The sequence below is a fragment of the Henckelia pumila genome, chromosome 4, assembly GCF_033568475.1.
Source record: "Henckelia pumila isolate YLH828 chromosome 4, ASM3356847v2, whole genome shotgun sequence".
Classification (NCBI taxonomy): domain Eukaryota; kingdom Viridiplantae; phylum Streptophyta; class Magnoliopsida; order Lamiales; family Gesneriaceae; genus Henckelia; species Henckelia pumila.
This window is the reverse complement of record NC_133123.1, coordinates 16,929,561-17,073,739: the sequence shown is the minus strand read 5'-3', so window position 1 is coordinate 17,073,739 and position 144,179 is coordinate 16,929,561. Positions and strand designations below refer to the sequence as shown.

The 144,179-nt window shown below is 33.5% G+C and overlaps 6 protein-coding genes, 1 long non-coding RNA gene and 1 other non-coding gene across 15 annotated transcripts; 5 read left to right on the top strand and 3 right to left on the bottom strand.

The window, feature by feature from the left end:
- The first annotated feature begins 26,692 nt into the window (after positions 1 to 26,692).
- LOC140864997 (large ribosomal subunit protein eL8y) lies at positions 26,693 to 28,769 on the top strand. Its single transcript, XM_073269469.1, has 6 exons — positions 26,693 to 26,813; positions 26,891 to 27,140; positions 27,610 to 27,779; positions 27,874 to 28,002; positions 28,094 to 28,186; positions 28,324 to 28,769. Exons 1-6 carry the CDS (start codon positions 26,811 to 26,813, stop codon positions 28,453 to 28,455), a joined length of 777 nt encoding a protein of 258 aa, XP_073125570.1. The 5' UTR covers positions 26,693 to 26,810; the 3' UTR covers positions 28,456 to 28,769.
- Positions 28,770 to 31,789: 3,020 nt separating this feature from the next.
- Positions 31,790 to 37,712, bottom strand: LOC140860088 (transmembrane 9 superfamily member 1-like). 2 transcript variants are annotated; one of them, XM_073262855.1, is made up of 12 exons: positions 37,461 to 37,712; positions 36,306 to 36,498; positions 36,103 to 36,207; positions 34,922 to 34,939; positions 34,741 to 34,835; positions 34,511 to 34,663; positions 34,075 to 34,209; positions 33,828 to 33,994; positions 33,479 to 33,570; positions 32,951 to 33,324; positions 32,243 to 32,516; positions 31,790 to 32,037 (listed from the first exon to the last, which is right to left on the bottom strand). In XM_073262855.1, the coding sequence occupies exons 1-12, from the start codon at positions 37,548 to 37,550 to the stop codon at positions 31,970 to 31,972; spliced, it is 1,764 nt and encodes a 587-aa protein (XP_073118956.1). In that variant the 5' UTR covers positions 37,551 to 37,712; the 3' UTR covers positions 31,790 to 31,969. The 2 variants fall into 2 exon arrangements, with proteins under 2 accessions (XP_073118956.1, XP_073118955.1); XM_073262854.1 differs by having other exon boundaries at positions 33,476 to 33,570; positions 37,461 to 37,711.
- Positions 37,713 to 61,554: 23,842 nt separating this feature from the next.
- On the bottom strand, positions 61,555 to 64,881 carry LOC140866116 (COBRA-like protein 6). Of its 3 annotated transcripts, XM_073271014.1 has the most exons (8): positions 64,841 to 64,881; positions 64,502 to 64,809; positions 64,338 to 64,399; positions 64,137 to 64,219; positions 63,307 to 63,760; positions 62,639 to 62,792; positions 62,296 to 62,567; positions 61,555 to 62,023 (listed from the first exon to the last, which is right to left on the bottom strand). In XM_073271014.1, the coding sequence occupies exons 2-8, from the start codon at positions 64,636 to 64,638 to the stop codon at positions 61,740 to 61,742; spliced, it is 1,446 nt and encodes a 481-aa protein (XP_073127115.1). In that variant the 5' UTR covers positions 64,639 to 64,809; positions 64,841 to 64,881; the 3' UTR covers positions 61,555 to 61,739. The 3 variants fall into 3 exon arrangements, with proteins under 3 accessions (XP_073127115.1, XP_073127116.1, XP_073127117.1); XM_073271015.1 differs by having other exon boundaries at positions 64,338 to 64,809; XM_073271016.1 differs by lacking the exon at positions 64,338 to 64,399 and having other exon boundaries at positions 64,575 to 64,809.
- Positions 64,882 to 86,077: 21,196 nt separating this feature from the next.
- On the top strand, positions 86,078 to 89,645 carry LOC140863679 (uncharacterized). Its single transcript, XR_012144004.1, has 2 exons — positions 86,078 to 86,676; positions 86,942 to 89,645. It is a non-coding gene; the product is annotated as an uncharacterized lncRNA (long non-coding RNA).
- On the top strand, positions 89,168 to 89,261 carry LOC140870235 (small nucleolar RNA Z161/Z228). Its single transcript, XR_012147205.1, has one exon. It is a non-coding gene; the product is annotated as a small nucleolar RNA Z161/Z228 (small nucleolar RNA).
- A 5,424-nt stretch (positions 89,646 to 95,069) lies between the features above and the next one.
- Positions 95,070 to 95,507, top strand: LOC140860571 (uncharacterized). Its single transcript, XM_073263572.1, has one exon. It carries the CDS (start codon positions 95,070 to 95,072, stop codon positions 95,505 to 95,507), a length of 438 nt encoding a protein of 145 aa, XP_073119673.1.
- Positions 95,508 to 107,963: 12,456 nt separating this feature from the next.
- LOC140863424 (transcription factor TCP8-like) lies at positions 107,964 to 110,364 on the top strand. Of its 5 annotated transcripts, none has more exons than XR_012143934.1 (3): positions 107,964 to 109,578; positions 109,667 to 109,737; positions 110,046 to 110,364. XR_012143934.1 is itself a non-coding variant. In XM_073266854.1 (2 exons), exon 1 carries the CDS (start codon positions 108,036 to 108,038, stop codon positions 109,569 to 109,571), a length of 1,536 nt encoding a protein of 511 aa, XP_073122955.1. In that variant the 5' UTR covers positions 107,964 to 108,035; the 3' UTR covers positions 109,572 to 109,578; positions 109,667 to 110,012. The 5 variants fall into 5 exon arrangements, 2 of the variants coding, with proteins under 2 accessions (XP_073122955.1, XP_073122954.1); XR_012143933.1 differs by having other exon boundaries at positions 109,661 to 109,737; positions 110,046 to 110,363; XR_012143932.1 differs by having other exon boundaries at positions 109,661 to 109,737; positions 110,041 to 110,363.
- A 21,531-nt stretch (positions 110,365 to 131,895) lies between these two features.
- Positions 131,896 to 138,562, bottom strand: LOC140864865 (protein EI24 homolog). The gene is made up of 11 exons (XM_073269256.1): positions 138,246 to 138,562; positions 138,069 to 138,134; positions 137,623 to 137,761; positions 136,815 to 136,867; positions 135,375 to 135,509; positions 135,101 to 135,164; positions 134,937 to 135,022; positions 134,765 to 134,847; positions 134,480 to 134,556; positions 133,245 to 133,360; positions 131,896 to 132,303 (listed from the first exon to the last, which is right to left on the bottom strand). Exons 1-11 carry the CDS (start codon positions 138,365 to 138,367, stop codon positions 132,243 to 132,245), a joined length of 1,002 nt encoding a protein of 333 aa, XP_073125357.1. The 5' UTR covers positions 138,368 to 138,562; the 3' UTR covers positions 131,896 to 132,242.
- Between the last annotated feature and the right edge of the window lie 5,617 nt (positions 138,563 to 144,179).

Here is a 144,179-nt window from a genome sequence, read left to right as displayed (position 1 = left end):
GAGCGTGATCAACTTCGAAGTGATTTTTATGTGTTGTATTTGAGTTTGAAAGTATATTTTATAATATTATAGAGTAACATAAACAATAGATGCACAACTTGTATAGACATGGGATTGAGTACATGTTGATAGACATAATCCAATGGATAGAAAACTATTGGATTACATGGATCTTTAATACGATTGAAACTGTTAAATAACACAAGAACACTTTGTCACTACATTTCGTCAATTAGATCAATATAATTCGACAAAGTATATCGATAGATTAGGGGATCTCGTCAAAATCATGTCTTAAGAATTGAAATCAATCATTATAAAGGATTGAGAGGTAGGATAATCGAGATCCTAACAATTATTTCTTTATTATTTGAATTTGCTTTACTATATTGCCTTTTTTCATAATTTCATTAAAATTTATTTTAGTTTATTAATTTATAACATTTTCGTTAAAGTAATTAACTAAAGAATTGTGTTTGAACTAAAATTTTTTGATAAATCAATCTTTGTTGGAGGATACTCATAATTTTTACACAATATTAAAACTTGATTTGTACACTTACTGTAATATCCAGCAAGTTTGAGAGATTTAAATTTTGAAATATTTATGGTATAAAAGCTCAATCAAGTGTCGTATATAAGATATAGAGTAAAAATATTTAAAATATAATATAATAAAATTATAATTTATGTATAAGATTTACATAAGATTACAATTTACAACACTTACATTTTATTTATAACTCAAAAATATCTAATTTGTATAATGTATATCTAATTTGGCCAATATATAATTTATTACACTAAGATTTTGTAGAAAGCATATATAAACAAAATTTGTTAAGAATTCACTATAAATTAGGTTGTAAAATCATAAAATAAATCATAACACTATCTACTTTTATACATAAAATTAGACCACTTGTATATTTAATTAATTTATAGCCCACTTTAGACAAAGGAAAGTTCGTAAGAATCAACTTCGAATTATGTTGTAAATCATGAAATATTTCATTAATATTAATATTTAATTTCACTCTTCATTTTTAAATACAAGAAAATTGTATTTACCAATTTAGACCATCGAACGCTTCTATATGTGTATATATATACACTCACTTGCACCATACAATTCAAAGTCGTGCAACCAATCTTTAAACACACGAAATCTCCTAAGAGATCGAATATGAAAATGACAAAATTTTGGGCTTTGCAGCTAATTCTCTTATTTAAGGTCATATTTTTCACAAGTATGTATTTTTTCGTCTTTATGTTAATCTTTACAAAATATTATTATGATTTTCTTATATTAGATCTGATTAATTCTTGTTATTTTCTAACATCTACTTGCATCCTTCCTTTTGCTTGTAGGTAATAATCATATTTATGTACAAGGATTTGAATGTCATTTTGCTAACTATTACATTGGTCCTTGTAACTATAAAAATGAAGGGCAGAATCATAGCTGCAATGGATACTGTGTTCTTAATGGTTGCGGAACAGGGTTCTGTGCTAACGCGAATCCAAATCCGTCAATGAATCTTTGCACGTGCTATCCGATCATATGGGGTGATCATCATAAGAAGAAATTTTAATCATTTGTGGAAGAAAAATAACTAAGAAACAATTGATCGATCTTGTAATAAATCGATGCAATGGGATTAGCATTTTAATGGATCTCTTACATTTTATATTAATCTCCACGTCTTGCTAATTATTTTTGAAATTTTCCGTGTGTGAATATATTAAATATGTTATATATTGAGAATGACTTTTTTGATTTACTACCTTGCCCAATTTTGATCTTTGGTTCACAGAGTTTTCAAATTTTGTGTTTTATTGTACTATTTTAAATATTCGGATATTTTTGTCCAATTATTTACTTGAAACCTAAAGAGTCAAGAATTTATTGGCTTCATGTTGGCATTTTTTGGACTTACGTCATCACTAAAATTAGAATATTTAAATATGACTGAGAAACATAAATAGATTCAACAAGTTGAGGCATGTGTTGAACATGATTTTCTTAAAAAAAATTTACCCCGCTTTTGGTAATAATGTGTTACAATAATATTCTCCCTAGATACAACAATTTTTGTGACGTCCCTCACGATGTCTCCAACTTACATTGTAACGCCCAGATTCGACGACTATCCTCACTGTATCAAGAGTCAAGACGGGTATTTTCAGCGTGCTTATGTCCTCACTCACACGCACCCTGAGAAACTTCTCAGGGGGTCACCCATCCTATAATTGTCCCAAGTCAAGCATCCTTAACTTTGAAGTTCTTATATGATGAGCTCTCGAAAAGAAGATGCACCTTCGGAAAATGAGTAGTACCTATCAAAACTTTTAAGCCCTCCTCAACTGTGCAGTCCCATACCTACACATTCTCAGAATCCCTCTCATTCTGACATACCTATACATTCTTAGAATCCCTCTCATTCTGACATACCTACATATTCTTAGAATCCCTCTCATTCTGACATACCTACACATTCTCAGAATCCCTCTCATTCTGCCATACCTACACATTCTCAGAATTCCTCTCATTCCGGCACCGGATCGGTTCATTCATGTCTCCCTCTGCCTAGAAGCCTGCCAGGAGCCGCTCATTGTTCGTGCAACCTCTTGGCACCGGCGATCACTCCCGCCCTCTTCAGCCCCGGGCGTCACATGCCCACCAACTCCCGCCTAGTTCGTCCCCGAACCATGCCGTACTAAGAGAGGTCGGCTCTGATACCAACTGTAATGCCCCAGATTCGACGACTATCTTCACTGTATCAAGACGGATTTTTTCAGCGTGCTTATGCCCTCACTCACACGCACCCTGAGAAACTTCTCAGGGGTTCACCCATCCTATAATTGCCCCAAGTCAAGTACGCTTAACTTTGGAGTTCTTATATGATGAGCTCCCGAAAAGAAGTTTCACCTTCATGATATGAATAGTACCTATCAAATATTTTAAGCCCTCCTCAACTGTGCAGTCCCATACCACACAGTCTCAGAATCTCTCTCATTCCGGCACCGGATCGGTTCATTCATGTCTTCCTCTGCCTAGAAGCCTGCCAGGAGCCGTTCATTGTTCGTGCAACCTCTTGGCACCGGCGATCACTCCCCGCCCTCTTCATCCTTGGGCGTCACATACATTCTCATAAAATAAATTAAAAAATGCGAAAAAGAAAAATTGCGGAAAATAATTTTCGTTAACTTGAAATAGAAATATACGTCGACTTGCATACTAAAACATTGTGCTCCAAAACTATCAACGAACTAACCAAATGAAAACTTGCAGTATATAAAATTTGTTTCAAAACAATAATAATAAGAACATTATTTAGGAAACATAAAATTTTTGGTTGGCACGGTTACTAACAGTCTTGGCACATACACATCAAAATATTTTTTTACATGCATACATAACTTCAAATCATATATCGCCGTCATGAAACATAATCATCATTTTTCATAAAACTTCATAATAAACATTCATCCCATCAGGCTTTATAAAACATCCTCACATTCATAAACTTTTCATCATAGAACTTATTTCGTGTCAGGATCTTTAAATTCTTCATGCTTAAAATCATGCATTCATGCATACCAAATCGAAATAAAAGCAAGCACATCCTAAATTTTTCGTAACATTTCATACTTTTCATAAAAACATACATTTCATGAAGAAATACTGGCATATACATGCATACTTAGCTAAATCGATTCACGTGAGTCTTTATTTCCGTTCTTGGCATCAAAACTTGAAAATATTTTCATAAAAATTGTTATAAAGGTTTAAAACATCATAAAAGATAGTAAACAAAAATTTATTACTTAAAATAGACAAAAACGTACCTTGGGCAAACCCTGGGGTGATAGGGCACGCGTTTTCACTCGCCCTTGTACATCCCCGGGCGCGGGGGTGCCCTGCGCCTGGAATGCTACCTACGAATGCAGACAGTGACGCAGGGTGCAAAAAATCCATTTTTTTCCTTCATTTTTCGGTCCTTTTCGAATTTTTTTGAATGTAATCACTCACCCCTTGAGAATATTGATTACACCCATGAAAAACCTCAAAAACTCGAAAAGAATTTGCCCAAAAAAAAAAATCAAACATCAAAAGATTTGAATAAAAAATTTGCATTCAAATACACACAACAAAATTACTCAGATTCAAACATCTTTCTCAAAAATCTTAGAAATCCTTACACAAGACATCAAGAAGGATTCATGTTTCACAGTTCTACACCATGCTCTTCAAAATCTCTCAAGAATCATGCAATATACAATACTTACACATCAACATAAAGGTTTTCATATCAAAATACCTATATTCTTGAATGGTGGTTTTCAAAAGCATTTAAAACTTGCATTTTTCTTGCTTGGTATGGAAATCCGGACTATGGGAACACGATCCTAGCCTTTACCCAAACAACCGACGTCAAAATCCTCTTGAACGTTAGGGTGAAATTTTTGAAATTGAGGAGAATGGGAGAGAGACGGCTGAATGCAGAAAGAGGGCAGGGAAAAGTTGTCTGCATTAAGTATGGACTTAAAATCTTATACAAAAAAAGCCTATGGGCCGGAAGCGCTAGCTGGCCTATAAAATTTAAAAATAAAATATAAAATAATTTTCCTCTCTAAACTATAAAATTAAATAAAATTCATAAGTATTAAAAAATACTGCATAATAACTTATACTTCTTTAAAATTCTTAAACATTGCTCAATAACTAGTCTCGATCTCTTCGTGACCGAAACTAAACCCATATCTGAAAATATCAAAAACTAACTTTTTCATAAGAATTCATAATTTAAACATTTAAACACATAAATTTTCCATAATAATTAATTAAATTCTCGTTAATAGATTTATTGATTTTCGGACATTACAACTCTTCCTTCCTTAAAATAATTTCATCCTAAAATTCGACTTACCAAATTCTAAGAACTGAAGTTCTCATCCAATCTAATTTATAAGTTCCTCACTTACATGTTTGTCTACAAAATTTTGATATCACATCAACTCATGCTTCTGCTGCCCGCTCTGATAATATTCTCTATCTTACACATGTATCTTTCCTCATCGTAATTGAGCTTTTATAAACCTTTATTTGGAAACCACAATTTAAAATGAGCTATGACGGCTTAATTCTGATTTACTCAAATCCCAAACTAGATATGTTCCTCACAATCTCTTAACACCATATATGTAGGTCGAAAAATATTATATCATACTTTCCTCGATATCCGTCAATAACTCTAGAAATCCTATGAATAAATGCTTTTCTACTTATTATCCTTGGGAAGTAGAAAATTCTAATCCTGAATGAAATATCTAGGACTCTTTAAACTTAAATGCGGAATTTTTTTTTAAAAAAAAATAATAACAATACATATATGCCCATACATATATGTAATTCAAAATAAAAGATAAATAATATCAGCATGAAATAAAAATAAGTTTTGCATGCTCCAAAAACACCAAGTGCGGAAATACTAAATTAAAAGTATAATTTGCTTAAAAATCAATAACATAATAAAATATATCTGAAATAATCCTAAGTCATGCAACGGTCACGGGGCCACTGTTCCGTGAGCTCATACGTCCTCACCACCGGTAGGAGCTACATAAAAGTCATCTGTCTCACCTGCACCATATAAGCGTAGTGAGCCTAGGGGCTCAACATGTCTAAACTTGAATATCAAGGTTTAAAATAATGCATCACATAATTATACTAATACATATACATGATACATGAACATGCATGGAAACATTTTCATAACATAAATGCTGAATCATAAATCTTGAGCATAAACATCATCTTTCTTCATCATACATAACATAGTTGAGCATGGTATTTTTGAAACAGTCTATGGTCCTATCCGTAAGTGTGACGCTTATCTGTGCCGACTGATCAGTCTCATGAACCAACGTACGTGGCGGTGATAAATCACCTCCTATGGTAGTAAACTACCTCATAAATCATATATCATATGGTGAATAACCACCCTTATGTCACACTACTTCAATTTCCATCAAGAAAATATTTTATTGCTCAACTCATACATAATCATAATCATATCATATAAAATTTTCATGAATGCATGCACTGAAAATTTGTCCGTAATATATATTTAATTGATTTTTCATAATAAATATACTTATACTTAAAATATAAACTTCAAGAATAAAAATAATTAAATATATATTTCGGACTTATTTATTTTTCATGGGTTGGTCCAGACTGCTGGTCTCTCTACTAAACCCCTTAACTGACTTAAAGCCCATTAACCAACTTAAAGCCCATAATTAAATAAATAATTTTAAAAATTATAATTTTTACTAAAATAAAATACTTAAATATTATTGGGCTTAAATAAAAATATTTAGGCCCATTAACTAATTAATTCATATAAATTCCTGGACTGGCCCAATAAAATCACTGATTGGCCCAAAAATTCCTATGGGCCCACGAGCCCATAAAAATCATTGGGCTAACTTAAAAATAATTTTTAAAGGCCCAAATAAAATTATTTGGAGACCCAAATAATTTTATTTCTAATTAATTGGCCCAAAAATCAATTAAAACATAAATTACTTAAAAATTAAAAGACTCGAGCCCGGCCCACTTAACCCGGACCCGGACCGACCTGACCCGACCCACAAATTACCAGACCTGATCCAGGCCCCAAGACCCAACCCGGACCTGCCCAAAACCCTAAACTCGTTTCCCTCTTGTTCCTTACTCTCGGCTACGACCAGCTTCTGTTCAGAGGCATCGGCAGCCCTACTCTGGCCACCAAATGGCCGGAGCACCACCACCTACACCTAGAAGACTTCAAGACGTTTCCAGAAAGCTAAAAACCAGCCCAAACGGAGTCCTAACGAAGGAGAATGAACCAAAACAAAATCTGCCTAATTTCTGCTCGCGCGCGACGCCGGACTTCCGGCCGTTCGGCCGCCAAACTCTGACCATCACTGGCTAGAGAACTACCTGAGATTACTTTCTCTATGTCTTGGGGTTCTAACCCAATTGGAATCACCCTCAAACCCGTCCTATACAGTGCACACGAACCATTCTTCCAAAACCGCTCAAACTGCGACCTTCTATGCAACCAGAAGATATTGTTTTGGTTCAGACCAACCTTGGCTCAAACCACTCAAACCACTCAACCCTAAGGCACCCTAGGACACCCCTTGACCGAGCCCCAGCCTCTGGACCATACCATGCTTGGCAAAAACGTGAGTCATGACCAATCAAGCAAGAACATGCATCAATACAAGGCATACATGCATAAACTCGAAATTTCCATGAAAAATCTGAAATAAAACACATCATGCAAGAGTAATAGCTTATATGGTGGCCAAATAAAAATTTTAGACATGCCTTGATAATTCTAGGACGATAATTGATGCGTCTACGAGGATCCGGGACGACGAACGGACCAAAAACTCGATAAATATTTGAAAGATCGGCTATGGAGGCTGATATCTGCTATGGGGCGTGAAGATGGTGATGGAGAAAGGTTGGAGGTGGCTAAGGGAGAGGAAGACGTGAGTTTAGGGTAGATAGGATAGATTTTTGGTTAATTAGAATTTAATTAAGATAATAACTAATTTAAGATAAAATCATGCCTAAAATATAATATTTAAATCTCAACATAACATATTATTTTGATAATAAAAATCAAAATCCCGAAATAATATTTTAGGCAAATTTTAAAAATTAATAAAAGTCAATAAAGGGACTAATTTTGGCTAAAAATCAACCCTTAAATAAATATATAATTAAATACTAAAATTTCTTGACAAAATACCTTAAAATAATATTTTAAGGCTCATAAAACTCATAAAATATTTTTGGCTAAGAATTTTGGTATCTCGTCCGTCTGCGGTCCCGTCTACGCAATCAAAATAATAAATTCCTTAAAATCTAGAATTTCCATAATTATGGGTTAAATACTAAAATAAATTAAATCATGCATGTAAATCACATAATATCACATAAATACATTTAACCCTTAATTAAAAATTAATTTTCTCCTAATTATGCATGCGGATTTACGTTTTAAAATTTCCGGGTGTTACACTGAAAATATCAATTCTTAAATCCATTTCATCCAGTATGTTCCGAGGTTCTATTCCAAAAATTAGCAATTAGTTTCCGAATAACTCTACTTCGTTAATGTTCACATGCTTAGTTATTTATCCTAACATAGATTTCCTTTTTGGAACAATAGAATGTATATATTATCTTATCTCAATCACATATTAGCCTTCCATAAATAAATCAATATCCTCAAGTCGAACATTTACCATACGTAGCAAAATTACGTTGACTTGTCCATTTACGAGTACATCCCAAATATCGATAAACCCAAAAGCAGAATTCAATGTCAATATCCACATATATAAATAAAACTATTCTAGCATCAAGAGTATGCTTAAATTATTTGATCTAGACTTCTGCCCTAGATGCGGCTTAAGATGTCAACGCTTTCCCATTAGAAGAAGTGCAAAGTTTTGACATATCCTAAATTTTAAATAGCACTATCCTATAAATCCCGAGAGGTAATTCCATATCGTTTTGTAACTGACTCTAATATAATTTTATATTTGGGAGATCCATAGTGATAGTATTTCAATGTTATATCATAATAATCACCAGTTGAATAACCTATGGGGTCACTTTTATTCCACTTATAGTTCATAGGACCTTGACTCCTTAACATCAAGCAACCGAATTATACCTAATAGAACTCAATACTTTGTCCATTGGTAACACGTGTTTGAACACATGCAAGGTCATATGACAACTAGTACTTTTAAGCTTATGTACCACCACAATCTTGATACTAATACACATATCTCATAACCTCGTAATTCAAATTTATACAACACAGAGAACCGTAAAGAACACAATCAAAGCACGTAACTCTTCTTAATCACAACAAAAAATATCACGATTACATCTATTCTCTCAAATCATCATACTGAATCTTAACTTTTCTCAAGTATGTCAACTAGCAATTCATATGAATGGCCACCAACATGAATTCTAAAATCCAAAAACATTTCTTAATGAATTCGACAATTTCTTGAGTGTCCACTGTCCACATCCCTTTAAGGTATTCCATCTAAGTTAGTTAAAGCTTGACTCACAGATGTCGTGGGGACTTGGGGATGAATATGTAAATTTTATAGGCATATGTAATTAGTCAAGTTGTGGTGTAACATATTTTTTTTATTATTGTTTTGGGTTTATGTTGAGTATAGTAAAATTTTTATCTACATCTAAGAGTTATCATTATACATTTTTGGAGTAAATTTTTTATGTAAGAATATGCAAGTAGCGTATGATTGATTATTGAATTACGATTTGGGATTTATGTAAGAAATCAAATAGTGGTTATGGTTTTGGGATGTATGAACTTATATCTTTAAAGGTCTTGTAACAATCATGATATTTGGAAGTAAATTTGCATAGTACACACCTAGCTTAAATTAATTTACCTACACAAAGTGACTCGAACATCAATCCAACATAATCTTAACTTAGTAACACCTAACCATGTGAACCCTTAAATCACATCAAAGATAATACGAGTTGTAACATCCGGAAATTTTAATACGTAAATTCGCATGCATAATTAAGGAAATTAATTATTTAAAAATTTATATTTGGGTTAAATGACATTTATGTGTTATTATGTGAATTATATGCATGATTTAAATTTATTTTATCATTTAACCCGCAGTTATTGTATTTTTAGATTTTTAAGAATTTTATTGAGTTGATCGCGTAGACGGGACCGTGGACGGACGAGATACCAATATTTTTTAGCCAAAAATATTTTATGAGTTTTATGAGGCTTAAAATATTATTTTAATGTATTTTGTCAAGAAAATTTTAGTATTTATTTATATATTTATTTAAGAGTTGATTTTTAGCCAAAATAAGTCATTTTAATGACTTTTATTAATTTTTAAAAATACTATAAATTAGTATTTCGGGATTTTAATTTATTATCAGATTGGTAAGTATTTTAGGAGTTTAAAATGTTATATTTTATGATTATATTATCTACCTAATAAATTTATACCAATTATTGACCTATATCTACCCAAAATAAAACACTCCCTACCCTACGTTGTCTCCCTTAGCCGCCTTCAACCCTCTCCTACCCTCACCATCAGATTTTCAGAATTTCTTCAACCTCCATAGCCGATTCTTCAAGGATTTTTGGTGGTTTTTCATTCGTTCGTCGTCCCGGAGCCCCGAATACGCAATAGTCCTCGTGTTTAATTTAAAAGGCATATTTAAAACTTTTATTTGGCCACCATATAAGTTATTAATCATGCATGACGTGTTTTATATCAGACTTTTCATGGAAATTTAGAGTTTATGCATGTATGCTTTGTATTGATGCATGTTCTTGCTTGTTTGGGTCATGATTCACATTTTTGCCAAGCATGGTACGGTCCAGGGCTGAGGGCTCGAGTCAGAGGGGTCCCAGGGTGCCTTAGGGTCGAGTTTGTTCAGAGTTTTAAGGTGTCATAGGCTGGAAACGAAGCTATTCACTTCTGATGCACACAGACGCGCAGGTTAGGGCTTTGGGAAGAGAGGGGTCGTTCTCCTTCCTCAGTCCATGGATTTGTGCGTGGTTTGTTGGGTTTAAAAGATTTAGATGTTGGCTAAAATTGAGAAGTTGTTTCACGATCTTTGGTTGTCGGAGGAAGCCGCACGAACGAAAGTTTGGCGACTGCTCAGTCTGCACGCGAGGAGGAGGAAGGCGTCTGGTGCAGAGCTTTGTTCTCACTCCTCGGGCCATGGTTTGGTCTGATTCTTGTTGTGTTAGAACCCCCTGGATGTGGGATATCCATGGGCGGTGGTGCTCCGGCCAGGGGCGGCCGGAGCAGGGCGGCAGCAACCATGGAATAGCTGCTGCTCGCCCAGCCGAGAAGAGAAGGAGATGGGTGATCGGGTTTGGGGTTTGGGGGGTTGCTGGGTCGGGTTATGGGTCAGGGTTGAGTGCTGGGTTGGGTTAGGTAGTCATGGGTCGGGTTAAGTCAGTCCGGGTCCGGGTTAGGTGGGCCGGGCTTGAGTATTTTAATTTTTAAATGTTTAATGTTTTAATTGATTTTTGGGCCAATTAATTAGAAATAAAATTATTTGGACCTCCAAATAATTTTATTTGGGCCTTAAATAATTTATTTAAGTTAGCACAATGATTTTTATGGGCTTGGGAGTCCATGAGAATTTTTGGGCCAGTCAGTGGATTTTGGGCCAGTCTAGAGTTTTATTGGGCTTAAGTTAAGTAATTGGGCTTAAATATTTTATTTAGGTCAAGTTAAATTTAATTAAGTTATTTGGGCTAAAATATGATTATTGGATTTTATTTAAGTTTAATGGGCTTAGAGTGAGTGATCAGCAGTCTGGACCAACCCATGAAAATTAACTAAGTCCGGAATATATATTTAATTCTTTTTTTATGCATGAAGTTTATTTTAAGTATAAGTATATTTATTATTAAAATTAATTAAATATATATTACGGACATATTTTAAGTGCATGCATACATGAAATATTTTATGATGTGTTTATGATTAAGAATTGAGCATGAAAAATATTTTTATGGAAATTGAAGTGGTGTGACAGCACAGAGGTGGTTTACCACCGGCACAGAGGTAGTTTTACTACCGGCATAGAAGTGGTTTTACCACTGGCACAGAGGTAGTTTACTACCAGCATAGAGGTGGATTTATCCACCGCCACGTACGATGGTTCTTTAGACTGATCAGGCACAGTTATTAGTCACATTCATGGATATGACCATATTCAGTTTTTATGATTATGACATGCTCAATTATGTTATGTATGATTAGTTATGATGTATGTACGACTGATGATGAATAATTTTTATGATGCATTTATTTTAAGATCATGCATGCATGTCCACGTAAGTTATATGTATTAGTATGATTATGTGATGCATTATTTTAAACCTCGTTATCAAGGATTAGACATGTTGGGCCTTTAGGCTCACTACGCTTATATGGTGCAGGTGAGTATGATGATGTCTATTAGCTCCTACCGGTGGCGAGGACGTATGAGCTCACGGAGCAGTGGACCCCGTGACCGTCGCAGTTATTTAGTTTATTATGATTGAATTTTGAAACATGTTTTATTTTAATATTATTTCGCATATGAGATTTTTTTTAGCAGCACTGTTTATTATTTTAAATTGATGCATTAAACATTTTTAAGGATTTATTTATTTAATATTTTTCAGGTAATTTAAGAAAAGTATGTTATTTTTATATACATATATGTATGGGCGTATATGTATAGTATTATTTAAAAAAAAAAAGTTTTTCCGCATTTATTAGTACTAGGCGTTTCACGAGTTCCTTATCAAAAATAAATCTACAACTATTGTTCTTCTCAAGGATTCAAAAACCTAACACAAAACATACCTGATAAGTGCATTTTGTATGCATTAGTTTGTGATATTTTTATGTCTATTTTGTGTGCATTCATATTGTTTTTATGTGTTTTAGTGCATGTGTGTGTATTTCACACTCCGGGTTAATTTTGTAGGAAAATGGGTTTTTGAAAAATGAATTACGGAATAGCCTTGATAAAAATTAAAATTTAATTTGAGATTGCTCCAAATCAAATCTTCACCGTCCAAATTTAATTTCAAGATGTTTTGAAGATGCTGTTAAAATTTTAGCTCAATCCGACGGTTAGAACTTAAGTTATGAATTTTTCAAAAATATCGCGTGCTGAAAGAAACAGGGGGCGCCCGAGCTGCCGAAAAGAGCAGACCGAGCGCCCACTTGAAAAAATGGGCAGAAAGTTGGCGAATTCCCAGAGCTCGGTCGGTAGAATTTTGAAGACCGAGCGCTCCCGCGTAGTTTGGAAATATTGTATTTCGGGTGTTTTTAAAAGGAAATGACTCTTGGGCACTTTAAATAGGAAAAATTCTGACGTTATAAGGGTTCCAAACACATCAAAAACACAGAGAAGCGGCCGCCGTCAAGGAACGAAGAACGAAAAGAGGAAGAAAACTTGAAGAACTCAAGAACCGCAAACAGTAGTTTTCTCTTTTCCTTCTAATTTATTTGTTGGGATTTAGGGGATCCTACCCCCAAAACTATGTTTTGATTTATTCTTGAAGATTAAATTTGGTTCTTAATCATTCTTGATTATATTATTGTGTTTATTGCAATTTTGGAGTTTGATCAACTTCTTATTTATTGTATGTGTTATAATTGATAACGAGAGGAGATTTTATGACATGAAAGAGTAATATAATCCATGGATCTACAACTTGCATAGAGATATGAGGTTGGATACATGTTGATAGTCATAGTCCACCAGGTCTAAAGCTAGAGGATTTTACACATCGTTAATGCAATTGCAATTGTTAAATAACGCAAGGAGACTTGGTTATTACAATTTGTTAATTAGATTAATAAAGCTCGAGAGAGTATATTGATAGATTAGGGAATTCCGTCAAAAGCATGACTTGAGAACTAAAATTCAATTATTAGAGAAGAAAAGGGGTAGGTGAACCGAGATCCTAACAATCGTTTATTTATTTTTTGAATTTAATTTATTGTTTTACTTTTATTTCATCATTTTATTTTAGTTTATAAGTTTATTCTCCATCTATCGTTATAATTAATTAAAAAATCATACTTGAGGTAATTTTGTCATAAATCAATCTTTGTGGGACGATACTCGTACTCTGTACACTATATTATTACTTGACTCGTGCACTTGCAAATTTATTCGAGCCTAATTGATATATATTTAAGTTGATTTTTCGGGGTAGTATTTGCTCGATCAAGTTTTTGGCGCCATTGCCGGGGATTGAATAGAAAATTTTTACTTCTTGTTATGTTTAGTTAATTTTTTTTATTTCTTTATTCTATTTTATTCCTGTCTGATCTACCATTTTCTATTTTATTTTTGCAGGAATTCATCTGTGTAATACTTTGAGATGTTTCATCGAAAAGTATTCACGAGTTTTACCCAGCAACATGAAGAGACATTCCACGCATCATGGGAGAGATTCAATAATTTAGCGAACAACTTCCGGTATCATGATTTTTCAAATTATTCTCTTCTTAAATTTTTCCTTAATGGTTTGGATGCAGTGACAAGGAGATGGGTAATTAATACTTTGCAAACTGGTTGTCCACTATTTTGCCGAGATGATGACAGTGCGATATACATACTAGAGGATATGGCAGAATTTGACTACCACAGGTATTGGGATCTTACACCACATATTTGGAGCCACCAAGACCCACAAGATGCTCATTACCCAGAATTTTCAGACCAACCATTCGAGCTTCAAGAAGAGGAGGTAAGTTGTTCTCAATTGATGTTCCATTCACTGGAGGATATGGTGGACAAGTACGTGGCCATGAACGAGCGAGCTATAGAAGATTTAATCAATTCTAGATGCCACCTTGAGGAGAAGATAGAGAATCTCAAAATATCAATTCTCCATGAACACCAAGAACATGAAGTGAAGAAAGATACTCAAACAGTGATCCCCCAAATTTGGTTCGATGACGATGACTCAGAGAACCATGATTTGGAGTGCGAATCAATTCATGTAGAAGATCTTGAGGTGTTTGAGTCTTCTCTTCCCATTGAACCTCAACCTAAAGGAGTTTTGAAGGAGAAAATATATGCAGATATAGCGCCAATACAAATTTCACAAGAATTTTTTCTCTGAGAGCCCACAGAGATGTTCTCTTCCCATGTTTATCAACTGTTATGGAGTGTTGTTGAGGTGACGAGCATAAACTGCATACATTTGGCCAAGCTTGAGGGTACATGGAACTAAGACCCATTGGTAGTGTCATATGACACTTACTTTGGGCGGCAACCGCTCTTTGATGAGTGCTTCTGAGGGTCGAGCCGAAGACTGAAAATCAAGCGCTACTTGGGAGGCAACCCAAGATTTTTACTTCATTTTATTTTTTTCTTATTTAGTTTTAGTTTTTATCTAGTTGTTGATTTATATTGAGTTTATCATGTTTAATCCCTCAAAAATTTTGATTTGCAAGGTGAATATATGAGAATATTAATGGCCTAAGAGATGTGGTGCAGCAGCGGCAGATGGATATACACCAATATGATTGACTAGGGGAGTGTTATTTTGTTTTCATTGTGTTTATTTTTGTGTTGCATTTGTTCGTTTCTCATTCTGTTCATTGTTCTGAAGCATTGAGGGCAATGCTTTGGATAAGTATGAGGGGTATACTAGTTTATTTTGGTATTTTGTTATGTTTGTGTTGCATTTATAATTGTTTAGTTTATTTGAATTTAGTTTGTTTTATTCATTGTTTACATTTGTGTTTAGTAAAATGATTAATGGGAGCCAATGATGATATGAAGTTATGATTTTTGTGAAAAAATTTTAGTTTTGCTCTTGACTTGACATGAGAAACCGTAGGTTGAACCGTGAATATTTTTAAGCACTCATGTTAAACCAGTGAAATGTAGCGAAGGATTTGATAATGTTTTTTTTTTACTACTTGGCCATTGCACGACACTAGGTGATTAGGGAACTCGATTGTATTCCTGTGAAATTTTGTGATACTCTAATAAGTGCATTCATGATCTCGGATTTATTTTTTGTAACTTCAAAATTGAGTGATTTGTATACGCACTTTGAAAAAAAATAATAATAAAAAAACAACTCCATCTGGGCCATGAAAAAAGAGATTGAAATCCTAATCCTATCTTAGTTGTAGCTAAGTATGCGGGTAATTTATGGGGCAGAGGTGCGTTAAAAATATAAATCACCTTTATTTTTTTTTGTTATTTCAAAATCTTGAGGGAGGTGTAAATTTTGGTGTTATCTGGAATGAATGATTACATGAGAAGGAACTTGCACTAATGTGTTTATAGGTCACTAAGTTGTCGTGTAAACGGATTCTATTTGAGTTGCATGAAACTGGAATGACAAAGCACACACGCACGTTCACGCTAAATCGACGGTGTATTATAAAAGGTTGAGAGCATTCATGTTTTAAGTTGACATATAACTTCTCTGAGGCAGCTTCCCATGAATTTTCCTACTCTTGTTTTTGTGATGTGCTTGTTGCATTGTTTGTCTTGCTCGAGGGCGAGCAAGATTTAAGTATGGGGGTGTTGATAAGTGCATTTTTTATGCATTAGTTTGTGATATTTTTATGTCTATTTTGTGTGCATTCATATTGTTTTTATGTGTTTTAGTGCATGTGTGTGTATTTCACACTCCGAGTTAATTTTGTAGGAAAATGGGTTTTTGAAGAATGAATTACGGAGCAGCCTTGGCCAAAAATTAAAATTTAATTTTAGATATCAAATCAAATCTCCACCATCCAAATTAAAGTTCAAAATGTTTTGATGATGCTTTCAAAATTTCAGCTCAATCCAACGGTTAGAACTTAAGTTATGAATTTTTCAAAAATGTCGCGCGCTTAAAGAAACAGGGGGCGCCCGAGCTGCAGAAAAGAGCAGACCGAGCGCCCACTGGAAAAAATGGGCAGAAAGTTGGTGAATTCCCAGCGCTCGGTCGGTAGAATTTTGCAGACCAAGCGCTCTCGCGTAGTTTGGAAATATTGTATTTCGGGTGTTTTTAAAAGGAAAGGACTCTTGGGCACTATAAATAGGAAAAATTCTGACGTTATAAGGGTTCCAAACACATTAGAAACACAGAGAAGCGGCCGCCGTCAAGGAATGAAGAACAAAAAGAGGAAGAAAACTTGAAGAACTCAAGAACCGCAAACACTAGTTTTCTCTTTTTCTTTTATTTTATTTGTTGGGATTTAGGGGATCCTGCCCCCAAAACTATGTTTTGATTTATTCTTGAAGATTAAATTTGGTTCTTAAGCATTCTTGATTATATTATTGTGTTTATTGCAATTTTGGAGTTTGATCAACTTCTTATTTATTGTATGTGTTATAATTGGTACCGAGAGGAGATTTTATGACATGAAAGAGTAATATAATCCATGGATCTATAACTTGCATAGAGATATGAGGTTGGATACATGTTGATAGTCATAGTCCACCAGGTCTAAAGCTAGAGGATTCCACAAATCGTTAATGCAATTGCAATTGTTAAATAACGCAAGGAGACTTGGTTATTACAATTTGTTAATTAGATTAATAAAGCTCGATAGAGTATATTGATAGATTAGGAAATTCCGTCAAAAGCATGACTTGAGAAATAAAATTCAATCATTAGAGAAGAAAAGGGATAGGTGAACCGAGATCCTAACAATCGTTTATTTATTTTCTGAATTTAATTTATTGTTTTACTTTATTTCATCATTTTATTTTAGTTTATTAGTTTATTCTCCATCTATCGTTATAATTAATTAAAAAATCATACTTGAGGTAATTTTGTCATAAATCAATCTCTGTGGGACGATACTCGTACTCTGTACACTATATTATTACTTGACTCGTGCACTTGCGAATTTATTCGAGCCTAATTGATATATATTTAAGTTGATTTTTCGTGGTAGTATTTGCTCGATCAATACCTATCATCAATTTATACATCATGTACTTAAAATTACATATGAAAACAATAAATCATTATACTATAACCTTATGACGCAAGTGCTATTTCAAAAATGATCATGACTTCATATCCAAAGAAAAAAATCTTAATAAATAAATCCATGCTAACATGAGATCTTTGAATCCAAACTATTATTATTTGAAACATGTTGACTTAAATCCCCCAAAAAATAAACCAGTCTCCAAAAAGCTACATTTTAAATTCATCCAAATAGAAAATAATATATATCCCGATTAATATTCTTGCAAGGAATCCTACTTTCCCATCAAGCCACGATTCTAATGCTATTACATAAACTATTATATCTTGATGAAATTCACCTTTAATGTTCTTTCTTTCATCGTCCTTTAATGAAAACAATTCCAAGATAAACTAGTTACACCTTACAACCATAAATCTAATAATTTGTCCACATGGACAACTCACGGTTTTCATACAATACAAAATAAAATTCTTTTTCTTAGTCTTTTTTCGGTCTTTTTTTATCCCTTTTTGAACGTAATCACTCATCCGTTGAAAAGATAGATCACACCCATGAAAAACTTCAAAAACTCGAAAAAGGATTTGCTAAAAAACAATCAAACTTCAAAATATTTGAGTCAAAACTTTGCATTCAAATATACACAAAAAAAATCTTGAATTCAAACATCTTTATCAAAAATCTCAGAAATCCTTACACAAAATATCAAGAACGATTCACGTTTCACATTTCTATACCATGTTCTTCAAAATATCTCAAAAATCATGCAATATAAAATACATACACATCAACATGTAGGTTATCATATCAAAATATCTATATTCTTGAATGGTGGTCTCAAAAGCGTTTTAAACTTGTCTTTTTCTTGCTCGGTAAGGAAATCCGGACTTCGAGAACATGATCCCAACTACTACCCAAACAATTCACGTCAAAATCCTCTTGAACACAAGGGTGAAATTTTCTAAATTGAAGGGAAGAGGAAAGCGACGGCTGAACGTAGAAAGAGGGTAAGGATATGTTGTCTGCATTAAGTCTGGACTTAAACTCTTATAAAGAAAAAGCCTATGATGGGCCCGAAGCTTGCCCATAAAATTTAAAATCTAAAATCTAAAATAATTTTCCTCTCTAATTTACTAAAATGGGTACGATTTTAATTGTAGTCCCAATTTCTTTATTGGTTTGGCATTTTTTTTAGTGTATAGCACATTTAAAGTTTTAGTAGCACTTTTACACTTGGACTCAAAGCAAACCCTAACTTCTAATTTACACACACACTAACACCCTAAACTCATGCACACCATTTCCGCACAACACACACACACAAAAGCTCGATGTTTTCCCGTTCTTCAAGGGAAGAGCTCGACTTCTTTGATTCTTCTTTTGGAGGTCTTCAACCTCCGATTTCTTCTCCAGAAATCGTTCCATGTCTAGCTGGGAATGATTCTTAAGCTCGGTTTTTAGCTTTTTCTAGCTTTTTTCCCCAGCCCTGCTCTCGGCCGCAACTTCAGGATTTTTGGGCTCGATCAATTTTTTTTCTCTTGCATTAGCTAGGCAAGATTATGGATTCATTGCTTCCCTTGTATACTATTATTGCGTGTTTCGATTGGTGTTAGATTTTTGTAAATCTCATTTTCGAAAATCCCATGTATACGTGCCCTGTTTCTTTTTTTCCCACGGCTGGATTGTTTTTTTTGTTGGGATTTTGATTGTTAGTTGATTTAATAATGTTCTTATGTGAAGAATGTATGATTTTAAAGCTTTGGAATACAATGGTAACTATGCTAGCACTTTTTCGAAAATTCAGATTTTTCTTGAATGTCATGTTTCGAATTTTTTCTGTGTTTGTTGATGGTGTTTGATGGTGTGATGATTTAGGGGCTACCACGGTGATATGTAGTTCACGTGGTAGAATTAGGATGAAGGAAATTGTAATGTGGTCTTGGATGGGGAAATTCAAAAACTGCCAGCTTTCTATGGGATTGGTTTTGGGTGCTTGTGAAGTGGCGCATAGGGTTGGTTGTGATTAATGTTAAGGGACTTTAGGCGAGCTTCGATGTTGGTCTTTGAAGCTAGGATAGTGGCTTGAGGATTGGAGAACAATTTGGTAGGTTTTGGATTGGATTGAGGAAGTGTTGTTGAGCAGAATATTTGTAGACCTTGTTGCTGTCCAGATTTGCGAGTTCACAACAGGGTTAGGGGGCTGGATTTTGGTGAAGGGCTCGGGTCTGGTAGTACCTTAGGATGATAGGAATGCGACGCTTTGAACAAAATTCAATTTGGTGGAGTTTTTTCCTAAGTTTTAAGCCTTAGGACTTAAGAGAGGCGGTAATTTTTTGGCGACAAGTCGCTGTTCAGGTTTGAATGATCACCAGAGTTAAGATCAAAATTTTTGTTAAGGGATCGGGACTGGTATTAACCTAAGAGGTTAGGAATATATTTTTTCAAGCGGAATTCCTTTTTGGCAAGTATTGAGTGAGTTATAAGATTTTAGGGCGTACCGCTCATTTCACCTGAGTGTTATAACTTTGGGTTAGATTCTCATCCTTGGTATGTTCCCTAAATCACCATTTAGGTCATTCACCATCGAGTCTCTTGCATGTTCATTGAGTAAATATTTTTGAGTTCATTACATCTACACGTGCATGCTAAGTCTTATATTCAATAAAGAAAGGAAAATATTTTGAACGAATTGAGATGATTGTGACTACAGTAACATTCATGTGTTTGGACGGGCTGGGAGACGTCTTAGCTTCCCTTACCGAAATTCATGTGTATGGACGGGCTAGGAGAAATCTTGGCTTCCCATACCAACCATAGGGCAAGACGGGTTGAGTGTTATCCTGACTTCCTTGCGGCATAGTGCACTGCAGCCATGATCATGATCGAAACCCATAGAGTCACAATCCATGGATCTAAGTTCACAGCTTCAGTTCAAGTCAATTATATACAAGTTTAGTTCGGTATATTCAGTTTTATTGTCAATGTTTGACTTAGCCATGCATATGTTACTTTCATATTCATGTCATTTATTTAGAAAACATCTTTTTAAGTTTAAGGGCACAACGTATTTTATTATAAGTTATTTTAATCTGTCTGTGCTTGTATTTACATAGTACTCGTTATCCCCTCCATATTCTTGCTGAGTCCTTTAGACTCACTAAACTTATTATTTTCAGGTGATGACTATTACATTGAGGCTGAGGGGCAGCATCCCCAGAGCGAGGTCACCGGTGGTGCAGGCCCTTGACCGACGTGCTTTCAGTTGTTCCGCAAACTCTGATGTTGCTTTTTTATTTATGAGTTGAAATAATTTCATACACTGTCAGTCATTTGTAGGATGTGTTTTCCCTGCTTTAGAATTTTTGGCATGTAAACTTAACAGTTTATTATTCCGCAACCGTGTGGGATTAACTCCCCTTTTTAGATTCTATGATTATCATATTTGGATTTTTTTTAAAACTTGTGTTTATTTTATTTTTTATTTGAATTGCTGACTGTGTCAGTTGGGCTTACAATATATATTTTTTTTAGCGAGTCATGGTAAATATTTTTTTTTATTCCGCAAATACTTTATTTATTATTTATATTTTAGAGTGTATTAGAGGTCGTTTCAGTTAGAAATACTAAAATTTATTGTAAAAAATGAAATTAGCATTGTTAATTTTTGCGTCTTTGATTATTTTTGTTTGACTATTTATATCTGTTGAATAATTGGTCGAAAATATTTGTGATAGCAATATATTTTTATCTACTAAGTTTTATCCAAAAAACTTTGCAGAACATGAGATGCTACAATTAAAAATCCAATTTGAGCATTTTGATCATGTTCGACAACTTTCTTATATCAGAACTCACTCGAAACTTACTTAATTATTTAGATCTTGATAGAAGTTTGGGTTTAGTCCCCCTCTCTTGTTATTCTTTTTTCATTCTAATAATATCTTTTTTTAAAAAAAAATGTCAAAAATCTATCGGCTGTCTGTGTTTACGCTTCCAGTTTCTTCTTTGTTGGCCCCCCTTCTTACGTGATCCTGGCTCCGCCCATGCAACTATCCAAGTCATAGTACATGAATGAGAGAGAGGATGATAGCTTCAATGGACATGCATTCTTGTGAGGTACGTACGTACGAAATCAGAAAACTTCCCTCGTTGTTCTTAGGTTGCGTTTGGATCCATTGATATGAAATACATAGATTTCGATTACATTTTTATTGTTTTAATGAAACTAATATATCTCATATTTTTTTAACGATAAAAAACTTGTAATATTATTAAGAATAAGATACATAATTCATTACAATATTTACCAACCAAAAAAGAAGATTTACATGCTCCCACACAAAAGGGGATGGGGAAGAAATAGCAAAATTAGCAAGCGAATGAGTAATCAAATTCTCGGAATGCCTAGAATGAAATAAACTAAAGATGTTTGAATCCATCAACTTCTTAACTTCAAAAGCGATTCCACCAGTGTAGCTTTGGTCATCTTTTGGGTTGATAACTGCTTGCACCCCAACATAATTTCATATTAGGACACCAAAATAAAGCATGACTTCTATAATCAAAAGGATATTAACATAATCGAAAATGCCCCGAAACTGGAACATGGTGCGCTAATAAATTCATTTCTGAAGGTATGATGTCATGTAATGCTCGCCACCAAAATTTCCTAACTTTGGGGGTATCGATAATGACCATATGAATTTCAACCAGCTCTTTGATTTGAGTTCTGAATAATGCTTTGGTAGATCATGGAATCCAATTTACAGCTTGTATCCATCTCTTACTGAGTATTTTCCCTTAGGATCCAAGAACCAAAATATAGAGTCTCCTGCCTGAGATTGGAAGATAGGAATATCCAAAATGTTTTTCACTATGTGAGGTGGGAAAAGTGATTGAACCAATGCAGCATTCCAATTTCCCTAATGAATAAGAGAGCTGACTGAACTAAATTCTCCTTGAATGGATTGATTCAACTGAGGCAAAACTCTTAAACCCAGTACCCAATGATCTTGGAACGTAGCAATTTTATCTCCCTTACAAATTCTCCAACTGAGGCCTTTATTAAGAAGCTCTCTACTACACAAGAAGGATCTCCAAATATAGGATGGGTTGTTTCCTAATTGTGCTTTCATCACATCTCGATGTTTAAAATATATAACTTTTATTACTCTAGCCACAAGGGAATTCGGATTTGTGATAATTCGCCAAAGTTGTTTGGCTAAAAGTGCCTTGTTGAATGCATCCCTTATTTACACATTTTTATTGTTTTTAGGCCGATGTTATTTATTCATTTCAGATAATATGGGGATTTTCTACCAATCTGAGCTAATGATAGTAATATCAAATTTGATAAGTCAATAAAAATTCATAAAATCTTCTGAATCTTTGATTCAAAAATATTCATATTTATAGATTCATGAACTTTTGTCTTGTTCATTAACATCTTTGTGCACTATCAATAGTTTTTCAACTATTTATATAATTTGAATACTCGATTCAATCTATTATGCCAAACTCTGAAAGTATTTGTATATACTTCTGGAGCTCTTTAGTTGTTCTAGAAATATTGATTTGTAATATACTATTTAAACCAAATCAATATCTCTTATATTCAAAAATCCATATACGTCAATGTTTATCATTATTTTATAATATCAAGCATATATATCATCTTTTTCATCGTCACTCAAACTATTTTCTAGATCTTTCCGATATTCAATCAACATACGATGAAATATATGATTTGAGTAGACATCAACGGTCTCCACAAACTTTTATATCTTGCTTGATAGATATCAATAAATCTTTTATGTACTTCAAGTACGATATTGATACGAGAAACCGATGTACGTTTAGTACAATACTTTAATATGACGTATATCTCAATACTTTATGCCATTAAAGATTCATATCTCTTTTCATATGAGATAAGATATTATTATTTGAAGAAATAATCAACGACTGTGTATCAACTGTGTCTATTGGCACTGTCACAGTCACTTAGAATGAACCATATTAATTAGACAACTTTCATAATTGTCTTTCCTTGAATAAAATACTATAAATAAAATAATATATTAAAAGAATTTAAATTGAGAAATCAAACGTACCTTTTTAAATTCTTGTATGCACCAAGTAGATATTTTACTTTCAACAATGACATTCTATCTATCAAAAATGTCATCTCATATTAAATTTATGTTCCTATAGGTAAAATAATAACATGTGATAAAAATACTTTGTTATTCATTTAAAAAGTGATAGTTTAATCAAATTATTTTTAAAAAATTCAAAATTTATATCCACAATCAAAACTAAGGAATTTAAAATCCATAATAAAATTTTATGGAATAAAAATTTAACAATCCAATATATCTTTAAACTATAAAATTCTTAAATCAGAAAAAATTATCACCAAATAACATAATTAATATCTCGTGCAATATATTGACCAATAGAATAGATTCACGGATTTTATAGATATTATGTTATATAATCAAAATAATTTACGTGAATCAAAACAAAACGCATGTTAGAGTTTTTTCGGAATTTAGTTTAAACAAATACAAACTCAATTTATCAAAAAAAAATAGTTCAATACATAAATAAATGACTTGAAGTTAATCATAAATCAACTCATTGAGATCAACATGCATAGGTTACCATCAATCCATCATCGTTGTTGTCCGATATAGATGATGATCCAATTCATTGGGTTTAACATTTAATTTTTTTGTGCAATTGATAGTGTTGCGATCTCACCACCGCACATTCATAATTTTCAATTAATAGCCTATGTAGTTCATCATTGAATATCAAGTCGCTATTCATAAAAATAATGACATAATAATTCATGCTTCTTCTAGAGCATTAAGAACAAATATATGATTTGAATCGATATCAAATACATATCTTTTGATATATATATCACATATATCTTTAATAACTTTTTTCTTAAAAATATTGACAATTTTAGATCATATATCGATATTATTTGAAAAATTGTACTAAATTTCTCAATTCATAAGATCCTCAACAACCAAAAGGATATTAAATTATATTCTTCGAGAATATTGCCAAATTTTGGATTTTATATAAATATTCTTCATGAATATCAACAAATATTAAATCTTTGATCCATATTTATTTATAAATATTGATATAGTTTGACATAAATCTATATCTTTCAATAATATTTATGGATCTTTGACATCATATCAGATATCCATTATGATATTTTCAATTTCTTGATATACGAAATCATATATCATATATTATCATGAATCTATTCAGATTCTCAATATATTACATAATAATTATGAATCATGAATATCTTTTGATATATCATAATCGTAGTCATGAATCTCTCAAAATTCTCAATATATTATATCATGATCATGGATTTCTTCAAATTCTTGATACAAAATCATGTTGTATTACTTTGTAGCCATCAACATATTCATTATATTTCATAGACACCAATATATCAATTATTTTCATTGTGCTACTTTTAGAGCACGAATGAATATCTCTCATAAAATTGAATGAATATCTCTCATAAAATTGAATATTGACAACACGTTGTGTTATTCCAATATCATTAATAAAAAAAAGAATTATTTTCATTATCAATTGGTTACATCATCGTGCTAATAACATGTTATAAGTCATAATAGAAAGAGAGATATGAGTAGAGAAAATTTATGAGAAAAGAGAGAATACATATACTCAGATGTAAGTTTTATTGAACTCAATCACTTCTATTGAGGAAAATAATAGAATACAAATTTTTGCATATCTTATCTTGACATATTTATTTTGATTACAAATCTTTCAAATCTACATAGATAAATATAATCATCTATAATAATAATAATAATAATAATAATAATAATAATAATAATAATAATAATAATAATAATATATTTATAACAATATAGGTATTTTTTAAAAAATAAAATATTCCAGAAATTCGCAAACAGGATATGTTGGGCAAGCTGGTTGTAACTTGTAACAATGTGTTTGGTGGACATGATTTGAAGGGTATTTGAATTTGCAAATACTGTTTTGGTGTTTGGCAAAATGAAATTTTAAAATGGGATTAGTATTTGATGAGATTTCATTTAACTAAGTGAAATCCTTACAAAATTGGTCGGATTTTATGGGATTTCATGGGATTTGGGTTTATAAAAACAATAAAATTATTTCTAACAATAAATTTATAAACTTTAGTTATAAATTTAAGTTTTTCAATTTTTTTTTAAAAATATCACTTTCCTAAAATTTATGCTAGCAAATTCTAATATGTATTTTAACTTTTTTCCAAACACCAAAATGGAATTTGAATTCCATGAATTTCAATTTCAAATCCAAATCCAATTTCAATTTCAAATCCAATTCTAAATTCTATTTTTTAAGCATCCAAACACACTGTGGGTGTGTTTACTTAGCTTGATAACAATATGATAAGCTTATTAGTCCAACTTAATACATTGTTTACTTTAAAAAAATCAAATCTCAAGGCCCGTCATTTAACCCTAATTCATGAGATTAGACATCCTTAATTACGCAAGGGATAACACATCCTAACCAATATTTGTGAAAAAAATACACATAAATCCTAATCTACTCTCCTTCAATTTTTTGTTTTCCTCCCAATTTCTTTCTGTCTTTCTTTTTTTTATAACTCGATTTATCAATTTTATTATTTTTGAAAAAATACATATTTTTATACCTAATAATTTTGATAAATGAAAATGCCTCCGTGTGAATCAATAATAATTTAGTTCAAAAATAACTCAATCCAAATTATATGAATACATAATTAAGCATAAGATTGTATATCATAAGTGGAGGGTAAAACTGTCATTCATCCTTCAATCATTATTTCAATTCCAAAATTAATAACTCGAAGTAAACATATTACTGTTTATCCATCATTATTATAAATCCTTCAAAATTATTTTAATAATCATAATATGATTTATCCACGTGTAATCTCATCCCACTAAATAAAGTAAACGCAGCATGTAAGTATTAGTTCAAACAGTGATTATAGATAGTAGCCACTAGCCACTAGTCACTAGCCAGTACCCATATCGGGCCCGATCTTACTATATTATCTCGAAGCTGGCACTTTGGGCCCAATCACAGCCCACCGGGATCCCATAAAAGTCATGGGCTAGGGTTTAATCGTGGTTGCTGCAACTGCAAGTCGAGAAATGGTGAGCTTCCTTCCCTTTCCTTTCCCTCACCGTCATGCGTAAATGATTTTGAGTGATAATATGAGTTGTTCTTTCAGGCTCCTAAGAAAGGCGCAAAGCTTCCGGCTCCTGCGAAGAAAAAGGCGGAAAAAGTGGTCAATCCCCTCTTCGAGAAACGTCCTAAGCAATTTGGAATAGGAGGGGCTTTGCCGCCGAAGAAGGATCTTCATAGATACGTGAAATGGCCTCAAGTGGTGCGGATTCAACGGAAGAAGATGATTTTGAAGCAGCGATTGAAGGTTCCGCCCCCCATTCATCAGTTCTCCAAGACCCTAGACAAGAACTTGGGTGGGTTTGTTTCCCTTTCTAAATTTCTTCGTTGGATTTTATTTCTTTTAAGTAATTATTTAAATTTATTATATCAACATTTTCTTGTTAATCTTCGTTTGCGCGATATTTGTACTATGTTGTTTCCTTCAATTGATTGGTTGTCAGTTTTTTATGCCAATTGGTGTGATTATTGTACTATTCTGGTTGAACATTTTTATCTTCCGTGTTTAACGATTCAGATTCTTACATGACTGTACATTTAATTCTAGGTCATATCATAGGTTTCATCCAAGTATAGTTCACTGTCACTCAAGTTTCCCAAGGATTCAAGTGGAATGCTTTGTGTTATAAGTGTTGTAATCAGTTGGAATGTTTAGGTGCCTCTATATTTTACTTTTTTTTTATATTTGTTGATGATGCTGAGGGAAATGGAATGCAAGATAACCTCAATCAAATAACTCAAATTATGTTTGTGTTGAATTTGCAGCTGCAAATCTGTTCAAGATGATGCTCAAATACAGACCCGAGGATAAATCTCAGAAGAAAGAACGCCTTTTGAAAAGAGCTCAGGCTGAAGCTGAAGGAAAGACTCCTGAAGTTAAGAAGCCTATTGTTGTGAAATATGGGCTGAACCATGTGACCTGTCTGATTGAGCAGGTGGGTTTGTTATTCTTGTTCTCGATGTACATACTTCATCTAGTAAGTATACTAGCACCAGGAAACTGATGGTGCAATCAAACTAATATTGCAGAATAAGGCCCAGTTGGTTGTTATTGCTCATGATGTGGATCCAATCGAATTGGTCGTATGGCTCCCTGCGTTATGCAGGAAAATGGAAATTCCATACTGCATTGTGAAGGGGAAGGCTAGGTTGGGAACTGTGAGTGATTCTTATCTCATGGTATTTGATCAAACCCCTCTGTAATATATGTGATGCCTACTTGATTTTATTTGTGCTTGGCAATTTGCAGATTGTTCACAAGAAGACTGCATCTGTCTTGTGTCTGACCTCCGTGAAGAATGAAGACAAGATGGAGTTCAGCAAAATTTTGGAAGCTATCAAGGTAAGAGAGTTACCAAAAAAGCTATAAATTTTCTGCAGCAGCGTTGAACAGCTCTATGTGATAAATTTTCCTAGTTATTAAATTTCTAGGACATCTGGCAGTGTTGATATGATGCACTTTCTCTACTTTTCTTACAGGCCAACTTTAATGACAAGTATGATGAGACTAGGAAGAAGTGGGGAGGAGGTGTTATGGGTTCAAAATCTCAAGCCAAGACAAAAGCCAAAGAAAGACTGCTTGCAAAGGAGGCTGCTCAAAGGATGACCTAAGCGCCTATTTTTGTTATATGCTATTGAACCAAAATGAGTACTTTGGGTGTTAGTGTTGTTTTCCCAGATTTTGATTACACAATGCTTTAGTTTTGGTTGGTTGTTGTATACATGTGACTGCTTTTGAAATGCCATTGGTTAAAGGAAACTGGAATCATTATCCAAGTTTTCTTGAAAGATCTTTGGAGTTTGGATGACTCTGAAGATTACGGTTGTAGGCATGGATAAGGGAATTCATTGGGTTATTTCTTAGTCTCCATGTGCTGAAACTTGAAGGTTTGATCATGATATTTCACCGACTCATGTTAATTTTCCATTGTCTCTACAATTTTATCCCGGAGTTTGAAGAAAATTTCTCTCTTCAATCGTTTCCCTGAGTTTTAACATCTAATAGAAAAAATAAACTGTAAAAACTTATTTATTTTATTCTCTATTAGATTTTGTATGGATTTCCCTCAGGTACAGCACTGCATGTTATTTAGCATGATATAGTGTCAGACTTTTAACATTTGTTTTGAGTTTGATTTATGTTAATACGAAGTTGTGTTATTTTACTTTATTTTGAAAATAAATTCCTACAGATTTCATTCTGGATATAATTATTTTATGTCATTAAACAATGTAGTATTTTTATCAAAATTTAATTTTTCTAATAAAGATGAATGAACAAGTTTCCTTTGAGGTGAAAATTTGGTTGGTTTAGTATCTTTGTTTTCAACGAAATATGATATAAGGTTCTTTTTTTAAAAATAAAAATAAAATCGTTAATATCTTTCTATAATTGATTTGGAGTAATTCTAGGTTGACGAACATTATGGGGGAACAAATGCGAGTTTGAAATTCCAAAATTTTTTAAGAGTTACAAGATATTAAAATCTTGATTATTTGAAGGTGATTGTAAAATATATGCGAGATGAAGAGATTGGACATATCAAGTCATTTGCGAATTCACTCGAATTTTGAGTGAGACAAGAGAGAAGATTGAACGAAACGCTGGAGATATTTTTTTCAAGTTCAAAAAAGCACTACGTTCAAGACCTATTGCCAATTCTAAAAAGAACCGAATCCGATCTCCACCATTCAGAATATAGCATAAGAAGTTATACATATTCAGTCAAAATTTTAGACCGATCTAACGACCAGAACTTCAGATACGAATTTTTTAAGAATTTTACACATTATACTCGAGAAAGAAGCAACTTCTGTTCGTGGTCTGGAAACAGATTCAAACAACCACCAAACCTGATCCTCAACATTCACAATTTAGATAACGTTCTTAAAAATGATTTGACCAAATTTCATTTCGATCTGACGGTTTGACGTCTCTGATCTTTCTGTAAGTTGACTGAATTTTTAAAAGATAAGTTCTGCACCAATCCGGGTAATTCAACGGTTCAGGCAGAGAATCAATAAGTGGACTTTGTATTTTAAAATAATATTTTTTTAAAAAAGAATAATATGTCTTAAAATGCAAGCGTTCATAATATTTTGAAATCTTGTTAAATATTTTATATTTTTGGTACGACATGAATTATGTTTTGTTTCAAATATTTTTATGACACTGTTATGATTTGAGTTAAGGGTGGGAAGAAAATTTTGGAACTATGAGATTTCAGAAAAGTGATACATACAATTACCAGAAATATTTTGCCTTGAGGATTCTTCAACTTTGTATTGGGCCATGCAAGAATCCACCAACCTTCTTTGGCCAGAAAGGCTTGGTTGAAACATGAAATGTCACAAAATCTCATCACTCTTCAAAATTTTGCACGACAGAGACACATCCTTCATTGTTCCACCCCACCAATTTGATTGCTTTCAACAATGCACTTTTGGCTAAGCAATTATGACTTTAAACATTCAGATATTGTGGTGGCTAATTTAGGCTCTAACCCTTAGTATGGTTGGCGTTCTTTACCGAGGGCGTGATCTTATAAAAAAATGGCTATGTTAAAGAATTGGAATGGACAAAATATTTTAGTTAACTCAGGATCCACGGATTCTACGTCTCCCTTCTTATAAATGTGGTCTAAACTTTTGGGTAAAGTGGCTAGCCTCATCTCGAGTTCGGGTATTTGGGGAGGAAGAAGTTATGCTACGTTGTGTAGGTGGAAGCTACACTCAAGCTTCGATATTTCTCTATAAGTTTCTTATCATTACACCCTGTGCTGTGTAGGTTGTGCAGGCGGAAGCTACTCTAGAGCCTCGATATTTGAATTCGCAGCCGGCGTCATAGGATCTTATTATGGAGTACTACTATAAATTTGACCACGCACTATGTGCAAACTACAAACATGTATCCTCTGTAAAAGTTGTATTTCGCTACCATTAGTCATTGTCTCCGGTTTTGCCCTTATGTTCGGAATGTTCGGTAAGACATGATATTTTGGAGAAATCTACAGAAGCTTCGTTTGGCACATTTTATTGAGGTTGTTACCTAGTTTTGTTGAAGCTTTTCAAGGAGGAAAATTTTGCAGCAATCGTCTTGATGACTTAAATTGTATGGAACGAGATTTGCAGGATAACACATAATTTCTAGGCAACCGGTAGATGTTAAAATTGATTGAGCTCTCTTTGTTAGATGCATTTCGTAAAGCTTATTTGATGTGTGGCAAATTGACACCGACCACATTGATTAGCCCGGAACAAGTGTGGAATCACCCACTGCCTAATCAGTTTTCACACCCCGCTACACAATCAGTAGAGGCTTGATTTGACGTGGGATGCTATGGTTTCCTAAACAAATTCAGCGTTGCGGCAGTGCTTCAACATTTTCAAGATATGTTTTGGGTGCAAAGGCTTGAACGATAGGGCACCCGAGCTCGGAGAAAGGCACAGAATTGGCTGCTATTCATTTTGGTATGGATTTTTGTTTGCGTCGGATAGCATGGACTTCTGTTTGCTGTCATGGGTTTACCCACGTTTGTATACATACGTATTCTCTTCACCCGGTTAAAACAGTAATCAAATTTGGTGAAGATCGAGGACCTGAAAGGAGGATTATAATGAAAGTTAGATAATTACTTTAATCTCCAGTGTTCATATGATAAGAGCGGCGAATGGATCTTGTGAAGTTATTTCCTCAAAGTCTAGCTTCGAATGGACTAATTGTGTTTTAAATTCACTGTGTATTGGATGGTTCTGGTCTCAAAAATAAAAAATAAAAAATAAAAAATAAAACCTCGTACCTTTGATAAAATTGTATTCCCGCTTCCGAAGACACTTCTACTGGTACAAGAAGCAACAGCATTACCAAGTGGAGTAAATTGAGGTGCATTAATTCTCCGTAAACAGTCTACTATGTCTGAGTTGGTCATTTTTTAAACCACAAAAATGAATCATAAAACATTCTAAATTATGTAAGTAGATCTTGGTTTTTACAAAACCTGCTAAAAATCTGGGGGATTCCCCTGTACTCTGAGCTACACATCATCAAGCCATCGTATACGTAATCTAATCATTTGCCAAGAAACTGACCCAAGAAGCACAAAGGATACGGCGACAAATCTCTCTCCTAGTCACATTTGATATTTCGGTAAATCCTCCTCACAAACAAGTTTGAGCCTAAATAACCGATGGCACCTGCAAGCGCGTAATTAACAACCCACAGTGAGTACATATTACGCAAAGGAATCAATAATCATACGTGCATAAGCTCCAAATGTATGAATTTCTGAAATGAACTGGAGATGAGCGAAAAAAGACAAACAATATAAATATACTACACCCTCACACATGAGATATGAATGTCACCTTTAAAACTTCGAGTTGAATATTGATAACTTACCGCAAAGGATTCCCAAGCCAAGGCAAAACATCAGTGTGTAACCAAAATAGAAACTCGTCTGGAAGAACCCTGACATTTTTGTCTTCATGGAGTAGTAATATATAGAGTACAAGTACACATAAACTGCCGTTGAAGCTGCGGAGCAGAAGGAAGTCCACTGCCAATGATAATTCTCAGCATTTAGCAGGAAATATGTCCCAACAATAGTGACGCAGACGGTTACAATCATAAGAATCAGGAAAACCAGAAGCATAAAACCGTAGACATAGTAGACCTGTTAACAGGGAGATAATTTAGTTATTAGGAAGGAATAGCGTAATATGACAGCTTTCAATTCTTTCAGTAAGCATGAGGAGAAATTAACTACTACTGATGAAGTTTGTGATAAATAAACCTCTGAAATATAGATGAAGCATCAGTAATTCTACAACACTGAATCAAGTCACTTTTATAATTTACTTGAGTTGATCCAAGTGTTTTTCTTCGTTTCCACATAACCTTTCTCCCATGAATATATATTTTCAATCTTCGATCCCAAATCCCATTGTTATTTTTCTATCAGAAGAATTAAGAAATATGACCAAGGCACAAGCCAATCTGGAAATCAAATTACAATTCAATATTCTTCGGCTGATTGCACAAGCAGTCAAAGGAGTAAGCACAAAAAATTCAATCACAATACCGATTTATAAGAATTATTCACATTACCTTGTAATTCCAGAAGGAAGTGAAAACAAAATACATCTCGATGAAAATGCTACCAAAAGGAAGCAATCCTCCCATCATAGATACCACAGAAGGTTTTAGATACCACTTTTTCTCTGGAATTGGTCGAGGAATGGTCTTTACGCGACATGGGTTGTTAGGAGCACCGCTCCAGTTTCTTCCTACAACCGTACCCAGAAGTGCCAAGGGAAAAGAAATAAAAGCCCATATGACAAAGACAACAACCATTGTTCCAAAGGGAATGGCGGCTAGGGACCCGTACAATATGGCAACAGTGTTCAAAACAAAACCTATCCCAAAGCACATGAAAGGGAAAAGTGAAGCAGTAAGAATCATTGATTTAATCCAGTTTTTACCTGCAATAATATAAGAGAAATAAGTATACATTTTCGAGTCCTGCTAAAAAAACAACAATCTGAAAAAAATAAAATAAAATTATAAGACAAAAAAAAAAAAAGAACAGGAAAGTGGAAAAAGAGTCGAAGAAACAGGGGAAGCTGAAAATACCACCATGGCGGGAGTACATTCCACCACTGACGTAGCCTGAAATGAATGATGTGAAAGCATAACATACTATGAAAGTAGTGACAATTGCTCCTCTCCTGATCGAAGCATACAAAAATAAATGTCAAAGAAAATAATCAAATGCTAACACATGTTTCCACATAAAGAGATTAGAAAGAATCAATAAAGTTTCTGGGCTGCCGATTTAAACAAAAGCTGAGTTCAGAAGAACTATCAGGAGAGAGGTTCTTGTATAAACTTGAGGAACTGGAAACAACATTACTTTATCAATTAAAATCAACTACTATGAGAAAGGGACAGGGTAAGATGCAAGAATGGAAATTTTGACACATACCCAATGTATAGCATTCCCACAATAGCAAATAAGATTACAAGTAAAACCAGCATTGCTAGTTGTGCGCCAGTGCCAACAAGAGCGGACAGTAAAGCTAAACTGAGAGGGGTACGAAATACATCTCCATGAACAAGTTTCCAACCAGACTCTTCATTGGCGTCTCTTTCCTAAAGATGTTGAGTTCTAGAACATCAACAATCATTTAAAAATATATAAGATAAATGGGATGAATCACTAAGGTTATTACCAGAGTTTCTAAATCATCATCCTCACGGGCATATTTAGCATAATCATTTCGCAAGGTTCGCATCAATATCATTGATACTAGACCAGTAAGGAACATAACCATCATGAAGGAGTTGAAGATGGAGAACCAATGTATCTGCAAGAAAATACTTGAGATTACAAGAATATGCTAATACTTGAGGTGTAACATTTAGGACTTAAATAAATAGTTGATATTACAAGAAAATAGTAAAAATGAATGGGATGGACGACCAAAAGTGGCAAATTCTACTCGACATTCTTTTCTCAAATAAAATGGCCTCTGAAACCATTCACTTCAGATAATTTTTAAGTCATAACGTCAATGCTACCTAGATCAGACCATTACATTATTGCAAACGAATGTCCACTAAAATTATTTATTTCTGATAATATCCATGTCAGAATGTCAATCATACCTGGTGCTCAAAAAAGGGATGGTCCAGGTAGACATCAAAACGCCGAGCAAAAGAGATATCCGTTGGAATCCATTGCACTGAGTATGTCATATCCAATGTCCTTCCCACTTCCAATGGCTTTGGGTTCTGCTGAGTGAGGTTGACTTGAATAATCTACATGATAAAAAAAAGGTTAGAGAAGCACTAAAAAATCTAAAAATGATCAAGACAAATTTTAAGCAGCCAGAGACTTGATTTTTGTTGTACTTCACAGTTATGCTCTTATGCGTGAAGAGCATGTGCTGGTTATCACCTTTTCTTTTGGAATGGAACTCACCGACATATCCTGCACGAAAACAAGTGTTGATGAAATATTGGATTGACATGGTTCAGAAAACAATTTGTTGAGCACTGAGTCTACGGAAATCTTACCCCATAAAGGCAAATCATCTGAACGGTCAGCACATCAGCAAAAAACAGAAAACAAGAATTGGGATTAGACAGCTGATATCGAACTCTTGTTAGAAAATAAAAACTTATGTTAGGAGCATGAAGGGCCAAAAACAGCCCAATGTATTCCACGCGAAGGTTGGCCCGAACCAAAGAATTCTCTATAAACAATACAGGTAATTTTATCTTCACAGTATTTGGTTCTTATCAATTGATTCAGTCACACTTCCAAATAGCTGGCAATCCTTATCATTAATAAGGATTAGATCAGGAAATTATTCTGTAGGCTTTTGCAGATGTAGATTAGTTATTTCCAAATAAAAGATAATCCTTATCATTAAGGATTGGATTAACCAGTTATCTGCAGATTTATCTTTATAATTCTAGGGGACTTTCTTGCATTTAAGAAAAATGATTGGAACGGGATAAAACAACTCAAATTTGTTCTCAAAAGTAATCTGTGATTATCAAATTATTGTGAGGTTCTCTTTCTTTAACAGGTGATCGTGAAGTTCTCTCTTCAACAAGCCTCAAATCCCTGACCCCGTCACCCATTAACCACATCATAATGCGATCCATAACTCCGGACCATCTCAGCTTAAAAGCACTGAGCAACTGAAAAAACACTCAAACAAAAGGGAATCTCAATCTCAGGCCATGTCCATGAGTGCGAGTTGATCTCAGTTTAGTTCAGTGTTGGTACCGATTTAAAGATTCAAAGTTTCATTTTCATAACAATCAGAAAGTAGAGAAGTATCAAAGCATGCCACAACCACATTTATTCGGTAAAACGACTATGAACTACCCAATGACTTGAAGATACTCCATTTTTCTTAAAAATATAAGATCCAAAATTTGTAATATCTGCTGCATTGCGTGACAGGCTAAAGCAACCTAACTAATCACCATGTGTTGTTATCAGCCTGTATCAATAGTTGGCAAGCGGCAAAAGATAATACGAGGGAAGAGATGAGACACCAACATCAAATAAAAGTGCGATAGAGGCTGATGCACAGAACCTTATTGGTTCTAATACCAAGAATCCATAGCTTATAAATAATTATTGTCGTGTGGAAATGAATTTAGCACATGAATTTGAATTTGACAGGCAAAATCAATCGATCCTAGTATAAATGATATCAAAGAATGGACATACAACATACCCATGAAAAATTCAAACCAGTAAGTCCTCTCAATTGCATCCTTGAAGTGTGTGGCATGTGCTTCATCAATTTCAATCTCACAAATGGAAGTTTTATCCACAGGCTCTGCCAAATAAAAATAGAAAACTTTATTGTCCATTTAAATTTTAAACAACACTTGAACTCACGAATTTGTGCTGGATTCAGGATATCCACATACATACTTTGAAATTTTATATCAATCCGGCTATCAATGAGCTCATTTCCACCCAATACTTCACCAAGCCCACCCCATTTGTGTGCAGCATCGCCTGATGGGCGACAAAATGGAAGGCTGTAATAATTATATGTTTCTTGAGGATTATTGTATGGACCTACTTTATTTACCCAAAGAACTAAGGGGTCATCAGGTTTATACTGCAAGAAAAAAAAGAAGAGAGTTAGAGAAAACACATTCACTCCACCAAGTTTTACAGGCCTATTTGCTAAAACTGCATCGCTAGAAACTGAGGGCAGCACATAAGTTGCATTAAATTTTGTCATAGATATTACATGAAGCAATTAGCATAATGATGCTGCGGAAATGTCAATCAATGGACAATTGCGAATATGCATAATCGTCCATAAAAGGAACCAGGGTGCACATAGAAATCCAGATCATGAATATTGTGCAATCATTCTCAATGTAGTTCCCTCAAACTATTGGTTGGAAACTACAAGACACTCAAGCTGAGCAATGATCCAGTGATCATTATCAATAAGGTAGCTCAACAAACACCCCAAAACAAATCCATAAACTCCTGATACGTATTTTTCAAAAGCAAAAAAAAATATCATTATTTGGAAATGTTAACTAAAATTTCCCTAGGTTACTAGGCAGAAATTATTGATTTCCTTACACACACTGTCATATGCTATTATAGGTAATACAAAAACACAAGGCTTGGCATCTTCCCCCCAACATGGAAATTCTAAATTACTCGGGTTCACAGCTTGAAAAATTCTATTGAGTACCCGCGAGCTTGAGAAAACTTTTAATCGGCATTTCCCTACCTCATACTCTCGTTTATACGGCCCAATCCTCACACCGACCCTACTTGAAAGAGCACAAACCACGTTTGCGTGCTAATCCAAGAACCATATCATGCAGTGGGACGATCAGATCATTTCGTGACTCAATTCAAGGCAAAACCACAGCTCCTTAGACAATGGTAAGCATTGAACACCAAAATCCAGTGATCTTCAAAACAGATCTAATTCATTCAACTAATATATTGGAGCAGTTAACCCAAGTATAAATAAATTAACTGTAATAAGGCTGAGAAACAAGAGTTCTATGCTTCACGTGTCAACTGAGAGTGCAAAAATGCAGAGTGTACCTTGTGATCAGACTCGGAGGCGAGCGCCGCAGATATGAAGAAGAGGATGGCGGGTAGAAAAGAAAAAGATGAACGGACGGTGGACCCCATGACTGATCGCTGTCGCCGGGATGGCGGTGGGGACTCAGCCGGTCAATCGATCGGAGGAAGAGGTGAAGGGAGGGGCGTGACCAAGCCAAGTAAATCGATTTTTTTTTTTTTTTTATGATTGCAATTAAGATTCGGTATTACAAGGACATTGCACCCCCATCGGGGGTATGCACTCGAGATCCGCAAATAATTACAAATAAACTACTAAATTTTTTTAGTTATGTAAACGAGCAAACAGTTTTTAGCTCGTGAACAGGCTCGTTAACAAGCTTGTAAGTCATCTCTTAGACGAAAAATAATAGTATTGATATTTAATTTATAAATTTACACTTTACTTATGAAAAATATTGAAAAATCTATAAAAATTAATTTATTAGAATAAAATTACAAATTTTAATAATAATATTATATTTTTTCAAATATATTTTTTAGTTTTTAATTAATTTAATGAATATTTAAATTTATAGTTTAAATATATTAAGCTCGTTTAGGCTCGATAAAAGCTCGAATAAGCTCGTGAGCCATGAATATATTCGTTAAATAAGCTCGGGCTCGGCTCGGTTATAAATGAACCGAGTTTGAACATTCAAAAGCTCGGCTCGTTTACATCCCTAAATTTATTTAAATAAATTAAAAAAATCTCCTCGCAAATAAGAATCAAACCTGAGATTATATAACTCAGGGCCTTAATCTTAGCCAGTAGACTAAAGCCTCATCGGTCAAGTCAAGTAAATCTTAATTCATATGACTTGTTGAATTTCACATTGAAATTAAATAAGGGACAATTGATTCCAAATCCCAAAATTTGTAATTACATGTTCTAAGAGTTACTTCGACATAGGGTATAAATGAATCGAACAACCCGTGAGTTATTCAGAGCTTGGTCGAGGAAAAAGTTGTTACAGTTCATTCTTTGAGTTTATCGTGTCGAGTCCAAGCTTGATTTTGAGCTCAAAAATTTTATCGAGTCAAGCTTGAGCTTAAGAATTGTTAATTAATTTAGTTTTGGTGATGATAACCAGTAGCAATAGTCGCTTTCAGTAGACAAACAAATCAATAATAATCAAGAACACGTAAAACAACTTCAGTAGACTAAGACCGAATATTCAGAATATATCAAAAACCAGTAGGCTAAGTCGACTAACTAAGACTCATCACTGTTTCAGTAGTCTTAGTCCAGAATATCAGAAGACAATTTCAAAGGCTAAAATCAATATAACACAGTTGACTACCTTTCAGTAGACACCTCATTTAATAGTCATTCTGTATTAATAGTACACTTTATTTAATGCCGCAGACTAGCATTAAATAACACATTTATTGCACATTTTTTTTTAATTTGAAAAATGTGACGTACTGAAAAAACACATTTCGTATTTACAGGTACAATAAATGAAGAGTTATTGGAGTCGTTTATTAACATTGGATCAAAGACTATATAAAGATCATCGGCTCATTAGAGTAGAGACAGTGAAGAGAAAATCCGCAATCAATTCAAATATTTCAGTCCCAAATATACTCGAGAGAATACTCTTGCATACTCAACAAATTATACATCAGATCTTTAGATCATTTGTGCATTTGATTCATTGTATTATCAGAGTATTTGCTTTGTAAAATTTTGAAAGAAGTTCTTTCAAATTAAAAGTGTGTGAGTTGTAAAAGTGTTAAGAATACTAGGAGTTTCAGTACATAGTAAATAAGCCCTACTGAAGTGGGTTTGTACCAAGTGTGTGTACTCATCAAATCTTCTAGTGATACCTTCTGAAAACAGAAGAAGGTGAGGCGTAGAAGACTTTATCTTTCGAACTTCCAGAAACAAATTTGTCTCTACTGCTTTACATATCTTTGAGCTTCTACAAGTTTCAGTAGCCTGTTTCCGTACTATACTAGTAGACTACTGCCTTGCCATTCAGAACGAGATTTGCCTGCAAAGCTGTTAAAACCAGTTCCAGGCCCAATAGAAAAGAAAAATTTGGGAGTGTTCATTCATCCCCCCCCCCCCTTTAAAAACTTCTCATCGATCCTAACAAGTGGTATCAGAGCGGGTTTATCTCGTCTCTGAGAAGCTCATACTACTGTATCGATGACATCCTTCAGCAAAATTCTCATATTCTCTTGGGAAGAGTTCGACAATTAGAAAATCCGAATGCAAGCTCATCTTGATGCACAAGATGACGACATGTGGTACGTGATCATAGATAGACCAATCAAAATCATGAAGCCCAACGCTCCTGTTGCTATAACTGACGAAGCACCACAAATGGTGGAGAAAAACATAAGTGAATGGACAAACGAGGATAAGAAGAAGGCCAACCTCGACAATGTGTCCCAAGACATTCTATATAAGACATTGGACAAGAACACGTTCAGTAAGATAAAGATGTATAACACAACAAAAGTGTAATACCTGAAAAATCCATAAATTCACTCACAAGTAATAAAGAGAATTTAAATAAATTTTAAATGAGTTTATTTCATTTAATCTTGACTTAAAGATTATGTTTTAGTTAAATGAGTTTATTTAATTTAATTAATTATTTAAAAAGTATGTTTAAAAGATTTCATGCTATATGTAGTGCATGAGATTTTATATTTCAAAGTTAATTTTTTGGGGTATTAAAATATGTGTTTAATGTTGTTTTAAATTATTTAATATTATGTAATTTATTTGATGTTTAATGATTGTAAGTTAGTTGTAACGTGTTTCAGGATAGGTTTAATTTTGGTAACGAAGAGAATTGAGACTAACCTACGAACGAGAATTAAAGATTTTAAAGAGGTATATGGTCATTATGCGGATTTTGATTAAAATTGATGCATGATATTTAAAGTTTTAAGTTAAAAGTATTTTCGGTACAAATTATAAAATTGAGCTTGGTAGCCAAATTTTAAAATATAATTGAGGGAGAAAGTTTAAAAGTCAGTATTTTTATTTAATGGGTCGAATCATCCCATTAGATTTATTTATTAGGGGTTAGCGTTGAGTTGAGGGAGAAAATCTTCTCCCCTCACCCTAGCCGCCAAACCCCATTCCCCTCTCCCCAAATCTTCAAAATTTTCATCTATGTAAAAAGATCGTTTGACGATCCATTCGTGGCAAGGCTAGATCGAGTTTTTGAAGTGTCGATTACTCCCTACCAAGAAGAAAGACAAGTTTTTAATGCTTTTAAAACCACCAATCAAGAATATATTTATTTTGATATATAAAAATGTATGTTTATGTGTAAGTTATGTATACTGCAATGATTCTATGAGTTTTCGATGAGCATGATGTAGAACTGTAAAACGTGAATTGTTCTTGATGTTTTGGTTAAAGATTTTTGAGAAGGGATGTTGGAATATTGAGTATGTTTGGTGTATGTGTTTTTAGTTTAAAACTTTTGAAGGTTTGGTGTTTTTAATTGAATCCTTTCAAGTTTTGAAGATTTTTCATGTGGAAATCAAGGTTTCAATGAGTGTATGTTTTGTCTAAAGGTTTTTGAGATTAGATGAAAGATTTGTTTGAATCTGGAAATTTTGGTGTGTATTTTGAATGAAAATTTTAGATGAAAATCTTTTGAATATGGTTGTTTTCGGATGAATCTTTTTCGAGATTTGAAGGTTTTACTTATTCAAGATCATGGTTTTTCAAGTGTCTAACGTTTTTGTATGAAAATAAGTCAAAAAGGACCGAAAAGCATCGAGAAAAGGGCTTAGCAGCACCTGTGCGCTGCTGCCTGGAATACCAAGCAGCGAGGTAGCGCGCTCGAGTGCACAGGGCACGCAGAAAGGTGCGCTCCAGCCCGCCCATGGTCTGTTCGGAAAATATTTTGTTGCATATTTCGGGTTTCAAATGCATGTTTATGGCCTTTTAAGATGTTTTAAGTATTTATAAGAGTTTCTATGCAAAAAGTTTCAAGTTTTAATGTCAAGAACGAAAAGAGCGACTCGCGTGGATCAGTTTAGTTATGTAATGCATTATATGCTAGTATGTTCTCACGAAAATTATGTTCATTATGAAGGCATGAAATTTTATGAACGTAAAGATGATGTACTAATTTTATTTAATTATCACACATGATTTTCAAGCATGAAAGGATTTTAAGAGCATGACATGACAAAATTCAAGTTATTTTCAAGGTTCATGATGACATGATGGTTTTATGATATTTTTAAGTATGTCTCATGAACAATAAAAAGTTTTATGATTGAAACGTTTTATGATGATAATGATGAAGTTATGAGAAGTTTATTGTGATGATACTTATGATGAGAAAGCATGATGAAGTTTATAAAGTTATGTTGTTGAATGATGTTATGTATGCATGAAAATATTTTGATGTCTTGTGTGGACTTGTGGTGGCAAATATGGGATTGGTGCCCCGGGATGAGCTCCGATGAGGGTCTTTCCAAAAGAACGAAAGTTAGCGTTACAAGGCCGAGATGGTACGCATATTGGCACAAGGCTGGTATGGGTTGTACCAAAGTTTTAGCGGCACAAGGCCAAGACGGTACATATATTGACACAAGGCTGGTATGGGTTGTACCAATTTTATGTTTGTTGTACAACGACCGTGATCACGAGAACCAATGATGTGCTCTTATGATGGTTGCCACAATACACATATGTAATCACCCATAAATGAAAAGTTTTATGTTATGTTTATGTTATGCCATTGCATTAAGTTTTATTTTGCATATACGATTTATGTATGTATATGTTTGTTGAGTCTTTAAACTCACTATACTTGATTTGTGCAGTTGGATTTGAGATGTTTAAAAGTTTTGTTGAAAGGCTGAAGTGTAACGCCCCAAAATTAGCCTAATCGAGATTATAAGAGATTAATATTGATAATCAGAGGTTTTGGGATTCGAGGGTTGAATTGATATTTGATCAGGGTCTGAATTGCAATTTTTGAAGAATTCAGGGAACAAAATGTGATTTCCTCATTTTTGAATTGGTCTTTGTTTTAAAAGGAGTGAGAGGCGTGTGATAGCATTTCATTCTTCTTATTCTTCCTTCTTCCTTGACCGATCCATCACCATTAAAGCTCCTCCAAGCTTTCTGATTCCGGTTTATGCACGATCCGTCCGTTAGAAATTCAATCTGAAGGCATATTCGCGATCACAGACTCGAAGGCTTCGTTCTACCGTAAGTTTATCTTCGATCAGTTATACTTCGATTTTTGGATGCCGTTAGAATTGAATGATTTTTGGATATGTCGTTTTTGAGCTAGCATAGATCGTATATTCGAAGTCGGATCGGAAAAAGAACGACGTTCGAATTTGTTAGGAATTTTGGAAGCATATTGTTTGTGGTTTTTCGGTTAGTCGAATTATAGTCGTTATGCCGTCGGTTTGAGATTTTAGAATTTTGGGATTTGTTCGAGTTTTTGGAATTTGATTTGAATTGGATTGATTGATATTGAACTCTTTTGCATCTCCGTACAGATTTGGTTGAAGATCGTGGAGTTCAGAGTTTGTAGAATCCGAAGCGTCGCAGAATTGATCGAGAATTGGTAACGAGTTTACCTTAATCGTTGAATTACGATTGAATGGAATTTTGATTGGAAATTATTGTTCTTGTATCTTGTCCAGATTGCAGCTACATCGAATCGTAGAAAAAGGTAAAAGATGACATCGAATGGAAAATGGATGAATACTCGAGTTTCGATTGATTCACGAGTCCCTAAATCACATACATTCATGATTACCTGTTTTGGTTGATTAAATGCATTGAGTTGAATTTCTTAAATGTATTACGATTACCATATGCATACATATTGCAAGGCCCGTGATTATTTAATTTTAATCCGAGAATATTTAATTTGGGAATATTTAGAGTTTAGAATTAAATTCTAATATTCTTAAATTATTTAGGATTGAAATTGAATTAAATTAATTTTTCGGGGACTGATTTGCAAATAACCAAAAGTTTAGGGACTAAAGTGAAAATATGCTAATATATATCAAAAGTCTCACCTCTTTCATAGCATTCACACGTGTATAACCATCAGAAAGAAGGGAAAGAGATCAGAACATGAAGAAGACGCCATTTTCAGATTTTTTAAGCTCCGATATCTTTTGATCCGGCCGTCAGAAATCAGAATCGAATATATATCTGCGATCACCGCTCCGAGAGCTACGTTTTGGTACAAGTTTCATTCACTTTTTGCATATATGCTTTTTATGTTAAAGATGGGTTTTTATTATTCTTGGATATATGCGTATATGAGTTAGCATCAATTATATATTCGAAGACGGATCGGGAAAAGACTGTGGTTCGGATTTATTATGAATTTTAGAGCAACAGTCGAACACTTTCATATTTGAGAATCTGATTTGACCGTGTATATGCTGAAGTGAATGTGTTTATTTATTGTTGAGGATTGTTGTATCATATTTGATATTGTTTTGGTTGCCGGTTTGTAGCCGTTACGCCGCCGGTTTTAGAATTTATATATTGTTGAATCAATTGAACTAGCCATCTTTAGATTGAGTTGTGAGCTGATTATCACTTCATTTCAGCTTTTTATTATCGTGTTTCGAGTTCGAGAATTCAGCGGCGCAATCGGAAAAGACAAGAGCAAGATTTGAAGAAGGTTTGACGTCATTTGCCTTTGAAGAATTGAGTTGGAAAGTTGAGCAGATTTTGATATGTGTTCTTGATGTTATGTTTTCAGATTTGAAGTACTTTCAGACTCGACATTGAAAGGTATAAATGACAGTATATCCAGATGGGATAGAACACTCGAGATAGATATGATTCTCGAGTATTCCCTTTTGAAATCACATATGTATTTGCTCATGTTTGATTATGTTCCTTATGTGATTAGATAATTTGTTGCTTTGCTTGATTATTTGATTAGAAGTTCAAGATGTTTTATAGTCTTTAATGCATACAAATTATGTTGCATTCATCTTGAACTCCAGCCTGAGAAGCACAAAGGGCTGAAAGGCCTAGAGTGCAGATGAAGTTTGGAGGGCTATAGTTGAGTGGCACGGAATGTAGATTTACTTTCAGAGCTAGACGACTTACTATAGTTGCACCAAAGTCAGGAAAAATAAGATACTTGACGTCACCTCGATAGGTGAGTTGGTGATTGATTGAGATTTTATTCCCCGGGATCCCAAGAAGCGAGATTTTATCGATATCAGATTTGATAGCCTTCCTTTTGAAACATGCATTGCATTTATGTTTATAATTATGCTTGTTATGTTATTTATACTGGGAAATTGTATTTCTCACCGGAGATATCCGGCTATTGTTGTGTTTTGTATGTGTGCATGATAATAGGTGGGGCAGGAGCTGGACAGAGAGATCGTGAATAGCTCGAGATAGCAAGATTAGCACGTGGTTACCTTGGGCTATGATTAGAGTTGTTGTCAAACTTTGTATTGCTTATAGTTGGAACTTCCTTGTACAAAGAATAAACCTTGTAGAACACTTGATTATGATTGTATCTAGCATATGGGTTTAGTACATGCCGCCCGCAGGGCACTATTCTGCGGGTGACGTGTAACCCCATGATTGGTCAAAATTAGTGGGTCTCATTTAGGGCCCACTGATTTTAACCAATCATGAACCGTCACGTCACCCGCATGACACTACCCTGCGGGTAGCATCGACTCAACCCTAGCATGTGTATATGTTTGGTATCAACTTTGGAAAGATTGAGGTAGCAATACATGGTTAGTTTGTGTTTTTGATGTGTTCTTTCTTTGTACATCATATTTGGCATGTATAGATGCATTCACATCAACAAAACAAGAAAGATAAGCAATAGAGCAGAAATTCAGCAGGTCGGACAGAACTCAGCTCGCTCGAGCGCAGCCTGGGCTCGCTCGAGCGAGCCAAGGGGGTCCTAGACCCGAGTGGTGCTCGCTCGAGTGCACCCTAGGCTCACTCGAGCGAGCCACTCAAGTAAAAATAAATTTGTTTCATTTCTTTCATGCTTCGTTGTTGATTATGAGTTAACTATGTTTAACTTCTAGTTGCCCCTTAAGATGAGATTAGCACCCGAGGTCCCCACACATATTGAGCCAATGATTTGTTCACTGTTCGAATTATACGATTTGGGGATTATAGTTGAGGGGCATTGGTAGTTGAGAGGAACTCCAATGACCCAACCAACTATCTATAGTGCTCCAAAGTCTAGAGGAAGCGAGATATACCGCATTCACCTTGATCGGGAGAGTCGGTGAGATTGCGGCGATATATCTTGGCCTCGGGATCCCAATCAAAGAAATAAATTCCCTTTGATTATCTGATTAGATAATCTTGAAACCCAAAGATATGCATTTCATTTTATTGCATTTCGAATTGAGTTATTGTTATTTATGTTATTGATATACTTCGTGAAATTACATGTCTGGTTGTTGGTATATCATGTTTTGATATATTAATTGATATTGCATATTTTGTTGCTTTCACTGATAATGTTATTCTCACCGGAGTTATCCGGCTATTATTTTGTCTTTGTATGTGTGCTTGGCAACAGATGGGACAGGTTTGAGTCAAAGGAAGTATGACTAGATCGAGTTGGGAATTATAAAAGTGAGGACTTGGTTTAGAAGTTGTTATTGTATTTCGATCATGTATTATGTTGTATTTTGAACCGTAGAACCTAGAGTTGATGCATGTTCTAATTTTCTAGTATTTGATCGACTTTAGAACTTCATGTACTGTTTATGCGAGTTGTATGGATTTATGCATGTTGAAATGAAGATCTTGAGTTGGGAAAAGAGGTTGATTAATTTTTGGATTTTGGTTCAGAGCTGGTCTCGATCAAGCGGAGGTTTGTTACCGCTCGAGCGAGAGGTATGTCATTCTTGAGGAAGATCTTGTCTCACTCGAGCGCATGATGTTGCCGCTCGAGCGAGCTGTCTTGGTTGTTTTCGAGCAGAGTTTTGCTCGCTCGAGCGCGGGTATTGTGCGCTCGAGCGAGGCACTGTTTAAAAATAATAATAATATCTTGTTTGATATTTGGCTCTTCGTTGTTGATTTTATGTTTTAGTCTTGATTAGATGATTAGAATCAATGTCCTCACATTAATTGGTATTAGAGCGATAAGTTCTTGGACTGTATTAGAAGTGAGCGGGGTAGATCGAGTCCGCATGAATTGAATTCTCCCATGTGATTGAATTATTTAAATGATTACTTCAATTTCATGCGAGCATGCTTTATTATTTCATGAATTATTTGAATTACATGATTTTGTGATTTAAATTGCGAAGCATGATAATATGTTTAAATAGTAAAGCATGTTATATTAGAAATGCGGATTCGAATACCTTTGGAGATTGAATGAATTTTGAAAAGAGATTATGTACATGAGATTATTGAAATGGAGATATTGTGTCCTAATTCTCTTGAATATGAGATATATTTCCTCGACGAATATTGAACAGAAAAAACCAGCAGCGAATCCGATTGAATAGGATTGTACTGCAACTGATCTAATGGATGTCACTCCGACACCGATGAAATCGTTACTGATGATGTTTTAGTCGTTTAACTCGCTGACTCTAAAGAGTATAGAAAATGTCGTTGGGTATGAAAGCTGGTTAGAGGAGATCGATTAGTTGTTTGATTCTCTGCGTTACACTGATGATCGTCGAATCCGGTTAGTGATGTACCAAATTCAAGGTTTTGCGAAGAGTTGGTGGATGTCGAAGAAGAAAAAATTGTAGAATCAAGGTACGATCATCTCTTGAAGTCAGTTTAAATCTGAATTTATTCAACAGATTCCATTTCATCATTCGATCGGATATAGAGGGAGTAACTTTAGATATAATCTACAACCGAGGGGAAAACAATTCAAGAAGTCTGGAAGTAGTTCGTCTAGTTCCAGCGATTCGAAATAGTTTGGCTCAGGACAAAGTTCGGGAACTTCAGGTGTGACTTTCAGCAAGTGTGGAGGTCACCATTCTAGTGATTTATGTAGAGGAACTTTTTGTAGTTGCCGGATTTGTCATCAGACTGGACATTTTGCCAGCATTTGTCCTCAGCGAGGTTCTGAGCGACCTTAGAATGTTCATTCTTTTCATCCACAGCCACAAAATCATTTGGAAATTATTCAAAATTTGAATCAATCTCCGAGGCAACAGGCCTTAGTCTTTGCTCTTAACAAGGATCCTCAAACTCAGGCTGCACCTGTCGATGATGTAGCAGGTAACTGTTCGAATTTTTTTGGCTTTTCTGCTCTTATATTGATAGGTACTGGTGCATCCTTTACTTTCTTATTGAGGAAATGGTTTAATGATTACCTTACCCATTGAGCCTTTGTCACTGTGGTTGTTATTATTTGCTTTTGAGAGGAGGAATGGTTTGCTGTGAGGTTAGTCCGCCAATTATGAACTTCGATTTGATGGGAATATGATTGAATTGGATAGTATTGTACTTAGGTGATCAAATTTTGATTATATTGTTTGTATAGCTGCTTTAACTGAGTACAAGGCAACCGTGGATTGATTTCAGAAAGTTGTCAGATTCAGATACGAGATGATATACGAGCGGTAAGGTGAAGAAGAATTCTTGATATTTGCCATTGATGTCCTGGAATTCAGCCCGAATTGGTTGATTTAACCGAGGTTATAGAATTACTGACTATGTCCCGTGTGAGATTCTATTTTTCCTCCGATTCGTGAGAATATAATTCAGCATCGAATTGAGATCAGGATATCACAGCTGAGAATTCGAGAGGAAGAGGTACTACAGATCGTAGTCAGAACGGGGTATGGCCGCTTTGAATTTTTAGTCTTGTCCTCTGATTTGTCAATTGCTCCTACAGTGTTTATGAATCTTATGAACTGAATCTATCAGAAGTATTTAGCGGAATTCCTGTTTATTCTTATCGATGATTTCTTATCTTTTCAAAGAGTCGTACTGACCAGTCAGAGTATTGAGAGTCGTTGCAGACTTTGCGTGCCGAGCAGTAGAATGCTATTCTATTGAAGTGCAAATTTTGATGGGATTGAGTTGTCTTTCTCGATCATATTTACCTCTGGAGATGAAATTTCTGTCTATCACCACAAGAATGAAGCTTATGAATTGATTTAGATCGACATCGCTAGCTTCGAAGCATGCGCTTTTGACTGGACCGAATCTTATAAGATTAGTTCTTATTGACCTGAAGAAGAGATTGATCAGCACTCCAGTGTACTTTATTTCTTCAGATATTGATGATCTTACAGTTTATTACGATTCTTATTATCGAAGTTTGGGAAGTTTCTTACTCGGAGGAAGCACGTGATAGCTTAGGCATCGAGGCAGCTGAAGCCGTACAAGACTCTATATCTGATTCATGATCTTGAATTGGCAGCATTCTTATTGCTTGGAAGATCTGGCATCACTATCTTATGGTGAGATTTCCAAAATCTTTTATAATCTTAGAAGTTGAAGTAATTGTTTGCGCAGTCCGAAGTGGATATGTAACAGAGAAGATGATTAGACTTTGACTGTGGAATCTAGTTCTAACCGTGGAAGTCAAATGCAGCAGTAGATGCTCTGAGTTAAAAGATCTATTATCTATTTTATCTACTATCAATAGTTCTCCTTTGATCAATGATTATTGCACTTCTGAACTAGAGTTGAAACAGATAGGAGGTCTATCAGGAATTTGGTTTTAAATCCAACTGGAGTTGATTGTGAAGATTAGAGAAGCACGAAAATCTGATTCAATTATTCAGAGTTCGATGGAGAGAATTCAGATCTGGACATCAGTCAGATTTTCAGGTCAGTGATGATGCTTTATTTGCGAATAAGCATATTGTTGTGTCAGATGTTTTCGATTTTAGACAGCATACCTTGTGAGCGCCACATTGCATTCGATTCAGAATTCTTTCAGATGGCCGAAAGATATTCGACGATTTGAAGAATCGATTCTTATAGAAACAGATAATGGATGATGTCAAGAAGATTGTATTCAGATATTTGAACTGTCAGCAGTTGAAAGAAGAGAGAGAGCGAATTGATTGTCTGTGGTACAGTTTATCTGTTTCAGAGTGGAATTGAGATCACAATTTCGATGGATTTCGTCACGAAGCTACCACAATCAGTACGAGGATATGATGTTTTTTAGTAACGTTTGACTGATTGACGAATTCTGTTTGCCTTGTTCAGTACAAAATGTCTGTCAGACTTGATCAGATGACCGACATTGTGTCAGAGATTTTGTCAGATTGTTTGGTCTGCCGAAGTCGATCGTTTCAGATCGAGATCCTCGATTTGATTCTACTTTGACTCAGTTTTAAGAGTTCTATTGATATTCGATTACATCTGAGTACAAATTTAATCCTCAGAACGACGGACAACTAGAGCGGGTGATTCAAACTTTAGAGGTTATGCCATGAGTTTTAGTGCTTGATTTTAGCACTAGTTGGCAGAATTCTTGATTCTTGTGGTGATTTCGTACAACGACAGCTATCAAACGAGTATCTTGATGGCATATTTTGAAGAATTGTATGAGAAAAAATGGAAATCTCAATTGCATTGGGATGATTTTTTTGTTTCACCTGATTTGGGACTAGAATGGTTTCGAATTATGACCGAGCAGATGAATATTATTCTGACAAGAATTAAGACGACTCTTGATAGACAGACGTAATATACAAATTTCAGACGCATATCTATATTTTCTTTTGTTTGTTCAGGGAGACCGAGTAATTCAGAAGATTTCTACTTTCAGAGGCTTTGTCCGTTATGAGAAAGAGAGAAACCGTCTTCGAGATTGGTCGATTCTTGCTAGATTCTGGAAAAGATAGGCAGTCTTGCCTACAGACTTGCACTTGTTCCGTATTCTTCTTGTATTCACGACGTTTTTTGTCGTCTCTTTGTTGCCAAAATGCCAACCCCGGTCTTTCTTATGTTCTGTAATAGATGAGATTGAATTTGATGAGACGCCGAGTTGCCTTGAAACAACCAATTCCGATTCTTGACCGAAAAGAGAAGCTGCTCCAAAACAGACCGTTTCAGTTTGTGAAAGCGCAGTGGATTCAATACGGATTTGAAGAAGCGATTTGGGAGACATATTCCGATTTGAAGCAACGAATCCAGAATTAATTCTGAGATGTGAATTCTTATTACTGTCTTTGATTCTATCTCTTCTTAGGTGATCAATTCGTATGTGATTTCAAGGTCGAAATCAGTTCTTAGAGGTGAGAATTGTAACGTCCCAAAATTAGCCTAATAGAGATTATAGGAGATTAATACTGATAATCAGAGGTTTTGGGATTCGAGGGTTGAATAGATATTTGATCAGAGACTGAATTGCAATTTTTGAAGAATTCAGGGACCAAAATGCGATTTCCTCATTTTTGACTTGGTCTTTGTTTTAAAAGGAGTGAGAGGCATGTGATGGCATTTCATTCTTCTTCTTCCTTCTTCCTAGGCCGATCCATCACCATTAAAGCTCCTCCAAGCTTTCTGATTCCGGTTTATGCACGATCCGTCCGTTAGAAATTCACTCTGAAGGCATATTCGCGATCACGACTTCGAAGGCTTCGTTCTACCATAAGTTTATCTTCAATCAATTATACTTTGATTTTTGGATGCCGTTAGAATTGAATGATTTTTGGATATGCCGTTCTTGAGCTAGCATAGATCGTATATTCGAAGTCGGATCGGAAAAAGAACGACGTTCGGATTTGTTAGGAATTTTGGAAGCATAATTCGAAATTATGGGTTTTGGGATTTGTTGGTATAGTGTTGATTTGGATGAATTGTTGTTGTTATGAGCTGTTTGGATCGATATATTGTTGTCTGTGTTTTTTCGGTTAGTCGAATTATAGCTGTTATGCCGCCGGTTTGAGATTTCAAAATTTTGGGATTTATTCGAGTTTTTGGGATTTGATTTGAATTGGATTGATTGATATTGAACTCTTTTGCATCTCCGCACAGATTTGGTTTAAGATCGTTGTAACTCTTCGATTTTATCTTAAATGAGTTTATTTGAGTTAATCGGAGATTACAGAGTTCAAAGAGCCGACTTGAATTTGATCAGGGTCTATTTTGCAAATTTCAGATTTTCCAGGGACTAAAACGCAATTTTGGACTTTCTTATATATTTAAGCATGTTTGAATTCTTCTCCTCCATTATTCATTCCTTCCAACGTCTCCCTCCACCATTGAAGCCGACCCTTAGATATTTCAAGCTTTCAGATTTTGGTTTCCGGTCGATCCGTCCGTTGGAATTTATTTCTGAAGGCAGTTTAGCGATCACAGCATCGAGAGCTTCGTTTTATCGTAAGTTTTTCTACGATCAGATACATTCTATTTTTTGAATGTTGTTAGAATCGTTTGAGATTCGAGTATGTTGTTGTTGGCAGAGTTTTGATCGTTTATTCTCTGTCGGTTTGAAATAGAGCGTCGTTCGAAATTGTTATGATTTTTGGAAGATTATTCAAAAGTTTGAGATTTTGAGATGTGTTGGAATTGCCTTGTTATTGTTGTTTTAGCATTGATATGAGTTGATATCGTTATTGTACTGCTGTTTGCATTTTCGGTTTGATCAGAATCTAGTCGTTATGCCGTCAGTTTGAGTTTTGGGCTATAGTTTGGGTTTGAATTGATTTGAGCCATTTTCAGTTGTGTTTGAATGTCGATAGTGATCTCGGGCCTTTATTACTTATTTTGCAGATTCGTTTGAAGGCCGTTGAGTTGCGAGGTTGCAGGAATTGTATCGTTTTAGAGATTGTAGCCGGTATAATATCGATTCTCTCATTATCGAATAGGAAGTTGGATTGAATTTTGAATGAGTATATTGTTGTTTCCAGGTTGGAGCATCGACGTTTGAAAAAGATATAAGATGACTTAAACTGGAATGGAACGAGTAACTCGAATCCGACTTGATTCGAGTGTTTCGAAGAAATCACATACTTGCATGTCAATTGAATTACTTGATTTTATTGAATGAGTTATGATTTGCATTGCATTCATCTTGAGCCAAAATCATTGATTTCAGCGGGCAGGACGGCCCTTTTATGTTAGACGTTTTGGGGGATTTAAGCGAGTGGCCTAGGCGAGAGGTTCTCCTAGTGTCAGCATACTTCTTATATCATACCAAAGTCTAAAGGATGAAGATACGTAGCACCACCTCGATCGGGAGAGTCGGTGAGTTGTTTATGTGATCTCATCCTCGGGATCCCAAAAGCAAAGTAGCAATTTATTGATTATCCGAACTTGATAATCCTAGAGTTTTAAAGACATGCATTTCATTTTGTTTTCTCTTGGAATTGCATGGTTGATATTTGAATATTTGGAAGTTGATGTATTTCGTTTTAAGATGCTTATCTGATATACCATGCTAGTCTCTTTTACTGGAAATATTATTCTCACCGGATTATCCGGCTGTTGTCTTGTCTTTTTATGTGTGCTTGGCAACAGGTGGGGCAGGATAAAGTCAGAGGAGGCTTGGTTAGCTTCGGGATCAAGGGATAGAAGTGAGACTCGGTTTAGAAGACGAATCAGCATGTCAATCTAGTTTATATATTTTTTTGAAGCATGATTAAAACTCGAACTTGATTGAATGTTGTCGTTGTATGTAATTCGAACTTATTATGTTTTGTGTTCGGATTGTAATAACTAGAACCGATGCATGTTCTATCCTTTGGAGTAGTTTGATCAACACTATAACTTCATGTATTATTTAGAGAGATTGAGTTTGTAATGCATGATTATGTTTTGATGAAATTTGGGAGTTGTATTGCTTGTTTTCGGTTCTGTTATTATTCTTTTTTTCTGGTATAGCAGAGCACGGACCCCGTGCCCCTTTTGTGTAAGGGTCCGTTCCCTCTCGATTTTTCAGAACCCTTGATTTTTTGTGCATGCACGGACCCCGTGCCCTTTCTGTGTAAGGGTCCGTGTAGTTGGACAGAAACTCCAGTTTTTAGTGCATTGATTAGGCACGGACCCAGACACGGATGTGTGCACGGGGTCCGTGTGTGATTTGATTTAATGCACGGATCCGTGCACGGATGTGTGAACGGGGTCCGTGCATGTGTTGTAAAAAAAAAATTCTCCTTTCCTTTGCTTTTTATCTTGGATCTTGTTTGCTTATTTATTGTTTATTCCGAGAGTAGATGATTAGAACCGAGGTCTCACATTAAGTGATATCAGAGCGATAAGTTCTTGGTTGAACTAGAGTGAGCGGGGTAGATTGAGTCTGTGTGTATTGGCTCCTTGCATGTGATAGAGTTATTTAGCTGTTTATTTAATTCCATGCGAGCATGCTTTATTATTTGAGGATTAATTGAATTACATGTTTATGTGATTTAATTTATAAAGCATGATTTACTTGAGATATAATTGTTTCTGTTATCGAATGGTATCCGGTATTCTGAGCGGTTGTAAGGGCAGAGATTGTAGCGATTGAGATATATCGTGTCCTAACCTTTGATTATCAGATAACAGAAACCCACCGTCAGTTACTCCACCGAATGAGCAAGCTAGTACTGAAACTGTTCAGATGGATGCTACAGCAACGCCGATGGAAACCTTGCTGAAGAGGTTTCAGTCGTTTAACCCGCCTTTGTTGCTGGGTACAGAGAATCCTGTTGACTGTGAGAGCTGGTTGGACGACATTGATCAGTTGTTTGATTCCATAGATTACTCGGACGACCGCCGAACCAGGTTAGTCATTCATCAGCTTCGTAGTGTTGCTAAGAACTGGTGGATCACGGCGAAGAGATCCATGGAGAACCGAGGTACAGTTGTTAATTGGACTCTTTTCAAATCTGAATTTTATAAGCGGTTTTTCCCTGTTTCGTATGAAAAGGACAAGGGAGCCGAGTTTGCCAATCTGAGGCAAGGGAATTTGAACATTGAGGAGTACGTGACCAAGTTTGATAGTTTGTTGAGGTTTGCACCGCACATTGCTGACAATGAAGAAGCAAAAGCCGACCAGTTCATTAATGGTCTGAACCCTGATATTTTCACGTTGGTAAACACTGCTAGGCCTCATAATTTTGCGGATGCCATGAATCATGCAAAAGGAGCTGAAACAGGTTTGTGGAGACATAGAGGAAGTCAGTTTGTGCCTCAGTAGCAGCAGGGACAGTTCCAGGCACAAATTTCTCAATACCAGAACCAACCGTCCCATTACCAGAATCAATCTTTTCAGTTTCAGAATCAACCACCGAGATTTGAGGGTGGAAGCAGTGGAGGTAATAAGAAGGATTACTATCTTTCGAATGGGAAGCAATTTAAGAATCACAGAACCAGTTTTTCGAGCTCTAGTGGCTTGAGGCAGTATGGATCGGGACAGAGTTCGGGTCAGTCAGGCATGTCTTGTGCCAATTGCAGAGGTCGTCACTCCAGTGATCAGTGTAGAGGTATTTTTGGAAGCTGTTATATCTGTAACCAGGCGGGGCACTTTTCCAGAGCGTATCCTCAGTGTGTCCCTGAGCAAGCACATAGTAGAAGTTCTTCGAGACAGTCAGCTCAATCTCAGAGGCAAGCATCTACTGTCCACTCTTTCCAACCTCAGCAGCAGAATAGATAGGAAGATAATTAGTATGCGAACCAGCCTCCCAGAAAGCAGGCACAAGTTTTTGCTCTTGTCGAGGATCAGGCTCATGCTGCACCCGAGAATGACATATCAGATCTTCCAGAAGAATTAGTTGGGACTAGGAATTCTTATCGATGATTTCTTATCTTGTTGGAATAAGAATGGTACTGATCATTCAGAGATTTTTGAGAATCGTATAGCAGATTGTGGTGCCGAGCAGTTGCATGCTATTCTTTGATGTCTGAATTCTATTTGGATCGAGTTGTCTTCCTCGATTTTATGATCTGGTGATGGAAATTATGTTGATCAGCACTCCAGTATTCTTGAATTTGGTTCGGATGATCTTTCAGTGCTCATTATTTCTTCTTATTGAGAATTTGGATATATTCTTATTCAAAGGAATCACGCTCTAGTCTAGCCATCGAGACGACTGAAGACGCTCGAGACTCAATGACTGTTTCTGGACTTGAGTTCGCAACGATCTTATTGATTGGGAGATTTGGCATCGTTTTCTTATGAGGAGAATTCCCCGATATTTTCTAATCTTAGGAGTTGGAGTATTTGTTTTCGCATACGGAACTGATTTGGAGGCAGAGAAGAGGATTAGATTGTATGAGATTTCTGACTGCGAATCTTTAACTGAGGAATTGTATGCAACAACTGATGTTTTGAGCTGTTCTTATTTTATCTACTATCGAATTATGATTGACTGATTGATGAAATCTGTTACTGTATTCCTTACAGAATGACTTTTAGTCAGGATCAGGGGATTGATTTTTTTGTTAGAGGTTGTCAGAGGTCTTGTTTTGTCGAATTCCGTCAATTTAGACAAAGATCATTGTTTCACTCGTTCTTTCAGCAAAGACTTTGAAGAGACTTTTGTTGTCGATTTCAACTTATTTCAGTTCAATATCCTCAGAACGACGGACAGCCAGGTCTGAAGAGTCGAACTTAGATGTTATGCCATGAGTTGTGGTTCTAGACTTAGCACTAGTTGGCAGAATTCTTGTTTCTTGTGGAGACTTCGTACAACGACAACTATTGATGAATTATCGGAGGCATGTTCAAGGGTTGTACGAGAAGAGATGAAGATCTCTGTGTTTTCAAGAAGATTTTCTGAGTCACATGGATTGGAAACCAGAGATGATTCGAATGGTGACTGAGCAAAGGAAGATTATTCTAACAAGAACGAGTCGACTTTTGATTGACGGACTTGAATGAGTAATTTGAGAGACAGAGTTTATGTTGAAGCCGTGTTTGATTTCGAGGACAAAATCTTTGCTTAGAGGGGAAGAATTGTAATGCCCCGATTTTATCTTAAATGAGTTTATTTGAGTTAATCAGAGATTACAGAGTTCAAGAGATGACTTGATTTTGATCAGGGTCTATTTTGCAAATTTTGGATTTTCCAGGGACTAAAACGCAATTTTGGACTTTGTTAGATATTTAAGCATGTTTGACTTCTTCTCCTCCATTATTCATCCCTTCCAACTTCTCCCTCCACCATTGAAGCCGTCCCTTAGAGATTTCAAGCTTTCAGATTTCGGTTTCCGGTCGATCCGTCCGTTGAAATTTATTTCTGAAGGCAGTTTAGCAATCACGACATCGAGATCTTTGTTTTATCGTAATTTTTTCTACGATCAGATACATTCTATTTTTCGGATGTTGTTAGAATCCTTTGAGATTCGAGTATGTTGTTCTTGGCAGAGTTCTGATCATTTATTCTCTGTCGGTTTTGAAATAGAACGTCGTTCGGAATTGTTATGATTTTTGGAAGATAATTCAAAAGTTTGAGATTTTGAGATGTGTTGAAATTGCCTTGTTGTTGTTGTTTTAGCATTGATATGATTTGATATCGTTATTGTACTGTTGTCTGCGTTTTCGGTTTGATCAGAATCAAGCCGTTATGCCGCCGGTTTGAGTTTTGGGCTATAGTTTGGGTTTGAATTGATTTGAGCCATTTTCAGTTGTGTTTGAATGTCGATAGTGATCTCGGGCCTTTATTACTTCTTTTGCAGATTCGTTTGAAGGCCGTTGAGTTGCGAGGTTGCAGGAGTTGTATCGTTTTAGAGATTGTAGCCGGTATAGTATCGATTCTCTTATTATCGAATAGGAAGTTGGATTGAATTTTGAATGAGTACATTGTTGTTTTCAGGTTGGAGCATCGATGTTTGAAAAAGTTATAAGATGACTTAGACTGGAATGGAACGAGTAACTCGAATCCGACTTGATTTGAGTGTTCCGAAAAAATCACATACTTGCATGTTAATTAAATTACTTGATTTTATTGAATGAGTTATGATTTGCATTGCATTCATCTTGAGCCAAAATCATTGATTTCAGCGGGCAGGACGACCCTTTTATGTTAGAAGTTTTGGGGGCTTTAAGCAAGTGGCCTAGGCGTAGAGGTTTGCCTAGTGTCAGCATACTCCTTATAGTCGCACCAAAGTCTAGAGGATGGAGATACGTAGTACCACCTCAATCGGGAGAGTCGGTGAGTTCTTTACGTGATCTCATACTCGGGATCCCAAAAGCAAAATAGCAATTTCTTGATTATCCGGACTTGATAATCCCAGAGTTTTAAAGACATGCATTTCATTTTGTTTTCTCTTGGAATTGCATGGTTAATATTTGAATATCTGGAAGTTGATGTATTTCATTTTAAGATGTTTATCTGATATAGCATGCTAGTCTCTTTTATTGGGAATATTATTCTCACCGGATTATCCGGCTGTTGTCTTATCTTTGAATGTGTGCTTGACAACAAGTGGGGCAGGATCAAGTCAGAGGAGGCTTGGTTAACTTTGGAACAAGGGATAAAAGTGAGACTCGGTTTAGAAGTCGAATCAGCATGTCAATCTAGTTTATATATTTTTTTGAAGCATGTTTAGAATTCGAACTTAATTGCATGTTGTCGTTGCATGTAATTCGAACTTGTTATGTTTTCTGTTTGGATTGTAATAACTAGAACCAATGCATGTTCTATCCATTGGAGCAGTTTGATCAACTCTATAACTTCATGTATTATTTAGAGAGATTGAGTTTGTAATGCATGATTATGTTTTGATGAAATTTGGGAGTTGTATTGCTTGTTTCCGGTTCTGTTATTGTTCTTTTTTTTTTATGGTGTAGCAGAGCACGGACCCCATGCCCTTTTTGTGTAAGGGTCCGTGCCCTCTCGATTTTTCAGAACCCTTGATTTTTTGTGCATGCACGGACCCCGTGCCCTTTATGTGTAAGGGTCCGTGTAGTTGGACAGAAACTCCAGTTTTTAGTGCATTGATTAGGCACGGACCCGGACACTGATGTGTGCACGGGGTCCATGTGTGCTTTGATTTAATGCACGGACTCGTGCACGGATGTGTGCACAGGGTCCGTGCATGTGTTGTAAAAAAAAAAATTTCTCCTTTCCTTTGCTTTTTATCTTGGATCTTGTTTGCTTATTTATTGTTTATTCTGATAGTAGATGATTAGAACCGAGATCTCACAATCGTGGAGTTCAGAGTTTGTAGAATCCGAAGCGTTGCATAATTGATCGAAAATTGGTAACGAGTTTACCTTAATCGTTGAATTACGATTGAATAGAATTTTGATTGGAAATTCTTGTTCTTGTAGCTTGTCCAGATTGCAGCTACATCGAATCGTAGAAAAAGGTAAAAGACAAAATCGAATGGAAAAAGGGATGAATACTCGAGTTTCGATTGATTCACGAGTCCCTAAATCACATACATGCATGATTACCTGTTTTGGTTGATTAAATGCATTGAGTTGAATTTTTTAAATGTATTACGATTACCATATGCATACATATTGAGCCAATGATTTGTTCACTGTTCAAATTAGACGATTTGGAGATTATAGTTGAGGGGCATTGGTAGTTGAGAGGAACTCCAATGACCCGACCAACTCTCTATAGTGCTCCAAAGTCTAGAGGAAGCGAGATATACCGCATTCACCTCGATCGGGAGAGTCGGTGAGATTGCGATGATATATCTTGGCCTCGGGATCCCAATCAAAGAAAGAAATTTCCTTTGATTATCTGATTAGATAATCTTGAAACCCAAAGACATGCATTGCATTTTATTGCATTTCGAATTGAGTTATTGTTACCGTGAAATTACATGTCTGATTGTTGGTATATCATGTTTTGATATATTAATTGATATTGCCTGTTTTGTTGCTTTTACTGAGAATTTTATTCTCACCGGAGTTATCCGGCTGTTGTTTTGTCTTTCAATTCACAGAGACATTCTATATATTATCAAAATAATAACAATAAAAAAGTAATAAGTAATCATTCATTCAATGAATTAAGCTTTATTTTTTTTTATTTTGCAGGCACAAGTGAACATGAGTTTGTTTGTTTTTTTTTGTTCAAAATCAAGACAATATGAGTAAATAAAACACATCATAGAACAAAACAAAAACATAAAAAAAATAGATTAAAGAAGTTATAAAACCAAATAAAAAACCAAAACCAAATTTTGATGTTAAGAAAAACCGAAAAAATATCAAAACCGAAAATTCACCAAACTTGGTTTAAATGCAATGAGATTATCAACTACCAAATATTACAAAATATCAAACCTTAAAATCACTTCAAATATGCGAAAAATTAAGCAAAATGTGTATTGAAGCTGAGTGAAATAAAAATTTAAGAAATTAAAAAATCAATCATATTTTATTGTCTTAAATAAATTATGGTAACTATTTAAATAACAAAAAATAAAAAAGTTGTAAGATAGTTTAAAATAAAAGGTGCTAACTTTTCAAATTTAAAAAAAAAAATAGTAAGAGAAAAAAAATTAAAAGTGTTAATTAAAGTGAGAATATATAATAAAAATAAAAAGTGAAAGATGACCTATATATAGATAATCGAACCAGGACCCCAAGATTAAGATAATTAAGCAAAATATTATATTTTTTAGAAGTGATAAAATTTATATGTTATAAAAAAGTTAAAACAAATCAGAAGTTGGTAGTGTTTAGAAACAAAAGTGAAAAGCTAAAAATCATAGTTGGATAGTATTTGATAAATAAGTTATTTTTGTAATATAGCATTAATTTTTTTATTAGAATAACTTTTGGATAATCATAATCACTATATGACTAATGTAGTATTTGAAAGAGTTTTTCGGAAGCATTTATCAGTTTTTTCTTAACAAAATTTTGAAATTTTTTGAAATTTTGTTAATGAAAAGCTGAGAAGTGCTTCCTAAAAAATCTCTCAAATACTACCTAATTTTTGAATTTCAATTAAGTTAAACAAAAACTAACACATGGTATTTTTTAAAATCAAAATCTAACAATTTCGTTTTTAGTGTTGCAAACACTCCCTTAATTATCTCTATACTTCAATTATCTCTATACTTCTTCGAGATTAATAAGTACAAAAATATGTCTCAAAGAGACATGCGCCATGCGGCACCTTTTCATTTAAAATACTATTTGTCTCCGATAAATAATTTCTTCGTTTATCCTAGGTAGGGATATTGGATCGTAAATATTTTATGTGATTCTTAACATTACTCGACCCAATTTTGCCTTTGTTAACTTCTCTCGTGGGCCGTGGCCATTTCTCCTTTACGGCAGCCCACCAAACGGTGCCCAAATCTGGCACGAACTCGAGGTTATCCTTTTTCTTGGAGCCCACAAATGGTATGAATCTTGTTTATAAAAGAATATTCACTTGGGCTTCATCTGCTAAAATGCCACCGTCAAAATCTTTTCTTTCGGGGATTTCTAGCACCAAGTCTTGTTCCAGTCCTATGGCGATGGATTTTCCGATTCGTCGAGAGCATGTGGTATTTCTTTGTTTCTCCATTCATGCCCCTTTTGGGGTAAATGCATCACTTATTGCTCTAGTTTTTTTGGGTAAACCTTGATGATTTTGAGATGTTTTACTATATGAAACTCTAGCTAGCTAGTATCAATTTGTGGAGGATCTGTTTATGTCCAACCAAAGAATGCAAAATCATATGTTACATATGTTATGAAATTAAATTTTGATACTAGTTGGGTGCATCAATATAATTTACTAGTCTTGCAAGAACCTTATTAAATTTATAGAAAAATGGACATCATTTGTATTTAGAAGCTAAGAAACCTCTTAGTCATTTCAAATGTGCTGATTTTTATTGTTTTGTCAGTCTTGTACACAGTTGGATTCAGTGTCGGAATTTATGCTCTGTCTTTAATTTATTGCGTGTTTCAATTCCTAGAAGCCATGCAAATGACATAATTAAATAGTTTCCTAACATGGGATGATTGCTGGACTTGTTCTATCATCCTGAGCTATGAACTTTGCTTGTCTTTCCCTTTTAATTTCTATTACTGTTTGTTTTTATTTGTCTGTTGTTGAAGCATCATTTGATGCCAGTGATATGTAAATTTGCTTTCCCTAGCACATTGACCATTTGCGGAGGTAGTCTTTCAGATATTTTATGATGCTTCACAATTCATCATTCATTTGCTTGTCATGGCATCAGTACCCACAAGTCACATGCAAGTTTTTTTTTTTTTTTTTAAATGAAGAAGTACTTATAATCTCTGTTTCAGATGAATATATATGTGCTGAGGGGATTGAAATATAATATATATCTTTATTATTCAATATTTGAACTCCATATGTAAGTCTGTCTCATAGTCCAAATAAATCATTAAATAAGCATCCACTAAATCGATATAATTCATGACAGAATTACGCTATCAATAGAAACAATAAAAATGAGATAAACGTAGAGAAGATAGATAATGGTGCACTAAAATGAGATGAATTTGGGAGCTGTGGATAATCATCTGGTAAGGGCATAACACAATCTTGGCCGTTGAAAGAAATCTTCCTTGGAAATGCCCAACCTTCCCTAAACGTGAAAGTTTCAGGATCCTTGTACATTAGCATTTCTGTCTGCACATTTCCTTTTTCACCTGCTTGTAGTAGCATATCATTGTAATGATCAATCCCGTAAAACATTCCTGTGTCATCTGGAAAAACAAATCAGTATGTAATGTAAGTATTCTTTTCTTTTTTTTTCTTTTTTTTTTTCTTTTTTTATCACAAGGCTATAGGAAAATAGATTAAACAAGAATTCGCAAGGTTCATTTTTTTATGTCGCATATACTACATAGTTTTCTTGTTTCCTACAAACTAAATGGCAAATTTTGAATATGGGGAACTCAGTTGCCTGGAGAAAACGAGCACAAATTTCAGTCCCGACGTCATTCTATCACGAAAAGAACAAGTATATATAACTTACTTATGTTGCCATATTGGTTGAGGGGCCTGTAGTTGAAACTGAAAACTTGTGTAAGATTTCGGAGATTGGGGTGCAACACCACCAAGTTCCACTCGCTGTAATTCTTGACATAGTTCTTATTCGAAACCGTGATTTTCACTCTCCAATACTCTCTATAACTCTGTTTTACATGCCAATGCACTTGAATGGGGCACATATGATGAGAACACTCCACCACTGGCCTTGGTTGTTCGTTGGCTTGTACTTGCAGCGGCGGAGGTAAGTCCCCTGGCCTACAGAGAACGGGTGGTGTTTTTAGTTGAATAAATTTACGAGGGTAGGCGATATTTTTTTATGAGAATACCTGAGGCATGACGATCCATTCTGTCCTTGGCAAGCACAGCTACATTTTGGGCACGGTACGATGGTCTCGCTGTAGAATGCGGACATTGAAACGCAGCAAGTTGGCGCAGATGCCGCTCGGAACTGGGAATAAGAGCAGGTCACATTATATGTAGCTGCAAGAAATGTACACAGTTTCAAATTTTCGAAGAAAGAGGATTATAGAAGTTACACAAAATATTGCCAGAGTTATTAGGACAAGGAACAAATTCTATCGGTCAACAAGACAACAATTTCTCCAACTTGCTACACTTAGAAATCGAATACATGCCTAGCTTTGATGTTAATTTTGGGACTAAGGGCTTTCTGCTGTACTAAAAACTACAGGAAGGGGCAACGCAAATATGTTGAATTGTAATTGCCACATTTGAATCCCTGTGCCACATATATAGCAATACAAAACACCTGAGATGATTGTTGTTACCCAACAAAAGAAGTTTATGTTCAATAACAGAAAAGTCGTAACAAGAGTGAAGTTAAGGGCAGGGCAGGGCAGGGCAGGGCGAAGACAAGCTTCTCATATCAAAAGGGACTAGAGAAGCTGCCCCGATTGCCTCCCTGCTAGATCCACACCCTCACAAGTCACGACGAGTACATGCTGTCATGAACAAGTTCCATGTCCTCACTCACCGATAGCTTGTGTCCTTCTACGCCCTTGATCTTCAAAAGATTTAGTCGGTGGGACCTGGACCGGATTTGAACACGTATATCCAGGAAGCCCAAGTGAAAAATTCTGAGGGACTTGAGGCAGATAACCATTACTTCCAGAACTTCCGATCTGCATCTCAAAACCAGCAATATATTTTGCAGGATCTTGAATCATGGATGAAAGCAGTCCCCCTTTGCAACAATTTCGTGCTTGATTAGTGTATGGGGCACCAGGCAAAAGATCTATGATTGTTGGCTCCTTCTCACAGCAATGAGGCAGCTGCCGTGCTTTGAATGCAGAGCAGTTCCCTTGTTCAGTTGCCTCTGCTCCTTTTATCGACCATATAACCTCGTCCCCTGGCCATGCCCAGCTTAACTTCCATCCTGGGAACTCCACATGACGAAATAATTGGTTGTTCACTATCCACAACTTTACCTGGAAAACAAGAAAACCATTCCAGTTGCTAGAAAGTCGCAAACTCTTTGCACATTTGTCTGAATAACTTTTGCTAGTATAGCATACATAAATGTAAAGAAACGGAAATGGTTGTGCATAAAATTTTAATTTTTTGTCTCAAAAGGAGACACTCAGACATGATCTATTCTTCTCCTCCTTGGTACTGTGTCCCATATGTTTCTCCCACTAAATTACCTTAAGTCGACGTACGATTAATTCATTGTGATCACATCATTAACCTCAGTAACACAAATCTTTAATTCAAACATGGAACTCGAGTTTTATAACAAAGAAATACAGAATCCAATGAAAACAATAAAATACAATTTTTTTTTGCTTGAACTAGCATACTTACATATTGAATTCCATCACCAGTGTCTTGGATGACGTCCCATCGGATTGTAACGTTCCCGTTGGGATCCAACGGATCATAACCATCTGCATTACAACTGAAAATTCAACATCATAAAGCACACGAGGATATCATAAACCCGCAATCAATCCGTTATTTCATACGCAAAATCCAAACATTTCAGGCAGAAAAACAACAACTCACATGTTCTTGACACAAAACCAACGCTAAAGAAGAGTGATGCAATCAAGATTAAATCCAAGAATCTGTTTTTGACAGAAAACGAACATGGGATCCAATCCATCGCTTAAAAGGGAGAGGCAAAAAAAAAAAAAATTGGTGGTAGAACAAATCAAATTTCTTGGTACCCACAAAAATGGTTCAAGAAAATCAATGAATCCTTAAACTTCACGAACATAAACCTCGGAAAAATAAAAGTACGCCTGTGGTGGTTTGTGTGTGTGCTGGGGAGAGAGTGGGAGAGTGAACGTCCATATGGATACATACAACAGAATCAGAGCTAATTCTAGTAATCTTCTTTGATATTTTTCTTTGAATAATCTTTTCCTCGAAAACTGAGGATTTAACAATAAATTACACAATTAAATGGGGTGGCAAATGCAAAGAAAAGTTAATTTCTACTTCTTGCCATATTTAGAGGAATCAAAGAATGTGTCTTTGCGGCAATTTTGGTCTGGAATTCATACATTTGCTGCAACCAAAAGCTGGCGCTTATGGTGTAATTTCCTCTCTTTAACCATTCATTCTTTTTGGATTTATGTATATATATTTCCGTTTAAAGTTTCCAATCTTTTAACACACCGTGATGAAGAATTAATTAATTAAAATATGTTACATTAGATATTTAATATTATTTGTAATATTAAGTAAATACCGCGTGGTACATTAAGTAAATGAAGAAAGATTAAAAATATTGATTGTGATATGTAACAGTTTGCTTCATTACGTTTAGCTATTTTATTTCTTGATTAATATTTACGATAATTAAATGTTGTTCCCGAATTTATATATATTTGGCAAATTAAGATAGAGTTTTGCTATGTTGCCCACCTCCTGTGCCCACCTATGAGGTGACACTCATCCATTGGATAAACCATTTGTATATGATTAATCTCATCCATTTGATAATTGTCACCTCATAAGTGGGCATGGAGATTGACACGTACGGGAGGTGGACAACATAGCAAAACTCATTAAGATAATTACTTTAGAACAATATACATGTATATATACACACACACTTGTAAATAAATTCAACGCATAATCGTATATGTAGAATACAAAATTGAAACCTCATTTATGTAACCTTAGTAAGTTTGTACCCTAACAGACCTTAGTAAGAATAAAATAGCTAGTTTACATTTTTTTCATTTAACAATTTTTTTTGCATGATATTCCCACTTGATATATATATATATATTACATGCATACAATACACACAATGTATGTAGAATAATGTAAGTGTAAAATCCAGACAGAACCTTGTGCAACCCGCATGTAATATTGTAAGTATCTCTGCTTGAACTATCTAGAGACTATTTGTATTGACGGTGTGGGAGGAATAAACTCTTACGTACCGTTTAGTTTGAGTGATGATATAAGTAATACATAAATAAATAATATAATGTAATAAAAAATAAATAATAAATGATAGTTAAAATAATATTGAATTTGATTGATAGATTATATTTTATTTGATTTGATTGATTAAATTTTATATAAAAATATTAAATGACTATTTTGTCTTTTTAACAATAAATAAAACATAAATTATATTATTTATAAGGGGTAATATAATAATTTAAATTCAATGATTTGATTGATATATGTATTATAAATAATTAATGATTTGATTGATGTGAAATAAATAGTTAATATATGGATAAATAATATGATGAGAAGAACGTGGGATGAGATGAGATAAGTTATACGTATATTAGTAATATGGTGAACAAAATGGTCCCTTAAGTTATAAACTCTATATTTTAAACTAATTTGTATCTTTTTTCATGTTACTGATCCAAAAATTGGGGAAAAATTGTCAATAAATAAAAGTTAGGTAGTTTTAGAAAAAATTTAAATGATAATACGAATAAAATAAACTTACATTTTCAAAAAAATAAATAAATAAACTTACATACACATGCATAGTGACTTTGTGCTTATTTTGTATGTGCGCATGATTTTTCATTTTTCACAAATCATTTTAAGTTTTTAACAATACTTTGTGCATGGTCCCCATTGTTAATATCAAAAAAATCCATCCATTTATAAATCTCCCATAGAAAGTAGAAACTAACAAAAGAAGCACATAAAACGATTTATCGGTTCGTAAGTTTATTATTAAAAATTTAGATTAAAATTAAAAGGACAAGTACATTGTGTATACGCAATATCCCATAAAACTAGATAGATTCCGAACAAGATTTTTATTTTCTTTTTCTTTTTTCTATAGTTTTGGAGCAAAGTGATTTCGGATCAAAATCTTTTTGAATTGATTAGTTTTTTTAAAATATATATATATATGAATTAATGTTAAAATTGGTGAACATGTAGTTATTGACTTATAGTTGGTGGTATAATATGCTCGTTGGTTGAATTCTTGAAGAATAGTTGCGATCCGTGATAGGGGACAAAATCTTAAAGATGCAATTTTCCAAAAAAAAAAATTATATATTTTCTCGTGCAATATTTTGTTATTTATGTATGATCCATTAATTTTATAATTCCTTTGCTTACTACGCAAGTACATTAATGCATGCATTGGTTATAAACTCTTTATTTTAAAATTTACCGTTCATGCGACTAATCTAAATATGCAGATTAAAATTAGGAGAAATTTTTCATTAAAAAGTACGCACTGTCTCGGTGTCTCCAATAGATCCTTAAATAATAAATTTAAAAATCCAACTATAATTAATAATTATAAAAAAACTCAATTTAATTTCAAATGGTTACCTTGTGCATGTATGTATATGTGTGTGTGTGTGTGTAAATAAACATATATAGAGTAGTAGAGATTATTTATATATGCAGAATTATAAAGTCATATATAACGCGGTTGTCCATATGTACGTAAACATATATATGTCGGATTGTATTGAAGAAATTTACACATAATGTACAGAGATAAATTATTGATCTTTTTTATTTTCCTTCCCATGGGCCGCAGTTTTTTAAAAGAAAAATTGCAATTTTGGTCTGATAATTTGGTCGCTTTGTGTTTTGATCTCTCTGTTTTCATATTTCAGTTTTATTCATACTACATGTTTCTATTTTTGGGCAATTTTATTTTTTTTCGTCAAAAATGTTTATGTGCATGGCACTATCAACTCCACATCAACGCGGCATTGGTGTCACATCAGCGTTCATAAGAAAAAAGAAGTAAAATTGCCCAAAAAAAAAAGATACGGACTAAAACACAAAAAACTTACCACATATAGTAGGGGTGCAAAGTGCAAACGAGTCAAGCTACTCGTGAGCAGCTCGGTCAAAACTCGACTCGCTTTCGGTTTGACCGAGCTCGGGTAGCTCGAACATATAATCGAGCTCGAGCTCGAGTATTAAATATGTGTGTTCGAGTAGCTCGCGAGCTATTCGATAATATAATATATATAATATAATATAATATAATTTATTCATATTTATTTATTTATATATTTATTTATTTTTCGAGCTCGAGCTCGAGTAACTCGAAATATACACGAGTCGAGTTCGAGTATAAAATTAGTTACTCGATCGAGCTCGAGCTTGAGCTCAAGTAGACAAATACAAGTCGAGCTCAAGCTCGAGTAGTATGATACTCGACTCGACTCGTTTGCACCCCTACTACAGATGATCGAAATCACAAAATGATAAATATACAGATAAAAAAAAAAAATTTTCCCTTATTTTTTATTACAACTTGAAAAGCAACATAATTTTTTAAAAAAATTAACACTCTGATGAGTACACAGGATAGATATGAATAACAACGGTACTATCAATTCACGATCAATATATATTTGTGAAATTAGTCAATCTGATCTTTATTTACAACGAAAAATAATAATTTTGACATGAAAAATAATTTTTTTTCTTGAGCCAGATTAGGCGGGAGATCCGTATCAATTAATTGATCCGTTAGGTCATAGGATTTTTGTTTTTAAAATATAATGTATTTAATTAAATTTTTAGGTATCATTTTTTTCGGAAAAAAAAATCATCATAAAAATAAAAATACCAAAAAAATAAAAATCTCTAATGCACGAAAAATATTTTTTTATGTTACTAGTATGATGAAAAAGAAATTGAATTTTAATATTATAATAAATTATATATTTGTATTTTCGAAAAACATAAATATTTTGTTTAAAGTTTATTATGTTAATTTAACATTTAATCCAATGAAAATAAATAAAGTTTAAATTGATATTATTTTAAATTGAACATGGTTATTTTGTAATCATATTACTAATTTTATTTTCAAAATATATAAAGAATAATATATTAAACTTTTCTATTATTTGAAATTCTTAAATTTTTTAAACAAACAATATATTTCTTATCAATGGATTTAAAATTCCACTTTAAAATTTTATGTTATTCCAAGCAAGAGATTTAATAAACAATGGATTCAAATCAATGGATTTTCAAATCCATTTATTTGAAATCCACTCTCAAATCAAATACCTCAATCCAAGCACAACCTCAGATTTCAAGTATCGTGGAATAATATTTTTGTCAGTTAGTGAAGCCATTAGGGTGCAAAAAATGTGCAAGTTTTTTTAATAACTTTATTGAAATAATTTTACTGAGCATTATTTCCCGATGATAGACGATTTCAAGTGGATCGGAAGCACTTGCTTCCCGATATCCGGAGCTGAGCAATTGCCGGAGCTGCTATCTTCTTGAAACCAATTGGTAGATTTGTGTGGCATTGCATGTATTTTTTTATGTTTCTCTAGAAAAGTTGAGAATGTGTGTTAAATATATATCATTGGGCTTGACTTTGTTCCGGAAAAATTCATAATCATTTTTTTTTAGAGGTTGCAAACACTGCCTAAATTAATTAGGTAAATGTTCGATTGGTACGATATATCACATTGACAAGAATCTAAAAAGCGTGAAGCGCGTCGAAGCGTGGAGGTCAAGGTTCTAGCTTTTCAAACTTAAGTGAGCTTAGAACGAGCTTAAGCGTGAAAAAACTTTTTTAATTTTTACTATAATTTTATTTATTTTAAAACAAACATTAAATAAAATGTTATATTAACCATAAATATATGATTTAATAGATAATTCAAGTTCTAAAGTCTAAACTATAAATATATATATTTATAAAAATGTTTTCATTTTAAAAAATAAATGAAATTTTCCCTTCTAAAAAGTGGTTGCTTAATCAAACTTATGTATATTAAATTTTAAGCGACCTTTTTAGAACACTGCACATTGGCCCAAAAATTGAAGCCTCTTTTTTTTTAATTGTTATATTTATTAGTCGCTTAAGCGAGCTTTTTAGAATACTGCACATTGGCCCAAAAATTGAAGCCTCTTTGTTTTTTTTAAAAAAATAAAATTGTTCTATTCATTATCGACACAATCAATAGGTATTAGATTTATATACTTTATGACTGGTCATTGACTCATTTTTAGGAGTGGAGAAAAATACCGAAATACCGAAAAATCGTACCGAAAAAATTACCAAAATTACCGAAAAAATTGGTATACCGATACCGTACCGAAATTTTCGGTATCGGTATCGGTATCGGTATGATAATTTTTTTTTTCGGTATACCGGTATATACCGAAAAACCGAAAAAAAAAATTTAAAAAATATATATATGTGAAAATTTTCGGTATACCGACTTTTTTGCCGGTATACCGAATTTTTTTCGGTATACCGAATTTTTTTTGAATTCGATATCGGTACACGGTATAGATTTTCGCCATACCGAAAGTTCGGTATACCAAAAATTCGGTATACTTGGTATATGATACGGTATCGGTATGGAAAAATTCCATACCGATTTTTTTGGTACGGTATACAGTATCCGATATTCGGTACGGTATACCATACCGACCCACCCCTACTCATTTTATGCATTTGCTTATGCCACGATACTATAACTAAAATAGATCCGAGGGGGCCGGGCGTCCCGGCCTTATTGTAAGAAATTTTTTGTGCAACTCCATTAGACCATCTCCAGCAGTTAGCACTAAAATAGTGCAATTTTTACACTATTATTATGTAAAATATAGTGTAACTAATACTTCATCTCCAGCAGTCTTCACCAAATCTCTACACCAAAAGAATATTCCATAATATTCTTTATTTTTACGTATATTTTATAAATTATTTTTATTATATAAATTAATGTGGTAAATTTAATTAACAATTATATGAATTCGTATATAGTTTATTAAATAATATTTTTGAAGTTGAATGAAATATCAACCAAATTAAAATATAATATTGCATAAAATAATTTGAATATTTCAATGCCACTTATTAATTTAAAAGTGATATGTAAAATATTATTAATGTTATTAAAAAACAAATTATAAAAAAATGAAAATAAATAACAACAAATGAACCATAAAATCCATAAACAAAAAGGTAATAAAATAAAATTAAAAAAAATAATTTGCCGTTGTGAACAGTACAACTCCAAATTTGGAGTTGCACTGTTCACAACTCCAAAAAATCGCCAATTTGTCGTTCACTGCTGGAGCTCATTTTTGCACTAATTTCCAGCAGCACACTATTTCAGTGTGCTGCTGGAGATGGTCTTAGATGTGATTCTTTTCGCTCGGCTCGTATATATGGAACTATCTTTTTTAACCCACATATATATACCAACTTGAGCAATTGTGATATTCTAATATGATATCAATTATCTAGTTTAGGTTTACAAACAAATTGAGTCGATTTGTGAACTTCTTGAACAGATTCAAATGTTATATTAATCGTATTTTGAGAGTATTCAGAGGCGATATGTTTAAAAACTAGATAGTTGACTACAAGTTCAAATTACTTAATTTACTAATTTATGTTGTGTTGGACTCAACTATCGGGAAATGAGGTGGCAAATGCAAAGAAACGTAAATTTCTTCTTCTTGACATATTTAGAGGAAGCAAAGAATGTGTGGTTGCAGGAATTTTGGCCTCAAGTTCACACATTTTGCTGCATGCCAAATGCCTACCGATTTGGTATGATTTCTTCACCTCTCTTTAAGAATTTATTCTTTTTGGAATTATTCCCGTTTTAATTTTCTAATATTCAGCAGTCGGTGAAAAATTATGAACTTGAAACCTTTTAGTAATTAATGAACATTGTTCATCGCAATGTCAAATTTACCATAAATTAGTTTTATAGTTTTTTAATTAAAGAAATGTTATATTCTTTTGGTGGATATTTATAAACGAAAATTTCAATTTTGTATATTTTATTTCACAATTTATTTTTTTATTTTCGTTAAAAAAATGAGCTATACACTGAGTACTAGTATTCCTATTAATTAATTAAGAGAGAGACTAATATTTAACTAACTTTTGGTGCATTTTTTTTTAATTCCAAAACGTGTGAAGAGTGGTGGTGTGGGTGTGTATAGAGTTTTGATCTTTTTGACAATCACCATGAGTAGATATATAGCACTTGCTGACATGCATGTCATTCACTTATTAGATATACAAGATGTCATATGAATTAGATGTACAAGATGTCATGTGACAGGTGCTCATGTAGGTGCCTACAGTAATTGCCAAAAAAATCAAATCTCCATATATATTATACTAGTAATTAATTAAATTCAATGTATAGATTCTAGAATTCAAAATTGGATCCTCATTTATGTAACCACATGAAATTAAGAACTACTATACATATAAGGGCATATGCAACCATAACCATAAATTGCGTGAAGTTTATATTATGTCACGTCGTTGTCACATCAAAGTTAAAAACTCCATCTTTTTTTTAAACATTTTTTCATTATCATACAATTCTTCAACAAATTTTTTATGAATCTCACTTTCAATACTCTTATTTTTAATCTAAATTTCATTTATCCTTATTTATAATTTCATTTACCATATATTTAATATTTTCAATGTAATATTTTAATAGTATTTAAATTTTACATTGTTTAAAAAATTAATAATTTTACAAAAACAAACTAAAAAAACTCTAAAAATTAGTATGTGCTGGCTAGTTTGGATAAGTTGAAATCAATTTTAATGAAAACTAAATTACATAAATTGAGAAAATAACATTAAATGATGAAATTAAAAAAAAATACAAAAACTCGACATATAATGCAAGTACAAATACAAATACAAATCCAAAGGAATATATATACATCTACAAATACAAATATACAAACACAAATACAACTACAAATCCAAATCTACTACATACACCATTTTTTTTAATCATTTCACGAGCATAAATAGAGATGCACACGAAGTTGTTCGTCAGTCAATTATTTTTTTTTAGTACAAATAGGAAGACTTTAGATTTTTTGTTTTAATTAGTAGCTAGCATACCCTCTAATTTATCTAATTTTCGGTGAGTGTACTCTGTAAATTTTCCCAATACATTTTCCATATTATCTTTCATCTCTTCCAATGTTGTAAATTTTGTTTTACCCTTCATCTTAGCTGCTTTTTGGCCAATTGAAAGAGTGCGGACTTCATATATTCATCCATATCAACACTCGTGTCCAAATTAAAAGATGACGTGTGTGCTCCTGATGCAGATGTCCTTGTTTTTTTATGAAGTGATTGTCTCCTAATTAGGGATGACAATGGGTCGGGTCTAAATCCGATCCCGCATTGAACACTATCAAGAGGGTCCACAAGCGGTTTCAGGACAGGTCCCGGGTTTGACCGGATCCACCCCGCCCCTCCAATTCTCCAAACATGTTTGAAAATATATATTAATAATATATAATTATATTATTTATATTAACTAATCAATACTTTATTTCTAATTTGAGTTTATAATATTTTTAGATTGAAATAATTTTAATATATTATGATATTTTTAATATAAAAATATATTATTATGATTTTTATTTTGTTATTAATTATTAATTAAATAAAAATGATACATTTTAATTTGTGATAATATTTTTTGTCCTAAATATTATTAATATAAATTTGAAAAATAAATGTAATGATGGTTTTTTTTTTAAATTTTTTAACTTATTTAAATTTTTTGTTCAATAAAATTTAAATTATATTTTAATTGACGGATCCAACGGGTCTAACCCGAATTGGATCCGTCGGGTTCAAAGGACGGTACGGGTTCCAGGTTTGCCCAAACCTGCCCCGAATCCGCCCTGTTGTCATCCCTACTCCTGATTGTGAAGCGTACTTCTCAAATTCTTTTAGAATTCTCCAAACATTGTTGCATTTGAAAGGTTTGTTCTTTTTATTATTCATCCACTCTTTCATGTGTCTTGGTTTGTATATCATCGTCATTCCAACCGTTTGCATGGTTGATATGCCACTTATTATAGCTTCCACTAAACTCACTCACCAACCTTTGAAAGTTTAAAAAATGTGATTTATCGGCTTCAATTGTCTCCGCAGTTTCAACATGACGATGTTCATTGCACTCCTCTGTAATACGTTTCCAGAAAAGTTTCTTTTTTTTTGCATTGCCGGTCATTGGATCGGTGCTTATAGAAATCCATGACCTTGCGAGCGCATCTTGTCTTCTTCCAGTGACCAAGCAACCTCCTTCTTTTTTCAATCATCTTTTTCATAGCTTGTCTTTGTATTCCTATCAAGGGTAATTCATCGAGTCGAAACATAGACGAATGTGGCGGAAATTGAGACTCCGATACAGAAGTTGGTGTTGCAGCATCTAAGCTAGGCCTTATTGATTCTTCTGAAGGGAATGTGGATGTTGCTAGATTATGAAATCCATAAGGAGGAGTGGAGGCCCCATGTGAAGTAGCACATCATCGAAAATTATTCATGAGGATTCATTTTATGTGGAGTTTGGTGGACATTATTCGAATTAATTAAAAATTTTGGAGGAGTCTGAAAATTATGAGGAAGTTGTGGTACGCATGGAAGATAAATTTTGAGAGTATTGGGAGGATGAACGTGGAATTTTGAGAAGATTGATTTTTTTCAGTATTTGAAGAGTTCATACAATTCATAAAAGGTATATTGTAATTTTCATCCATGTTGGACAAAATTATGAAAATATTTTTAAAAAAATGAAGGAAAGGTAGAGAGGGATATTATTAAATTGATTAAAAAATGAAGAATTGAGAGGGATATTTATAGGGAAAAAATAGTAGTTGTAAATTAAATGTAAAATTACAGAATTCAGAAGTCAGAACGGTTCAATTTTTGTTGAACAGATAATTAATTCCTATCAGATATAGTAGTTTACACAAATAAAAAATAATAATAAGGAATAAAAATATATTTTAAAAAAATAAAGATGACATCGAGACCACTACTGCCTGTTGTTGACGCTCGCGTCCCAAAAAGGGGAGTGCGCTCCCGCCCTTGCGCTTCAAACTATTTTGAAACCGGTTTATATATATAAAAAAAAAAAATTAAAACATCACCCCAGCAATTGTAACTGGGTGCCCTACGTTTACTTATATTGATAGGATTGTGAAGATATAATTTATTATGTGATTATTAAACTAATTAGATATTGTATAGAGTGTTATGGATAAATAATAATTTGTTTACTATAATTGATTACGATTGTGATTAGAATTGTGATTAAACAAAATTTTACAATTTTACCCTTTAAAAATGATAGAAATGATTAAAAATAATGGTATATTGGGAGTTTTCTAACTTTCTTTCCATTTATACAAGCCATAGATTATTTATCCTTAATGAAATTGAGGATTAAAAATCATGCTCAAATCTAATTATTAACGGGCCCTTGATTTTAGGAATTTTTGTAAATTTCTAAGTAAACATAGGATGAATTAGTATTAATAGTCTTATCACATGATAATCACCCATCTCTCCTCAGAAGACGATGACGCGCATTATCCTTCACTCTTATTCCCTTGAAAAGAGACGACTATTCTGTTTTCAGACGAGTTGGAAGATACTCAGATAAGGGCAGAGATTGTAGCTAAGACTGTCTCGACTCCTTGCCTTGCTCAATGCTTCTCCATCAACTGCAGCGGGAATAAGGGAAGGAAGAAAGAGACCATCTTGGCCCTAGGAAAGGAAAGTAAACATAGCCTAAGAATAACATAGATGTGTGATAGCTAGAAGATAATTCTTTTGTTCTCACGAGTCGTAATTAAACATCAATTGCTTATTATTTTATACACATATCTCTTCTATTCCGGAGATATTTTCCTTGTTCCCGTCGTCGAATCTAAAACTCATCACTATTTCCACCTCAATTGACAATTTATACATGCATTGAATTCAATAATTTCCTCAAAATTCCTCCGACCGTTTTTCATCGAGATCGAGTGTTCCAATTTTTTAGTTGCAACGGTGCTCTTATTCTTATGCTGGACGATAAGAAAACTCCGTGTACATATAATTAAAGCATATAATGGTTCAAAAAGCCTGTAGAGAAACGTGACTTCGGGTCGAGTTATTCGGGTTCGAATATTTTAGGTTTAATATTTCCAATTAAAAATGTTAAGACCAACATATTAATTCAAGAATCACGTGTGGACGAAAATAATTGTTCAGTTTTCACAAGTTGTAAATAGAAATCAATGTCTATTAAATAATTTATAGATTTAACGCTGTATTGATCAGATGTTATTTAATTGATGTGACATGTGTACGTGCTGTGTTTTTTTCTTTCTTTCTTTTTTTAAATTGCATTGTTTTTTTATATATATTAGCGAATGGGACATACGCGTTGCGTGTGTGAAATGATTAAACCTTAATATATATTTTAATATGATACGATGAAGTTTTTATTATAAAAATATTATGTGTAATATTTACTCAACAATAAAAGAAAATAATGTGTGAATTTTTTTTATAAAAAAATCAATTTAAAATTCAAATGGTTGCGAAATAATCGAAATATAATTGTTCCGATCTTTCTCGATAATGCAGTTTACATTATATAGCAAGTGAATAAAATAAAATGCAAGTCAAATATAAACATTAAATACAACACGCGGCTTTTACAAAAAAAAAAAAAACATTAAATACAAATTAATTTTTTTAGAAAAAAAAATCCTAATTTAAGGGTAAATAAAGAAATGATAAAATTGGAACAAAAGATGGTGTCCTCAAATGAAAAGTTAGTGTAGATATCTCAACTATTATAAAATAGTATGGATACATTGAGACAAGGTTTTTCGTTATCATCTAAGATCAAACATAAGTTTCTTCTCGATGAGATATATTTATTAATGCACTGCAAGTGAGGTGGTATACACGTGTTGTTTTTTTTTTAAAAAAATGTTGATATATAAATATTTTGTTATACTTGGGTTTTAAACTTTAAACTTGGTCTAAATTTAGAATCATGGCGTTATGTGAGATATAAAGCATTGACCATATATGTGATAGAAAATTAACTAGTTTTTTTTTAAAAAAAATAAATAAAATGAAAGTTATTGTTTTTGAAATTTAAATGATATATGTGATATAAAATATATATTAAAAAATGTAGTATATAATTTTGGATGATTACAGGAGGTGTGGGAATTTCTGTAGCATTTTTCACAACCATACTAATTAATTTAGTCAATAAAGACGTTTAACTTTAATAAGTATTCTAGTTACTTATTCCATTGGTCCTACAAACGATAAGTGAGATTTTACCTATACAGACACGGTTTGAAGACAGATTCGAGGATTGAGATCTATCAATATATGTGAGTAGGGGTGCAATCGAGTCGAGTCGAGCCCGAGTATAATACTACCCGAGCTCGAGCTCGACTATAGTTCGAGTTATCCGAGCTCGAAAAATAAATAAATAAGTATATATAAATAAATAATACATGAATAAACAAATAAATATAATATTATATATATTATATTTATATATTTATATTATATTACATTATATCATATTATATATAAGTGTGTGTTCGAGTAGCTCGTGAGCAGGGGCGGTCCTGATGTATATTAGGCCCGGGGTGAATAAAAAAATTCATCATTTAATTAATTTGAGCATAGTGATATATATATATATATATATATATATATATATATATATGAGTTTTGTTATGCTGCCCAACTCCGTGTCCACCATGTACAATAGGTGAGTTGATTTGTACATTGTGGGCACGAAGTTGGGTATAGTTGTTGGGCATCATAATTAAATATATATATATATATAAATATATATATATATATATATATATATATATAAACCAATCGAATATTATAGTCAAAGTAAACGATACTATGTAATTAAAGAAGTTAAACATCACAAACGTTCTACATAATTTTTTAAAATAACTTATTCAACAACCAATAATATTTAAAATACACTCTTGTCGCATTTTTTGAAGCAAAGTCATCATTTTTTTTTACATTTTACGTACGATGAATAATTGTGCAAGAATAAAACTATGCTGACTAAACTCATATGCAATATAAAAATAATACTAAATAATAAACTCGAAAATGAACAAAAATAAACATGTATAGGAGAATAATAAATTAGTGTAATATGAATTAATAAAATAACAACTCAACAATCAATTAATAATTAGTAAATGAATAAAATGAAAAAAAATGTTACTTTTTTGTAAAATCACACAATTTCAAAGTTACAATATGAGTAATTATCATGGTTTAATAGTATAATAAGTAAAAAAAAAATTTAACGATATGTCTACCATTGAACTAATTGAGGTTTGCGTTAAATTTTGGACCGCAGGAGGAAAAAAGATGAATTAAAAATAATAATAATAATAATAATAATAATAATAATAATGGGTACCCAGAGTTTATGGTGATTTAATTGATAAAGTAAAAGTTAATTTGCTATAAAAATATACAATCAATTATTTTATTTTTTCATATAATTTTTTATTAACTAAAATTATATAAGTATTAATATAAATACTAATTTAAAGATAATTGGGGGCTCGTCTCAAGGGAGGGCCCTGGGCGGTCGCCCGGCTCGCCCTACCTCAGGGCCGCCCTTGCTCGTGAGCTACTCGATCACATACATTGAAAGCTCGAGCTCGAGCTCAATGTATGTTCGAGCTGCTCGAGCTCGGTCAAATCGAGCTCGATTCGAGTTTTAACCGAGCTACTCGCGAGCTGCTCACGAGTAGTTCGGCTCGTTTGCCCTCCTACATGTGAGTCTTACTATTTTTCAATGGACCTCACAAATATTGATACATTACCACTCTTAAATACATCATTGGGGTAATGCTTGTAAAGGTATGATAAAATTATCCCTTACAAATAAAGACCAATTTTTTTTCATCTATTTCAAATATATTGTCCGATATCTATATTTGGTATTAGTTCCTCCATTCTTTTACCACTCTAGCTCTATTAATTAAATAAAGATAAAATGAGAATTTTCTCCATAAAATTTGTTTTCCAATAATTTTCTTAATTCATACGAATAAGTTTAAATATATCGGACAAATGAAGTAATACCTTTAATGTAATAAAATTTTAGTGATTGATGAAACATATGTGAGATATCTTTTTGAATGCATACGGTTAGGTTTTTCGCTATCAAGCTCACATAATATTGACAAAAGTTTATGTCTTGGGCCTTTCGGCATCACAAGTAAAGGGACATGATATACATGTGTTTTTTTTTAGTTGGGGAGAAAATATTATAATTAAGTGTCGAGCTCCAAAATTCATTTTAAATTTAAGATATTAGTGTCAAATAAATTACAAGTCATCATATATGTAAGTGTGTTGTGTGTATACAAGGTTTTGATATTGTGACCATCGATTGTGGGCACCTTCTGAGCATCAACTGAAGAGATGTCCAATACAGGAACTAACATCAGTCGTGCTCACAAAGAACGTTCACTATATTATGAGTTTTGACATTGTGAGCACCGAACGAGGTGGTGTATATAGTTTTGATAACGTGAACACACATTGTGTGCACCTTTGTGATCAGTACCAGCAAATGTGGTGTCCAGGGACGGAGCTAGGATTTTTGTAGTGAGGGGGGCGAATTTATTGTTATGTGATTATTGATTATTAAAAATTTTAAAATATATATATACATAATAATATAAAAAAATAATTTTGACTCATATATTTGAGAAAAAATTATTAAAATTTTGAAAAAAAAAATTGAATTTCTTATAAAGAAATTTAAATAAAAATTAAATATGTGATTTTATATTAAATTATGTAAAAATTAAAATAATTATTTCAAAGTTTTTCTATATTTAAAATACTAAAATTAAATTTTAATAAATGAAAAGAAAATATTTAACATGCAGATAATATGTAAATTTTTTTATTTACATGTATATTATATTTAGATAAATTATTATACTCGATTTTTTTATATACAATTTCAAAATAAGTAATGATTAAATTTATTATAAAATTTTGAACAAAACATGTATAAGTGTAATATCAATGAATAAATGTTAAAACATAAATCTTTCATATTTAATTACAAATTTAACACCTAAAACTCCACGTTCTATGGAATTAAAATTGAAATAGTTAAATTAATCTAACTAATATATCTATGACATACTAACATTTATATTATTTTTCAGTTTTTTAGAATAGTGATTAGAATTTTAGTAGTTTTTTATGCATTTAAAAATTGATGATAGTACAAGAAATCAGATTTAATAATATAAATACTTATTTAAAGATAACTGTTTTTTATTTGTTAAACCGTTAAATACATTTGTTTCAATATCTTTGCAATTAAATATGATTCATATTATTTGAATTTTTGTATTAGAGTCTATTATTGTGAGATTAATGAAAAATATACATTGATCTCACAAATGTACGAAAAATGTTAATTTATTTATTTAATTAATTATATATCTCTTCCTATATATAAAGAATCTCCCACTTAGACACCATCTTTTCATTTGCCAAAATTACCCTTATGTGATATAAATATTACTCTTTTATTTTTATTTGTTTTTTTTTAAATTTTAATATTTCAAATTTTCATATTTTTCTCAACTAAGCATTATAGATAACATAAATTGATAAATAAATTTTAAACTTATTTTTATATTAGTTTATAAATAAAAATAAATAAAGTTAAATATTATCGAAAAAATAATATTTATACATAACATGCAATATTAAATATATTATATGATTTTATACGCACGCAATGCGTGTGTGCGATTATGCTAGTATGATATAATTTATATACAATATATACCAAAAAAAAATTGAAAAAATTGAGGGGGGAGGGGGGGGGGGGCGACGGCCCCCACTGAAACGACCCAAACATTCTAAAATAACATATGCGAAATTTTTTTTTTTTTTAATACTAAGTAAAATAGATGTACATACATGTCCATACATATATGCACATAATAAACAGATTTAAAAATAACATAAATAAAATACAACATTTTTACTTAAATAACTGAGTCAAACTTAAATAAAATACTGTCAAACAATCCACTTAAAAGTTTGCATGTAATAAAAATTATTTAATAAAAATAGTACTAAAATTCACCACTGGAAAGACATAAAAGAAATAAATAAGAAACAGAGTTTAAAAATTCTTAAAAATGTTCATAAGGACTCAGCCGACGGTCACGGGGGATCACTGCATGTCCGCTCATACGTCCTCACCACCGGTAGGAACTACATCTTCCTCTACGTACTCACCTGCACCATATAAGTGTAGTGAGCCTAGAGACCCAACATGCTAACATAACAAGAGTTTAAAATAATTTAAATAACTGGAATACTAATACATAACATATACATGAATGAGCATGCTTAAAAATTATGAATTATAACTTAAAATCTTACTTAAACTTGATCTTAAATATAATCATATATTACATACATAAACATTGTTGAGCATAACATTTTTCTAACATCGCATGGTCATATCCGTAGTGTAACCTTAAACTTAAAAGTTCGACTGATCAGTCTCTTAAAACCAACGTACGCGGCGGTGACGAATCACCTCTTACTGGTAGTAAACTACCCTTAAATTGACAGTAAACTGTCCTTAACATATGGGGACTTGTCCCCCTTAAATTGTCACACTACTTCAACTTCCAACATAAAAATTATTTTCTAGCTCAACCTTAAACATTAAATCATGCCATAAAATTATTTCATGAATGCATGTACTTAAATAAAATGTGTGTCCTTCATATATATTTAATTTAATTTTTATACTAACATATAAATACTAAAATAACATTCATGCATAAAATAATTAAATATATATTTAGAACACATGCAATTTCTCATGGTTTGTGCTGGACTGTTGGCCCTAACACTCAAGCCTCTTTTCTTAAATTCTGGCTCATTAACACTGAGACTGGTCCATTAACATTCTTAAGCCCATTAACACATTTCTAAGCCCAATAAATCAATTAAAGCTCATTAGCACATACTTGGCCCAATAACAACTTAATCTGGCCCAATGGGCCCAAAAGCCCAAAGACTGGCCCAATAACTTCCATGGGCCCCCAAGCCCATAAAAATTATTGGACTAACTTAATTAAATTTATTTAAACCCAATAATAATTAAATTTAACCCAAATAATTAAATGGAACCCAATTAAATTTTTTGGATTTAATTAGGCCCATTTAACACTTAATTAAACTTAAAACTTAAAAATAAAAATATCCGAGCCCGACTCACTTAACCCGGACCCACTAGACTTGACCCATGACTACTGAACCTGACCCGGATCCCCCAAATCCCTACACCCCGAACACCCCCTCCCTTACCTTAGCTGCGGCCGTGAGCAGCAGACCTTCTTGGTCTGCTACCGGCCAGCTCCGGCCGCCCCTGGCCGGAGCGCCGCCGCCCAGACGTAGCCCACGTCTGGGAGGTCCTAACCTGCCCTGGTTCGGCCTCAGCCCTTCACCTTAGCCCAAGGCCGAACCCCCCTTCCAGAAACCCTAACCTGCGCACCCCATGGCTTCTTCTTGCACCAGCTCGCCCAGGCCTCTACCTAGCCCATAACCGACCAAGCCAAGCTAGCCTAAGGACCCCGAAGAACCCCTTGACAACCCTGACCAGCATCCATGCACGCCCCCTAGCCAAAAACGTGAGCATGATTCACAAAAACATGAACAAGTGCATACATTCAACCCATCTCTATTATTTTCTGAAAATCCTTGAATAAAAACTGATGCATACCCAACACACACATATAACACTGATATGGTGAAAGAAAAGTGAAAGAAAACATGCCTTGCACCGTAGAATTAATAGGGCAAAGTGCGTAGAACGTTTCCGGGACGACGGTACGACGAACAACCTTTCTTGATGCTTCAAAAATATCGAGGCTATGGAGTCCTTCTTGGAGGCTACTTGGTCGATGAAGGAGATGAATAATGGGGGAGGGAGGCGGCTAGGTTTTAGAGAAAAGGATTGAACGTGAGGTTTGGGGTAGATTTAGGATTTAATTTGGGTAGATAGGATTTTAATAACTAATATAGGGAGATAATAACATAAATAAGATAATCTTAACTTTTAAAAATACTAACTAACATAACAATTGATTAAAATCCTGAAATATTTATTTTAGGGAATTTTAAAGGTAATTAAAAGTCAATATTTTGGCTAAATTTGGATAAAAATGGACTCCTAAAATTATATAAAATTAAATACTGATAATTTTGAGGAAATAAAACTCAAAATAATATTTTTGGGCTCCTAAAAGACTCATAAAATAATTTGGATAGAAAGTTGTCATCTCGTCCGTCCACGGTCCCGTCTACGCGATAAAATAATTAAATTTCCATAACCCATAATCTAAAATTTTTAAATAAATAAAATCCCTAATTATGCATGTGAATTTACGTACTAAAAATACTGGGTGTTACACCCACTGCCCCCCCCCCCCCCCTCTGGCTCCGTCTCTAGTGGTGTCCACATATTGGATATAAAGGAACTCACCTCAGTGGTGCAGTGGTGTTTACAAATGTGCCCACGGGGAATGCACTCACCATATAAAAAATTTTATGAAACAATCTCACAGATCAATTTTGTGACGGATCTCAACTCATATGAGAAAGTATTACATTTTAGGTCAACCAAACTATCGTCTTCCTCCATTGTGAGCCACCGTGAGTCTCTTCATCCTTAACCTATTTGGATCATTTTCATAAATAATCTATCTGTAATATCAAAATCAAATGAAATCGTAATATTGATCGAATGAATCGGAATTGTTGTTGTTCTTCTCCTTTTTTGGGGTCTGATTATGATTAGTGCATTGATTTATGCATTCGTGTGTGTTGAAGGTGACCCAGGAACGCGACGAGGAGTGTTGTGCAGAATTCTCATGAGTGGTACTTTTTCTATAATCTCACAAGGATTTTGTTTTGATTTATTCTTTCATTAAATTCTCAAAAAATGGTAGCAAAAAATTGTGAAAATTATTTTGTTTCTTGTCTATGACAAAGAAAAGCGACGAGGAGTACTATTTTCTTAGAACATTTTAGCAATTAACATCCTGGGTTATACTCATAGCCTTATATAGTGATGTTTGATTAATTTTGTTTGGCTTGTTGTCAACTAATCGATGATGGGAATTCTTTGAACATGTTAGAATACAATTAAAAATATTGTTCTTTCTTGGTTGTTGTGGTACCGACTCTTGTTGTCGCCATCTTACCATTGTTGTGATATAAGAAAATGAATGGAACCAATTATTTTTTAACGTTGATTTCCAGCTGCCTGCAGATTGTTTACCCAAATTGACTAAAAATTGCTATTGTGACCATCGATTGTGGGCACCTTCTGAGCATCATCTGAAGATATGTCCAATACAGGAAGTCACATCAGTCGTGCTCACAAAGGACACTCACTATATTATGAGTTTTGACATTGTGAGCACCGACCGAGGTGGTGTGTATAGTTTTGATAACGTGAACACACATTGTGTGCACCTTTGTGATCAGTACCAGGAAATGTGGGTGTCCACATATTGGATATGTAGGAACTCACCTCAGTGGTGCAGTGGTGTTTACAAATGTGCCCACAGTGGGTGTACTCATCATATAAAAAATTCTATGAATCGATTCCCTATGTCAACACCTTCTTGGACTAGCCAGTCACACAGGGCTTGCCTAGTGTGATTTACCTGACTAGCGTAGTTTGCAGGCTATTGCGTTAGTTCGGGGATTTACCCAAAGCGCACCGAAAGATAGCGGCTGCGGGTTCCCACGTCACAAAAAAATTATATGAAACGATCTCACAGATCAATTTTGTGACGGATCTCAACTCATATGAGAAAGTATTACATTTTAGGTTAAATATATTACTTTTCACTGCATATATGGATTAGGTAAACATGTTTCATAGATATAAATCAGTGAGAATGTCTCACTGTAAACCTACTCATAAAATTATGTTTAAGAAATAAAATCCGACGAAACTAGTATCGTTTTTGAGAAAAATAAAACCACTCTTTTAAAAACATTAAAAAAAAGAAATATGTTTTTTTATCAGACGGATAATCCTACTCATATTTACACTAAAAACTAATATTTTTGACATAAAAATAATATTTTTAATAGATGACTCACATAAAAGATCTGTCTCTTAAACTTGACATGTGAGATCATCTCGCACAAGTTTTTGTGTAAAAAATATAATATACATTTTTTTTATTTTATATTGAGAGGATAAAGATATTTTTTGAAAGTAATTATCCTATCATTAATACTAGTAATCCTCATATGGAAAAATATGTGTGTAAAAATAATTCTTATAATGTTCAAAGATAAATTAATATTTTAATTTTAATTATTTTTAAATCGAAAATAAATAAGAAATATGATATTTATTAGTGGTAAATAATAAATTTATTAACGTCTAGATAGTTATGCTAATGGGTTAATTCATTATTATATAGTATAGAAATTCAAATAATATAGATTATATATAGTTTGCACAAGGGCTTGCCTAGTGTGATTTACCTGACTAGCGTAGTTTGCAGGCTATTGCGTTAGTTCGGGGATTTACCCAAAGCGCACCGAAAGATAGCGGCTGCGGGTTCCCACGTCACAAAAAAATTATATGAAACGATCTCACAGATCAATTTTGTGACGGATCTCAACTCATATGAGAAAGTATTACATTTTAGGTTAAATATATTACTTTTCACTGCATATATGGATTAGGTAAACATGTTTCATAGATATAAATCAGTGAGAATGTCTCACTGTAAACCTACTCATAAAATTATGTTTAAGAAATAAAATCCGACGAAACTAGTATCGTTTTTGAGAAAAATAAAACCACTCTTTTAAAAACATTAAAAAAAAGAAATATGTTTTTTTATCAGACGGATAATCCTACTCATATTTACACTAAAAACTAATATTTTTGACATAAAAATAATATTTTTAATAGATGACTCACATAAAAGATCTGTCTCTTAAACTTGACATGTGAGATCATCTCGCACAAGTTTTTGTGTAAAAAATATAATATACATTTTTTTTATTTTATATTGAGAGGATAAAGATATTTTTTGAAAGTAATTATCCTATCATTAATACTAGTAATCCTCATATGGAAAAATATGTGTGTAAAAATAATTCTTATAATGTTCAAAGATAAATTAATATTTTAATTTTAATTATTTTTAAATCGAAAATAAATAAGAAATATGATATTTATTAGTGGTAAATAATAAATTTATTAACGTCTAGATAGTTATGCTAATGGGTTAATTCATTATTATATAGTATAGAAATTCAAATAATATAGATTATATATAGTTTGCACAAAATTTTTAAGTTAATCTTAAAAATAATGAATTCCCAAAATGGCTTAGGGTTTATTTATTATCACGCGCTAAAGCCTAAAACCCTGGACTTCTCATTCCCATTATAAATAGCCGCTCTGCTTGGCAACGCCGCCGCCACCGAAATCGATCTGCTCGGCAACGCCGCCGGACGCCGCTACTCCGTTTCCAGGTTTTCTTAATCACTTCTTCCGTTGTTTGATTGTGTGGTCGTGTCACCGATCTGCCTGAATTAATTTCCGAACACGCGAATTTTTTTTCGTCATGGCTCTGTTTGACCACTTTGTGAAATAACTAATTATTTGGTAGTGCGTCAGTTTATAGCCGAAGCAGGACACGCGAGTGATCTTTTTTTTTTGGGTTAAAGATGGCATGTTTTTTAATGATCATTTATGCGAGGTTGTTTGGTAGAAATGTATGTTCTCCAACTGATTTATGTTGAAAAAAATGTCAAATGTGCAGGATCCATGGAGTTATCAATTGAAAATTTCGCATTTTATGCAGTGGTGGGATTTCCCAAGGCATGTGCATAGTCAGACAACGAGAACGTAAATCTCGTGACATCCACAGGATGAGAGTTTCTGGGTTCTATCGGCGATTCTTTTCTTCTCAACTGTTTCAGGTTTTCTTTTGTTTTAACCATTGTGTGTATGACATTCAAGGTATCTGTTTTTGTGAAGATATCAAATGATATTTAGTTCTCCTACACATATAATTTAAGCATGTCAACTGTTGTTGCTTAGTGACACAACCTGCCATTCAAAATGTGTTGCAACACGTGATTTAATATTTGTTTTTCTCCTTTCCTAATCGTCCATATTATTTACTTTTACCATCAACATATTATTATCTCTATTGGCAAGTAAATAACAGACTTGCTGTTGCAGAGACACTAGCGACCATCTTGTGGGTATCCTTTCATGGCTATCTTGTAGCTGGTGATTGGAAGTCACTCAGTCATGGTGGTCTTGATCAAAACTCGCTGTAGCTGCTAAGGATTTTGCGAAACATGCTGATTAAGTTATATTTTTATGACTTGCGACCACTATGTGCTGGTCATAATGTAATGATCAACACAGTTTCTATGACAAACTACTGGCGAGTGGCTGAAGCAACATATTTGTATCTCATATAGTTTAAATAATATGTCGATGTTACGAATTTTCTCAACCTGATATCATTGTTCCCTTTGGTCCACATGTGGGGTCTGAAGTTTGGCTCTCTGGTACTTCACTTTGCCTCTGAGATGAACGCAGCACCCCATATCAGTCCATTCCTACAGTTGAATTTGGATAGGTTTATCCTATATTTACCTGAACATATGAGGAGGGAATATTAGAGCAGTATTTCTCTATTTAATTACTCAAAATATTGTCATTTAGATATCCTAATGTCTTGAGTTTACAGGAGGAGTTTCCTTGATGTCCCGAGTTTGCTGCCAGCGTTTTATTTAAATCTACTATGAAGGGGGTATATTTTATTTGTGGTACCCAAAACTAAACTCCAAAGGATGATTGTGGATTTAAATCTCACGACGGTCGTCTTAGACTCGTCAATGTGTCAATGCTGATGTGATAATCCATTTTCTGATGGTGTTTTACATCTATACATATGGATTGTAATATATCTTTGATATGTTAAATGGAAATAGACTTATTCATGTTCCTGCTCGCATTTAAATTTTATCTGCCCATTTGATTCGCTTTAACTATTGTTGACTTTTTTTAAATTTCAGTTCGTTTGGATGCATTTCAGATATGTGACATTGAAATTGAAGAAAATGTTGTCAGAGTTGGTCCTATGTTGTGAAGGTATTTGCCAGTTATTTATATGAAAATCCTTATAGGGTGCAGTTGGCAGGAGAATTTCAAATCCATCACAACTTTTTTAACACGCTCGGAATCCTTGGATTTAAAATCCATTCCTTTACATTTTTACCTTATTATCAACTGATATAATGGATTTCAAATTCTACAAAATGTAATCATTTAAAATATTTCCCTCGAATCCTTCTCTCAAATTCAAATCCTTTTATCCAAATGCAACTTTGGAGATTCACATTAAGATTTTACCCTTTTTTTCAAATTAAACCAAATAGCATTTCCATCATGCTTGTCAATCTTCTGGGTCATGGGTAAGAAAGTATGGGCTATCATATATTTCCATTGTGAGCTAAATTACAGCTGATAGATCCGAGGAGGATGTCGCCTTATTGTAAGAGCTTTTTGGTGCAACTCCATTAGATCATCAAGCATCTTTTTGGGTCGGTTATATGGAACTATATTTAACCCACGGACCAACTTCAGCTGTTAGGACTCTTGATATTCTAATTTGATATCAGACTAGATGTTCTGATATCAAACTTCAGCTTCAACAGTGTCCTTTCTATTCCATTCAGTTTGTATTGAGTACTTATTCTTGACCTTAGTCGCCAATCCAATAAACATGTGTGGACATCGTATACATAATTGCATGCCTGTATCAGCTGGTTTTGACCTATATGCAAGGGTGCGTGTTAAGTACACCAGCTAAAAGCTATTGAGACCGGTGGTAATGCTTGTGATAAGGACATGAATGCTGCGTTGTTATCTCATTTAGTCATTTATAGGATGATGACAATTATATGATAAAATATTCTACCAAAATCTGGCATCTATCAAAGATATTGGATTTGGATTTTGAATTGGAATTGGAATAGGAATTGGAATTCATTGAAAGTGAACTGTCGATGAATTTGGAATTTGTTTTTGGAATTTCTTATTGTAATCGTATGAAGGGTTTAATGGTCCCATTCAACCAATTTGGCCATTGATGTTCAATGGCCTGGTTTGGGCTTACAAACAAATTGAGTCTGATTTGTGAACTCTCTAGTACTTCGCTTTGCCTTCGAGATGAATGCAGCACCCAATATCAGTCCATTCCTTAAGTTGAATCTGGATTGGTTTATCTTGTATCTACCCGAGCATATAAGGAGGGAATATTAGTGCAGTATTTCTATTTGCTTGTTCAAAATTGTCATTTAGATATACGAGTGTTTTGAGTTTACAAAAGAAAGAGTTCCCTTGATGTCCTGAGTTTGCTGCCAACGTTTTATTTAAACTACCTGAAACTACACGCCAAAGGATGATTGCGGATTTAAATCTCACGACGGTCGTCTGAGACGCCAGCGTGTCGATGCTGATGTGATAATCCATTTTCTGATGGTGTTTCTGTACATACAGATTCTAATATGATATTGTGAAGGCATTATACCTTAATAGACTATTGTATTCTATGGATTTAGAATTATTCTTTTGCGTTTTTAACTTATTATCAATATTAGAAATAGCATTTCCATAATACTTGTCAATTTGCTGGTTTATGGGTAATAAAGTATGGCAATCATATAACTCCATGGTGAGTTAAATTCCATACTATAGATCCGAGAGAGATGTCCCTTTATTTTAAGAGCATTTTTTTGTACAATTACATTGTTGCCTTTGGGCCAAAGGATTCAAAACTACACGTCAACTTCGTTGGATCCATTTGGTTCAAATTATAATGAGATGTACTATGTTTATAAATTATTTTACCGTTAGTCATTTCCGTCAACTTTGCATTGTCCATAGGATCCAATTTATGTTTTCTTCACTCATTTTTCATTTGGATTTGTTTATGTTTATTTTTAAATTCAATTATTGGGATTCCAATCAATCTCAAGCTTGATTAATGTGATTGGTCTCGAGCTCGAAACGAAAAAAATCTAGTTTTCTGTTGAATATTTATGCAACATTCAATGTTGCACGAATTGATTTCGATATAGGATTTTTTAATTAATTATTATTAATGTAATCAGGTAAATGAGGAAAGGCCACGTATGGGAGGGGTCCTTTTGTACGCTTTGATTCTGCAATTTTGATTTTAGATTTGAGAGTTGAGACACAAGGTCTTTATGCCATGTAGGCCAGAAATGTATTGTAAAGTCAAAAGGCCGCTGTATTTTTAAATTGGCTCCGACAAAAATATATTAACTATTAAACGGGAAAATTTATTTTTATTTTGACAAAAAAATAAAAACAGATTTTGGAAAACTTGGGTTTGCAATAATAAGTGGAGGTGCAAGCGAATTTAATTTAGCGTTATTGAAGCTCGATCTGAGAAATATTTCATCATATTCGATCATCAATATGAGTAGAGGTTAAATAATATATTCACTAATATATCATATGCTTGGATAATGGATTCTTATATAGGGACTTGAGCCGGAGTTTTATTTTTAAAATTTTTAATTATAATTTATATAATTTTTGAATTGAAGAATTTAGATTTGTAGTAGGATTTCATGGATTTATAGTGACTATTCAATATTGATTTAAAATTCAAAGCAAAAAAAATATAATTAGGCAACACAAAGGATTTCTGATTCAAATAATTCATTTTTAATTTTGATTCAAATGAATATATCTTATTTGATATATTGATTTGAAATTAAATCCACTCAAATCAAATTCGTCTATCTTGATAAGCCTCGATATATGTATTTAAAAAGAAACAACTGCATTTTGGGTCTTTTAATTTTGTTATTTTAGTCATCCAAGTTACAAATTTCAATTTTAACTCGATAATTTTTTAAAATTTCAGCATGTTTTTATTAGGAGAGCTGGTGTGGTATTATACACATTTGGACTATATTAGTTTCATGTCAGTGCTAACTCGAAAAATGACTAAATTGCAAAAAATAAAAAACAAAAACAAAAATAATATACTTAGATTAAAATTTGATAACATAATGGATGAAAATCGCAAAGTAACAACATATAAAAATCAAAAAAACAAAAACAAACAATTTTTCCTATTTAAAAATGTAGAGCTTGTTAAGTTAATTTACGCTTAAAAATATTTGAGTTTTAACTTCTCAGGTATATCAGCATATCTCCAACCCATTACGCTTTCTTGGTTTAACACTAACTTCAAGATAGTGTAATTCCTACACCGAATACAAAACTCATCTCCAACTCATTTACTCTACACTAAAAAAAATATTATTGGAATATTCTCTATTATTTTATTCACAACAACTAATTTATTCCACCAAATATTTTTAAACACAATAATTAAATATCATTAATATCTAAAATAATAGTTTATATATAAATATTCATTAGAAATATAATGAATTTAAAAAAAATTATTTTTTTTGTTTTAACATATGTGTCCTACTAAACTTAATAGGACGCCTTTATTGTTTCAGTCTTTTTTTAAAAAAAATAATGTTAATAATTAAATTAGAGTTACATAATTCAGAAAATTAAAACTATTGTTAAAATACATTACACATACAAATAATATTAAGATAAAAACAATTACATATAACATTCATAATTATGAAATTAAAATTTTATTATTTATTTAATTGATAATATAGTTCAAAACCCTAATTTAGTTATTTATTAAATAAATAAAAAAATTTAAAACAATTATTTAAAAATGTACATAATAATATTATTATAATATATCATATTATAACTAATCTTAATATATATTATAAATAAGAAATAGAAAACCACAAAAAAAAAAAAAAAAGATAGCATAGAGCTAAAGTGTTGCACCAAATTTGGTACAACACTGTAGCTCTACACTAACCTAGCCTAGCACTGAAAATAGCGCTAGGTTAGAGAAGAGAATCCAACGCTATGTTGGCGTTTTAAGGTAACATAGTATCGGATTGGAGATGATCTACAGGGGATAGATTGTGGTCATAGAGAGAGCAATTGATTCCACCAAAATCTTTAAAACTTCCCTCTACATTTGCTTGGTGATAAATGACCAATTAAATCAATACTTTGACTTGTCATTTTATAACAAAAAATTATATGTTGTTTCTAAAATCATATATATCACTCACCATACATATATTTGTAAAATAAAAATAAAAAAAAATATTAGCCAAAGTGAAGAAGGTACGATTGAAAATAAATGATTCTAAAATTTACCCCTTTGGCACGATGGTAAATGTTGTGTGTACTGAATGATTGGATGCTGGTCCCTTAAAACAGACAGGCTCCATTCATTCCGATAGTGACCCATCAAACTTTTATCTGTATAGTGCAAAATGTGAGGAGCCAAGTGCATGAAAAACAAAAATAATCGGAGTAAAAACACTTGTCCAATCCAATAATTGAGTTTTTTTCTTCTTTTTTAATTAAATTATCAAGTAGAGAAAGTTTACAAGTCGATACATTCTCAGATTTGAGAGTATAACATGCCATTAAAAATAAAATTTTTACTTAACAAATTATTATGGTTTTCTTATTATTATTGCCCCTGGTTTTTTCGCCTTATCAAGTTGTCCCTGTTGGTTTTTTCTCCGTATAAAACAACTGCATTATCATCCATCCAAATGTGTTTGTATACACGTCTATTGGTCTCTGTGTTGTCCAGCTCGAAAAATATCGGAATTTTATCTTGAATTATTGAATTCGAGTCGTACTCAAACATATCAAAAAAAGAAAAAATTGAGTTCAAGAGTTTTAATGTATCATACAACAAAAAAACATATTTTAAGTCTTTCGAATCTTTACTTTCAAGCAATAACAATTAACATGAATAGCTTTCGAACAAAATAGGGCAAACTATATATTCGAACTTCACATATCAGATTTCAGATCTAACTTCTAAATTTTTTTTTATATTGGGTTCGATTGAGTTCGGGTGGCGCCCCAGTCTATGGCCTGGAGTGCACGGATGCAACTGAATGGGATCAGCAAAAAATGAGGAATCGACTTGGGACGACTGTAGGGCTGAATATCGAACAGAAATACCAAATTTTCGACATACTGTGCTGAATTTTTTTATATATATAGATATTTTTTTTGGTATAACTAATTTTTTTCAGTATCTATACGGTATCAATATGAATTTTTTTCATACCAAAATTTTAAAATTTTGATATCGATACCGATATAAATTTTTTTTATACCGATATTTTTGTTACGATATACAAAAATTTTAATATTTTTGAGTTACTGGCATTTAAGTAGCCAAGTCTAATTTTTGACGTATCGAGTACAGAATTAACCCACCAATCAAAAATAGACATTGCTTATAAAGGGGACCCCAATTTATTATTCTGACAGCAATACACTGCAGGTGATCACATTAATTTTTGAAATATGATGTGACATACTATTCTTTTTCAATATTTTAGACTTTGGAATAAATATTTTTAATTTATTAAGAACATCTCCGGTACTGAGCTTAGAGAATAAGCTCACTGTTTGTAGCATTTCTTTTGCATCACTTTCAACCACAAAATTTAAACAATCACTAGTTTTAAACTTTTCCTTCAATCATATACTCAAAAATACAACTTTCAGTGAGCCGGCTATCCAATCACGCATTCATTTACTATATTTATAACTTTCAGTTATATATTTAATATACTCATATTCATTTATATATTTATTTAACTTATTAATAGTATATGTTAATTTTTTAATGATTTAATAAAAATTTGAAAAAAAATATTATTGAATATCTGTGGAGAACTTCAGAATAGAAAATTCAGAATAAAAAAAATTACAACGAAAATATGAATAATCATTCGTAAAATTAAATATAAATATTATTAATTAGGAAAAATTATTTTTTGGTCATTTATGTTTGTTGCGATTTCTATCCTTTATATTTTCAGATTTCAGTTTTAGTCCGCTATTTTTATTTTTTTTTTGGTAATTTTAATCCTTTTTTCGACGTGGCGCTGACGTGGCACCAATTCAGTGCTTATGTGGAGCTGACGTGTACAGTGTCACATAAGAATTTTCGAATAAAAAGAACCGAAATTGCCAAAAATCAAAACATGCAGGTCTAAAACTTAAATATGAAAACATAGCGGACCAAAATCGCAAAGTGACAAACATACAAAACCAAATTTACGGTTTTCCCTATTAATTATTAGGGCAGCATGTTCATACATGTGAAGAAGGTTCTTATATAGTTGTAAAATTTTGGAAAATAAATTTTAAAAAAAATTAATAACTAAATCTCCAACAGCTAAAATGCAACATTACAACTCCGAAACTTTCCAAATTATAATTTACAATTTTTAGAACCAAAAAAAAAAAATTAAAATATAGGGTTGGCCACGGTGCCACGTGCTCGTGTGGCAGACACAGCCGCTTCATGTTTTTTGGGGAGAGTAGTCACCCCAAAAATACATTTTAACTTCGTTTATACAAATACTTATAATTTTTTTTTTTTTATAAAAGTAGTTTTTAAAAAATTTGCGTCGAATTTTTTTAGAACAAATATTTGTTTGAACAATTATTCTATAAAAAAATAATTTGTTTTGAATTCGATTATTATCTTCTATTTTAAAAACATTTCTCAATCATTTTGTAAAAACTATACTTAGATAACATTTTTTTAGAAACATTTTATAAAAATTTTGTTCTAACACACACTTTAAACTTTTTTCACTTATAAATCACTAAAAATATGTTTAAAACACATATTCAAACATAACCTCGTTTTAAAAAATGAGTAATACTACAGTTACAACGAAATTTGTACAACAAATCTTATAACACAATATAGAGATTTAATTTATCAAAATATCACGATACATTATATACAAAATATCGCGATAAAATAACAAATCTCACGATATTATTATTGTAAATATCGTTGTGCACGATATTTGTTGTACCTAGAGATGTCAAAATGGGCTAGGTCCGTCGGATTGGCCCGCCCCGCCATACAAAATAGGTGGGTTGGGTTGGTAATTTTCCAACCCGCCTTAAAGGTGGGCCGGCCCGCCCCGCCCCACCTAATGGTGGGTTGGGATGGGTTGCAGGTTGGCCCGCCAAAATCCGCCAAATTACACGTAAGTCCGCCGGGTTGGGTTGGAGTTTTCCCAACCCGCCTTAAAGGTGGGCCGTAATAGTGGGTTGTGACAGGTTGTGGGCCGGCCCATCCCGCCAGCCCGTTTTGACACCTCTAATTGTACCTCTAGTATTTTCAGGGCAGATGCAACGAATGGCCATGGAGGGTGGGCATTGGCTGCCGACTTCAATCTCTTGGGATACTTTGTTATTGGCTGATTTTCGTAAAGCTAGAAAGGGGTTAATGGTACAAGATGGAGTTTCAATTAAACAGAAGGAAATAAATTGGGAACCTCCAGCGCAGAGCATGTTGAAACTCAATACGGGTGCTTGTGTCAATGAGAAGCGGAATAAGTATAGCATTGGTGGGGTGTTACGAGACCGACAAGGCCGACTCTTATTGGTGTCTGGTAAACAAATTAATCCACCAATATCAGTGGTCTATGGCGAGCTACTAGCTATATTGGAAGGGGTGAAACTTGTGTATGAGAAACATTTTATAGATGTACAGGTTGCTACGGACTCCCTACTAGCTGTGCAAGTAGTTACAGCTACAGAGAAAGATCTCGGCTACCTAGGAGTTTGTGTCTAGATATTACGAAGAGAATGCATCTACCTACTATCTCTAACTTTAGTCATGTTTATCGCTCAGCGAACTCTGTTGCGCATCATATTGCTCTTTTTGCTTCTACCTCACAATCATCTTTTGTATGGATGAATGGTGAGTTTCCTTTATGGTTGGTTAGACTTGTAATTGATGATTTTAAATAATAAATTTACAAGTTTTACCTTAAAAAAAAAAATTAATAATAATGATGTAGCTTAGATAGTAAGGTATTTGGTTAAGTCTAGAGGTGCACGTTTCAATACATTTCATCATCATTATTAATTTTAAGTTTGTTTTAAAATTTTATTTATTTATCTATTTTTGAGTTTGTTTTAAATTTTTATTTTATATATCTATGTTAGATTTAATAGACGTCGATTCCAATATTTATTTTTTTATGTTGAAAATGGGTCTTTGTTAAAATGACTGAATTTTTTAGTTTTTTTATAAGAGTAAAATGTATTTTGGTACATGAACTATTGGTAAAATGTCATATTGGTACACGAACTATTAAAAATGGCTTAATTGGTACATGATCCAAATTAAAGATCAATTTTACCCTTAATATGAACTAATATTATATTGATTAATTTTAAAATATCATATTTATTAAAAATTAATATATATATATTAATAAAAACCACAAAATCAATAAATAAATCATATGCATATAGGACTAAAAATACTCATTAATAAATTATTTATATTTTAAAAATATAAATAATTTATTAATGAAAAAAACACTCATTAATAAATTATTTATATTTTTAAAATATAAATAATATATAATGAAATGATATTTTTTCTATCAATGTTAATAATTATTCATTTAAAAAAATTGATATAAATTATATATTAATAAAACCACAAAGTCACTAAATAAATCATATGCATATAACACTAAAATATATTTAATGACGATAAAATATAATTAAATAAATATTTATTTATTAATATTTAATTCAAGTGCGAGTAAAAATATAAATTTATAAATTATTAAATCAAGTGGAAAAATTTTGGGTTATTAGAACTACGTAAATCGAGACAATAAGTGAAATTTTTTCTTTGAAATTTGTTTTTTCATGATCTAATCTTTAATGTTGAAAATTTTTGTATCAAATATTGAAAAAATAAAATAGTGAATATGTTTGTTTCAATTATTTAAAAACAAAGTCAACAGACTTCGGTGATCTATGTTTTTATCATAACAATATATTACAATATTTGTTGTATAATTTGAATTGACAATTTTTTATCATTATATATATATTTATATATTAATTTTTAATAAATATTATATTTTAAAATTAATCAATATAATATTAATTCATATTAAGGGTAAAATTGACTTTTTAGTTAGATCATGTACCAATTAAGCCATTTTCAATAGCTCTTGTACAAATATGACATTTTAACAATAGTTCATATACCAAAATACATTTTACTCTTTTTTATAATGTATTACCATTAAACGGAGAAATATCATATGAAACTAAAACCTTAATTTTTAAATTTTGTTTCGCTCATTTTTTTCTTATTGAAAAATATCTTTAAAAAATGACTTTTTGTTAGAGTATCGTGATATTTTGATATTTTATTGTGAGATTTTTCATTTAATGTATTATACGATTTGATAAATAAAATTTTTGTATTGAATTTTTTTTATGGTATAAGAACTTTTTTATAATTTTTGTTGTGACTTCAGCATCACCAAACAAAATTAATAGTAACAAATACTTTCTAAACCTTAAATATTTTATCATTAGTATACGGTCTTCGTCGACACTTGACAGCATCCCTGTCATAACATAATATGGGTCTTCCTAACCATTAAATTCTAGATCCGTTCTGAGTATTTTTTCTTAAATAATATAAGTCATAACAAATACATGCAACCAATGATAAAACCCGTAATGGCACGTAGTGCAGTGACACAAGAAGTGAACGAACAATTGTCCTCCCTTAAATTTTGACGTGAAAAAACGCATTTGCATTTTGGAATTTGAAAGTGCACACAATAATTATTATTAATAAAACAATAAAATATCCTATAAACTCATTCACCATTAACAACAATACACGCTTGCTTGACGAGTCTAAAAATTTTCGTTTATTTCTTGTTATTATATATGATTCAGTTATGTTGCTCTTTATTGGTATGATAACGCAAAATGTTTACCAATTAATCGAATTGAAAAAAAATATTTGAATGATATTTTAATCACTCATATTGGAAATGATATATTTTGTAGCTTGTTAAATTTAGTTATTGTTAATTAATTTCAAAAAATTTTAAGTCGTAGATGATATTGTAAATTAAGTATTAAATTTAAACCATAATATATATATATATATATATATATATATATATATTCGTTATTATATTTTAATTTTTGTTATGAATGATTATATATGCATATAATATAATCATTTACAACAAAAAATTTTAATTTCTCCCATACTTGAAGCTTGTGGTCTCTAACTATTGCTTTTATTCAACAAATTTTTTGGATTCGCCCCACACAAACGTCTATTCTATGAAGAAGAAGAAAAAACACATGAGTTTGGATCTATATAAACGGCCAAAAAAATCCCACAACCACATCTAATCTCAATGTTAAATTAAATAATAATAAGAACAATACAAAAAATAGAGTATTTACCACATCAAATACATAATTTTTGAACAGTATTAGAGGAATTAAATAATATCCCATCTCCCGATGTAATTTTTTTTTTAAAATAAATAAATGGTATTTGCATAAAAAAAATACAGGATTATTATCTATATCATTCTAAATATATATATATATAAACAAAAAAATCGCATAAATAGAAATAAAACAAATTTTCTCGCCCAAAAGGCCAAAAGGCATTTTCGAAAATAGTAAAGATATCATAAAATTAAAAAATACAAATAATATATTATTTAATGTAAAATTATAGATAGAAATAATATTGAATATTCAAAAAATAAGATAATATTATAAATGATAAAATATTTGATCTAAAAATTTTAAAATATAGATAAAAATAAAATTGAAACAACAAAATTTTTAATGCAAAGATAATATGAAGAAGTAAAATATTAAAATAAGACATTTATTAAACTCTGTCAAATACCCCTCCAACCACAATGAATTTAAATTGATTTCAATACTCTCTATGAAATCCGTTGTGATGACCTCAATTGTAGTATAATACATATCAAGATGAATTTTTTTAAGTTATCTAAACAATGAAAATGCATTATATTCGTAGTTTTCAAATCCTTTAATCCAATTCAACCTTAATTTATTTGTATTTTAATTATTTATTCACACACTCATATTTACTAATTTTGCCAATAATTGTATAAAAATAACACTCTGTGCATCGCACGATGGAATACTAGCATATATAAAACCAAGTCTTCCAAAAAAGGAAACTTCAAGTTTTCCCGCTCAAAATACTTACTTTAAACAGATTATGCATCTGTGTAAATAAAAAATTAAAATAAAAACATATAATATAATTTAAATATTTCAAAAAAATGATGTGTAATAGCATCATCATTACAACTCTTCAATTTTGGTGTTATCTATTAACAAATATATATATGTATATATAAATTAAAAAAATGAAAAAATATGTATCATTATATCTCATGCTTGACTCTTCGATTTATGTGCATCTATCTTACTAAAAACCTATAAATTATGGAATGTTTTTGGATAATATTATCGAAAAACATTAAAAATAACCAAAAAATACATTAGTTATTTATTTTTACTATGTCTATTAAATATATATATTTACAAAAAAGTATAATAAAAAAATAAATAATTGAATTATTATGATTAAATTATAAATTTGATAAAATAAAATTTTATGATATTTTTCATGGTTTTTAAACTTCAGTTGTTGTTAGAATGTCGAACCTATAAATATTCCATATCACATGCATATACAATAAATATATTATAATTATTTTCCAGTCATAGTATATTGGTATATTTATTTATTTTTATATACTTTTCATATTAATTTTTTTATTATATTTAATATAATAACAAATTATCAAAAATATAGAATTTAGTGTAACCTCATCTTATAAAAGTATTGTTATGCGATTTATATTACATTAGTATTTTTGTATTTAATTTTTCTATATTTCTATTCAAATTTTAAAATTAAAAAATTTTATTTAAACATTTTATTTTGTTTTTTTAAATATAATATAAGTATTGCATATGTCAAAATTATAATTATTAGATAAAAAAATATCTCAAGAAAATAAACAAAATGGATAAATTTATAATATTTGGAAAAATTATTTACATATTTGCAACAAATCAAAACAAAACAAAATATCTAAATTTAAAAAAATAGAACTTAATGTGCAAAAAAAAAATCTAGAATAAAAATTTATCAAATTATAATAATTTTTCCCTAAATGTGTGTACAAAATAAAAATAAATAAATAGTCAAATAAATATGACAAAAAACTTATAAAAAAAATTCTACACACTCGTGATTATATACATTTTCAAAAATAAAATATTAAAAATAATTTTAAATAATATAGTTTCTCGATTTTTTTTACTTTAATATGTTATGATGGTTTTTGGTACATTAAATATTTTTATATTGATTTCATTATTATTATTATTATTATTATTATTATTATTATTATTATTATTATTATTTTGTATTTTTCATCAAAGCTTTGTACAAATATTTATTTAAATAAATATTTTATTCTTTGATGACAGAGTGAATCATTTCTCATTTAAGACTTATTTTGAAGACCCAAATGTTTTGTCGTTGTCAGTGGTATCCAGAGTTACGAATCACAAAGGTCTAAAAATGTTGAATCCTAGGAATCTTAAAATTTTTTTTAAATATATTTTAAAATTTCGATATGTGGTATAACTAGAAAAAAAAAAATCAATGACAATTGTTGTATTATGAAATTTTCATCATTTATACATTTTTTTTTTGTTTTCTAAATACACAAGTTTCGTTTTTTTGCCCGCGCGTTTGTTTAAAACAACCAAAACACCTTTCAAATGTTTTTTAAAAAATGCTATTCAATAATGCTTTTTAAAAATATTTTTCAAGATTGTTTAAAAAAATTTAACCAAACGCAAATTTTAATTGTTTTCTACTTATAAAACATTAAGAACATTTTTTTAAAAGACATCCAAACGGAGCCCATAACCAATTTAGGATGCATTTGGATTGGGTCATTTGACATCTATAGATTTCAGCAATGTAAACTCAAATCAATCTCTTACTTATTTTAATTAACCACAATGAATTTCAAATGATTGCAATATTCTTAGGGTTTGAAACCTATTGTAATTAACTCAATTATAGTGTAAATAAATATAAATATGATTTTTTATTTTTTATTTGTTTAATTTATTTAAAAATGGAAATACATTTAAATCAATGGATTTACAATCCTTTCATATATATTAAAACTTAAGTTGTATTTTAATTATTTATTCAAATACTTGTACTTACTAATTTTTAGTACTAATATTAATAACATAAAAATAAAGTCTCGTGCATCGCACGGGGTGTAATACTAATTTAAGAAATAAGATTTTGCAAGAAAATGATCAGATAGAAGATAAATTTTATGTATCTATGCAACAATTGTTTTCAAGGTCATAGAACTTTTGTAAAAGTTGAGATCGTCTTAATTAAGAGTTAATTTTTTGTAAGATTGAATTTCTTATTTGATCCAATTTATAAAAGAATATTATTGTTTATGTCGAAAGTTTTTATATATATTGAATACCTGTATCATATATATATATATATATATATATATATATGAAACCGTTTTATATAAGACCTAATCTTTTATGTTTTTCAAATAATTAAGTGTTGGATAGGACATACATGGGATTTAAACTTTCCTAACTTGGCAACAATTAAACGATATGATGTTGTTTTCAATCAACAAATAAAATCAATCATTGAGACGGATTTATTTTCAATTTTCTCCCCAAATGCGAAGGTCGTACGTGTGTTTTTTTTTTTTAAGTGAAAATTACAGCTATCATTCACCAAGTAACAAGTCATGAGTTACAGCCAAGCGAATAAAAAGTGGAATTGCATCACAAAAATTAACATTGCAATCCGTATTCAGACTATGACGAGCTACATGATTCGTGCTTCGTTGACAGTGGTTGATAAGTCATGAGTTACAGCCAAACGAAGATCATGTTTGATTCCACTTTATCGGGGGAAATAAAGTTCCGGGTTTATATTTTATTTTCTAAAAACTTATTTTCACATTTCTAAATACATAAGGTTTTTATTCTATTTTTTTTCGCTCCTAAAAATATTTTAATCACTGTTCTATATGCTAAGATGGTGTACTATACCTTTCAAAAATAAAAATAAAAATGGTTTACTATATTTTAAATTGTTTACTACTCCACATATTGCTAAAACATCAACCATTGAACGTACAAAAATTGGATCATTTTGATTGCGATGGTAAATTCTGTATTTTCCACAAACAAAATCACATATATACGTCATTCTACAACATATTTAAAAGAATCTTTTTTTTTTTTTTTTTTTTTAGTTTTTGATGAAATGTTTACAAGAGTATTACGGAATATGAACAAAACTCATTTTATAACCTCACGAGTGAATTTGTGAGATGAAACTCTTTCATCTAGTTCAAATTATGAAAAATATTATTTTTTATTGCAACTATCGATTTAATCAATTCGTCTTATACGAATATGGATCAGTGACATATTTTTATAAATGGTAAATTTACTTTAAATACTTAAATCCAAATTTAAATTGGTTTTCAGTCACCGTCAGAAAAATATGAGTTTAAACTTCTGATCTACACCAAAATATTTCTGCACCTGGGCCAACATGTCTTTTCACGGGTGAAATTCAGTACAAAACATCGAAAATATGGTACTAGTCCATGTTTTCAGAACCGGATGGACCGACCGATTCGACCATGAATCGGTCACTGGTCCAGTACGATTTACTCCTAAACACCGCTTTGACGGTCAAAACGGGTCAAAAATCGATTGAACCGGTCACAAACCGGTTAAAAACCGTTCAAGAACCTGTTCAACCGGTTTTCCGAATTTTTTTAATTTTTTTTAAAAAAGTAGTTTTTTTAATTTTAAAGCCTTAATTTAATATTTTATTATATATATATATACAATATTGAATGGTTATTTAGTTTTCAAACTATGATAAATACATATTTTTTTCTATTTATATACATTTTTTAGGTTTTTAGAAATTTAAAATATATTATTAGTTATAATATAGGGCTAATTGCATTAATCTTCCCTGTGAAAAGTCTAAAAATCATAAAACCTCCTAAAAAATATTAATAGGTTAATGCATTCCTCAGTTTTTTAAAATGTAGCACATTTTACCCCTATGTTATACAAACTCGGACACATTTATACCATCTCATAAGGGTTTTTATGCTAATTTTTTTAAAACATAGGGTCTAACATGCTATTAATTTTACACAGGGTGTTTTATGCCTTTTAGATTTTTCACAAGGGGTGTGGAGCAATTAGCCCTTATAATATATTATATAAACGGTTTTCCGGTCTGACCATCTGGTTAAAACGGTCCGATCGATTGGACCTTTTTTTCTAAAGTAAACCGGTTCGATCACCGGTCCGCTTATGAAAACATTGGTACTAATATATGATATTCGAGCATTAAGTGGTTTAGATCTGGTACAAAATAAAAGGTTCTGAATATAAAATTTGAACATCTTTATTAACATCAACACTTGCAACATATGTTTAAGTACTCAAAAATCATATATATGTATCAGATCTAATACATTTGGTACTCAAATATTATATATCAATACCATATTTTCATTGTTTTGTATCGATTTTCATTCAAAGAAGACAAATGCGTCATTAATACCAATTCTTACATGTTTGAGTACTCAAAAATCATATATTAGTACCAAATTTGAAACAGTTGATATCTCATTTAATTGTAACATAATTTTAATGTTCTATACCGAATTTTATCCAAAAAAAAACTAGTGGATCCAAGGAGTGCATAAATCTTTTTTTTAATTAATGGATCAAGGAGTGTGAACACTTTCTTTTTCTAATAGAGACTCGTCACAAACTTGAATTTGATTCTAAGGATTTAAAGAACATTTGTCCTTTTATAAAAGACTTACACATAAAATATTGATTATATAGTGGTCCATCTTGTCCAAAAAATTTGGGGGGAAATCCATGTTTTAAAACTTTTGCAAATAGAACCATTCTTTTTTTTTTTATATATATATAAATATTTATCGAGGCGTCATCAAATCTCATAGTCCGGTGATATCTATTGTCACAATATGAGATAATATCTTTAATTTGAGAGCAATGTAAAATCCTCCTCTATCATCAAAAAAAAATATCGATCGAGATTCAAAATTTTGAATATAATCGAAATTCAATATAATAACAAGCAAGTGAATTATATAGTTGACCAAAATGGGTCGCGTAATGTAATATGATAATCAATTAACGCAAAACATTGCTGTCTTATTATGGGATAATTTCATTTTAAAGAAAAAGTTAGAACAAGGTAACAAAATAATCAGCAAAATTATGCAATTTTAAAATTAAAAAATATATATTATGTGCTTCAAATCCAACACCGTACTATCGCCAGAGGAAAACAGGAGAGACTTTGTTTTCTTGTTCCAACTATATTTCATATTAAATATTGTGAATGATTATTGCTTAATTAATTATTATTTCATTATTATCTGTGACAAAATTTTTAATGAACGTGGGGTCCAACTGGAACTGCCTGGCTGATTGATGGGGTTTTAAATATTAATGATGTAATATATATTTATTTTATATAATAATGTAAATGCCATGATTCAGGCACCTGCAAAAATTTTATAATCGTAGAATTTTTACTATTTTTTTTAAACCGGAATTTTTAATTTTTATTAACGGGCAAAATTGAGAGTGTGTGTGTGTGTGTTTTTTTTTTCCACGGGAGAATCACACCGGCTATTTATCCAAGTATCTCGTCGATTAATATAGTAATATGTAAATTATGTTAAATAAGTAAATCATCAAAACCAAAAGCTAAACTAAGAAAAGAGCTTCTTTTTTGTTTTTTTTTTTTGAAAAGTTTTTGTAATTTTGAATGTGTTATGTGTGTGAATGAGCTTTTTGGTAATTAAAAAAATTTTATTTAAACTAGAATTGGATCTTTTTTAAAAGCCAAAATTTAAAGCTTTTTGATAGCTTTTGTAAATTAACGAGTTAAAAAATACTTTAATGATTTACATCCAAATATATTTATTAATTAAAAAAGCATTTTGTTTTTATCTATTTATCTAAACACAAAATTAACACAACGTTTACTCTTTAAAAAATAATTTTTTGAGGAAAAACTATTGAAACCAAACACACTCAAAAGTCAAAACACTCATTTTTTGAACTTGAAAGAAATATTCTTTAGGTCATTTCATTTTAAATTTTTTTATCATTATATATTTGAGTATATTTTTAATGATATGGTCTCACGGATCCTTATGCTCATATTTACAATAAAAAGTTATATGTTTGGTATAAAATAAAATATTTTTTAACACGAGACTCAATGAGATATTTGTCTCACAAAAATTATACGCATGACCATTTCACATGATTTTTTGTATGTCTTAATGTATATATATATATATATATATATATATATATATATATATTTATATTAATCCCATGTCATAATATATAAATATAATTGTCTTGTTTTTTCATGAAAGCGGAATATGTCAACATTAGAGATGCCACGACAAAATGGGCTCGGGCTATGCTACACCGAGTGATTTTCACCCGGTGCAGCATCTGCCCTTGATTGGGCACCCGGGCCCACAATAAAATGGGCTCGGGTGCCCAGTCAAGGGTAGATGATGCACCGGGTGAAGATCACCCGGTGCATCATAGCATCTCCCGACAAAATGTGTACATACTTTGATCTTACCACTCTGTTTAATTACAGTATATTTCATATCTTCAAAAAAAATAAAATTAGAGTATATTTCATTATTACTGCATTTAATTGAAATATAACTTTTAACATTTTTAAATCATTTCTTCAAAAAAAACTGTTGAAAATGTTTCACAAATTAATTTTATGAGATATATCTTGTACTCGACTTCATTCATAAGAAAATATTATATTTTTTGACAAAATATTATTTTCTACCCCATATGTGGAGTTTGACCTATCTCGTGTATAAATATATGAGAGACTGTCCTATGATAGACTTACCATTCTTTCATGATGTCTAAAGTTTGTAGATTAAATACAAAAATTAGTACAAACTTTTAATTCATGATTTTGTGAAACTTTATTTAAAATTATGATTATACATTCATTACATAACTTTATTATGAAATTTTTTTGTTTTCTTGAAATGGATTTTAAAAAAATTCAATCATATTTTTTTACCTATATTTTCAAATTTTTAGATACTCTATCGGGATAACGATATTAATAAATGTCAATTATGGTCGTAGTGATACTTATGACCACTTTGGAGTCTCGGACCTAGTCTGATTTGAGGATAGGTTTCATGTGAAACGGCTCACATATATCGTTGACATGATTCACATATAAAGTAAAAAAATTATATTTTCTATAGATGAAGTTGAGTAAAATATTCTTTTCACAATATTAACCGATGACACGATCTCATTAGAGTTGCATTGATTTGATTAGTTTCATGAATTTGGAACTTATAAAATCGGTTCTAAATTGAACCAAACACTAAAACCGAGTTTGAGAATTTGGATTAATATAGTCTAAGAATTCAATTCAAATCAATGATAACAGATGCATCGATTATTTTCAGGTAAATCCATAGACAATAATTTTAAATCCTAATTAATTATAATTTGAATTATCGTAGTGAGTTTCAAATTGATCATCCTAATACGAAATTGTTTTAAATCTCTCACTCACATCCAAACACAACATAACAAGAATTCTATCTACTTTATCATAAAATTTCATCGACCGATCATCACAATAAACTAGACTTCAGAAGATCAGAATATTTTCTCAAAAATACAAAGCTAAAATCACAAACTAGTTTCTCTAAATATTTTGTGTATTATCATTAAATAGTAATATATCGTTTTATTCATCATATTACTAATATATATATAATTCATCTCATCACATCCCACGTTCTTCTCATCATATTATTTATTTGTATATTAACTATTTATTTTACATCAATCAAATCATTAATTATTTATAATACATCAATCAAATCATTGAATTTAAATTACTATATTATCCTTATAAATTTTATAATTTTTATTTTATTTATTGATAAAAAGACAAAATAATCATTTAATATTTTTATATAAAATTTAATAAATCAAATCAAATAAACTATAATATATCGATCAAATCCAATACTATTTTAACTATCATTTCTTATTTATTTTTTATTACATTATATTACTTATATATGTATTACTCATATTATCACTCAAACCAAACAGTGCCTAAATATATTATATAATTTTATTTAAAAACATAATAGTCACCTCAATCACTTAGGTTAAAATATACATAAGCTACATGACTATATATAATGATTTATAAAAAACGATGAGAAAAATTCAACAACTTAGGCATTACCTAAGAGATAAACGATCACCGACAGATCCACCATCGTTCGCCATTTATAACATTGCATCAAAAACATAAACTTTCAATGGATATCTAGTCTCTTGTAAGGAACTATATTCTCGATTTTATAAATTGGATCATACTACATGTATAATGTGGTTTACACGTTGTATTACAAAATATATTTGAAATTACAAAACTATCATAAATGCATTTGGAATATTTTTTTCAAATAAAATTCATAGATAATTTTGTAGTTACAAATTCACTTTATAATTCTTTTTGTAAATGTAGCATTTTCTTTATAAATCAGGACATGTATTAATATCTTAAATGCAATGTATGTAAAGCGATGAACTATTCATTTTTTATTCTTTAAAAAAAAAAACTATACATATTTTGATCCAATCGTCCTCCAAAGATTCTTGCTAATGGCTAGTTTCTGTCTCCCATTACAAGGAGAAACAAAAAAAAAGAAAGAAAGAAGAGAAAGCAATAAAGAAAATAAGTTGAATACTTTGGGTTTTATGTTTGAAAACGTATCATTAAACGATCTCAAATATCTATATTCATGAGATAAATCGATTCAACTCATATTAATAATAATATAAAATAATATTTTTTTATGATTTATTTTGAATGAAAGATATATTTTATAAAATTGATATATGAGATTATAAAAAAAAATGGAGTGTTTATTTGTATCATGGAAAAAAGTATTTTAAAATTTGGGTGAATGGTATGGTCATGAAACAAAGTAAAAGGAAGCAAGAAAAATAGAACCCACCAACATAATTCTTGTACTACCCCACACACCTCTAACCCCCCATGGAAATCAATGAGTCAACACAAGCTAATAAGCAACAACCCGCCACCGCCACCGCCACCTCCTCTTCCTCCTCCCACCACCTCCTTTCTCCGCCGCATCTACTCCACCGCCTTCATGGCCGCCCGACGCCACCGTACCTGGCTTCCTTCTCCGCCCTCACCAACCCAGGTGGTGGTCTACTCGGAGCTAATTCCACAGCCCCATCAACTCCAGCGGCTGCGGCGGCGGCAACGGCCGGCGGAGGTGGTCAATCCCAGTCGACGCAGCCGGTGGACGCCTCCTTAGCCATCGCGACCAGATCAGAAACCCTAATCGACAACCCAGCATCAAAGAAATCAGCCCACCAAGTACAACAGCGGCAGCAGCAGGTACAACCGGCGGAGCAAGGGACTCCACCGCCAGCTAAGAAACCAACCAAAGACCGCCACACCAAAGTCGACGGGCGCGGCCGGCGCATCCGCATGCCGGCGGCTTGTGCTGCTCGGGTTTTCCAGTTGACGAGAGAATTGGGTCACAAATCGGACGGTGAAACGATTGAGTGGCTACTCCATCAGGCGGAGCCGGCCATCTTAGCCGCCACCGGCACTGGGACAATCCCGGCGAATTTTTCTACACTCAACATCTCTCTCAGGAGCAGCGGCTCCACTCTCTCGGCTCCTCCGTCGAAATCCATTCCCCATTCTTTTCATAGCGCGCTGGGGTTAGCTCATCACCCTTATGAAGAGAATTTCTCTCAGATGTTGGGTTTTCATCACCAGCAGCAGCAGAGCTCCCATCTCTTACAAGCAGCTCAAAATTCGGATTCTGTAGCCGGCGATAGCGGCGGCGGAGGTCAGCAAGCGACGGAGAATTACTTGCAGAAGAGATACAGGGAAGATTTATTCAAAGAAGGAGCCATCGATTCACATGGTGAAGGCCCCAGCTCCCCTCCACACAAACAATTCAAATCTAAAAACACTTCACAAGTAATGCAAGCACAGAAAACACAAGAAGCGGCGGCGGCCGCTGCCGCTGGGCATTCTCCGGGAAGTATTATTAGACACACTAACATGATGCCCACCACCGCCATGTGGGCTGTGACACCTTCCCCAAGCAGCGGCACCACCGGCAGCACATTCTGGATGCTTCCCGTCACAGCGTCGGCCGGAGGTGGCGACGGTTCTCGAAACCCAACTTCCTCCTCCCCGACGGCGTCAGGTGCCCCATCCGAGACAACCCAGATCTGGCCTTTCCCCACCGCGCACGGCGGCGGAAACGCCCTGCAAACCCCGCTGCATTTCATGCCGAGGTATAATTATTCAGGGAATCTCGAATTTCAAAGCGGACGATCGAGTCCACTGCAATTAGGATCGATGCTCCAGCCATCTCAGCATCTGGGATTAGGGGTTTCAGCAGAATCAAATCTAGGAATGTTAGCAGCATTAAACTCATATTCAAGAAACAACAACTTGAATATGAATTCCGAAAATCTTGAGCAGCAAAATCAGACTCAAACTACAGATAGCGGAGATGATGAACAGACCAGTTCTCAATGAATTCAAGGTTGGTAAATGGTAATTTCATAAGCAAATCATTAATTACTCCATTTTCATGAACAAAACTGCAACTGAAATTTGTTTTCCAGTATCAGATTCGAGTATTTGGCGATTGAGTCCGTTTTTTTGAAATTGAAACAAGAAGAAAAAGAAAAGGAGTACAAAGGTATCCGATTCCAATCTTTTGATTCTGTATTTGTGGTGTGCGTTGTGAAAATATTTATTATACAATGTAATTTTTTTTAGATTAATAATGTTTCATATTTTGTGTCGAAGAATTCGAAACCTATGTTTTGAGGTTTCTTTCAGGAGTGAAGAGTGATTGTGTATAGGAGGATATTGATTTTGTGTTTTATTGGTGCTTGTCAAATTTTGATATCTTTTTAATACAGAAAAAATTAATTAGAGATGCCATCTGAGGTGTAATATAGACTTATATATTTATATTTATTATTTATATATGCTAAAGGATAGGTATGAGCCTCGAACCGGTGTTAAAGTTGGTGCTATCAACATTTTCTTGGGCGAGTTTGTCTCAAAAAAAATTGCATATGATTTACCTACTAACATGGTGACTTGCATTCTACTGCTTTAACTTGGGTTTATCCCGTGCACAACGAATGCTGAGGATTGAGGGTTGGTTCCATAGTCACTAAAAGAAAAGATAGGTATGAGTTATGCCACATTTAATTGTAATAATGTAATTATAAGAGGAATTATTTACATGTTATTTTCTGCACTTTTATTTTGGCTACGAGTTTGTTAAAGTTAGGACTTTGAACTCAGAGGTTTCATTTCAAATTTGGAATCCAGGCGTCCGACGACACCCATATAATATATTAGCATATTTGCACACATTATGTGTGTGACGAAAGTTTTTTTTATATTTAATTTCAATAAAAAATATAATATATTTAGAGCAATAAAAATAATTTTTTTTGTTAAGAAAGGTCACTCTAAGTAGTTAAAACACCATTTTTTTATTAGGTATTTCTTATTTCATTAGTTTTTTTTAAATAATTTGGAATTTGAAAATATATAAATAAAATGATTATATTATATATTACATAGAAATAATTAAATAAAAAAGAAAAGAAATGAAGATAGTGGAAAGAAGAAGATTTAGTGTGTGTGTTTTTTTAAATATATTTAATATTTTGACATACCAAAAGATCAAATAAGAATTTTTTGCATAATAATAGTAATATATATATATATATATATTATGTTTTCACTTTATTTCTTTAGCAAATCCACGGGGAAAAAAATATTAATTTTATATATATATATATATATATATATATATATATATATATATATATATATCTTGGACCACTTTTTGTAAATTTTTTTTTATAAAATAATAATAATAATCTTGGACCACTTTAATTTGTCGATGGGCACACTTGGAGTTTGGACGGTTTGAATTAAACAAAACTTTTTAGAACTTTTCACAATCCGCAATCAAACATACGTCGTGTATTCGGTTTTATTTTTTCTGTTAAACCCTTATTATATTGAATTTTTTAAAATTTTCTATATACATGGGAGGTTAATGTATAAATACCAAAAAATATATTACATAGTTTAAGCCTATATAAGATTTGATTTGAATCACGTATCGTACGTAACACCCGCGTTAGATCAAGTGAACTTCGTATCAATGGCTTTATTGTACACAATAGAGGATCCCCAACTCTACAAGAATGCATGCTTTGGTTTACATCATGAGTCAATTGTGAATAAATCGCTAAACCCAAACCTAACTTTTTTATAAATCCCTACAATAAAATTTTTTTCTTAAAACTCCCTAGGACCACCAAACTTGGTCAAATCCAATGTTTAATTCTTGTACCCAATTTATGCATTTATGTACTCCATTTATGCAATGTTTGTGCTCAATTATGGTACTTGAATCATCCACAAAATGGTATCAGAGCTTTAGGTTAAATATTCAGACTTAATATTATTCGTTAACTCATATTTTTCTTTGTTGAGGAGAAGATTTTTTTACAAAAGATGACTTCAAACGAAGGTTTGAATCAAGAGGATTTTATTTATATGAAATCCTATAAACAAGTTAATTTGTTCACAATAGATTACTTACGACAGAAAGATGATTTCTAACTCTCAATTTTTAGAAATTACCCCAGATTCCTCAAAACTCTCCGGAGATCTTAGAGAAATTCAAAAGACGGTATAATATTACAGCAATCAGCTGTATGAAATACCTCGGCAGATTGAAGGAATCCTTAAGAAACAAGAAGAAATTCTTGTAACCCTAAAGGATCTTCAAACTAAAATCACAAATCTAGAACAAACTTCAGGTTCTAGAAAAGGAAATACAGGAGGAAGGTTACTACTCTCGTTTGGTACCGAACCATTGTTACATCAGAAAGGTAAAACCAAAATGGTTCAAAAACCTTTAACTGATGATGAAAGGATGATTAATCTTATAAAAGCAGTATCAGAGAAAAACACTATCTGATGACTACTTTAGAGAGATTAAATCTCGAGGATCTACAAGATCTCGCGGATTCTTTTGCGAATCTCAAAGTAGTAGATCTAAAAATGAACTCCCCTGAGGGTGAACAACCCATAGGGAATCTCCCAATATATGTGGTTAAAACAGAAGAACCGCATAGTGAGTTTCAGGTTGGAGAAAATTCACATCTAGCAGGAACCAGATCAAGAAAGAGTAAAATCCCACTCCATCAAACTCCTTACGGAAAAACTGTTTTAGATTTAATACATCCTTATGGGGTTATGTTAAACCTTGATGTTTTGGACTTCAAAAACAGAGAAGATCTTATAGATGATTGGACGTCAGCTATGAGAATTGCAGCAGGGACATCAGATCTCAATAAAAAAAGATTCATTAAACTTCTAGAAATGAGTCTAATAGGATCTGTCAAGATTGCTTGGGAGATGACTATGCTAGATACGAAGGAATCAATCTTAGCAGGAGAATCCCTCAGCGAAATTGGAGAAAGAATGGCCACCCTATTTAAAGCACAATTCATAGGGGTAGACATTTTCAACAATCAAGATACAAAGAAAAAGAGAAGATATACTCAAGCTCTGTATAGCCTCGAGTTACATGATATCTGTTTAGTTGATGAATACATTATGTTATTCACTAAATACAGATAAAATTCAGGAGTCGATAAAAATGTAGCTATTCAGCTATTTTTCGCAAAAATGCCAAGTCCCTGGAGAGAAATGCTGATTAAAGAATACGTTCCAGGTCATCTTAACACTTTGGCAAGACGCGCGTCCTTTTTGAAAGGAAAATTGGTAGAATGGTGTCATATGGCAGCATTACAGAAGAACTACAAGAAAATAAGGGGTATAAATAAACGTACACCTTTATGTTGTAAAGATAATGATCTTCCAACGATCATTGGAAACAGATCACAGGGATGTAAAAGGAAGAAATTCAGAAGTAATCCCTACAATAAAAGAATGAGAAGTTCTTGGAAACGAATAACAATTTGGTCCAAACAAAAGGCCAGATCTTATAGGTCAGGAAAAAGAAGTGGACCTACAAGAATATCCCCAGTAACAAGCTCATCACAAAGCAGGGGACGAACACCATCAAGAAGAACTTTCAGAAGAACTCATACAAAAGCAAGTGAAAGTTTCAAGGATTGCAACTGCTGGACATGTGGAGCAAGAGGACATATATGTAACACCCGGTATTTTAAATACGTGAATTCGCATGCATAACTAGAAAATTATTTATTTAGAATTTTAGATTATGAGTTAAATAATTATGTGAAATTATTTGCGCATGTTTTAAGTTATTTTAAGCATTTAACCCATAATTAGTGATTTTCATGATTTATGAAAATTTAATTGTTTTGATCGCGTAGACGGGACCGTGGACGGACGAGATACCTACTTTTGAGCCAAAAATATTTTTATGAGTTTTATGAGCCTTAAAATAATATTTTAACGTATTTTGTCAAGAAAATTTTAGTATTTATTTATATATTTAATTAAGGGTTGGTTTTTAGCCAAAATTAGTCCCTTTATTGACTTTTATTAATTTTTAAAATTTTCCTAAAATAATATTTCGGGATTTTAAGTTAGTTATCAGATTTTATTTATTAGTTAGAGTTTTTTTTTAGTTATATATATATTGTATACTTAAAACCCTTATTAATATTTTATTACCCTATATTCTAATTAATCAAAAACACCCAAAAATCAAACCCCAACCCTACGTTTGAAGTTTTCAGCCGCCTCCAACCTTTCTCCATCACCACCTTCACGTTCCAACAGATTTTAGCAGCCTCCATACCCGAAACCTTGAAGTTTTTGGCTTGGTTTAAAGATTTGTTCGTCCCGGACATCGTATACTCATCACGTATCATATTTTCGATCAAACTTCGGTGCAATGCATGATTCTTTCTCTTTTTTTTTCGTGCCATATCAGGGATTATATGTGTGAGTGTGTAGACATCAGATTGTTCCAAGAAATTTTCAGAAAACATTTGCTTTTGGTTGATATGCACTTTGTTCATGTATTTCTTCCATCATGCTCACGTTTTTCTTCCTCCATGACTTCTACGACTGCTGGTAGGTGTTCAGAGGGTGTGTGTGAGTGGCCTGGACTCGAGTGGCTCGAGTGGTTCGAGCCAAAAGAGCCCAGGAAACCACAATGTTCAGATCGGCCTCCATGGATGCGCAGCTAGGGTTCGAGGGAAGTGGGGTTCGGGCATGGTTTAGGAGGTGCATGGGGTCAGGGCTAAGGCCAGGTCTGGACCGCTTAGACGTGGGCTACGTCTGGGCGACGGGGCTTCGGCCAGGTGCGGCCGGAGCAGGGCGGCAGTAGCCCTAGAAGGGCTGCTGCTCGCGGTCGAGAGCTGCAGGGAAGGGGGGGTGAACGGGTTAGGGTGTTAGGGCTAGATCCAGGTCGGGTCAATGGCCTGGGTCGGGTCTGGATAGTAGTGGGTCAAGTCGGGTTGGTCCGGGTCCGGGTTAAGTTAGTCGGGCTCGGGTATTTTTATTTTTAAGTTTTAAGTTTAATTAAGTGTTAAATGGGCCTAATTAAATCCTAAAAATTTAATTGGGTTCCACTTAATTACTTTGGGTTAAATTTAATTATTGTTGGGCTTAATTAAATTAATTAAGTGAGTCCACTAATTTTTATGGGCCTTGGGGGCCCATGAGTATTATTGGGCCAGTCTTTGGGCTTTTGGGCCCATTGGGCCAGATTAATTATTTAATGGGCTTAAGAAAATTAATTGGGCTTACATATAATTATTTGGGCTAAAAGTTTAAGTTATTGGGCTTAAGTATGTTAATGGGTCAGTCTCAGTGTTAATGGGCCAGTCTCAGTGTTATTGGGCCAGATTTAAGTAATGGGCTTGAGAGTTTAGGGCCAGCAGTTCAGTACAACCCATGAGAATTTTCATGTGTCCTGAATATATATTTAATTATTTTTATGCATGGAAGTTATTTTTATATTTATATGTTAGTATGAAATTAAATTAAATATATATGAAGGACACACATTTTATTTAAGTACATGCATTCATGAAATAATTTTTTTTGCATGATTTAATGTTTAAGGTTGAGCAAAAGAAAATAATTTTATGTTGGAAGTTGAAGTAGTGTGACAATTTAAGGGGGATTCGTCCCCATATGTGAACTATTGAAGGGCAGTTTACTGCCAATTTAAGAGGTGATTCGTCACCGCCACGTACGTTGGTTTCCACGCTGATCAGTATTTGATGTATGATTTAAGGTTACACTATGGATACAACCATGCGATGTTAGAAAATACTTTGCTCAACAATATTTATGTATTATGTATGATTATGATATTCAAGTTTAATTTAAGTTATGTTATGTTCATGATATTTTAAGCATGCTCATTCATGTATATGTTATGTATTAGTATTAAAGTGATTTAAATTATTTTAAACCCTTGTTATGTTAGCATGTTGGGCCTCTAGGCTCACTACACTGGTATGGTGCAGGTGAGTACGTAGAGGATGTAGTACCCACCGGAGGCGAGGACCTATGAGTGGACATGCAGTGATCCCCCGCGGCCGTCGTCTGAGTTTTTATGATTATGTTTTTATGAAATATTAAACATGTTGTTTTTTTTATTCGTTTTCAGTGGTTGGTACTAATACTTATTTTTATTTAAATATTTTCAGTGCATGCAAACTTTTATTTAATTGTTTAGAACAACATTTTTTTTATTTAAACGCATGACTCAGATATTTAATTTATTAAATATTGCAGTTTATTTAAATTATTTATTTTTAAATCTATTTATTTTGTGCATATATGTATTGGCATGTGTGTACATATATTTTAATTAGTAAAAAAAAAAAAAAACTTTCCGCATTTATTTATTAGTAGTAGATGTTTCAATTGGTATCAGAGACGCGTTCTTGGTGTGGTCATCACTGCTATGCGAGCTCAGAAATCCACGCTACCGGTCTATAAGTTTTAAGTGTTTATAGCATGACTTACTTTTAAGAATTTAAGTTAGCATTAATGTTAAAACACTTAGTTATGCATGGCGATTTACGTAAAAAAATATGTGGTGGTGCAGAATGCCTCCCAGACTGATGAACAGACGTGGGGAATCTACACCTACACCTCCACCTCCACCTCCGTAGAACCCACTTGCAGCATTGGAGCAGGCCAATGCTACTTTGATGGCAGGGGTTACTGCTCTGTTAGAGCAGCAGACTTCACGTCCTAGAATGTCCCATGAGGAGGACGTAGCTGAGCGGTTCCAGAAGAAGGGGCCGAAGGAGTTCATTGGTACCACCGATCCTTTGATGGCTGAGGGGTGGATTCGTTTTTTGGAGTCCATCTTTGCATATATGGGGATCACAGATGCGGACAGGATGAACTGTGCGACGTATATGTTGAGGGGAGACGCAGCTCTTTGGTGGGAGGGTGCTGCCAGGGGAGTACACCTCCCTACACTGTCTTGGGCGGAGTTTAGGCGTCAAGTATTTCACGGAGGATGTGAGGAGTCGCATGATCCGGGAGTTTATGAGTCTCCGGCAGGGGGACAGGTCAGTGGTTGAGTATGTGAGCCAGTTCGAGAGGGGTTGTCATTTTGTGCCTCTGATTGCAGACAGTCCACCGGAGAAGATGAGACAGTTTGTGGAGGGACTGAGAGCGGATATCAAGCACGACGTACGTATGATGGACGTCGCTACATATGAGGCGGCAGTTAGTAGAGCACTGAGGTCAGAGGAGGGTAGGAGAGAGATGCAGCGAGAGCGGCAGGGGAAGAGACAGATTCAGTCGGGGTATCAGCGACCATCTTCGCAGCCTCCTGCGAAGAAGCAGTTTACTGGGCCGGCTAAGGGCCCGAATCCGCAGCAGAGGCCACAGCAGCAGAGGGGCGGGGCCCCTAATGCTATAGGTTTTTTTACTTGCCCGAAGTGTCAGAATATGCATTCGGGACCTTGTCTGTTGGGAGCAGGAGTTTGTTACCACTGCAGGGAGCCAGAGCATCAGATAGCTAACTGCCCGAGGAAGAAGAACACGACGGGTAGAGTGTTCGTCATGCAGGCAGAGGAGGCAGACCCAGACACCTCCTTGATCACCGGTATATCTTATCCCTAGTATTTTACAATTTTTCCTTTGGTTAAGAATCTCGTTTTCTTGCGAAATTTTTGTTATTTGGGTTACCTATCTGCATGTTAGAATAAGAAGCATGTTTTACTTGTGATTAGAATTAAGGGTTATTAGTGTCTCGTTGGGGGAAAGTTTAGTAGTGGCATGAAGTTGTTGAGAATTTTCTGCGTGCAGGAAGAATTCTAGTTGGAGGCAACTCCACGTTTGCATTGCTAGATTCTGGGGCTACGCATTCGTTTATCTCCCTGGAGTTTATCAGGCGGATAGGCATCACACCTGAGATTATTGACAGTGGGTATGATGTTACTATGCCGTCAGGGCAGATTATTTCTACCTCGAAGGTCATTCGAGAACTGGAGTTGGAGCTTCAGGGACACTCCATTCGAGCAGATGTGGTGGTTTTGCCATTGAGTGGTTTTGATTTGATTTTGGGTATGGACTGGTTGACAGTCAATGGAGCTTCGATTGACTTTATTCGGAGATCAGTGTCAGTGAAACCATCAGAAGGCGACCCGTTTACTTTCCATGCATCTCAGAGCAGTGATTTTCCTCAGGTGATATCTCTTATTCAGGCGAGGAAGTTGTTGAGACGGGGTTGCCAAGGGTTTCTAGCAAGTATTGTCACGGCCTCAGAACCATCTAGCAGATCATTATCAGAGATAGAGGTGGTTCGTGACTTTTCGGATGTCTTTCCGGAGGATGTTGCAGGAATTCCACCAGTGAGATATGTGGAGTTCAGCATCGACTTAGTGCCAGACACAGTGCTTATCTCTAAGGCACCGTACAGACTTGCTCCTACCGAGATGAAAGAGTTGAAGGAGCAGATTCAGGAGTTATTAGAGAAAGGATTTGTTCGTCCTAGCTTTTATCCATGGGGAGCTCCAGTGTTATTTGTGAAGAAGAAGGATGGCAGTATGAGACTGTGCATCGATTATCGAGAGCTCAATAGGGTCACAGTGAAGAATAAGTACCCACTGCCGAGGATAGAGGACTTATTTGATCAGTTGCAGGGAGCTTCGGTGTTCTCCAAGATCGACCTGCGATCTGGTTACCATCAGCTGCGAGTTAGAGAGGCAGATGTGTCCAAGACTGCTTTCCGGACACGTTATGGGCATTACGAGTTCTTGGTGATGCCATTTGGGTTGACCAATGCTCCAACGGTTTTCATGGATCTCATGAACCGGGTATTTTAGCCGTATCTTGATCAGTTCATCATAGTCTTCATTGATGATATCTTGATCTACTCTAGGAGCATTGAGGAGCATAGACAGCATCTACAGACAGCCTTGCGGACTTTGAGGGAGCATCGATTGTATGCCAATTTCAGCAAGTGCGAGTTTTGACTTGAGCAGGTGGCATTTCTTGGCCACATTATTTCGAGAGATAGGATTGCGGTGGATCAGTCGAAGGTTGAGGCGGTTCAGAATTGGGGGATTCCAAAGAATGCTTCAGAGATTCGCAGTTTCTTGGGTTTGGCAGGATATTATAGGAAGTTCATCAAGGGTTTTTCCTCTATTGCAGTACCCTTGACTTCCTTAACCAAGAAGAATGCGAAGTTTATTTGGAGTCCAGACTGTCAGAGGAGCTTCGATCAGCTGAATTAAGCACTCACTACCGCACTGGTTTTAGCGATGACAGTACCACACGAGGAGTTAGTGGTGTACACCGACGCGTCTAAGCTAGGTTTAGGCGTAGTACTTATGCAGTGTGGTAAGGTTATTGCTTATGCGTCGAGGCAGTTGAAGATTCACGAGCAGAACTACCCGACACATGATTTGGAGTTAGCAGCAGTGATCTTCGCTTTGAAAATCTGGAGGCACTATCTGTATGGCGAGAAGTGCAAGATTTTCACGGATCACAAGAGCCTCAAGTACTTCTTCACTCAGAAGGAGTTGAACATGAGGCAACGGAGATGGTTGGAGTTAGTGAAGGATTATGACTGTGACATTAGCTACCATCCAGGTAAAGCTAATGTAGTGGCCGATGTTTTGAGTCGGAAGTCGTCAGTGGTATCGTGTTTGTCAGTGCAGCTACCACTGCAGAGTGAGATTCAGAGGTTTGATTTGGAGTTTTACTCGAGTGGTCATGCACCGAGCTTGTCAGTGTTGACGGTGCAGCCAGTTCTGCGAGATCGGATCAGGGATGGACAGTCTACTGATGAGGAGTTGCAGCGATGGAGACAGAGAGATGAGACCAAGGGTAATCTTCTGTATACAGTTGTGGATGGCATTGTTCAGTACCGTGGTAGGATGTGGGTACCGAACGTCGATCAGTTGAGAGCTGAGATTTTAGCAGAGGCTCACACATCTCCGTACTCCATTTACCCCGGAAGTACGAAGATGTACAGATATTTGCAGCTATTGTATTGGTGGCCCGGGATGAAGGGAGACATCGGGAGAGTGGTGTCAGAGTGCTTGACTTGTCAGCAAGTCAAGGCAGAGCATCAGCGTCCAGCAGGACTTCTTAGACCTCTTCCTATTCCGAAATGGAAATGGGAGAATATTACGATGGACTTTGTAGTTGGCTTACCGAGGAGTGCCAGAGGTTGCACAGCTATTTGGGTGATCGTGGATAGACTCACCAAGTCAGCTCATTTCTTACCGGTGAGGACTAATTACTCGTTGACACAGTATGCAGAGCTTTACATCAAGGAGATTGTTAGACTGCATGGCATACCAGTGTCGATAGTATCAGACAGAGATCCGAGATTTACGTCTGCGTTTTGGAGGAGTTTGCACACTGCATTGGGGACTAGACTTTTGTTCAGTACAGCGTTCCATCCCCAGACAGATGGTCAGTCTGAGAGAGTGATCCAGGTTCTCGAGGATCTACTGAGAGCTTGTGTCATCGACTTTCAGGGCTCGTGGGAGACTAGACTGCCATTAGTGGAGTTTACCTATAACAACAGTTTTCAGTCGTCTATAGGTATGGCTCCTTATGCAGCATTGTACGAGAGGAGGTGCAGATCTCCTGTGCATTGGGATGAGGTCGGTGAGAGGATTTTACTTGGACCTGAGATTGTGCAGCAGACAGCTGATATTGTGACACAGATTCGGGATCGCATGAGGACTGCTCAGAGTCGTCAGAAGAGTTATGCAGATACTCGACGACGAGATTTGGAGTTTGCTGTAGGTGATCACGTATTCCTGAAGGTGTCACCTATGAAGGGAGTAGTGCGATTTGGCCGGAGAGGCAAGCTTAATCCGAGATATATAGGACCATTCGAGATCTTGGAGAGAGTTGGTGCGTTGGCCTACCGTTTAGCTCTACCACCAGGGCTAGCGGCAGTGCACAATGTATTCCATGTATCCATGCTTCGGAGATACATCTCGAACCCATCACATGTGTTGGATTTTGAGTCTCTTCAGTTGACACCGGAGTTAGCATTTGAGGAGAGGCCTATACGGATCTTGGCTAGGGAGGAGCAGAGGCTTAGGACGCGTGTCATACCGATGGTCAGAGTCCAGTGGCTGAATCACTCGGAGGAGGAAGCTACTTGGGAGACCGAGGCAGATATGAGGACTCGCTACCCGGAGTTGTTCGGGTAAGTACTTTAATTTCGAGGACGAAATCCAATTTAAGGGGGGGAGAATTGTAACACCCGGTATTTTAAATACGTGAATTCGCATGCATAATTAGGAAATTATTTATTTAGAATTTTAGATTATGGGTTAAATAATTATGTGAAATTATTTGCGCATGTTTTAAGTTATTTTAAGCATTTAACCCATAATTAGTGATTTTCATGATTTATGGAAATTTAATTGTTTTGATCGCGTAGACGGGACCGTGGACGGACGAGATACCAACTTTTGAGCCAAAAATATTTTTATGAGTTTTATGATCCTTAAAATAATATTTTAAGGTATTTTGTCAAGAAAATTTTAGTATTTATTTATATATTTAATTAAGGGTTGATTTTTAGCCAAAATTAGTCCCTTTATTGACTTTTATTAATTTTTAAAATTTGCCTAAAATAATATTTCGGGATTTTAAGTTAGTTATCAGATTTTATTTATTAGTTAGAGTTTTTTTTAGTTATATATATATTGTATACTTAAAACCCTTATCAATATTTTATTACCCTATATTCTAATTAATCAAAAACACCCAAAAATCAAACCCCAACCCTACGTTTGAAGTTTTCAGCCGCCTCCAACCTTTCTCCATCACCACCTTCACGTTCCAACAGATTTTAGCAGCCTCCATACCCGAAACCTTGAAGTTTTTGGCTTGGTTTAAAGATTTGTTCGTCCCGGACATCGTATACGCATCACGTATCATATTTTCGATCAAACTTCGGTGCAAGGCATGATTCTTTCTCTTTTTTTTTCGTGCCATATCAGGGATTATATGTGTGAGTGTGTAGACATCAGATTGTTCCAAGAAATTTTTAGAAAACGTTTGCTTTTGGTTGATATGCACTTTGTTCATGTATTTCTTCCATCATGCTCACGTTTTTCTTCCTCCATGACTTCTACGACTGCTGGTAGGTGTTCAGAGGGTGTGTGTGAGTGGCCTGGACTCGAGTGGCTCGAGTGGTTCGAGCCAAACGAGCCCAGGAAACCACAATGTTCAGATCGGCCTCCATGGATGCGCAGCTAGGGTTCGAGGGAAGTGGGGTTCGGGCATGGTTTAGGAGGTGCATGGGGTCAGGGCTAAGGCCAGGTCTGGACCGCCCAGACGTGGGCTACGTCTAGGCGGCGGGGCTCCGGCCAGGTGCGGCCAGAGCAGGGCGGCAGTAGCCCTAGAAGGGCTGCTGCTCGCGGTCGAGAGCTGCAGGGAAGGGGGGGTGAACGGGTTAGGGTGTTAGGGCTAGCTCCAGGTCGGGTCAAGGGCCTGGGTCGGGTCTGGATAGTAGTGGGTCAAGTAGGGTTGGTCCGGGTCCGGGTTAAGTTAGTCGGGCTCGGGTATTTTTATTTTTAAGTTTTAAGTTTAATTAAGTGTTAAATGGGCCTAATTAAATCCTAAAAATTTAATTGGGTTCCCCTTAATTATTTTGGGTTAAATTTAATTATTGTTGGGCTTAATTAAATTAATTAAGTGAGTCCACTAATTTTTATGGGCCTTGGGGGCCCATGAGAATTATTGAGCCAGTCTTTGGGCTTTTGGGCCCATTGGGCCAGATTAATTATTTAATGGGCTTAAGAAAATTAATTGGGCTTACATATAATTATTTGGGCTAAAAGTTTAAGTTATTGGGCTTAAGTATGTTAATAGGCCAGTCTCAGTGTTAATGGGCCAGTCTCAGTGTTATTGGGCCAGATTTAAGTAATGGGCTTGAGAGTTTAGGGCCAGCAGTTCAGTACAACCCATGAGAAATTGCATGTGTCCTGAATATATATTTAATTATTTTTATGCATGGAAGTTATTTTTATATTTATATGTTAGTATGAAATTAAATTAAATATATATGAAGGACACACATTTTATTTAAGTACATGCATTCATTAAATAATTTTTTTTGCATGATTTAATGTTTAAGGTTGAGCAAAAAAAAATAATTTTATGTTGGAAGTTGAAGTAGTGTGACAATTTAAGGGGGATTCGTCCCCATATGTGAACTATTGAAGGGCAGTTTACTGCCAATTTAAGAGGTGATTCGTCACCGCCACGTACGTTGGTTTCCACGCTGATCAGTATTTGATGTATGATTTAAGGTTACACTATGGATACAACCATGCGATGTTAGAAAATACTTTTCTCAACAATGTTTATGTATTATGTATGATTATGATATTCAAGTTTAATTTAAGTTATGTTATGTTCATGATATTTTAAGCATGCTCATTTATGTATATGTTATGTATTAGTATTAAAGTGATTTAAATTATTTTAAACCCTTGTTATGTTAGCATGTTGGGCCTCTAGGCTCACTACACTGGTATGGTGCAGGTGAGTACGTAGAGGATGTAGTACCCACCGGAGGCGAGGACCTATGAGTGGACATGCAGTGATCCCCCGCGGCCTTCGTCTGAGTTTTTATGATTATGTTTTTATGAAATATTAAACATGTTGTTCTTTTTATTCGTTTTCAGTGGTTGGTACTAATACTTATTTTTATTTAAATATTTTCAGTGCATGCAAACTTTTATTTAATTGTTTAGAACAACATTTTTTTATTTAAACGCATGACTCAGATATTTAATTTATTAAATGTTGCAGTTTATTTAAATTATTTATTTTTAAATCTATTTATTCTGTGCATATATGTATGGGCATGTGTGTACATATATTTTAATTAGTAAAAAAAAAAAAAACTTTCCTCATTTATTTATTAGTAGTAGATGTTTCAATATATCTACAAATTGTCCAAAAAACGAGAAAAAAGGAGTTAAACTCTTTGAAGCAACACCAGATATGGATGATGCGGTCTTCTTTCAAGATCTAGTCCAAGTTTATCAATTTGAGGACATTCCCTCAGATGAAACCATATACGAAGAAGAGATATTGTTTAGTTAAGAAGATTATGAGGATGGATCAGAATCAGAATCAGAATCAGAATAAAGAAGAAGTGTTTCGGCATGAAACACATGAAAGTTTGGCTGGATTCTTTAGCCAAACCACGATATCTCATAATATGGTCCAAAGGATTATGAGAGAAAATCCAACGTTACAAAAGTACCAGGGATTTTCGGCAGGACAAGTAGAAAGAGTCTTAGGCAACCTAGGGCTTAGACAAAGAAGACATAATTTGATTTACAAAGTATCCAGAAGGTAAATGGCAATCCCCATGGAGTTAACAAGTAATCAAATAGAGATGCAATTAATTCCTTTTGAAGAAATAAGAGAGGAATTGCAAAAGTTGAAAGGTGAGGTAGCAAGGACGATGTCTTGGATTCATATTGGATCAATCCAAATAATGATCAAGGCAATTTTTAAAGAAGGAATAGATTCACCCATAGATATCGTAGTATGCGATAAAAGAATGGGGAATATTCAAGATGCTGCCCTGGGTACTATCTCAGGAAATCTTTGTGCAGGAAAAATTGTAGGAGTTATCTATCCAAGAATAGCCTACAATTTAGCTGACAGGGACTTTAGTCGAGCCTTGACGTTGCATCAAAACTTCAAGGAAAAGAGACTGATAAAGGAAGGTAATAGACCATATTCTATTACATATCAAATTTCATATGCTCTTTCTAATACTCATCATTCTGAATTATTTATTAAAAATGAGTTCATTGAAATTCCAGAGATCTTTGGGAAAGTTGCTCATGCAATATACCCAGAAAGAATCGAGTTTCCTTTAATTCAGGAAACAGACATTCAAATTCAAGACAGACCGGTTCTATACAGAGACCTTAAAATAGAACCTCGAAGGTTATCTTTTCAAGGAAACCGAATGACAAGTAGGAGATGGGACAAATCTCCTATTCAAGAAATTCCATCAGAAGAAGAAGAGTTTTCTATAATAGGAAAACTTAGATCTCCAGAAGGATGGAAAGAAGTGAAAATAGTATTCAAAATTACAAGTCATCGGAACCAGTTCTCTTGTAACTCTATTTACTATTTGGAACAACATGAAAAAGGAACTTACCAAGGGTTGATAAATATTGGAGAATTGGAAGTTCAAATATGTGAAATTCCAGGAAAAGAAGTGGATCAGCTCATTCTTGGCCTAGAGTTTCTGGAGGATCATAAACCATGGAAACACCTTGAAAAGGGAATAGAGTTCATGGCAAAAGAAAAGACTTGGAGGATTCAATAAGAATTCTACGAAATGGAAAACCAAGAGAATTGGATAAGGGACAATCTCTTAATCAGATTCGAAAACTCTGTTTACAAACAGAGGAAGATTTGAAATTAGTAAGTCATGAACATGATTTACTAGAACGCATTGAAGAGGTAGAAAGGAGTAACCATACTTTACCTTCTGAAGCCTTAGGAAGACTAAAGGTGAATAGTCTTAATCGGATTACTGAGTTACAACACAGTCTGTTAAAAATGGCAGGGCCATTTAGTAATCCCTTTAAAAAATGACAAGTCCTTTCTCCATATACATTTCGATAGGGATGTTGTATGAACAATATAAGGCTGAATACTTTGCAGCTTATATCGATTCGGGAGCAGAAATTTGTACAGCAAAAAGAGGAGTCTTCCCTGAAGAATGTGAAGAAGATTGGCCAAAAATTGCTGGACGAGATTTCTCTCGAAGAATTTTAATTCTTTGCAAAGGAATAAAACAAGCAGAGATCCTTATGGGAAGAGCAGGGCAGACACCTTGGTACAAGGTAAAGACACCACCAATCTATTTTCATGATACAGGAGCTGATATCCTGTTAGAAAATAACTTCTTACAAATGTTTAAGAAGTACACACAAGACAATGAGTCAAGAAGACTTATGTTCACTACAATTTGTGATCATAAAATTATCGTTCAAAGACTCAAAGTTGCTTTTTATCGACAATTGCCGATAATATTTCGCAGCCAGCGTGGTGATAAAGGACAACTTTTTCACCCAAAAATGAAAGATCCAAGGAGATTTGGAGAAACCATGTTGAAAATAACAACAGAACAAGAACTCCAAACAGAGGATATGGAGTTTCTCAAGGTAACTCTACATCACAGAGATATAGAGTTAGAAAATAAGGTATCCCTTGAAGATGTCAAAAGAGGCTCAAAGAAAGTTACAACGAGCACCCTTTGGCATGGTGAGATAGAAATCAACTCAAAGCCAGTCTTACTCTAAAGGAAGGCAAAGAGTATGAATTCGTCAGATATAAGCCTATCCCGATGAACATAACAGATCAAAGGGATATGAGAATGATTATCAAGGAACATTTGGACCTTGGTCTAATCAAAGAAGAAGTTTCACCATATAGCAGCCCAGGATTTCTGGTCAGAAATCATGGTGAAATAAAAAGAGGAAAACCCAGGTTAGTTATTAATTACCAAGGTATTAATAAAATCCTGGAGTTTGATGGGTGCTTCATACCCAGTAGAGAACATCTAATTAGCTGTGTATGAAATGCTAGAGTGTTCTCAAAATTTGATTGTAAGTCTGGATTCTACCAGATAAGAATGGAAGAAGGCAGTAAGAAATTCACAGCCTTCTCTACTCCACAAGAACACTATATTTGGGAAGTTATGCCTATGGGATTGGCCAATGCACCCCAAATATTTCAAAGAAAGATGAGTAATCTTTTTAAAGATTATTTCAACTTTATGTTTTTTTATATTGATGATATTCTTATAGCATTAAAAAACATAGACGAACATGTTAAACACTTAGAGATTTTCTCTAAGATTTGTAAAAAAGAAGGACTGGTTTTATCTGAAAAGAAAGCAGTCATAGCAACAAGGAAAATTGAATTCCTTGGTATTGAGATTGATGAAACTGGAATAATTCTACAACCCCATATTGTGGAAAAGGTAAAAAAATTTCCAGATAAACTCAAAGATGTAAAACAACTCCAGAGTTTTCTAGGAGTAGTTAATTTTGCAGGGATGTTCATAAACAACCTAGCAATATACAGAAAGGTGTTCAGTCCTTTGTTAAAAAAGTATGCCAGGTTTATATGGACCGATGACCATACTAAAGGGGTAAACCAATTAAAGGAGATATGTAAGAATCTCCCAAAAATGGCTATACCCGTAGAAGAAGATGATCTGATATTATTCACAGAAGCCAGTGATGATTGGTGGGCAGCTGTCCTTACCAAGATCACTCCAGATGGAGAAATACCATGCAGATACTGTAGCGGTCTTTTTTCAGAATCAGAGGCCATCAGATGGCATATCAACAAGAAGGAATTTTATGCAGTTAAAAGGGCTTTTGAAAAACGGCCATTATTTTTACTTGCTAAAAAATTCACGCTGAAGGTTGATAACACCTAGGTAAAAGCTTTCTTAAGAAATAAGATTGAATCTAAACCTGAGAAATATTATTGCAGATTTTTTAACAAGAGATGGAAGGCAGTGACGTGGATTCCATCATGAAAATGCAGAGGCATCTCAGGGAACACCTTGGGTTGCTTCAAACCAAGTTCAACCAGTTAGTCATTAATGCTGAAATGGCTGGCAGGTTACAACAAGCTGATCGGATCAAAGTATCTAATCGAATTACTGGATGTATTCAAGCTCAAACTCAACTATGGGCTGCTATTCAAGGGCCAATTATTAAGGCTATAGAGAAACCATTGATTTCTCATAAACAGGAAAAGTTAAAACCATTGGTTTTACAAGAAGAAAAAACACAACCACTGGTTGTAGAACAAAGGGTTGAAGATTCCAAAACCCAAGAAACAAGTGCTAATCTATCATCAGCTTTTGATGAATTGGATGAAGCAATAATTGATAAGAATAATTCATCAAGTCAACCCTCCGCCTCTGGGATAAAAGAGGAAGAGATCAATCTTAGGCTCAACACTGATAAGGGTAAATCTAAGATTGATACTAATCCAGCTATTATTTCTCCATTCCAGGTTTATCAACAGAAGTGGGAGAAATTAAAGACAAGGAGTGAAATCAACCCAAACACTTGCAGGGTTGATGTTGCAGGAATATATCCAAGGGTTTGGCTAAAAAACAATGTCAATCCTAAGGATGTAAAACTCTGGTAACAACGTCACCAAGCTTTCCGGAGATATCACAGTTACCAAAATGGATCCAGGAAGCAGTCCAAGAAACATGGACAAATAATGATCATTTGTCCAGAGGAGATGTGCTAGAACTATATTTCTTTAGTGCAGCTCCAGAGCCAACAGGGAAAGGATCACATGAACCCTTTCATTTCATCAAGCTAAGGAGACCTGATATGACGGGCCATAAATTTATCAAGGATCCTTAAGCTGAAGAAATACCTTTGGTGTCCACTTTTGGAGAAAATGAAATCTCAACAAGAAGGGCATGGGATATTTGGGTCTGTCTCACCGAGATGGACAAAGTCAAATTTCCGTTCAAATTCTACCAGAATTCTGTGAATGGATCGTTCCTGTTAAATACAATGACAGGAAAAACTACAGATTTTGCGGAAGAACTCTTCGAAAAGAAGATAAACTTTTTGTGGAACAACAAGCTGCCGGGGAGTAAAGAAACTTACCGAAAATTTTGTAACATGGCTCACATAGGAAGATGGTCTGAGGTTATCTGCCCAGAATGTCCTGATCAGAAGGAGCCAGAGTTCGAAAAAACATTAAAACCCCGAACGGATCGAAAAGATTTTTCCGAGACAAGCAAAGGTGGACAAGGACCACCAAAGATGCGTTTTTTCAGGAGACCACTGCAAAAGCAGAAGATGCCCCGACAACAATAAAGAAGACATGTGAGGAGCATAAATCCAAAAGAAAAAGGACAACATGTGACTCCTCCACCAACAAACGATGCTATCAATAATGGCATAACAGGACAAGGTGAATAACGGGTGACTCATCCACTAGCTAAAGATGCCATTAATAATGGCATAAAAGGACAAGACAAACAGTTGTAAAATTTCCTGAAGTTTTTCGGTGAAACGAGTGGAACCTCAGCTATAAATACAAGCGTTCAAGGAAGCTGAAGATATCGATCATCCCTTCAGTTTTCTTACAAATAAATTGTTGTAATATTTCTCTTTCTATTGATATAAGTTTTCGTTTATGTATTTCAAGAACAAGGCTACTATGAGTAGCTAAACAAGTTGTCTTTTCCTCTTCAAAGGAGTTGATTTATGTAATAATATTATGTCTGAATAATTTTTCTAAAGTCTCTTGTTTTTTCATGCTCATATTTTATAATTAAATTCATATACCATACGCCTTAAGGTAGAAAATGAATTAAGGCTGTGCTGGGTGTCGTTGAAGGAGTTTGTGCAGAAACCATCTGTTGCGACTGTGTGGTTGGAGTGTGAGGAGCACTTCGTAAAACTCGGCAGGTATGACCCGACGACACTATGGTCAAAGAGGTTTTTGAATTTAATTCATCTTACGGAAGCATGTTGGACCCTAATCCAGAGTATATCGGCTGGAAACCTTGCGTAACCGATAGTTCGGCTTAGCTTGAACTGGTTCGATAGGTAAAACAATGTCACGTACAAAGGATTAAATGCTAAACATTTTATTAAGATAAATTTGGGGACCACTAGGGTGTTGAAACAAAGAAATTAGAGTGTAGGGAGTTAAGAGAAAAAAATGTTTGGATTTAAGGATTTTAAAATAATTTGCCCTTACATCATCCCCATATATTTATTTCAGTTTGAGTAGGAGTTTCCACGTGGCAAATCGAATAAAATTCATTAAAATTTTCACGTGGAGATTGTTGATATACCCAAAAAAAAAAAACATGAGCAAAAGTATTATTAAATTGCTTTTAAAATTCGTAAAAGCTCCCGGTTGGGATGCCACTAGAACGGATCGGCGGAATTAAACCGGTCCGGTCCAATAATCATCCGTACTCCATAACAAAAAAAGTAGGCAATTATTTAGCGTGTGTGTCGATGACCCACATTGAATTAATAATAAAATTAATTAAATTGGGATTTATTTAAATTGAGATTTATTTAATTAAATAACCTTCGTTTGACTATGATTTGGAAATATAATCTTCTCAATTTTTTTCTTTTATTTTGTTTTTGCAGTTTCTTTGTATTTAAAGGTCATTTTGCAAATTTTTTTTTAAAAAAGGTCATAGATCAAAAAAAATTAGTTGACCAAGGTCATTTTTCAAAATCTCACTGTGAACTTTGAAAGTCTCGACTCTTATTTACATTTTATTTTGTTTCTCTAATCTATCTTTAATTAAATCAATTTTAAATTAATACTTGTCAAATTAAGTAGGAATATCTCAATAAATTTTGAGCGGGGCCACTTTCCGATTGTTGAAAATTTCCTCCACTTATCACATCACCTTTCATCATGTATAGTGACATTTTGTTTGAACACCATTGGGCTTATATGACGATTTAATTTCAAATAATGTTTTATTTTGATATGGATGGATGTATAAATAACTAATAAATATTCAAGAAGTTACATGTCTAAATCCATTAAGGATCATCTTGATAAAGTGTGTGAATGAATTGAGCCGGTTCACGAATTTTTTGAGTTGATTCGATAAATATTTGATCTGTATTTGAACTTATCGAACACGAGCTGAACTCGAATATGTTCGAGTTTTTTGTTTTAACCGAGCTCGAGACAAAATTATTTTGTTTGATAGTTCGCGAGCATATATTTTATTAATATAGTATAACGATATAATAAATATATATACATTTTTGAACATTTTCGAACCTTAATATCCGAGAAATAGTTCAAATAGTTCACGAATAGATTTAAATATTTCGAGCCGAACTCGAACTTCATTTCGAGTTGAGTTTGAGCCAAAATATTTGAAATTTTCGAGCTTCATAATTTTGATGTCATCAAAAATTTTCTGGCCAATTTTTTTTATAAGTTTATTATGAGTGTTTTTTTACACGAAAACTCCTTGTACATGTATATTTTTACTCACATTATAATTAAATAAACCTCTCAACTCTTGAATTCATTTTAAAATTAAATATACGTCTCAACTCGCATTGTTGTTATTATTTTTGTTGTTATTATTATTATTATTATTATTATTATTATTATTATTATTATTATTATTATTATTATCATCAATAATAATAATTTTAATACTATTGACGTGGTTGTTAATAATAATATTTAAAAAAAAACTAAAAATAGTTTGAATCGTCCATGGGAAGAGATTCCCCAGCGTTGCGGGTTCGATCCTCGTGTGGAGCATATTCCTACAGAAATATTGTGGGGTATGCTCTGGGGTTGGATCATGTTGCTCACTCCTTCAGGTCCCTGCCGCTCGTGCACATCCCTCGATTTAACCTCCGCATAAGTCAATGGGCCTTTGACTCATGTGGAATGAGGTCCCTTCGGGGTCAATCCTTTTAAAAATAAATAAATAAATATATATATATATATATATATATATATACACATTTATATTTTATTATTATTATTAGATTGACGGTTATTTTTTAAGATCGAATTTTCCATTTATCCACACATCTTCATTTTCTTTTTTTACGGCGTTAGAACCCGCAACCACTTTTTTTCAATGTGTGCTGGGTAAACTCTCGGACTAACGCAATAGTCTGTAAACTAAGCTGTAAATATCACTAGGAATGTCTGTCCAAGAAATTGTTGATATGGAAAATCGAACTCCTGACATTTAGTCAAGTGTTCACCTATTCCACCAACCAGGACAAACCAAATTTTACTCTTTTTTTTATAACGTGAGAACCAACAGCCACTATCTTTCGGTACGCATTGGTCCGACTGGGTAAACTCTCAGAATAATGCAATAGTCTGCAAACTACGCTAATCACGTAAATCGTACTAAACAAACTCTATGCGACAGAGTAGTTCAAAAATATGTTGGTAAGAGGAATCAAATCCACGTTTTTGTTTGCTTTAAAAAAAAAAAAGAAAACAATGTTGAAAGTTTGACTTTATTTCAAAATTCAATTGTAAGTGTACAAAAGTAACGGAGAATGTCTTTTGTAAAACAGTTTTTTGGTCGACTCGATTAATATTTACATTGAAAATAAAAATTTTGGTATAAAAATAATATTTTTTATAAATCGAGTCAAGTTGAAGATATCTCTCGTGAAATTTAGCCGTGCAACGATCGCACTTAAGTTTTTGTAAAAATAAAAATATATGATGCTATTGGATTTGTAAAAGTAATCACGGGGTCAAGAAGAGATGAGTTGTCTCTCTTTGTGTGTACAGTACCGGCTGTATGCAGGCCAATGGAAATAATTAACACAGACATTTCATTGTACGGTACGAAATAATGTTATACTTGAATAAGGACGATATATTTCTCTAAATAAGACATTTGAATTCCCCCAAAGAATACACAAAACCAGTTCTTATTTCTATGTACGTAGATATAATACAAATGGAGGATCTGCTTTCATCGCCAATGATCTCCGGGGCTTTTTGATCAGCAAGAAACAGCAGAACTTCACAAAGAAATCTGAACCTTGATGGCAACATTCAACAAGAAGCAAACGAGACGAGCCATGTGGATTAGTTGACTGCAACTGATGACTGGAGTGTTTACTGATCGTGCACTTTCTGCGGGCGATGCTCGTTGGGGAAGAAAGACAACACTTTCAACCTATAGTACAGGAGCATCAAGGATTGAAAACCAATTTCAGGAACCAAATACTGCTTAATATTTGAAAGAAGCCAGAAACTCGAGGAGGAATCAAATGGTGGTAGCAAGAAAAAACAGACACTCCAATACATGTTTCATGTTGGCTCCATAGGAAATTGCATGGTGTCATAAAAGATTTAGAAGCTTTCTACCCAAAGACGAGTGTTTTTTTTGGGTTTCAACTTCCCTACTCTGCTTGTTGCCTAATATTGATGCTCGCTATTTACAAATCGTCACAGAGGAAGGAAACAACCTCGGAAAGGGGAATCATCAGATCAACATTCAAATATTTTCTGCATCGATATCATACGCTGAATTAAGATGCATTCACTTGATACTAGTCACCACGGATGAAGGAACATCCTGGAAAGGGCTTTCCTAAGATCAATTTTCACAATGTGTCTGCATACACATCTTGCGCTAATTAAGATGCATACACTTGATCTTGATACTAGTAGGTGGATGAAAACCGGAATTTGACCATAGATATTCGTTTCTAAAGGAGTTGAAAATGTAAAATGTCCAGCAATGGCTCCACAAGAAATTGCAGGATGAGATTAAAAGATTGAGACACTCTTCCATTGAATAGGTTAATCTTGATATTTCTCCTCTTGGACTTGTGGCATAACATACTCAACACTCACTTTTGCCCTTCTTGACAGCAAAATTTAAACCAATCAGCCTCCTTGTATAAATTCGTCACAGCAACAGGTTGTTTCCAACAAGATTTACCAATTGATGCCAATGTCAAAGTTGTCATTTCACTCTCCAACGAATTTGTATAAGATTGCTAGCAGTTTAAGCCCACGAAATACAATTTCTCGCAAGTTTTAGTACTAACAAACCGAGTAAAAAGCAAGTTCTAGATGTGAGAAACAGATAGAGTGAAGCGGATAACTTACGATAAGTAATCAGCAGAAACAAATATCGGAACCCTTCCCAATCCTGCACCTTTCCATTTCTTTCTTTGAGAAGCAATGACTTTGTCTGCTTCCGAGCCTGTGGCAGTCAAAACAAACTAGACAAACGGCACATAATTAACACTACTGTCAATAGATAAAAGGTATCATAAGGCCAAGTAATTATAAGTTATAACATCATGCTACCAAAAATACCAGACAGCTGGAATACAAAACAGACATTTTTCTTTAAAGTCAATCCAACATAAATCTTTCAAATTGAATCAATTCACTAAACGTTCATTACTCAGCTAATCCTCATTATGTACCTCGAAGAATTGATATTGGAATTGCTGCGACTCTATATTCTACACTAGAGCAACACCACATCAGATCAGAGGTCCTCACAATTGAGCAATCTACAATATTATTTGATTATTATTCGAAATTAATGAATTCAAATTGAGCTCAAACGTATTTGAATTTATTTTCAACTGAATTTAAACCAATTGATTGACAGCTCACATGTTTTTCCTAATAATATTTAAATATTAAAATTAAACGAGCTTGCAAACTGGGTCATTATTTGGGAACTTAAATATCAAAAGTCCGATAATTGAATTTGAAAGAAACAAATCGAGCCCAAATTTAAAGTTGAGCAGTATGCAATTCATAAAATATTTCATCTTTTGAGTTCGAGTTATCTAATAAAATATTAGCTTGAACTCAACTATGAAAAAGCAAGCGCTGTTTAACTTGATTCAATTTGTCTGCACTTCTACATCAGGCTGGTTGACCAAGAAAATACCCAACTGATCAGAAAACTGCAGGCAAAGCTGAGCAAAATTGAGAATTGACGAACTTCCAATCATTTATTCTCAATAACCTAAGACTTTTCCTCATTCGCATAAATTCACCAGTCTATGAACTTTGCCAGCATAAAAGGCCATTCTCCCCAAAATACTGAATACATACAAGTTTAGTGACTATAATTGAATTTGAAACAAGGTATGAAGAAATCTGTCACATTTTGTATATCAGTGACGTATTCAACAAGATAATCGTAATCCTTCTCAAGCAATCAGAATAGCTCAATTACAGAAACAAATTTTTACGAATAATGCTAGAAAGAAATAGCATACTAACCAACTGCATAAAAGTTTCACCAAAACAGGAGGGTGCATATGTATAAATAAGAAACTCATGCAAGACACAAACAAAGAGGAATCGGCACTTACTAATGGATAGAGTATTGCCATAACCCCATAGCTCACAAGGGGAGAGTAAAAGAATACTGCCAGGACACACGGGCTCCCTGAATATTCAGTCCCAATATTCTATAAATAAAATATCAACGTAGCTATGAAATATTTTATATTTCTAGTCACCTACTCTTGCTTATGGTTACGTAGATCAAATACTAAACACAAAGTTGATCCAATTGGACAAACGAGTCCAAAAGGTGCAGTGAACCTCATAAGATTGTAAAAATTAAAGGCTTATGTTGCCAAAAGATTATTTACCAAAACCGGCAAAAAATGGCCAGTTGGATTCGAAGAAGTCCAGCCGTTTGTCCAAACTCAAACCAGAATAATTCCATTTATACCTAAAAAAAAAGTATGTTGGTGAACAAATTTTCAGCGTATAGAGAATCCAATAATAAAAGAAAATATAGCATGGAACATGACCACTCACTCAAAACAATAATACGCATACATCCAAGAAAGGAGCAGAAAATTAAGGACCTTTCCAATGTACGGAACGAATCCAGTAACAAATACCTTCAAATATAAGATTATTATTATCTATTCCAGTAGAAGTTCGAATTAACAGAAGATAATATGAAAATGGAACTTTACTTGAAGGAAGAAGAAACTCAACAGCAGTATTGAATAGATCTGTTCGGCTATCCCAATCATTACGCTGAGGACAAAAGATTGCATCAATTGAAGAATTGAAAAATATATTTAGATCCTGAAGATATTATACAAGTTTTACTCCCCAATCATTACGCTGGGGACAAAAGATTGCATCAGTTGAAGAATTGAAAAATATATTTAGATCCTGAAGATATTATAGAAGTTTTACTCACAAATTTAATTTTTCGAAGGTTAAAAAAAAATCGAAACAAACCCCTCTATGTCAGTTGCTGTATCACTGTTAGTTTTGGCCAAGGGATCACGCGTGTCCTTCTGGCCAGATGACCTAGAACCAGAAGTTTGGTAATTCTCAATGGCAAAAAAACCATACTTTGCAATGTCATTGTACCTGGATCACAACATAACACGCACTAATGAACAAACTACCAGGCACTGTTAGAAATATGAGCTAAATACCATTTGATTAAAGAAAATAGCGTCTAGACGAACATATGATTGTTTTTGGCATCATGGTTGCCTGCCTCGTTCATTGACATATAATCACTTGTAGCTTTTTGTAATAATTAAAAGTAAAGAAACCATAAAATTTCCGTAAGATCTCAGCAATCTATTTCAGATTGTATTTTAAAATCCTCAAAAAAATATTATTATGGCCATAAATTATTCTATAAAGGTTTTTCCAAAGCATTTGAATATGTGCACTCTCATCAAGATGATAATCGGCAGCTCCCAAAGACTACATAACTCTTTTGGTGACGATAGCACGGAGAGTGTTAAATTATCCAGCTGTGCCTTCCATAGCAGGGACGAGGTGGTGATTGCCTCCTCTCAAAAGGAAAATCTTGAAATTTTATGAACACTTTTTCAAAACAATCAAGTTTAGACTCCACCAAAATCTATTGAGTTCACACTCCACACCAGTTTTGCTCTCATCGCCCTCGTCTTAAACTCCTAATTCTTTGGTTCGCCCCCTAGTCCTAAGGAGTTGTGCAATTCATTAGGCGTGTGACCCCGATTTCAGCAAAGATATTATCGGTTAAGCACCATGGAAAAGCTTCACAGTGTGTAGCGTGTGATGTTGAAGGAGAGGAAACCATTATACCGTGTTGACGTTCTAAGTCCTGCAAAACTATGAACAAACTAATTTTGAAATAATTGGAAGTTCCTCTCCTTTATTTGAATCCTCACCTATGAACTAGATTCGACCAAATACGTGATTAAAGAGTTGATGTCAAGTCCTGTTTCAAGCTATATATCGTCAAGACATCGAAAGTCGAAACAGACAATTGAAGAAAAATATGGGTTGTTGACTACTTTCCTTGACATTCTCATGTAGTCCATAGACATAGGGCAGGATAATCTAAGTATCAAGTGGGACAACATCAGCTGTAAGCCAGAGGTGATGAATTAGGTCATGCACTTGGTCCCACACATTTTTTAAGAAACTTTGAGATTATTATTTTCCCAATATTTTTCAAAGTTTTTTGCAAGTGAAGAACTATAGTGGAAAGAGAACTTGATGTCATAGAATAAATGATCTTCAGTTACAAACAGTAATATCGCTACACAATTTGATGGGTGGCCACTGCTGGTGTGTCAGCAGGGAATGGCGTTTGATATTTTATAATTGCAAAGAGACAAAGAAAGAACAAAGAGAAGGAAAAAAAAACAAGATCATTAAATAAATAAATACCAGATGGTGCTAAGAATAAAGCTGAATATGTACATTGGGTAGAACCAGAACACCTGCAAAAATAATAAATATATATTTAGAGCATATCCGACATGCTCTCTTGCACTTAGAAGGGAGGATAGGTGGAGAAATACATTCTCATGGAAAAAAATGTAAAATATAAATGTTATTTCCATAGTCTCCCATTTAAACAAATGAACATATCCCCATCGAAAACAAGAAACAGAAACTTTGACAAACTGCTAAAAATCAACCCAGTTGAAAATAAGATCTCACAGTGTATCAATTACAGTGTAGATGGAAGACTGAAATTAGTGCTACCCACACAGAGAGATTTGCTCAAAAAGATCTCTAAAAATGACTTTTGCAGTATCGGGTGGTGAGACATATTAATTATTATATCCTAGTCCTATCCTAGATATACAAATATGGAAGAATATTGGTTTATACACTAAGCTCACTTCCATTCTATTATCTTTTGGATCTTAGCTGTTAATATCCAACGTTCAAGGTGCAGACATCGAAGGGTTTAATCATTATCTAGTTCATAAACAACTCAGAGAACATTTTCTCTGTTGGATGAACCAATAAAAAAGAAAAAAATTTGACAACAAGAAAACAAAAAAAAATCAGGAGTCCTTTGAGGCCTTGATGGATTCTGCTCATGAATTCAATGACTTTGCAATATCATGAGACAATGAGAATCACATGAAACATGAAAAATAACAGGCGTGAATAATAGCTCTTCTCCTGCGACACTTAAAATAGGCCATGTATCAACTGATATAATGTGAAATGCATCACTCACATAGAAGAGTTGGATCAGTCCAAATCGTAAGTAGGAATAGAATCTGAAAATACCCCAACATGGTTCTTCCATGTAAATGTGTGGGTCGGGCAATAACCACTCGATAGTAGGAATGACAACTGATCTTAAAACCAATATACTGCAATATTTTAAAATTCAAAAAATCAGTAAAATAAGGGTCACTCAAAATGGTTAAGAGATATTCAAGAAACATCATCTGAAGGGCGTTGATAATCACAACGCACACTTGTTTTCAAAGCAACGATGGCCAGAAATAGGGCCAGAATGAAACAAATCAACTAAACTGTAAATTTTATCCACGAGTTTCACAATACATAAACCAGGGCATACAAAATCAACCCCTATTGAATTCAATTCCAGGACCTCAACCCCCCTTCCCATTGGCAAAAACTAAAACACAAAACTATGGGGGCGCGTGAAGATACCTCCCCAAGAAAATGAAACCATTCAAGAGGAAACACTGCCCGGTCCGGATGGCAAGTTCTTTAGACCTTCAAAATCAAAAGCCCAACAAACAAAAAGATTAACAGAAGCGTCGTGTATTGTTGATACAAACTTTTGCAGCCAAATTGTGGACAAAATTGGATCTTTTTTCGCCGAACCTGAGACAGTAGATGACGACACGATGAAGACAGCAAGCTTCCCTGAAACCCTCCAGCCACAGTACTGAAGCCTGCTTTAACTTCGGCGTGATGCCCATCAAATTTCTTAATCTCGCATCCATTGGGGAAAAAAAAAAAGAATATTATTTTCCTTGAAGAATCAAAACTACCACCCCAGCTCAATATTTGTGATTGATTGACTTGTTTGTGTGATTTCGTGATCTTTTGCGTCAAAGCTTCAAACTTCGTCGAATTGCTCCAGTTTTTGTTTGATCAGCTTCATGATATGATACCCATAAAGTTTTCCTATGTTAATAGTGCCCCATAAAATATTTTCTTCTGTGTTAAATAAATAATTTTTGTTTATTAATGTTTTCTGTAATTTATAAGAACATGAAAAAAATTTAAAAGTTCAGAATTTAGATAATGAAATAAAATTATTCAGCTATTTTAAAATTTCGATTTGATAAGAAAAATAGTTATAGGTGAATTACAGATTTACTAAAATTGATTTTTAAGATATTTTTTGAAGACAGTAATATACATACATACATACATACATACATACATGCTGTCTTATCATTAATACATTTAATTTTTAATGCACCAAAAGTATTCTTATATTCTTCAAAAAAAAAAAAGTATTCTTATAAAATAATAAAAAAAACATTCATCTTAATTTAATATAAAATATTATAAAAAGAGCAAATCGGTGATAAATCCCCAAACCCAAATTTGACTTTGCCATAACTCCCTACCCATAAGATTCTTTGCAATAGCTTCCTAGGAACACAAAACTTGAATATTTAATTGTTTAATTCTTGTACTGGATTTATGCTTTTTTATGCTTAAAATCTAAAGACTTTATGCTAAAATCTGAAGATTTTGTGCTTATTCATGGTACAAAGAATTATTCGTAAAAATGGTATCAAAGCCTTAGGTTAATTATTCAGACATAATATTATTCGATAATTCATGTTTTTCTTTGTTGAGGAGAAGATTTTTTTAAAAAAAAAGATGACTTCAAATGAAGGTTTGAATCAAGAGGATTTTATTCATATGAAATTCTATAAACAAGTTAATCTATTCACAATAGATTACTTACAACAGGTTGTGATTAATGCTCTTAATTTTGAAAAGATAAAGAAAAATGATTTCTAACTCTCAATTTTTAGAGATTACCCCAGATTCCTCTAAACTCTCCGGAGATCTTAGAGAAATTCAAAAGACGGTACAATATTACAGCAATCAGCTGTATGAAATACCTCAGCAAATTGAAGAAATCCTTAAGAAACAAGAAGAAATTCTTGGAAACCTAAAAGATCTTCAAAATAAAATCATAAATCTAGAACACACTTCGGGTTCTAGAAAAGGAAATACAGGAGGAAGGTTACCACTCTCATTTGGTACCGAACCTTTGTTACATCAGAAATGTAAAACCAAAATGGTCCAAAAACCTTTACCAATGATGAAATGATGATTAATCTTATAAAAGCAGTATCAGAGAAAAACACTATCTGATAACTACTTTAGAAAGATTAAATCTCGAGGATCTACAAGATCTTGCGGATTCTTTTGCGAATCTCAAAGTAGTAGATCTAAAAATGAATTCCCCTGAGGGTGAACAACTCATAGGAAATCCCCCAAGATATGTGGTTAAAACAGAAGAACCACGTAGTGAGTTCCAAGTTGGAGAAAATTCACATCCAGCAGGAATCAGATCAAGAAGGAGTAAAATCTCCCTCCATCAAACTCCTTACGGAAAAACTGTTTTAGATCCAATACATCCTTACGGGGTTATGTTAAACCTTGATGTTTTGGACTTCAAAAACAGAGAAGATCTTATAGATGATTGGACGTTAGCTATGAGAATAGCAGCAGGAACATTAGATCTCAATAAAGAAAGATTCATTAAACTTCTAGAAATGAGTCTAATGGGATCTGTTAAGATCGCATGGGAGATGACTATGCCAGAAACTAAGGAATCAATCTTAGCAGGAGAATCCCTCAGCGAGATTGGAGAAAGAATGACCACCCTATTTAAAGCACAATTCATAGGGGTAGACTATTTCAATAATCAAGATACAAAAAAAAAGAGAAGATATACTCAAGCTCTTTATAGCCTCGAGTTACATGATATCTGCTTAGTTGATGAATACATTATGTTATTCACTAAATACAGATCGAATTCGGGAGTCGAGGAAAATATAGCTATTCAGCTATTTTTTGCAAAAATGCCAAGTCCCTGGAGAGAAATGCTGATTAAAGAATATGTTCCAGGCAATCTTGATACATTAGCAAGACGTGCCTCCTTTTTTGAAAGGAAAATTAGCAGAATGGTGCCATATGGCAGCGTTACAGAAGAACTACAAGAAAATAAGGGGTATAGATAAGCGTACACCTTTGTGTTGTAGAGAAAATGATCTTCCAACGATCATTGGAAACAGATCACAGGGATTTAAAAGGAAGAAATTCAGAAATAATTCCTATAATAAAAGAATGAAAAGTTCTTGGAAACCAAGAACATTTTGGTCCAAACAAAAGGTCAGATCCTATAGATCGGGTAGAAGAAGTGGACCTACAAGAACATCCCCAGCAACAGGCTCATCACAAAGCAGGGGAAAAACACCATCAAGAAGAACTTTCAGAAGAACTCATACAAAAGCAAGTGAAAGTTTCAAGGATTGCAACTGCTGGACATGTGGAGCAAGAGGACATATATCTACAAATTGTCCAGAAAACGAGAAAAAAGGAGTTAAACTCTTTGAAGCAACACCAGATATGGATTATGCGGTCTTCTTTCAAGATCTAGTCCAAGTATATCAATTTGAGGATATCCCCTTAGATGAAAGCATATACGAAGAAGAGATATTGTTTAGTCGAGAAGTTTTTGAAGATGAATCAGAATCAGAATCAGAGTAAAGAGGAAGTGTTTCGCCATGAAACACATGAAAGTTTGGCTGGGTTCTTTAGTCAAACCACGATATCTCATAATATGGTCCAAAGGATTATGAGAGAAAATCCAACATTACAGAAGTACCAAGGATTTTCGGCAGGACAAGTTGAAAGAGTCTTAGGAAACCTAGGGCTAAGACAAAGAAGACATAATTTGATTTATAAGGTATCCAGAAGGAAAATGGCGATCGCTATGGAACTAACCAGTAATCAAATTGAAATGCAGTTAATTCCCTTTGAAGAAATTCGAGAAGAATTACAGAAATTAAAAGCAGAAGTAGTAAAGACAATGTCTTGGATTCATATTAGAGCAATCCAGATTATGATCAAGGCTACTTTTAAAGAGGGAATAGATTCACCCATAGATATCGTAGTATGCGATAAAAGAATGGGGAATATACAAGATGCGGTTCTAGGAACTATCTCGGGAAATTTATGTGCAGGAAAAATTGTGGGAGTTATTTATCCAAGAATAGCCTACAATTTAGCTGATAGAGATTTTAGTCGAGCCTTGACTTTGCATCAAAACTTCAAGGAAAAAAGACTAATGAAGGAAGGTAATAGGCCATATTCTATTACGTATCAAATTTCATATGCTCTTTCTAATACTCACCATTTTGAATTATTTATTAGAAATGAGTTCATTGAAATTCCAGAGATCTTTGGGAAAGTTGCTCAAGTAATATATCTGGAAAGAATCGAGTATCCTTTAATTCAAGAAACAGACATTCAAATTCAAGACAGACCGGTTCTATACAGAGAACTTAAAATAGAACCCCTAAGGTTATCTTTCCAAGGAGACAGAATGACAAGCAGGATATGGGACAAATCTCCTATTCAAGAAATTCCACCAAAAGAAAAAGAGTTTTTTATAATAGAAAAACTTAGATCTCCAGAAGGATGGAAAGAAGTGAAAATAGTATTCGAAATTACAAGTCATCGAAACTTGTTCCCTTGTAACTCGATTTACTATTTGGAACAACAGGAAAAAGGAACTTACCAAGGAGTGATAAATATTGGAGAATTGGAAGTTCAAATCTAGGAAATTCCAAGAAAAGAAATAGATCAACTCATTCTTGGTCTAGAATTCATGGATGACCATAAACCATGGAAACGCCTTGAAAAAAGAATAGAGTTAATGACAAAAGAAAAGACTTGGAGAATTCAATAAGAATTCTACAAAATGGAAAACCAAGAGAATTGGATAAGGGACAATCCCTTAATCAGATTCGAGAACTCTGTTCACAGACAGAGGAAGAAGCAACAGTTGAAATTAGTAAGTCATGAACATGATTTATTAGAACGCATTGAAGAAGTAGAAAGGAGTAACCATACTCTACCTTCTGAGGCCTTAGGAAAACTAAAGGTAAATAGTCTTAATCGGATTATTAAGTTACAACACAGTCTGTTAAAAATGGCGGGGCCATTTAGTAATCCCTTTAAAAAATGACAACAAGTCCTTTCTCCATATACATTCCGATAGGGATGTTATATGAACAATATAAGACTGAGTATTTTGCAGCTTATATTGACTCGGGAACAGGAATTTGTACAGCAAAAAGAGGAGTCTTCCCTGAAGAATGTGAAGAGGAATTGCCAAAAATTGCTAGACGAGATTTCTCTCGAAGAAATTTAATTTTTTGCAAAGGAATAAAACAAGCAGAGATTCTTATGGGAGGTGCAGGTCAAACACCTTGGTACAAGGTAAAAACACCACCAATCTATTTCCATGATACATGAGCTGATATCCTGTTAGGAAATAACTTCTTACAAATGTTTAAGAATTACACACAAGACAATGAGTCAAGAAGACTTATGTTCACTACAATTTGTGAGCATAAAATTATCGTTCAAAGACTCAATGTTGCTTTTTATCGACAATTGCCGATAATATTTTGCAGCCAGCGTGGTGATAAAGGACAACTTTTTCACCCAAAAATGAAAGATCCAAGAAGGTTTGGAGAAACCATGTTGAAAATAACAACAGAACAAGAACTCCAAACAGAGGATATGGAGCTTCTCAAGGTAACTCTAAATCACAGAGATATAGAGTTAGAGAATAAAGTATCCCTTGAAGATGTCAAAAAGAGGCTCAAAGAAAGTTACAACGAGCATCCATTGGCATGGTGGGATAGAAATCAACTTAAAGTCAGTCATACTCTAAAGGAAGACAAAGAGTATGAATTCGTCAGATATAAGCCTATCCCGATAAACATAACAGATCAAAGGGATATGAGAATGATTATCAAGGAACATTTGGACCTTGGTTTAATCAAAGAAAGAGTTTCACCATATAGCAGCCCAGGTTTTCTGGTTAGAAATCATGGTGAAATAAAAAGAGGGAAACCCAGGCTAGTTATTAATTATCAAGGTATTAATAAAATCCTGGAGTTTGATGGATACTTCATACCGAGTAGATAACACCTAATTAGTTGTGTACGAAATGCTAGAGTGTTCTCAAAATTTTATTGTAAGTCTGGATTTTACCAGATTCGAATGGAAGAAGGAAGTAAGAAATTCACAGCCTTCTCTACTCCACAAGGACACTATATTTGGGAAGTTATGCCTATGGGATTAGCTAATGCACCCCAGATATTTCAAAGAAAGATGGATAACCTTTTTAAAGATTATTTCAACTTTATGTTTGTTTATATTGATGATATTCTTATAGCATCAAAAAATATAGACGAACACGTTAAACACTTAGAGATTTTCTCTAAAATTTGTAAACAAGAAGGACTGGTTTTATCTGAAAAAAAAAAAGCAGTCATAGCAACGAGGAAAATTGAATTTCTCGGTATTGAGATTAATGAAACTGGAATAATTCTACAACCCCATATTGTGGAAAAGGTAAAGAATTTTCCAGATAAACTCAAAGATGTAAAACAACTCCAGAGTTTTCTTGGAGTAGTTAATTTTGCAGGGATGTTCATTAACAATCTAGCAATGTACAGAAAGGTGTTCAGTCCTTTGTTAAAA

Coding starts and splice junctions, on each gene's coding strand:
- LOC140860571 (XM_073263572.1), top strand. CDS start 95,070: ATGGCCATGGAGGGTGGGCATTGGCTGCCGACTTCAATCTCTTGGGAT.
- LOC140864865 (XM_073269256.1), bottom strand. CDS start 138,367: ATGGATGCGAGATTAAGAAATTTGATGGGCATCACGCCGAAGTTAAAG. Junction 138,135..138,245: donor GTCGTCATCTACTGTCTCAG/GTTCGGCGAAAA, acceptor TTGATTTTGAAG/GTCTAAAGAACTTGCCATCC. Junction 135,023..135,100: donor TGAGTTTCTTCTTCCTTCAA/GTAAAGTTCCAT, acceptor TTATATTTGAAG/GTATTTGTTACTGGATTCGT.
- LOC140864997 (XM_073269469.1), top strand. Junction 27,141..27,609: donor GACCCTAGACAAGAACTTGG/GTGGGTTTGTTT, acceptor TTGAATTTGCAG/CTGCAAATCTGTTCAAGATG. Junction 28,187..28,323: donor AAATTTTGGAAGCTATCAAG/GTAAGAGAGTTA, acceptor CTTTTCTTACAG/GCCAACTTTAATGACAAGTA.
- LOC140866116 (XM_073271014.1), bottom strand. CDS start 64,638: ATGTATCCATATGGACGTTCACTCTCCCACTCTCTCCCCAGCACACAC. Junction 63,761..64,136: donor CTGGTGATGGAATTCAATAT/GTAAGTATGCTA, acceptor CTTGTTTTCCAG/GTAAAGTTGTGGATAGTGAA. Junction 62,793..63,306: donor TAGAAGGACACAAGCTATCG/GTGAGTGAGGAC, acceptor CATTTCTTGCAG/CTACATATAATGTGACCTGC.
- LOC140863424 (XM_073266854.1), top strand. CDS start 108,036: ATGGAAATCAATGAGTCAACACAAGCTAATAAGCAACAACCCGCCACC.
- LOC140860088 (XM_073262854.1), bottom strand. CDS start 37,550: ATGGGGTCCACCGTCCGTTCATCTTTTTCTTTTCTACCCGCCATCCTC. Junction 33,571..33,827: donor GTGGGAATGCTATACATTGG/GTATGTGTCAAA, acceptor TGCTTCGATCAG/GAGAGGAGCAATTGTCACTA. Junction 33,325..33,475: donor AATGTACTCCCGCCATGGTG/GTATTTTCAGCT, acceptor ATATTATTGCAG/GTAAAAACTGGATTAAATCA.